Below are 144,179 nucleotides of genomic sequence, written 5' to 3' on the forward strand. Positions count from 1 at the left end.
AAGTCAAGAAACTCACAAATGATCACCTAAGTCATTACTTATGGCTAAATAAGTTATGTCAGAGACATTCTCCAGAATGGTCCAAAGGCAGCAGATTTACATCTTCCTTTGAGGCCAACATTGTTTGGCTGGACAAGGCCACCGAATAGTAATAATTAGAATAAGATCTCATTCATATCAAATATATGTACAGAAGTGGAAGGTCCGGAGTTTCTACATCTGGGTCTGGGAAGAAGTAGTGTAAGACCCTCAGAATGAGGAGTCTTCCAAGTTCGGTCGATACCCCAAGAACTCAATGTCCAGTCCAGTTGCTGCAAAACGCAAGAGGCTTTAATGAACAGGAAATGTTTGCGCAAACGGGCTCCTCCAGCACGCAGGCTAGGGAGAAGCCCCCTCCCCTGGGCCCAGGTGTTTTTAAAGGCAAACCCACAAGCTTAGGGAGGGGGTGGGATCCTCTGTCCATTGAGTCCGTGACCCTTGGAGGCCGGATGGTCTGCTATTAGGGTCAACAGACCTTAGGGCCTCAGGGTGTGCTAATTAATTTTATCTGGGCAAAACAGAGTTGCAGCTATCTCTTTGTTTCCTAAGGACCCTATTTACCACCTGTTGACTCACAGGAAAGGAGGGGCAGTGTGAATTCTTCTTATTTCAGGGCCTTGTGAGAGGAAGTTAGCAAATTCCAAGGAACAGATATTGGTTTCCAGGTCAGTCCATCATTAACATTACCTTTTTGGTCTTTCAGTGGGAGTAGTAATCTTTCCAATTTTTCTGAGTATCATCTATTGGTTGGCTCTTACATGGAGAATCTAAAAACTGTACATGAGTGTTTAAAGAATGTGTTTCTGGGGCTAGAGTGATGGTTCAAAACCAACTGTACCTCTAGTTCCAGGTGATCTAATGCCTTCTTTGACGCACATGTGTATATGCATAAATAATGATTAAAAAGAAAACTTTAAACACCAGACTCAATGGGCCCACGTGGAGTTTATTGGTGGAGAGAAAAGAAAGGGGGATAGCTGATGGCCAACAGAAAGAAGGAGAGAAAGAGATGGGAGAGAGAGAGGGGAGAGAAAGGGGGGGTCGCTTGTTTAAAAAGGGAAAAGCATGCTTAACTGAGTCCCCTACGCAGCACCTTCCCCACCCTTCCCCACCCCACTCCGAACCAGAGATGTGGCCCTGTGTGTCCCTCCCACCATTAGGGGGTGGGGTCAGCAGAGTGCCAGTTTCTAACAGATGTGGGTGGGGACTCTTTTATTGATTCTTTGTGGATTTCACATTATGCATTCAGATCCTGCTTATCTCCCTGTCCCCTTGAATTTGTCCTCTGCCCTTTCAACCTTCCCAAAACAAAATCAAATTTAAAAGAAAAACAAAATAAAACAAAGAAGCAAAACCAGCGATAGAGATAGAGAGATAGATAGAGAGAGAGAGAGAGAGAGAGAGAGAGAGAGAGAGAGAGAGAAGAATCTCATTGTGGAACTTGTCATGTGGCCTGTTGACTCACACAGTTTATCCTTTAGTCTTTCATCTTTTCTTACATTGGTCTGGCTTGAGGCTTCTGGCCTTTGCTACACCACTGATAATGAGCTCTCACTGGGGCTTCTCTTGGATATCCTGTTGTCCTGTGTCCTGGAGATCATGCAGTTTGGATCTATATGTTCATCCTCTTCACATGCTCTGACAGTTCATAAATGGAATGGATGTTGGAGTGGACCAACTCAGAGCCCTGGTTCTGGGCCTGGGTGGTAGCTGGGTTGGTCAGCCTGCCATCTTTCCCTCATTGTCACTACCTGGGTGAGCTCTCCAGCACTGCCTGGAGTTTTCCCATGAGAGTGGGAGAACTAGTCCTGTCCCTCACCTCACAATAGAGCAGGCTCTACACCCCATCTGGGCAGCATAATGGAGCTGACTCTGGTATTGGGGATGCAAGGAACCCAGCCCTGAGGGAGTGAGAGCAGGAGAGCTGACCTCCCCCAAGTCTGCCATGTGGTGGCATGGGTAAGGGAAAGATGGCCTCCCCTTGCTCCCTGAGGCAGAAAGCTGGCTCCAGGTTCACAAGAGAGAACTAGCCAGACCAGCTGCAGAACACAGGGGAGTGGGCCCTGCACTCCACCTGGACAAAACAGTAGAGCTGGTCCTGGTGCTATGAGTGTGGATGAGCAGGAACCAAAGACCTGGAAGCAGGAGATCTGGCCCAGCTCTTTTCTTCAGGCTACATTGGGTGAGCTAGCCAAGGCAGTGGCAGTGGGTGGGAACTCTTGATGCCCAAGACAAGCAATCAGTTTTCTTCAGGGAAGTGGCCGCTAGTGGGTTGCCCATGCTCATATGAATGGATAACCTCAGAATCATGCACAACCATGCAACACTAATAGGTCTCAGTGGGAGAAAGAGAGAATCTGGAAGAGCTGGAGAAATGGAGTTGGGGGTTGTAGATGAAATTCCCAAAGAACAAATAAAAAATAGTACATGCTTAAAAAACAAACAGAACAAAAACAAAAGTATCAACATGGCTTCCAGGGTTAGAAAATTATCCTTAAGCTATAAGATGCATTTAGGAAGAATATATGTAAAGTTGATATTGTGAAAAAAAAAAAAAACCACTAATTGAAAAATACACAATTAAAGTCTGAGTTTCACAAGATGAGGGTGCTCCTTGATCACAATCACAGTGAAATGTAAATATTTTAATTGGAGGCAGATAGGCAGCAAGTAAAGAAACACCATGTGTGATGGAAAGTGGCTGTGTCTCTCTGGTCTGGACAAGACAATGGATCTGGGATATGTTTAGTTCCAGGTATATGCTTTGACAGGGATATTGAAAACTCACATTGTTCAAGAAACACAGACACTGGACTCAGTGCTTGAACTCTGGTTATTTAAATGATGACTAAGGGACCAGGGCATTGTTTAAGTGACATGAGAATGGCTCAGAGGCAACCTGGCGGCTGTTCTCAGACATGCCACTTGAAAGGTATGTTTGTTCACATGGATGTCATAGGGTAGCTCAAGTTTTATTATACCATAACCAAGTTCATTGAAAAGAATCTCCTAGTATCCAGAACTTTCTAACCAAAGAAATCCAGCAAAAGAAAAGCCTGTAGCTTCTTTAATAGCATGAGGGGTAAAATTCTGTTGAGGTCAAGGCCAAACAATGCTAACATATAATTATCCAACTCTTATGATCCCTTTGGTATTATGTAGGATAATAACCTAACAGTCACTTAGGTTATTTAACTACCAATTATTTTTTTTTTTTCAAGCTTTGGGCATGAGTACAGCTTTTTTTTCTTCCACCCCTGAATTTTTATCTCATTGTGGGGAAAAAAAAACTTAGGAGAAAAAGACAGATATAATACCAAAAATGAAGAAGCTAAAGGACTAAAACTAAAAGCCTTGACTTGAAGCCTGGATCTGCTGTTAGTCTTCCCAGAGCTCAAGTGTACATTCTGTCTTTTTTTTTTTTTTTTTTTTTTTTTTTTAACATGGGAACTTTGTCAAAACATATATTCTTCTAATAACCTAGTAAACACTTAATTTTAGAAAAGGAAAATGAAAAACAATATCCTCCATTTGTCTAAAGAGTTTCATCGAGGTCAAAGGATCAGGGAGAGCATGGATTTATCCCCTACTCTGTTGTTAGAAAGGTGCATTTCAGAGCTGGATCAGGCTGTGGCAGAACCTGGGAGGACAGATGTGCAAAAGCAAAAGCAAAAAGGGGAGGGTGGTACCCTCCCCTTACCATGGCATCACTGCTGTGCCCAGTTGTCCCAGTGTAGTGGCTGAAACACTAGATAAAATGATCACAATGTTTAATGTTAGCCCTAGCAGTTGGTATTTTGTCCCCTTTCCTTTTTCTTAGTTGCTTTATTCCTCGTTCCTTTTATATCCTTTTCTCTTACTTCTCTGGCCCCTCTGTGCCAGATCTTTACTCTTCTATAAGAAAGAAAGTAGGAAGTATGTGGGTATGGGTGTGTATGGGGTTATACAGAGAAGCCAGGATGTGTGAAACAGTGATAGAGTTTAAGGTCCTGGCTCACATACCTCAAATGAAGGGGAGGAAAGGAAGAAAGAAATGAGGAAAGAAAGGAAAGAAGGGAAGGAAGAAGGGAGGGAGTGGAGAAAGAAGGGAGGGAAGGAAAGAGTGAGGGAGTGAGGGAAGGAAGGAGGCGAGGAAAGAGAAAGGGAGAGAGGGGAAAAAGGGAAGTAGAGATAAGATACATAAGGCTTTGTGGGAGGGGAAACTGGGAAAGGGGCATCTTGGAGGAAAGGAGATGTGGAAGCTGACAATGCACCCAGGGAAAGGAAAACCAAGAATGAAAAGGGGAAGAAAAAAGGCCCTGCAGGAAGGAAGCCTAGAAAACAGCTGGGGAATTTGTTGGTAAAGGCAGTTGCAGTATCGCTGTACCATCTGCTGCATCTGTGAAGGTACCGTGTCGGGGTGAGGGGTGATGTAAGATGGAGCTGAGAACAAAGTCAGAATGCTGTGCACTGACTGCTGTGCACACTTTGCATGGAGTGGATTGTGCTGGTTTCTTGACTTCCTGGTGTTTTGCCATCATTCCTTTCCTAATTACAAAGCAAGCACTTAATTATAGTGTGAAACCCAATGCCAGCCTGGCCTATCAGAATCCTAGGACCTTGAAAGAGACATTTTCCTTCTCTGGGGTTTCAGTGGAATACTGCCTATGGCCAGCTTCCCCAGCAAGTGAACAAGTATCAGCAGAAGTAGAAGTCAGGAAGAGCCACCCTGCCTGGGTCATTCCATGCTGTGAGAACTCACAACTGTTCCCTGGGCTGGTGCATTTTTGCCCTGTGTAAACTTCAGCTGTGTCTTGAAGTCAATACACTGTAAAGACATTTTAAACCCCCACTTCAAACCGCTTTCTAGTTTACCTGCTCTTTTTGAAAGTTACTTGCCAGGAAGAAAAAAAAAAGAAAGAATGAAAAACTCAAGTTTGAGATTTCAGAGGGTGAAAGCCCTCCTCCCCCTTCTGTGCTGACGGAGAGGAGATTCCACATTTTGATGGTTATGCCAAAGTCTCAACGTGGATGATTGGTTAACAAAACACTTTTTGGGATGGATCAGGAATACATATCAGTGCTTCAGATCTGTCTATCTATCTATCTATCTATCTATCTATCTATCTATCATCTATCTATCTACCTCCTACCTACCTATCTGTTAGGATGAAGCTTGAGGGGGACCATGGGTGGGGGACCATGGTGGATTCCATGGCAGGTGAGGGTGACTGAGGCAGAGGGACAAACACACCAGGCAGACAGAGTTTAAATGAGAAATTTCATTAGAAAGGGGGTAGGAAAGAGAAAAGAGGTAAAGAGACAGAGAGAGGACAGAAGAGAAGAGGGGGACAGGAAAAGTCCTGTCTGGCCTAGGGGAAAGAGAGATTGGGAAGAGAGCTGGAAAAAAGAGCAGAAAGAGAGGAGAGCAGAGAGAGAGAGGGAACAGCCGAAAAGAGCAGAAAGAGAGCATAAGTGGGCTGGAGTCTGACTTTTAAAGGGGTGCTTTGAACCTGTGTGCAGACTAGTACTCATGGAACCCTGGGCTGACCAGAGTACTGCCTGAGTACATTCTGCCAGGTGACGGGGCAGGCCAGCATAATGCCTGAATCCTTACACTATCCATTTTTATTTACACTGGAGTTTTAATTGAGGACTAAGTCTATCCCTTCAGTGACATTTGTACCAAAAAGCCTGGAAAAGCCTGAGGTCTGGAGACAGCACACTGTGGCCAGCCACATTGGTTTGTCTTCTTTGATAGGAGCCTATCTCCCTGACATCTGTCCAACTGGTTCCTCTACTTTTTGAGGAACAAGAGCTGGCCCAAGGACATTTGCTGTGGCTATACAACATTTGTTAAAAAGGAGGCCTCAGCCTTGCTTTAGACTTTAAGATAAAAGCTGACTTGGTTTGAAGGCAGCTCCCACCTTCTCTAATTCTGGTAGAGATGGGTTCAGAATGTACGCCGGATGGTTGGTGATTCCATGTCCTAAATTAGTGTGGAGGGAGACTAGTGCTGTTGGCAGAGTCCCAGGGCCCCACTAAAGCTGAATCCTAAAAGGTTGCCACAAACCTCCTTCAGAAGAGCTTATTAAGGTCTGTGTGTCTCCCAAGAGTGTATGCGTTACCACTTTAATTTCTCAATGTTGTGGTGGTGCCTGGAAGAAGCTTCTGGATACTGGGAGCAAAGAACATGCTGTATTATGTGTGTATGGCCTTTCCTGGATACATGGTGCTCTAATGGACCTTGGTCTGGCTATCCCCTCCCTTCTCTCTCTTCTCAGGAGTTGGTATAACACTCTTGGAGGGCTTTCCTGCCTCTTGAACTGTGATCCCAAGTAAGTCTATTTTCCTCTGCAAATGGACCAGTCTCAAGCATTTTGTTACAACATGACAAAAATAAACTAAGACAGACGTGTTGGACCAGTGCAGCTCTGAGAAACTTAATAGTCGTTATTAAACTAATGCGCTGGCCCACCAGGCCAACTTTATCCCTGGTCTTAGTACTCTACCATGGTACACATAAAATCTCATCTAGAAAGCATAACAAACATTACTGAAAACACTCATTAAAAGGCATTTTCTTAGCAGGCCAGGCATTTTATTAAAAGACATTAGACTTCTTTCCAGACACCTTTAAGTTTCTTTATAACACCATCAGTTATTCCAACATCCGCTGTGAGGCATCCTCCCCCAGCCTTTCTCATATATGACCAATTCAAGGGTGGTGAGCATACTTTGTGAGTATTACAACCCTTGGTCATGAACCAAAAGCATCAAATCCTTTCAGCGGATTAAAAACATATTACATGTACTATGTGTGTGCCTGTGTGTTCTGGCACAGATGGGAGGTGGGAGGTTACTTGTGTAAGTTGCTTCTGCTTCTCTCCTTGTGCCTTGAGGGTGTCAGGCATCTAGCTCAGGTAGTCAGGTTTTTGGCTGTTGAGCCTCTGGCTAGCTCTTTGCGGTATATATATATTATATAATATTGTGTATGTACATACAAATATATTTATGTATATATCGTATATAAATTTTACATAATATATTATTTATTTTTAGCAAGAAAGACAACTTTGAGCCTCTAAGTATGCTTTTATTGCATACTTTAGAGTGGACTTTGTGAGTTCAAATCCTGTCTCCACCTCTAGAGAACCTTGTGACTTAAGTCCCATAATCCCTCTGAATCTGTTTTTTGTAAACGAGACAATTTAACACAGTGTTGGGAGTGGGTTGTTCAGAGAGCACACCAATGGCCTGGAGTTACAATTCCTGCTTGACTAACGAGAAGCACTCTGCCTCTTCCACTGGCTCGCCCTTTCAGAGCCTGGCAGAAACCTTGTTCTCACAGGTGTTTTGAAAGTGCTACTCTGAGCCTTAACTGGTCCTAACAGGAGCAGCTGCTTCCAGGACTTTGCGACAACCCGTGGCATTCCTTTTGAAGGAAGCTCCCCATGGCCAGTACCCCTTGTTTGGGAACCAGGCTGCTGAGTGAATGAGGGTGGACAAGCGGACTGCGATCGAGCATCCTCCGGGCAGGCCCAGAGGGCGCAGCTGTGCGTGCGTCGCCGAGGGTGGTGGCGGCAGGCACCCCGCCCTTGGCAGCCGCCTCGGCGTGTCAGGTGGCGTGAGAAACGCGGGAGGGGCGGCCCGCGAGCAGCGCCCAGGGAGATGACTGGAGCCGACTTCCCAGAAGCGGCGCACGCAAGGCAAAGCTCCGCACGCAAGGGGGAGGCGGCAGCAGAAACTTTTCAACCCAATTGTTCGCAGGCTTACAGAGCTGCCTCCTCCTCCCACTCACCGCCCCCTCTTAGGTCTCCTCCGGCTCCAGGACTGCCCCAAGCTTGGATCACAGCTTGGGTGTGACCAGAGCGTCCAGCAGGTGGCGTGTCACTATCTCTTCAACGCGGGAAGCCATCAGGCCTGCTGAGCGTTGTGTGCCTAAGAATGGTCCATAGGGCTACAGCTTCAGGGTTTCCTGATCTCGTCAGTAGAGGTGGAAAGAGATCTAAGCACACAAAGGCCCACGGCTGTAGGGCTAAATGGTTTGCAAAACCTTAAGACAAAAATAAATGCTACACAAACCGTCGCAACCCAATCTACCCCGTTCCTAAAACGACAAATTTCCTTTTCTTGCTGGTGCCTAAGGATCATGAACAAGACCCCAAGCTCGAGTCATCTGCAGAAGGAGGGAGTGCTCTTGGGTGATCTCTGCTCAAGAGCACAGAAGCGTGGGAAATTCTGTCCCAAACTCTGTTCTGGGGAAAGCGTGAGGATTTGAATGGAGGATGATGACTGATGACAAGCCGTTATCGCCAAAGGAAAACTTTACGAGGCGGCTCTCGACAAAACTGCCAGCTACAGTTCCAGGAAGTCCAGCCAGCGGCGCGGACTTTCCATTGGGCCACCCTGGGTCACTCTGAGCACTGATGCGAAACCTGAGTCCAGGTCCCAGACTTTCGCAGCATGTCCCGCCCCTCACGCCCCACCCCCTCAAGGTCCCTTTTCCCCCAGTCTCTACCCAGTCCTTAAAACCCCGGGTAGAGGGATGGCGCGTGTCGCCTCTGGGTTGCATTGCAGACACCTCTGCAATGCCAGCTTGAAAGCTGCCTGGGATTTGACTCCACTTTATCAACTCCCAACCCCTACCCATCTCAACCGCAACTTCAACTCGGTGAGAAAGCCCCGACTTTGCCGAGCCCCAAGTGCAGTGGAGCTCAGCAAACTTGAGACACCCCCCAACCCCTCACTCCCCACCCCTGTACCAAGAGTGGATGCTAAAGCAGCGGGCATCAGGTGTCTAGGGCAGGCCTGCAGGTCCCTGGGGATTCTGAGGTTGAAGTCTTGCTCTGGGCAGTCTTCTCCCAGAGCCGGTAGCTCTGCATCGCTGGAAAAAGCACGCTTCATCGCAGGTCAGTCTCTCTGTGAAGGGCCACCTTCCTGTGGTATCTTCAGACCAGTTCTTAAATCAGGGCTGGGGTGTTAGGTACTTAAAAAAACAAACAAACAAAAACTGTCTCTGTGTCTGCCACCGGTGTTGTGTCAGAATTCTGGGAACATTTAGGCAGCTGGGGATGGGGATTCTGAAACTGTCATGTTTCTGCTGGAGGTTGGGTTGGGTATGGCAGGGGCGTCTTAAGCATCTTGTCCAGAAAGCAATCCTTGACCTGAGCTATGCACTGCCTTCTCTCTGTACAACAGGGCTCTATAGTCCTGTGCTGGGGCTGGGGACGAGGCACCCCCTTTTTTTCTCCTTTGCACACCTGAGTGTTACGTTTTGCCTTTGTGTCACCAGCATGGCCACCAGCCTTAGCACAGATAGCCCGCAGCAGCTGAGCCCGCTGTCTTCCCAGCAGACAACACTTTTGCTACTCCTCTCTGTCCTGGCCGCTGTGCACTTGGGACAGTGGCTGCTGAGACTGTGCTGTGGGAAGCCTTGGTCTTCGCCCCCGGGTCCTTTCCCATGGCCAGTGATCGGAAATGCGGCATCTGTGGGCCGGGCATCACACCTCTACTTCGCTCGTCTTGCGAGGCGCTATGGCGACATTTTCCAGATCCGTCTGGGCAGCTGTGCCGTGGTAGTGCTGAATGGCGAGAGTGCCATCCACGAAGCCCTGGTGCAGCAGGGAAACATCTTCGCGGACCGGCCGCCCTTCGCCTCTTTCAGGGTGGTGTCTGGTGGCCATAGCCTGGCGTTTGGTCACTACTCAGAGCGCTGGAAGGCGCAGCGACGTGCGGCCTACGGCACTATGCGTGCCTTTTCCACGCGCCACCCGCGCAGCCGCCGCCTCCTTGAGAGCCACGCACTGTGCGAGGCGCGAGAGTTGGTGGCGGTGCTGGTGCGACGCTGCTCGAGCGGTGCAGTTCTGGATCCGATGCAGCCGATCATCGTGGCGATAGCCAATGTTATGAGCGCCGTGTGCTTCGGCTGCAGGTACAACCACGACGATGCCGAGTTCCTGGAGCTGCTCAGCCATAACGAAGACTTCGGGCGCACGGTAGGTGCCGGCAGCCTGGTGGACGTGCTGCCCTGGCTGCAGCTCTTCCCTAACTCGGTGCGCACCACTTTCCGCGAGTTCGAGCAGGTCAACCGTAGCTTCACCAACTTTGTCCTGGACAAGTTCTTCAGGCACCGCGAAACCCTGGTGCCCGGGGCTGCTCCCCGCGACATGATGGACGCCTTCATACTTTCCGCCAAAAAGAAGGAGGCCGGGGGCTATGGCGAGGGTTCCTTCGGGCTGGACTTGGAGAATGTGCCGGCTACTATTACAGACATCTTCGGAGCTAGCCAGGATACCCTCTCCACCGCGCTGCTCTGGCTGCTCATCCTATTTACCAGGTAAAGCCTCCAGAGGGATGGATGGAGAGGTCCTTGCGTTTTCTCCTTTGATAAAGGGCATGTAGCTAAAAGGTCACTAGCAGGCACCGGGTTTGAGGTTTCTCCCTGCCCCACCCCCCATTCCTTAAAACTGAGATCTCTTGGTTGATAATCCCAGACCAACAGGGACAGCGAGGCGTTGTCAGCATTTCTGGAATTGTCTCTGTTCCTCTCCACTCCTCTTGTAACTGGGAACAAATTTATGAAGAGTTCTCGCCCTAAAAAACAAGATCCCCCCCCCCCCAATGAGGACAGATCAGTTTTGATCCTTCCGTGTCTCAACAGAAGCAGAATTGGGCCAGTTCCAAGCTTAAAGAAGGTGCTGTAAAATGTTAACTAAACACGGAGCACAGCTGGCACCTCGAAAGCTGCCTGGCTCGTGTCTTAACATCCAGTGGCAGGGCAGGGCTTTGTAAGCAGGCAAAGGAAGCCATCGGAGGCAGGGGTTCAGAGGACAACCTGAGAATAAGGTGGTCGCAAAGAAAGCCAGAGTAGGCATCTAGAGGAGTCTAAGGTATCCAGGAGGTGCCATGGGCCATCCTAATCTCTGGGTTAGGGCACAGACCTGCACTGCACTGCAAGGCTGCATGCAAGGATTAAGCAGCTGCCCTCCTGCCACTGTCAGGTGGTCTAAGCAAATGAATCCTTTATTGAAATTTGACGCTGGATCATCTATTGTTTACGTGAAATTCTGATTTAGCCTGTATTTATCTGGAAACTCTTCTCCCTTTCTTAGAACCTAAGAGATACTGCATGTGCATGCCCCTCCGAATTTGGCAGAGTCCACTTCCTTTTGGGATTCGCACAACTCATATTTCTTTAGATGTTGTACATCTACTTTCACATTTTTTAGTATATTGAAAATAACTTTTCAATATTAAAGTCAAATCGTGTAAACATATACTGGAAATACTGGGATGTGGGGAGTAGGGGAAGCAGAAAGAGAATGAAAGAATTCAACCCAAGATCAGGAAGAAGGCCTTCTTGGAGTGGGCTCACCAGGTCTTTCACATACCAAGATCCTTTGAGAAAAAACAAAACAAAACAAAAACCATTGAGCTGTGTAAGTAGCTTTCCATGTGTTCCAAAGAAATATAATAATTTTGGGGTCATTGCCACTTAAATAAAGATGACATTACTTTTTCTTTTTTGTGATTATAATTAGAGTGGGCAAATTACAATGTCTGTTTAAGAGTGTAAATTTTATAGAAGCAGCTAGCCCACTCCTACAGAGTGTCTGCTTTCACACTACAAGGTAAACTAGTACATGTTGGAGGGAGGGTATACTTCATGCTGTCCAAAATGCTTACTATTTGGCCCTTCGTGGAAAATGTTGGGAAGTTCTGTTAAGTGATTTTAACACCACCATTTAAATGCCTCTTTTCAGTGGCTGCAATTATTCTCCTCTACTCCATCCTTTTTGAGCCTACTGCTTAAACTTCCTCAAGTTTAACATTGATTTTAGTATGTTCTTTTTCTTTTAAAAAAGATTTTTAAATTTTTTACTTTGTTTAATGTATATGGAGGTTTTGCCCTAGTGTATGTCTGTGTATCCAGTGCATGCCTAGTGTCTGCAGAGGCCAGAAGAGGGTAGATCCCTTGGGACTGGAGTTACAAACTGCAGTCAGCTGTCACATTGCTGCTGGAACTGTTTTCAGAAACTCTGCAAGAGCAGCTGCTGCCCTTAACCATGGAGGCCTCTCTGGCCTGGATTTTAGTAATTTTGATGGCTACATACTATCCCTTCCTGATATTGTACATACATCAAATCAGTTTTAAGCTTTAACATTCTTTGGTTGGTTTTGACTGCATTTTAAGTATTGTTATGATCATATATCATTATACCTGTTATACTATTTTCTGAAAATAGGCTTCTTGGGATAAATACTTGGGGTTAAAAATGAAGGAGAAAGGGATTGCTGCCTTTTATAGAGTTTACTGTACACTAAGATTTTGTCTTCCAAAAGAGCTGTCCCAGTTTCTATCAGCAACAGTGCAGAAGTAAAGTGTGTATCCCTATTTGACAAACTGGGGCTCTGCTCTTTAAATTTACTTCTTTTATAATACTTTATAAAATAAGAACAATTAATTGCCTAAGGATGTGAGGGAAGGAAAATAATCTGCTTTCTGGGCAGACTTTTAACTTTTGTGGGGCTGGGGTCTTCTTGCCTTTGTAGTCTTCTTTATAAACACATTGAAAAAATATTTTATGACAATGTTGGTAATAAGGTGAATGTTGAAATGTGTTATGAGAACCTCTACTTATAAGTCCATTTATTTAGCTCTGAAGGTCTTAAGAGATAGACAAATATTTTCCTAGGTGTCTAAAATGTATTGTGGGCCTAGGCACTGTGCCTAGTAGATTTTGCCACTATCATGCGTTTTTAGACTTAAAAAACTTAAGAGCTTTATTTTCTCACAGTGGGAAATAAATCCTGGGCCATAAGAGGCTTATTACAGAAAAAAAAAATAAAATTGTTATTGTTTAACTTGTAATATTGAATGAGAGATATTAGTAATCTGTTTTGGATTTTCTTTCAGAAATTGTCATTCAGTTACAGACCTATATAGTTTGTAGAATTAGAACTGTAGTGTGCTGTTAGGTGAAAGATGGACTAACTCTCCTCTCTCTCTCTCTCTCTCTCTCTCTCTCTCTCTCTTCTCTCCTCTCTTTCTCCTATCCCTCCCTTTCATACTGTGATCCAAACAGATACCCCAATGTGCAGGCTCGGGTGCAGGCTGAGCTGGACCAGGTTGTGGGGAGGGACCGTCTACCCTGCATGGCTGACCAGCCCAACTTGCCATATATCATGGCTTTTCTTTATGAATCAATGAGGTTCTCCAGCTTTTTACCTGTTACCATTCCTCATGCCACCACTGCCAACACCTTTGTGCTAGGCTACTACATTCCCAAGAACACGGTGGTTTTTGTTAACCAGTGGTCTGTGAATCATGACCCAGCGAAGTGGCCTAACCCAGAGGATTTTGATCCAGCCCGATTCCTGGACAAAGACGGCTTCATCAACAAGGAACTAGCCAGCAGTGTGATGATTTTTTCGGTGGGCAAACGGCGGTGCATTGGCGAAGAGCTGTCTAAGATGCTGCTGTTTCTTTTCTTCTCCATCCTCGCTCATCAGTGCGATTTCAAGGCTAACCAAAATGAGCCCTCAAACATGAGTTTCAGTTACGGCCTGACCATTAAGCCCAAGTCCTTTAAAATCCACGTGTCTCTCAGAGAGTCCATGGAGCTCCTTGACAGTGCTGTTCAGAAGCTGCAAACTGAAGAGGCTGGCCAGTGAGAAGCCAGAGGCAGCTGATATGTTAGAAGAATGTCCGCCGGGGGAGAAAACACAGGGTTTTTGTTTGTTTTTTGAGCTCCAGTTTTGTTATTACTTCTCTAAAGTGAGTAGAAATCAAGTGGCCTGAAGGTGAGGAGCATTTACCAATTCAGGGCTCCTCACCTGCATGTGCTTCCATTACTGGAAGTATTTTTGAATCAGTGTAAAAGGGCCCAAGGAATTTGAATCCTGTCAGCAAAAACTTCCTAAGGGAACCCCCCCCCCCAATTAAACATATGCACACATATTAATAGATGTGAACAAAGTATTTCAGTACTTCTGCCTTTGTAGGCAGATTTGAGATGGAACTTATATGTGCAGAAATTTACCCCTTCAGAAACTACACTAAGCAAAGGTTTAGGATAAACTCAAGATTCAAAGACAAGTGATTTCAGTGAGAGAAAAAATTGTAAAGACTCCTCCAAGAAACAACCTACTTTGGAAAAAACTTTAACTCCTTTGTAGTAGCCCTCTGGATGAGGTTTTCTTTATGCCTGTAAATGTGCCTCCCACTTTAGGATGGGCCATAAAGTCAGTTTCTCAAAAAGAAATTAATAGTTAATTTATTAACTACAATATGTTTCAGAGATTAAAGGTAAATTGTTTAGATGACATTTTTTTTTTAACAAGTTAAAGCTACATGCCATTTGACTGCTAAAGTAAACTATTCCAGTTATGAGGAGAAAAAGATTTGCCAGTCCAGCTTAAGCTTTTAAATATGAGATTATAATAAATTGGTCTCAGTAATAAGTCTCATAAACTAAAAAAAAATTTCACATCCCCAAATACTATTCAATGCATATAAATTTGTTACACAATTATTCATAAACATCATATGAGTATTAAACATTTGATCAGAAAAACATTTGAAGCATATATTTTTTATGTCATACTGTAAACCAAAAAGTGTAATCAGTTGAAATTTACCCAAATCCAGGAAATGAGCTTGACTACATCAATTTGTTTTGACATCAGAGAACCAAGTAACAGAAAGATTTTTTTCCTCATTCAAGGTTCAGACAAGGGACAAATCTCAAAATTAAATCAGCAGAATATGTTCTTGTCGGTAGTTATTAGAATACTGATGCTCCTTCTAGAATTGACCCCACTAATAGTGTTAAGACTCCATACTCTTGGCATGCTTTGATTTTAAATGAACTTAAAATTCATCTTGATTATTTCCTCTCAGTTGACGCTAGAGGAAATATGATCATCCTCCCTTCAAGGGTGAGATTTGAGGACAGATACCTTTGAGGACAGATACTGAAAAAAGGCCATGAATTTCCTAGGTGTTCTCTGTATTAGACCATACGATAGGAAACTAACCACAGCTGGGTAGTTTCTCTTTAAATGTTTTTATCATTATTGTTACTGTTATTGTTTTTTAAATTCAGTATTAAGGTCTGTGATTTTTCCCCTTTTCATCATCATCATCATCATCATCATCATCATTATTATTATTACTTTGGTCCTGGGAGGATGTTTAGCCCCTGCATTGTGAGACTCTGAAGACAGCTCAGATCAGCTCTCTTGTTAGGACAGCATACTATGAGCAGTTGCTTTTTAGTAGCTAGGAAAGAAGACGTATGTGCATTTGGATTATGTAAACAAGCCGAAAACCCTTCAAGAAGGGCTGGAAGAGTGCAAAAGTAGGCACAGGGCTGGTGGGGGTGGAGGGGAGTGTTCTCATTTCTGTTTTCATTGCAATTAGATGTAACAAAAGAAGCCTGCAGCACTGAGCTTATTGTTTGCTCTGTTTCATTGGGCTTTTTGGAATTTTCATATCAAAATTACAAAGGATGGAGTGTATATGATGGGTTGCATGTGGAGGTGGCCAGAAGTCGCAAGCCAAAGAATGAGTACGAAGAAGAAAGATGTCTAAATGGTTCCCATTCTCCAAATTAATTTATTGAACTATAAAATTGGAAGCATGAATGTTTAGAAAAAAAAATGTTTGGAGTAGCAGCCCTGAAATTTCAAGGATATCTTAAGAATCGCCCTAGCCTCCCTCTACCTCCCCAGACACACAACTATTTTGTAGTTGGAAATTGAATTGTAAAAAGTTAACCTTTATATAAGTTTTCACACCAGAACCCCTTGAATGTGAAACATGGGTTGTGTCAGTATTTTAAAGGTCTTAATTTCAACTACAAAAGTCAACTCTATCAAGTTTTTAAAGTTTTTTTTTTTTTTTTTTTTTTTTTTTTTTTAGACATCTTTGAAAGCTTGTGCCTCAGTAGGACTGGGACAGTGACATAGTGACATGGGCTCTGGTGGCCTCTTTACTCTGAGAAATTCATAACAGTGAAAGTTGTTATCTGGACCCCTCGTTAAGTTAACAAAGCCCAGATATTTATTTTGTGAATGGTGTAGTTATTTTCATCTGATGCTTTTAGTGGCTGGGAAAGAAGCGATGTGTGTTTGTGTGGTGTGTGTGTGTGTGTGTGTGTGTGTGTGTGTGTGGTGTATGTGTGTGTGGGGTGGTGTGTGTGTATGTGTGTGTGTGTCTCTCTGTGTGTGTGTGGTGTGTATATGTGTGTGTGCACATGCATGCACTTTGCTTGGTATACTTAGAACCTAGTGAAAAGAAGAAGGTTGTCAACCAGAAATGAGTAATAATTAGCAAATATGGAGGCTATTGTGATAGATTACTGGCTTAATCACAGAGCCTAATTTCATTTCTGTCACAGAGGGACTTCACTTGCTGATCACCATGTAAGTCAGAATGTCCACTTCAGCTTAGCACAGAAAAAGTACACTTTTATTAAATGCCTCATTTGTGTAATAAAGCTTGGGCTGCATGAGAACATTCCTTTTTTTCTTTCAAAACAAACAAACAAACAAACAAACAAAAAGATGCCTCAGGTATGTCTTGTGGATTAATCAAAAGAATTCATGCCCCAGAACTTAGCCTTTCCCTGTGAAATGTTACCACACTCTTAATGTTTTCACACCAAGGCTGTATTGGACCAAATTAAACACATTGTCATGTGTGTTAATTAGTATGTTTTCAGCTGTGACATGATTGTGTGATAATGAGTATATGTTACCTGATGACTATAACCCAAGGATAATTTCCTATTTAGCCTCTTCTTGTGTTTTTGTACTTTATCATATATGTTGTTAGTATGTGTATAGCGGATACAGTGCATAGTCATAACCAAGACAGATTCTATGCACACAGCATTAACTAATGTTTTCCTTTTGATATACTAAAAATTTAAAAAGTTTCATTGTTCATTATCTATTACAAAACACTGTTACCTAAATAATAAAATTCACTTTCATAATCCTATAAAGTTTCTTTTTATGTTACAGAAAGTCTAATTGGTCATTTATTTCTACTGTCCCTTTGTGTCCTTGCACTGGGTCACTGAGGAGTGTTGTCCTTGCAGTGCCTACATGTGTTAATTCAGCTTTCACCATACTCTGTGGTGGGATTAGTGTGCTAAAATAAGCTATTAAACACATTCTAGTATGGAAGTCTTACAGGGGGTGGAAATATAAAAATATAATTTAGCAGCATCCTCATCTGGACTATTCTTGAAAGCTGACTTCCTTGCCTTGATAGTACTATTGCTTATCTCTTCCCAACTGGCCTATGATTGGAAATACAAGGGAGTTTGCCAGCTTGTGAGAGCCGTGATCCTCAATAGTTTCACAAGCAGTTTCCATCCTTTTAGGGGACTGATGGGAGATGTCATTCTGTATATGTTTCTCATACTGGTTAATAATAAAGCACTGTTGGCCAATAGGAAAGGAAGATAGGAGGGACTAGGAGACAAGGAGGAAATAGGAAGTAGTAAGGAGGAGTCAAGATGGAGAGTCTGGAGAGAGCTGGACGCCAGCCGCCTCTCCGGTAAGAGAAGGCCATGTGAAGATACATAGAAATGGGTTAATAATTAAAGGCAGAGCTAGCCGATAAGTAACAAGTAACCGGGCCAACAGTATTGTATCAAATACAGAGTCTCTGTGTGTTATTTGGGGCTGGTGGCGTGGTAGCAGGACAAGACCGGGCAGCAGGCGGAAAAACCGTACTCGTTACAGGGGACAACTATTGCAAATCTACTCCAGTAGCTAAATGTATCTGTCTGTCTATCTATCTATTTACTTATTTTGCTTTTTTGAGACAGGTTTTCTCTGTGTAACCTTTGTCCTGGAACTTAATCTGTAGATTATGCTGGCCTTGAACTCAAAGATCCACTTATCTCTGCCTCCTGAGTGCTGAGATTAGAAGCATGCACCATGACCTCACAGCTGCTAAATTTGGTTTTCAAAAAAGCAAACAAAGCTGGTAGTAGTAAGAACTAGGGGGTATGTGAACTCATGGAATTCTCATACAGCCCTGCTATGAATGCAAAATGGTGTGGTATGACCCAATCCCAAGGTATTTATCCTATATAAGGGAAATAACTGTGCACAGAAACTATAGCTAAACGTTCCCAGTGGCTCTATTCATATTCACCCAAATTGGAAATGACTGTTTTTTCCAAAGGTAGTTTGGAAGGCTAGCTAAAATGAATGTGGTACCATCATATAATAGACTATGACTTAGCAATAAAAAGAGATAACTGCACATAAACCCAACAACTTTGACACTTGTCAAGAGAGTTATGTTGGCTAAAAAATAAAATAAGCTTTAAATGATTATATACTGCACGATTTCAACAGTTTAGTGGTGGAGAATGTTGGATTTAGTTCTGTACTAGGCTTTTTCTTTTAGACCACCAACCAGTTCCCAAGTCAAGACATGGAGACTTATTTTTAGTTCTGAATGCTCAGCCTTAGCTTAGCTCTCATTTTAATCTGTTTCTCTTTATCTACGTTTTACCTCAGGGCTTTTTACTTTTTTTCTGTGTATCTTACTTTCACTGCTTCTCCTGTCTGTCTCATGGCTGCCTGGCTTCTGGCCTCAGGTATGTCCCTCTCCTCCTCCTTCATTTTCTCCTCTCTCTTGAGCCTAGATTTCTCCTCCTACTTATTTTGTCTGCTTGCCAGCCTTGCCTATCACTCTCTTGCCTAGATATTGGCTATTTAGCTCTTTACTAGACCAATCAGGTGTCATAGGCAGTCAAAGTGAAACAAATGCAACACATCTTTACATAATTAAACAAATCAGCATAAACACATGTAACATATCTTTGCCTAGATAAAATAATATTCCATGGACTGGAGAGATGGCTCAGTGGTTAAGAGCACTGACTATTCTTCTAGAAGATTTGGGTTCAATTCCCAGCACCCACATGGCAGCTGTACAACTCTAACTCTTAATTTGGCACCCTCACATTGATAGACATACATGCAGGCAAAATACCAATGCAAATAAAATAAAAGTAAATAAATTATTAAAAATAATATTCCCCAATACAGTTCTTGATTATAGAAATAGTTACATTGACATGAGAAATAAAATTATTACAAAGCAATTCAAAATTTAACAAGTTTGAAAGGGTAGTTGGTATAAATGAGCTTCCATGGACTGAGATAGGTTGTCAGAGCTCACGGCAACTATTTCTCTAAAGCAACAAGATGGAAGCTGTGATAGGGAGGGCAAGCCCAGGTGTGTGGAGAATGGACAAGGCCTGAGCTGACGAAGTGGAGAGGGGATGCCAGTTTCTTCAAGTTTAATAGGAAATGGACCAGCAGCCTTTGGAGTAGAACCATCCACAAATCAGAAAAAAATTATTTTGTTGCCTTTGGGTGTTAATTGTGTATCAGGAATTGTTGTAGACTTTGCAATATAACAATGAATCCCAGTCCCTGAGCTCATGAAGCCAATATTCTTAGTGGGATGAATGGGTAGAGGGAGGGAAACATTTCAGTTAATTGTTATGAAAACAGTGGTGTGTGTGTGTGTGTGCGTGAGAGAGAGAGAGAGTCTGTGTAGTTTGTGCTTGTATGTATATGTATGTACATGTGTGCTGTGTATATATATATTGTGTATATATGTGTATGAGTATGTGTCTGTGTGTGGTTTATGCTTATATGTGCATGTGTGTGGTATGTGTATAGTGTGTGTATATATGTGTGTATGTGAGTGTGTGTGCGCATGGTGTATATTATGTGTATAGTGTGTGTGTTTGTGTGTGAGAGACAGTGTGTGTGCATGGTGAGTATATATGTATGTGTTGTGTGTGTATGTTGGGAGACTGTTTACAATGAATAGTCAGGGAGGCTCTCTTACACCAAGGGGTAAGCATTGAGGATGTCTGCTTCTGCCTAAGTCCTCCCCATGAAGGAAATTCAGACAGGGAGTTATCAGACAACACATCAATTACCAATAGCACTAACAAAAAGTCTGACTATATCCAATAAGTTGATTTCATAGTCAGTTAAAATCTGGGCAATTTGAAATAAAATAGTCTGAGCACACCCTATGACAGATGTTGTGGGCAAGTTCTTAATCTGCTTTGGCTACAACTTTTGCCAAATGGCATTCATGTGGTCCAGACCATTCCCTGACTTCAGTTCATTGGCTCTTTCAAGAAATGAAGAACCAGACAACAGACTTTTGGAGCTAATGTACTTTTCCATAATGCCTTTAAAAATACAAATTACAGTGAATCCTGCTGGGGCACGCCTGTAACCCTAGCACTCAGAAGTAGAGGCAGGAGAGTTCAAGGCCATTCTCCCAGTCATAGTGAATTTGAGGATAACTCAGGCTGCAGGAAACCCTCTCTCAGGAATAAAAATAAAATAAAATAATAAAAGCAAAAATATGTTCTAATGATCTGTGGAATTCTTTAACATGGTGTGCACCAAATTGATTCTGTGAATCTCAGTGATTCCTCTGGACTTCTTGAGATTACATCATATGAACACACTTTTATTATATATGATAGAAAAAGATAGTCACCAAATCACAGTAGAGTTGCAGAGAATGGGTGGCCTGGAGTGGGACTGTATCAGGGGATCACACATCCCCTGCTGGTGAGCATCCTGTGTGAGGAGGTGCTTCTTTTCCTGGAATTTGCTTTGTTTTTCACCCACACAGTTCCTAGGGATAGCAAAAATCAGGTTACATCCAACTCAGAGAGGCCTCAGGGAAATCTGTGGTGATGAAATGTGGGACACTGCACTCTGCCACCATCCATTCTGTTCTCTTGGCTCATGTCTCATTGCTGTCCTCATGCAGTCAGGTTAAAGGGTCACCTTTGTTCTCTTACCATCTTCTCAGACATCATCATTTTAATTTAAGGCTCTATTTCCTCAGTGCCCACAGCAAATCCAACTGCTCTTAGCTTGGCCTTGACACTAGACGAAGTGGTGGAAGGAAGGGGTTGATATTTCAGCGTGTTTTGTGATGTGGCTTCCAGGAACCAGTTGCTGCAGAAACAGGGTGAACCCATTTGTTCCCTCTTCCAAGCTCTTTCAAATCCCCAACCTTGCTCTATTGTTTCTCTGTTGGTAATACCAGCATGTATCTCAAGACAACAAAAAGTTAGCACAATTTAGTTTTTTGTTTGCTGTCTCTAGTTCTATCCCACTCCTCAGAATGTAGATCTGTGTATCTGCTGCCCTGCTAGAACAGAGTTGGGGGAAACAGATGGAACCACTAGGGTCTGCAGGATCCTTCCTCCAGTCTTTCCCCCGACAGGCTGAGAACTGCCACCCTAGGTGTAATGTCTCCAAGGTGGCTTTTTTCAGGGCTAAGCATGAAGCCTTGACCTAAAGACATGTGGGAGGATGGTGAGCAGTTGAGTGCGGTTTCCTATCTACTTGGGATTGCCACACCACCCCCAGTGGGGACAGTGTAGCAATGTCTGAGATGAATCTCATGGCTACCTGTCCAGAGGTTCACACCACACGTGGTTACACCTCCTGGGAAGAAGTGGCCAGGTCCCTGCAGGTGCTTGCTTGGCTGGCTGTTTGGAACGGGTGCTGGGTATATTTGTGCTATGTTAACAATAATGCTTTTAATCATGAGTGTTCTGGCCTGTAGCTCCACTGTTAGTTCAGTGAAGCCTAGAGAACATTTAGATACAGTTTTAGAAACTAAAAGAGATGAAGACCAGCAATCAGCAGATGAATGTCCTCTGTGCCTTCAATCACAAAACCCACAGCGCTGGCTGAGACTCCAGGTTGTCAGCCCAAGGCCTGAGAAATTAATAGAGTTGAAGCTATGTGAACTTGCCCGCAATGTGACCCTGCCTGAAAATAGCCCACCCACAGCAAAGCTGCTGTTGGAGTTACTACAATCTTAGGTGGAAGGTATATGTTTGGCTCATATTTCATAAAGATCCTAGGTTCTGGGCCAGGTCTGTAGTATATTGGAAACACTATGATTGGGATCTTAGGGCCCCTGAAACAGTATAAGAGTTAGTTCATAGAGGTTTAGGAGAGAGCTCAGCAATGCTGTTGAAAGTTTAATGTTCAAAAACAATGATTATTCTCTAAACTCAGTGAACCAAGTGTCTGGCAAGTTGACCACAGGCAGGTCAAAATAGAAAAAGGTTTCCGGCTATGCACTTGATCTCATGCTTCAAGGAAATTGCTGATGTGCATTAATTTCTGTAAAATATCTGTAATTTTTTTGAATTGTGCCCAAAGATCTGTTCTTTGAACTTTCTGCATAAAAACCCGATGCTCTGAAGTAAAAATCGCAGCAGTTGCAAACCTCCTTGAGTGTGTTTGTGTCTGTCTGTCACGCAGAAGCCACTCCTGACCTGGTCATCCGAGTCTTGGGCTTCCCGCAGACCCATTGCCCACTGTGCAGTCTGCGACATGGGATCCTCCACCTGATTTCTCCACCCCTTCCCCTATAGGCTTGATCCATCCTGAACCGGCCTTCACCTATAGATAAGACAACACCCTCATTTAGAAAATAAAGTCAAGTCCAAAGAACAAAGCATGGGAGATGCATAGCTATGTTTAAATAGAATTTTCAAGTTGAATGAAGGTTGTGGCTTGGAATCTTGAATCTTAAATACTGCCATTACAAATTGGACATTTTTCTGAGTTGTTCTGATATGATGGCTCCACTGGCTAACTGCCATTTTTAAATGACATCAGTGGTCAACAAACTATGGCACATGAACAAAATCCAATCGACCACCTGTGTTTATACAGCTTGTTAGCTATGAGTAGTTTTACATTTTTAAATGGTTGGAAGAAATCAAGACAAATAATATTTCATGACACAAGAACATGTTGTGAAATTCAAATTCTTACATCCATGAATAAAACTAGCTGGAACACAGATACATTAATTTGTTCTTTTATTGCTCATGGCTGCTTTCATAGTACAATGGCAAGGTTCAGTAGCTATGACAGATACCACATGGCTTGCAACACCTAGAATATTTACTATCTGGCCTTTTACAGAAAAAGCTTGTCAACCCTGGGTCTACATGATCAACTTCTCAAGGTACTGACTAACAGGGATAGCAACCTCTTCATGCTTGAAAGCACGTTTTGGCTGGCAAAACACTTCCATATGACTGTTTATGCCTGTGTCTTGGCTGGCCTTGGACTATGCCTCACAGAGAGAGACAAATCGGAAAAGCCAAGATCCCCAAGGGAGGCACCAGGCAACAGAAACATATCAATCATGTTTTTCCACAAAGGCAACATTCCAGACTCTTTGAAAATGTCAGCATTGTATCATAAGCTGAGGAATCCAGCAATGAGAAGGCAGAATTCAGACCCACATGTTATGAAAATAGCATTAAAGCAAGTTGAATGAAGGTTGTGGCTTGGAATCTTGAAAGTTTTTTTTTTTTTCTTTTTGATTCTCTCTGATTCTTAGGACTAAATTCTTACTTCATTTTATTTGTAACCAACAAATAATTTTACACATATTCTGACATAAGAGGTAATGTTTTGGCTTATTGTTTATTGGCTAGGGGTCACCTCTGCAACTACACATCCATCATCTTCAAACTCTTTTCATTTCTTTGTGGTGAGTACATCCAAAGTTCTCTTTTCTAATCTAAAAAATAGCTGATGTTGCTTGTAGAACTTGAGACTAGAGTAGCAGTAACCAGTGGCTAGGGAGAGTAGCAGGGAGAGGGCGATGGGAAGAGATCATCCAATAGGCACAATGCAGAAGCAAGAAGACACAGTTCCTGGTGTTCTATGAGCTCCACAATTTTATAACTTCTGTGGTTGGCTATAGCTTTAAAATTCTTGCATGTAATCTAAAATACTTGATGGTACATATTAAATATGTTTAATCCTTTACTCACAAGGGGTACTCTGAACTGTGCTTTGGAGAATTCTCCTATGTGCTTACAGTTATCAAATACAAAATAATTTTATATATAGTCAGATTGTCCAGCCCATTTATTCAACATCTAATTCATGTTTTTAAATGTTGTTAGGCACTGTTCTTAAGTGTCATGAAACTGAGCATTACAGAGGCAAACATATACACTGACTCAGAGGTGCCTTTTCTAATGTGAAGAAACACATTTAAACATCTGCAACCCAGTTTGATGAATGTTAATGAATGTGTTAAGAGCTTTGGGAACAATGACAAAGAAATATCAATAACTTGTGGGGATAGGATAGTTAGGAAAGGCTCCAGCAAGAAGATATCATGGTGTCATTGAGCTGACCTGAAGAAGACACACCCTCAGCAGTTGACCACAGAGATACAATGTTGGGGTGAAAGGAAGGCACGAAGGTCGTGGACAGTTTCTGAGGAACCCAGTGGCATAACTCTAGAATCCCAGTACACACTGCACCTTACAGTGCTCAGGAAATAGCTGCAAGGTGAGTGACTAGGATGTGCTTAGGGGTGGTAATGGTCTAGGTGTGGTGGTGGGGTTCATATATGTATGCATTTGTGTGCAATGTATGGGCCTGTTGGACTTAGGGAGTGTGGCAGGTATTCAACAAAAACCATTCCTCCTACTTGCTAACAGAGTCTTGGGTATAGGCCATATAGATTCTGTGTAGCCTCGGCCATCCTGGAACTTGCTTTGTAGACCAGGCTGGCCTCTAACTCAGACATCTGCCTGCCTCTGCCTCCTGAGTGCTAGGATTAAAGATCACCATGGCCTGGCTTCTGTATGGACTTTTTAAGGCTCTTCAAAAATGTTTGAACCCTAAGATTAACTGTAATATTCTACATGACTTGCTTTCTTAGGAACATGAAAAAAAAAATTAAAAGAGGCTGTATGTGGGGGTCTACAAGAAGGGATCCATGATTAAGATATATTTAGGCATATACACATGCTGACCCTAAGGGAGAGAGGAAAGGATGAAGGAAAAGTTTGTATGAGGAAAGTTTCTGGAATGGAGGAAATCGAGATGTCTGTTATTTTGGGACATGGTGCCAAATTGCATGGGGCTCATGTAATGTGGGTTTAAGAACTTGCTTTGGATCTCATGTTCAGACCCTGTCTTGTGTAAACTTGCTGTTACCTGTAACAGTTTTAAGTGAGTGTTTACTCCTAGGAATAATGAGCTTTATAAAGCCTCAGGTTCCTAGAGCAGGGTAAGCATTCAAAAAATCAATGCATGCAGAGAAGCACAGAACAAAACACTAGGTACCACAGCTAGAGTGATAATTGGGAACATTAGGTCTAGATTCTGGGGAAGCAAGATCACAAGATTTGTAACTACAGTCTGCCAATGGAGACTTGAAAATTCAACCTGGAAGATAAATATCCAAACCATAGTACAAAGAATTAATCCATCTCTTCTATAGCCTTCAAACTGCACACTCAGACTCTCAGAAGGTATTTAGAGGCTCATGGGAAACCCGGGGGCCATTCTCATTCATAACTACAACCCAAGGAATCCACTTACCCTTCTTCTTTCCCCCGTCACAGCAGGCTGTCCTTGAACCCATTGCAGTCCCCCTGCCTGAACCTCTCAAATGCTGGGATTACATTCATGAGCCACTGAAATAAATGTTTAGTTCAGCCCCAGTTATTTTTCTTTTTAAAAAGCACATATGGAGAAAATAACTAAAAGACTTGTAAGTGCAATTGCAACTTTGTAAATGTACAGAATCTTCCAGGACAACATGGTGTTTATAAAATACCTTCTGTTCTTTTTCTTTCTGAAGTAAATTTAGATGTGCCTTAAGTCATCCCTCTTCAAATCCGTTAACATGCAGAGTTATGTAAACTTAATGTTTGTCAAAATGAATGCCATTGACAATTGTATTTTGCTATTCGAAAGAATGAAACTGAACATTTACAACCTAAAAGTAGAACTAGTCAGAGCTTTATAATAGGACCATATTATCCTTCCATCTTTTTTTATACAAATGCCTTTATTTCACCTGCCAAAGCAAGTAACTCCATACATCTACTATAATAAGACTTGGGTTTTACTTGTTACTTCTATACTATGACAGCACTGTCAAGAAACTTTATTTACATCTACATAACAGTCTTTAATGGAAAACTAGGTAACATGTAAGAAAAGATTAGTAACATAAGCAGAGAGACAGATATATGTAGAAATCAATGAGTATATGTCACAAACATGGTTGATATATGCCCAACTGTGACAATTGTCATCTTAAACATGGAAATGTGGGTGCTGGGTAATATTAATTAGGAAATATAGCTGTCTTAGAACTCACTATGTAGACCAGCTTGCCTTGAATTTACAGAGATCTGCCTGCCTCTTGTCATCTAAGTGCTGGGATTAATGTTAACTATAGTTTTAAAACAAAGATAGTTTAAAAGTAAAGAGATAGAGGCAAGATGTAACATGCTAATGCAACTTAAAAGAATTCTGCAATAGATACATTAATTTGAGACACACCAAAAGAATTATAATCAGATAAAGATGGACATAATTGTGAAAGAGTCAAATATCCAAGAATGTGTGAGTGAATCTAACAGTGTCAAAGACATCAAGGAGAAGACTTTTATAGCCCTTTAAATAGTAATTTTAAGACTGGGAAGATGGCTCAGTGGATAAGACTACTTATTATGTAAGTGTAAGGACCTGAGTTCAAAACTCTAGCACCCATATAAAACTGGACATGGTAGCACTTGACTATGACCCCAGCATATCACCACATTAATCTCTGGCCTCTTTTAAGTACACATCTGCATGCACACTCCCCCATCTCTTTCTCTCTGTCTTTTTCTCTCTTTTTCTCTCTTTCTCTTTCTCTGTCTCACACACACACTACACACTCAACAAAAGTGCACACTCATCCCTCTCTTTTTCTCTCTTTCTCTCTCTTTTTCTCTCTTTCTCTGTCTCATACACACATTACACACTCAACAAAAGTATACTTAAAATATTGCTTTCATAGTACCCTTTACATACTACACCTAAGTACATTTTATAAACATACTTTAATAGTTGCATTGCTTAATAGTGAATAGATAAAGCTATTAGAAACTAATTGCTAAAACAACAACACTAGCAATGATTTGAATCTAACTGATATCTGTGGGCTACTCCATCTAACACAGCACAGTACACTTTTGTTTTTTAGGTCACTTAGAACTTTTACCAAGAGAGAAAAGACCACACTTCAAGTTATAAAAAATATTTTATAAATTAAAAGGAAACCATATAATATAGTCTCAGCCTATATCAAGAATAGAAAAAAAAAACAAAACAAACATACAAAAAACCAAAAACCTCCAGAGGATACAACACATCAAGTGACATTTTTAAAATATTTTGCACCAAATAAAATAAAACACCTTAAAAAATCTGTGGGATGTAGTAAAAATAATTATACAGAAGGGTGGAGAGATGGCTCAGTTGTTAAGAGCACCCTTGAAAGAGGACCTGGGTTTGTGTTCCAGCATCCATAATTGGGTTGCTTACAGCTATTTGTAATTTCTATTCTAGGGGAGCCTCTGTGGGCATCAGAAAAGCATATGGATACATGAAGGAAACACATATAGAATAGACAAATCTAAAATAAAAATAATTAGAAATTTACAAACTTTGATGCATTCATTAGAAAATGAAGACCTCCCAAATCAACAACTAGGTTCTACCTATGGCCTTACAGACAGGAACTATCTGTAAACCTAAATACACAAGGAGAAAGGAAGCAACAGAAACTACAGCAGAAATCAATGAAGTTTCTGCTTTGTAAATAAAGACAATTTCAAATGACTTAAGTCTGAAAGGGCAATCCTAAAACAGGTTATCATCACAGGGCAATAATAAGGATTAAAGTGACATCTACAAAGAGGTCCACAGCATGTAGCTTTTAAGTGTTGCTCAAAATTATCTGTCATTTGTCAAAGTTAAGTCAGAGCAGGAAGGAACTAACTGCACACTTTGTTTGGTTGTGTCCCAGTGGGACAAGCTGACCTGGAATACCTAGTGGCTGTTCAGCTTGTCCCCTCTCTCTAGATAGACCATGTGATTTTCTCTCCTGCCACCCCCCAATATCTAGGGCTTAGAGGACTCAGCTCAAATATATTTTATTTTTTAATTTGGCTTGATCTGGCTTACTGCAAAGGTGGAGAAACCTACTAGGGAGGTGCAGAATACCTATTAGTGACAAATGAAAGAAAACCTCTCAGGGCAGTGTTATCCTGGGAGATGCTAAGAAATGACACTGTGGCCCACAGGAATTCCACTCTGGAATCCAGCCTGACAAGACCAAGGCGTTTCTGCCCATACCTGTCCCAAGCCCATGTTTGTAAGAAGTGCTCATTATAATCAACTCACTTTCTACATTTCCAAAATATATTTATTTTTTAACCTTGTGCATGATCTGTGGTAGGTTTTTATTTTAGATGCTTTGGATATGCAAGATTGAAGATATGTGGTTTCCATTTAGCTCTAGACAACCTCTGAAGATAAAACTACACAACCTGGTCTCAAATGCTGAGTTACTTGCTAAAGGTGCAATCAACTCTACAGGTTGGAAAACAGAGGTAATCAATCTTGAAACATATAGTTTCAAAATTTCTCAGAAAAACCTCACTCTGCCAGGGGTATCAAGTTTCCTCTTGGCCCTCTCCACTGAGCACAAAGATAACTGAACTAGTAACAATCATTTTATTCAATTGTTGGGAAAATCCCCAAACACCCAAGGGAAGCAAAGTCAGACTGTTGTGCACAGAGAGCCATAGAGTAGTAGAATCTTCTCTGAACTAAATCCCCTTGCATCTTGGTGAGGCTGGGTTTGCCCCCACCAAGGACCCTATGTTCAAGGCAGAAGCCAGTGAGTGGAAAGTCCCTGTCCAGGCTTCAGATTTCTGTGGGCTAAAATGGAAGAAGCATCTAATGGGCAAAGAATGGGAACAAGAGAAGGGAGATAGGAGACCTAAGTGGTGTTGAAAAGGCGGAAGGCAGGTGCTGGTGAGGGTCTCAGGGCCGTGTCTATGAGTACAGAGAAACAATGCCAAGTTCCACAGGTTCTGCCAGGCAAACAGACTGTGCAGAGAATCACAGTTTTATCTCAATAGTTTTCTCTCACCATTTCATTTCAAGCTATCTGCTTGTGACTCCTGGCTCTGGCGGTCCCCAGCTCTGGCAGTTTGCGTGTGACTTATCTAACCTCAATTTGTTTTCAGGGGATTAAAAGAGCCTGTGTATAAAGCACTTTGGGGGAGTTCTTTCCTTGAGTTACTTCCAAGTTCCCCAAGCTGATGGGAAGCTGATAGTCCACTCTAAGAATTCTGAACCGCTCTGAGACTCAAGTTACAAACACTGGCATCAACTGATCAGCTAGGGACTGTGGGGGCACATTCCTGGGCAGTGGTGTGTGAATGAGGATGCCTCTCCTGAGGCTTTCATGGAGCCCCATGTGTTACCAACACTTCTGAGACACTGGGCAGAGAGCCCATTTGCTAAGTGTTACCAAAGACATTCATTAAACAAGCAGGAACTAGGGCGACAGTTTTGCTAAGTTCCTGTATGTGAGTCACTTTAGCAGGGAATCCAGGGTGTGAGGTAGAAAGCAAGAGGTGGGGGGCAAGAGGAGGGTGTAGGGAGACAAAATGTCTGTCCCTCAGAGAGGAAGGCTGGGAAGAGGTCATCCATTTGGAGGTGCCAATTGTTATTATTATTATTTTGTTGTTGTTTTAACACAAGGTTTCTCTGTAGCTTTGGAACCTGTCCTGGAACTCCCTCTGAGACCAGGCTGGCCTTCAACTCACAGGGCTCTGCCTGTTTCTGGTGCCAGTTATTTAATGAATTTATTTACCCTTTCAACAAAATACTGCATGGTAGAGATTTGTGTCCCTGCTTTTCAGAGAGCTTACTTACTCAAGTTCATCCAGGTATCACATGCAAGGTCTGGATTTGAGTCAGGTTCCAGTCTGGTGTGCCCCTTTCTCCTTTATACCACACTGCCATTCCCTAGAAGCCCATCATTCTCAGAGATGGATGGACTTCAGTGATAGCAGATATGTTCCTATGTTCTATGCTCTTGATCCCACCTATACTGCCCCCCCCCCATAGACAAACAGCATCCTCTAGGTAGCTTTAGTTATCCTTGCATCAGTCAGTACAGTAACATCATGGCCAGGTTGTTATCTCAATAAGACTTCAGCAGACAGCCCTGTGTTTGCCAGCCCAGTGCTGCCTACCCCTGGCCCTGTTTCTCTATAACAGGAACCTAAGAGTTTGTGTCATGTGGTGTTACCAGACCGCTGAGCTTTGATGTGAGTGCTACACCCAAGAACCTCAGCACTGCTGCTTGTTCTGTTTAGCTCTACACCTACCATCACTGACTGTCAATATGAATGAAAATGCAACATTCATTCACCTGCATTTGGACAGGGCATCAGAGATGCCAATCAGTCAGTCTGTGGCTCCTATGGAAGTAAAAGGTAGTGAGAGTGAAGTAAGTGCCTGTCACAAACAAGGCTCAATTCAAAGATAACAATTATTATTTGGGCACCTACCTTGGTTTGAAAAGTGTGCTTCTGTTTTTTATGTGAACCCTAAAAGCTGGAGGCAATAGGTACAAGTCTTGTTTGAGGCCATGCAAAACCATGCCTATGCGCCCCTGGGTGATGCTACTGCAGGGTGTTGTGATCCTCTCTGATGATATGACAGGTATCTCTGTGATGAGATCTCTGCCCCTCTCTAGTATAGACATTCTTGTATCTTCATGTTGAGCCATACCTGAAAGGTTCTGTGAGAGTGTCAAACTAGGTTGTTCTTTTCATCCCCACCCCAACATCCTCATTTCTCTTAAGTCTTAGTGTTTCTCAGCTGCCCTGTTTAGAGCTAGTATACACACTCATCACCTCTGTTGATCAGCTACTGTGTCATAAATTCTCTCAACACATCATTGTTGCTGTGTTGTGATACAAATGTTACTGCTTGGGATGTAATGAGTAAGACACAATTACTGATCCCCAGTGGACCTATGAATATCATGGTGGTAATGGAAGTGTGGACTACTACTGATTCTTACTGAAAAAATAAGATCTGAATCAGTTGCTCAAAAATCTTATAGCTTGCCTTAACTCTCTTCTACCACTCCAATCCCCCTAAATCTTATTCTTTGAGCAATTTTTTACATATACCTTTTACCATATGTTAAATTAGTATGTGCATTTGAATATATCCATGCAAACAGAGGCTTTTTTTTTTATCCTATCTCATCAATGTATCTATCTACTCACAGTGTGTCTTTGAGGACTATAGTTTTACATATTTTATTTTCACTATCTAATCTCTGTAGTTCGCCACATTCCTTGACTTGACACTTTCAATGTTTTCACAATTCTTCCTGTGTGTTTTCCACCTGAAACTTAAAACAGAAATAGTCTTAGTTAGCCCTTGTTTTGAAATTTCAGGGCATGAATAATCTATAGAATGCTGTCTTTCTTGCATGTCTGTTTCTTCAAACCTTTGGAGTCCTTCAATTTTTGCTATCCTGTTGTTTATTCTTAGATATTTGATTTTGTTTCGGTTATGCTGAGGCATTATATGCCATCTGTTTGTGATGGTTACTATTTTGTACATTTGTTAATGAACCCTGTTATAGTTGGACATAGTTTTCTAGTTGGCCCCTCAGGTTTTCCACACATATAAGAATCAAAATGGTATTTATTGTACTCTATAGAACATTATCCTCTACTTAATTAGTTGTTTTGCTCATCAGAGCAAATACCTCTAGGACATTATTACATAACAGTGGTGACAGTGTCATAATGTTCTGTACCTGACTTCCATGTAAGTGCTTCTCAAGATTTTGTTCTTAAGCATGGTGAATGATATTAAGAAAATATGTTTATTTTTTCATGAAGAATTTTTAAAATCAAGATCAGGGTATTTTATTGTATAAGTTTTTTTGCTTGTGTGTGCATGCATGTTCATATCTATATATATCTATATTTATATCTATATGCATATGCAGGTCACAGGTTAATGGTGGGGATCTCCCCACATTCTCCACATATTTTTAAGCAAGGTCTCTACTGCACCTGAAGCTTACTGATTTTCTAGTCTAGCTGGGCAGAGAGCTCCTGGGATCCAGTCTTTTCTGTCTCTCCTGTGCAAGGAATATAGGTGTTTACCACCACTCCTGAATTTTAATGTGGGGGTTGGTGATTCCCCCAAACTTGCATAGCAAGCATTAACCAACTGAGCTATCTTCTTACCCCTACTATGTTTTATACTTGTACATATTTTCTCATGAACATTTTAGTATGGTAATTTATAAATAATTATAAATAAACAAATCTAAGGGTATTAGGGAATGTTTATGTTTTAAATTCAACATCAATAAATTTGGAATCTGGAGGTCCAGCAAGGTGACTTAGCCAGTAAGCACTTGTTGTACTGTCACCACTCTAAAGGCAGTGGGACCTGGGAGAAGGGAGGTGATACATAAGGCCCATGATAGCCAACTTAACTCAGAATCTCAGACATTGTATACTCTGAAGGGCTAAGAAAGGTTATATGAGTAAAGTTCTTATGCTTTCAAGCTACATACAATTGAAAAACATCAGCAAGCAATAAAGAGTGATTGAAGTAAACTTGCCGTATCTCCTACATGTGGGGGGAGGGGGGAGAGGGGGTTGGCTTGGAAACACATTCTAAAAACAATTCCATGTTTTTGAAGGAACTGAGGTCACTCTTGTCTTGCTTGCTTGGAGTGTTTTCACACTCATGTCTTACATGACTCCATTCCAGGACACTGTGTAAACCCCAAGACTTAAGTTGAACCCCTGGATGGAATCCGTGTGAAGGTGGAAAGAGAGAACCAACTCCATAAAGTTGCCCTCTGACTTATATACGTGTGTGTGTGTGTGTGCGTGTGTGTGCATGTGCACACACATAGACACACACAGACATACACAGATACACACACACATACACACACTATGGCATACATACATCTGCATTTAAGCATGCATAATAATGATAATAATAAAAGTGCAAATTAAAACTATTTGGAAGCTGAATATAGCAGCAAACATCTATAAAACCAGTACTCAGGTGACCTATACAAGGGAAGTATGAGTTTAAGGCCATCTTGAACTACATTGTGTGACCTTGTCTCAAAAAACGAACAAACAAGACAAATCAAAACAAAACAACAAAAACAAAAACCAACCAACCAAAAACAAAGTTTAGAGAATGTGGGTTTAAAGCATTTTAATAGAATTATTTCATAGTACCATATTAAAATGTTTTAATTACCACCTTCAATTTAATCTTTGCAGATTATCTTTGCAGAATATCTTTGGGGATCGTGACTGCTTCTGGATAACAGAACAGATGGCTGTTGGTTATTTTATTGATCGATATAAGGTCTGTTGGAAAATCAATCACTGCAAGGCCCATATTCTCCTCTGATTTTTATGCCTGTGCTTCCTTCCTGTCTTTCCAACAGTTCCAAGGGAGCAGCTAGAACTGAGTTTCCCAGAATTCACTACACTTGCTATTTAGCAGCAAACTGTGATGCTGCTAGGGGTGTATGGTTGGGCAGTGTAGCTTGGAAGCAGCCTTTGCAAATCATGTCTAGCACAGGTAATATCTTGGCTGAATTTAAATCTTTTTGGCAATGACAGGGTAGGAGCTGACACATCTTCAGGAAGATCAGGCAAAGGATGAACAGCATCCATCTCAGAATGTCCTAGGGATGAAATTTTGGGTTCCCACAAAATAACTGTTTGGAAGTGTGGAGCAAATTTTACTTCAGACTGAATCTCTCAAAAGGAAAAGGGCAAGATCAACTTTAAATGTACTTTTTGGTCAGTATAAGAGCACAGATCAAGGTAAACTGAGTTATTTTTTATTATCTAGGGAATATTAAATATGTTCTTATGGATGAGATTTCCTCACAAACAAGACTTTTTAGAGATCTGGTTTTGTAATCTCAACCTAAGATGGGAGGGAAGGAAGAGTCACTAGTTAATGTATCAACAAGAGTGAAATGTTGAGAAAAACGAACTAGTTTTCTAGTAAGCGACAAGGATGTTCTATGGCTCTACTGGCTGTAGACTTCATTAGAGTTGGTGACAATGAACTAGCTAGCATAACTGGATCCAGGAGGAAGATGCTTAGAGCACAGGGAAAGGTGTTTAACATCAGCAACCAGGAACATGCACAGGAAAGGACATGAAGGCACAGCACAACCACTACAATGTGTAAAGTTAAACCTGAGGGATGATGAACCTGAGGGATGATGAACACATGGCGCAACCAAAGTGCATGCCTTTCTGGTGAGAGTGCAAGACAGTGCAAGGATTTGGAAAGCAGTTTAACAGTTTTTTATGAAGGTATAATGCATACTCATATGAGAAACAGTTGCGCCTCTCCTAGCTTTATGCTGTCTTCTGCTTATTCACTCAACAAAAACATGTCTGCAGAAAAACCCATACCAACCAACCAAACAAAACCCCCCAAATCTGCCAAAAGGTCGGTGCATGAATTCAAGGCAGCTTTTCATAGCTCCAAACCACAACAAAACAAATTTGGTGTTTTCAAGCTAGAAATACCCCCCAAATTGAATGAAGCCTACACATCTCCCAGTCATATATAAATCTCATAAATGTGCTTGGCAAAGAGCCATGCTTCAGAGTATACGCATGATCCCATTCTTATGGAGTTCCAGAAAACAATGAACCCAGAGAGACAGAAGCCCAGTCAGTGGTTATATGGGTCTGGGATGCAGATGGGAATGGGAGAGTATAAGGAGCTTTTGGGGATGATACATTTTACATTTTAATTATGGTAGGGATTACATTGTAGGTGAATTTGTCAGAATTATCAAACAATACAATGAAAACATCAGTGTTTTTCTGTATATAACCTATAACTCAATACATTTAATGTAAAAAGTGAGACAGCTTTTGAATTTTGAGAAAATCGGAGACAGCACTCACTTGAGAGAAGAACCCCTTGAGATACTGGCCTGCAGTTTTACTTGTAAAACATTGAGTCATAGGCAGAGCCATTGAGGTGCGCAAACTACTTTGTAGGATGATTCTTTTAGGAACTAAACTAATTCATCAGCTCTCTCTTGGACAAGACCTTGTATGGAGATCTAGGTATTTGTGGTTACTACATGCCTCATAGGCCCTGTGCATCCTAAAGAATTTTCACTCTGAAAGTATCTCCAGCCAAGTAACCCAGAAGAAGGTCAGGGGATGATGTCTTTCATATCCCAGCTATATAAAGAAATGAGGTGTAACAACCCTTAGCTGAATGGGTTTGGGAGAATCCAGATAAACTTCTCCCTTGACCCTAAGTTTCTCTGGCCAATTCATGGCATATTTGTGTAGGGATCTGCAAATGTTAGACAGAATATAATCTCAAACATGCTGGGAAGTATGAGTTACAGTTCTGTAGCAGTGAAGATTTACATGTTTATGTGAAATGAAAAAAGGACACAAAGTATAGCTGAGAAACATCTCATGGAGAAATTGTCACTGTTGGGGACAAGTGAGTTGTTCCCTAAGAGGCAAGACACCTTCTGGGACATTCCCATCCATGACTTTATCAAAAATGGCTACCAAGTTCTCTTTTCAAACTTCCCCTTAAACTTTTTTCCTTTCCAGTGAACCACCTCTCCATCTCCTCGCACTCCCATGAAAAACACTTGTTATATTCTTGGCTAAATTAACAATGATATAAATTTTGAGATTGTTTGTTCTGCCTATTGTTTTTTGCTGTTTTAATTTTGAGAAAAGTAGAAATAAAGTAAAGGGAGATTTAATTTCCAAGGATATTAATCCTAGGTGGGTTGAAATGGAATATACAGCTCTGATATGATTTATTTCAGTGCTGTCCAAACCAATGTTAGAAATCAGGTCCCTGGTTCTAGTTTCCTACTACATGAACTAGGTATATGGCTTCATCTAAGTGATGTTCCACCCAGTTTCTCTCCCCTATCCCAGGGGCTAGCAGTTTTGTTATATTATTCAATGTGACAGGTTAAAAACTCACCTTTGCAACCTCAGCTTTGCTGTCACTTGTTCAGTCTCTGACTTTCTAGTCCTTATGTTCCTGCCCTGCTCTTTGATTTTCACTCTGTGCCTGTTCTCTGCCCCCTCTCTTGTCACACCACAGCCAAGGAGTGAAGTGGTTCTCTACTTTCCATTTCAACACCCTGGCTTTGTTTTATTTGGTTTTACTAATGTTAAATGAGCACATATTGACGGAGCTATGAAGGTAAATGATAATGACCTTTGTTGTCAGGTTGGGTTTGAAGAAGACACAGAAAAGTGTTCTGGCATTTTGAGGTGGGTGAGATCACAACATGGTCCATAAGGTTTTATGGAGAACCATTCATCACTGAGCCAGGCTTTGATTTCCATAGGCAGTCTGTGTGTAGGTGTGTACAGGGCAATGATTTATTCCAATACAGAATAACACCAAGCAGTTGGGCTGGAGTACTAGAAAGTTTCTGAGTAATGATTAATCCAGCCTGTCCAGAATGAAGACAGTGTGTGCACAGTGAGGCAACTCTAGAGGTCTGTTGGAAGGACAGGTGGTTCAGAAGCATGGGGTACAGTTGGACTGGACTTTAAGCAGTGGATAACATGGAAAGGGCCACAAGATACTGTTATCAGTCTGTCATTTGTTTCATTATCCTCCCAAGGAGATAGCTTCAGGAGGAAGGCTTGGAGAATCAAGGAGGATGATGTGTGTATGGAGTTTCCTACATATCATATAGGATTTGATATTTAAGATGGTCAATATGAAATTTCTGTATCAGCGGTAACAGACTATTTATGGAGCTTTACATTGAGCTTCAGATCCTGATTTTGACTTCTGAAGACAAGATCTTGCTTCCTTGCTGAGGGTCCACCATGACTCAACTTCAAGGATTCCTGGGACCCACTATGACTGCAGGTGAGATGGGGGGTGGATTCTGGGCATAAGCCTGGTAGAGCTGGTCCCATCGTTGTGGCAGCCTAAGGTATTCAAATGGGGCTAGAGATCCCATAGGGATCATGTTGGTAAGAGGGGACATCACTGCAAACATGAAGTGAGGTTGAGCAGAACTCTTGTATATTATATGCAAAAAAACACAAATGTTACTCCATAATCTCAGGGGAAAGATCAACAACACTGAAAAATCTAATTATCATATAATAACATGAACAAAGAGTGTATATGGCAAAATGTTGAAATATGACAAAGCTATGCCATACAACTAATAATAATAGTTATTTTTCTAATTTCTATGATAGTTTTCATCTTTTGAAATTTTATAATTTGTTGGAATATCATTTGCATTGTAAATACATAGTAGTCTTCAAAGCTAATTTTGTATTTACATTTCTTGTATTTTTCTACTAAAAATTCTACAAATCGTATATGCTTCAGATCCCCCCTAAAATCCAGATCAGTGTTTGGATGCTCTTTTAATATTAGTTTAATAAATCTTTGATTAATATAATTGTAAGGAATCCTGAGCCCCCAGAACTAAAGGAAACAAGGGGATTAAAAAAATTTTTAAAAAAAGGAATGAAAACAATTAATGCTTTGGCTGTAAAACAGCTGTCTTTATGACTGAGACCTTTAAAAAAATATGGCAGATACTGTAAGCCAGATACATTCTGTATTCAACAGGGCAGGGCCATTCTCCCTAGCTGGAAGGGACTGTCCAATTAGGGCTTTGCTGGAGCCACAGTCACTTGGCATTAGTCACTTCTAATGAAGTAATTTCCAGCAGATTCTTTTCCTGGTATTACATTAGATTTTCAAACTTTCAATTGGTTAAGATGGACCAACATGAAAAGCTCAAGGGGCAGGACTTAACTCCTCATAGACAATTAATTTTATTGCCAAGAGCAAGGACACTGTTTAAAAACAATAGTTATGTCACCTCTAACCAAAGTCCAACTTCCTAGGTGGTTTTGATGTTTTATTTCATAAAGTAGACACATTAAAAAAGTTACAGAAGCTTGTATAACAATGCAATGTGACACTTTTGAGTGTGCTGTGTATAACAAGCAATTGTTTGTGGGACTAGAGAGGTAGCAAGTGAATGAGTGTGTATATGTAATGGTGCATCTTCCCAAAGTTCCCCTGTGTTTCTCTCCACATGGACAGAGAATCATGGGCAGCAATGGTTTTAAGTTACTGGACAGAAGAGAAGAATGAAATTATTCCTGAGAGGTGGGCAACAAGACAAACCCTACAGTTGCCCCAGCTCACTACCTTGAGACTTTCCAGGCCATGGGTGGAGACCAAAGGAATTAAGAGATTTGGCAACACCAATCCAACTTGACATGGTTTATCTATAAAAAATATGTTTTCTGCCAGCAATGGTGATATATTTATAGGCTCAGCCACTCAGGAGGCTGAGGTAGAAGGATTACTTAGCTAGAGTTTGAGACTAGTCTGGATAGTATAGATATTTTTTCTCCTAAAAAGTAGTACATATTCTTTTTAAGCATACATTGATCATTAACCAAAATAAAGACTATCTGTACCAACAAATTAAATAATTCAACACAGACAAAATAGGTTTTCTGATCACAATGGAATTGAAACCAACAACAGAGAGACCTTTGCAAAATCCCCAAATAGACAAACAAATAAACAAAAACAAAAAAACTGAACAGATTTCTAACTAACTCATGTATCAAAGGAGAAATCAAAACAGAAATTAAAAACTATCTTCCATTGAATAAAGGCAAAAAACACAGCATATTCATCTTGTGTGCTATGAGACACTTAGAGAGGATGTGAAAGGCCTAAAAGTGTGTTATAATTATTTAAGATGGAGAAAGGAGGACTCCCGCATGGGTAGATATTGTTGCCCCCAGAGATTTGAGTCATTAAAAAGAATCTCAGTGCCTGGCATGGGACATCTTTAGTGACTGCCCAGAGGTCTCCAAAACAACAGAGGCTATTGCCATTGATTTTTCATCATAGCTAGGTGTGTAGACATCAATCTTGAACTGACCGGGGAAACTTCCTCCCTGGGTAGCTTTCATTGTGTTAAAAGGTGTTGCCATAGATCAAGTTCTGCAGAATCTTATGTAAACATATATTATGGATCTCATTCTGTCTGACTTCTTTAGGCATAATTCATTTGAGATTCACCCATTTTGTAACATGTAGTAGTTCATTATTTTTCTACTTCTGAGCTGTACTTTATCACAGGACTACAGTGACAGCAAGTAGATTGGTTGGCTGTGTGTAGCTGCAGCAGGGAGCAGGGACAGAGGTGGGGGGAAAGACTACAACAGGCACGGATAAGAGTTTGAAGCTGTAGAAATGTTCTTAATTGTACTGGAGACTCCATGGGTATACATGTATGTCAAAATTTGTCAAATGGTACATGATAAATATATGCAATTAGTTGTAGGTCAATAATCTCTCAATAAGGCTGTTTTAAAAACTCAGCCTTAATGATTTGGTTGCAAGAACCTAAAGAAAAATACATGCTGGGAGATCCAAGATCACAGAACATCAAGATAATAACTTTACTTGTCTCTAAACGCTACTCTTATCTTTGTGAGAGAAACTAGTCTTGTTCATCACAATTAATAAGCTATTCAGTCTACTATGAGGCTCTTCCTACACACATAGATAAAATAGGACATGTCATTCAATTAGGCTTCACTATCATCTCCTATTATGTAGGGGAGGGGGCCTAAGGTAAGCATATGAGAGAGATTTAACATATTAGATTACATAATAGGTTGTCAGAAGTCTATGATATAAAACTAGAAAACAGTGCTGATATAAAACATATTTCTTTATACTTTCTCCTTACTCTTGCATCCCCTTCCCCCCTTCTTATTGTCTTCTTGCTACTTTCTGTCTTTTGTTATCTCCATTTCTGATCCTGTAACATTCTCCATTTACCAACAGTAGTATCCAGTGGCTCAGACCACAGTAGCTCATACCACATCATGGAACCTGGCAATTCCCTGTTTGCTGCCTTCACTGTCCCCCCTATCATTGTCCAGGACATGGCAGTTTGTATCTTGTGTTCCAGTTTCCGTGATACAGACAGGAATAAAAATCAAGTGCCCTTTCTTCATAGGGTTGGTGTATAACAACTATTCTCAACTTTTAGGGGTTTGCATATCCAATATTTACATTATGATTCATAACATTAACATTACAGTTCTGAAGTAGCAGTGAAATAATTTTGTGTTTGGGGGATCACCACATCATGAAGAACTGTATTAAAGGGTTGCAAGATTGGGAAGGTTGAGAGCCACTACAGGAAAAATAACTTGGGAGCATTTATTAATCACCATGCAAGTTACTGCTCTCAGAGCGCCCATTCTGTGCCAGGCACATTGGACTCTAATCACAACATGTAAACAGCCCTAGGCTCAAGGCAGATTTGAGAATACATGAGATTCCAAGATCTGGACCCCAGGCCCAGCTTGGCCAGTACAGTTCTCTGGCCCCAACTGTTTCCTCTTACATCTTTGTGTAAGCTATTTATTGTTAAAATGGGAAGTTTGGTGTAAAAAAATGTATTTATGATCCCTTTCAGCTTTAACTAATGCACTTTCTAGTTCAAAAGTATAAAAACAATACAATGTAAAAAGCTTTGCTCTGACATTTGGGCACAACTGAAGTGACTTCAGTTTTCCTATTACAGCAAAGGCCATTTGTCCTGCAGGACAACACAGCTAACAGAACATCAAAGCTTTATAATATCAGGGGAACATTGTGTTTACTTCTTTAGTATTTTATGAGAAATTGTTACAGTTTTGATTCATATCTTCAGAAGATATTCAAAGTTCTGGATCTTCCTAACTCTGGACATGAGAGGTCAGTGTGTGTATACTTCATCTTTAAGGTGGAGGGGGTCCCATTAGCCTGGCCTTGGTGATCTCACAGATGCTCACTAGGTTCTGGCTTTTCCAAAATCAGGCATTCTGAGTGGTAAGTATAGTAACCACAGAAAATTAGTGTCCACATAGATGTACTTGTGTGAAATTCCCTGGAGGTGGATGGAATAGTCTATATGTAATGAGATTGGTTGTGTATGAAAAATAACATTCACAAGGCAAAGAAATTTAATGCAGACACTTTAGTTTGTCCTATCACATGGTCTTGCATCACATGGTTTGGTGAGGACAGCAGTCAGACTAGATGTGAGTGGAAGTGTGACTATGGTGGGGAGGGGTGGGGACTGTCTTTGGCTAACACTCTGGAGACATTCCTACATGGGGTAGAAACTGTCAATACTCTGAAGACTAAAGTAGGAGTGTCACACTGCTGTTGGATCAAGGACTTATTCACAAACTACTATTCTAATTACTTAACCAGTGACTATCAACTTGGCCATTGAAGACATATTGACATCAAGGACCAAATAGGAATGTTGTTCAAATAAATGAATGTTATGCCTTATGACCAGAGTCTTGAGTCTCTTTTATCTGTCAGTACACTGTTTTTAACTCTCATACTCCTCAGAGAAAAGTCTCTTAAACTGTTTTCTTTTGGAAGGAGCTGTGGAACTCTTGCCATGAAGCTTATGGTGTGACTAACCTATGTTACTTATTGCTAGCTGGAACAGCCTTCCTCAACTATCCGAGAAGAAATAATCTCATTTAATTAGCTGGCATCTCTAAGTTAGGGGTTGGGAGTTGGTGTGTGTATGTACATGTGTGTATGTATGTGTGCATGTGTTTTTCTGTATATGTGTATGCATGCATGCACCAGTGTGCCCTGGGGACAGCAACCGGACATTTAAGTTTTACTCTTATTTCTAGGATGGTTAAAGGATACCAGAGGATGACTAAGTTTAATTTTTAAAAATTATAGTAGTTTATTACTAATAATTGGGAAATAAGCAAATAAAACACAGATTCACAGAAATAAAATTAGCATTATTTTAGTTTATTTCCTACTAATACTTTTCTGGCATATTTTTACAAAGTTGACATCACATCTATGTACTTATTCACAAGATATTCTATGCATTTCTCTATCACACACACACACACACACACACACACAAAACAGAGTCTTGCTTACATGTCCATGTAGGACTCGTGATTTTCCTGCTTTTCCCCATATCATGTCATATCATATCATATCTTATATTAGTGTGTGTATTATTTTTGAGACAGGGTCTTGCTTTTTAACTAGGACTCCTAGGGCCCATGATCAGGATTAATGAGTTTACCACCAGGTCTAGCCTACAATTATTTTTAGTATCAAAATATTTCTACAGTAGTGAAACTACAGTATGCTTAACTCTTCTCACATTATGTTGATGGAAAAGTGCTTTCTCTCTAGGGTTATTTTATGATGTGACATTGCAGGACCATACTTAATATACTTTTTAGGCTTTAGATATATTTTAACCCAAGACTTGTAGCAAAAATACCACCCCCCCACACAGTATATAAACAGATTTCATCTAACAATAATGCTGCTAATTTTGACCATTTCCTGAAAAAAAGAAAAGAACTTCAAAGTTTGATATCATTCAGTAATTATTGTAAGTCTATTTACATTTCTTTGATTAGCCATGCTTCTCCTTTTCTACCAACTGTGCCCAGAATTTACATTTTCATCCTTATGAATGACATTGTATTTTATAAAGTCTATTGAAACAATGATAACATTCACTGGGATGCATTTTTATTAGATTGACTTAAGTATTTGTTACACAAATATTCTAAAGGCTGTGGATAGTTGACATGAAAAAAAAAAAACGAAGCATACATGTTTAGGGATCATCACATACTAACATTAAATACTGTTTCCAAATAACATGGTTTGTTTTATGGTGCAGCTACTGCAGAAGGCACAATTATACTTTCAAATCAAATGAGAACACGTAATCGTTACATTAAGGGCAAAATGACTATAAAAATGCAATTCTGATAAACTCTAGAGGACCATATTGGGATTGATGAAGAATAAAGTCTCTTATTTACCTCTTCAAAGAACAGATTATTTTTTTCACCTCTTTATGTGCATCTCTGTCCTATAAGGAAAATACAAGGGTAAAATAAGATGTCACACATTTATCTTGATACTCTTAGTACTGTGATATTAACTATTTTTGATATATTTCTTGAAAAGCTATTATAAATAGACTGTAGATTTCTTAGGACTGCACAGGATGCAAATCTATGAGAATGTGGTTAATGTAAGGAGGTTTTTCTCCAGGAAATCTGGAGTGGGATGCATCATAGGCTGACACAATGGTTCTCCCAGTATGTTAACATAGTGCTGCCTCCCTTTTCTAAGCAGTGTAAAGAGGGCATAGCCCTAGCAGCAGGATTTCAAGTTACCTAGATTACCACCAGAAGAGCCATGTAGATTGCATATACAAATATGTCACTACATGACATTTCATAAATGTTATACATTGCATTATTGACTTTATGAAGTAGCTTATACTGGAGATTACTCTCATGTGAGTAATCTGATTATATTCTGAAAATATTATAGCAACTTAAAGTACAGTTTCTCCTTCGGATTAGTACTTCTGCCACTGTAAATCAAAGTATTATAATTTCTTTCTCATCTGAACTTTCTCAGTATACTCCAGGCCACTGAACTTGAACTAGGCATTTCATTCAGCAATTACTATATACTGCCTTAAACATAGGGATTCCTTTTATTTTCTGTTTTAAGGAATGTTTCTTAGGATCTATGATTAGCCCCTTAGAGTTAAGAGATGCTTACATGCGTAACAGAAATGCTGTAGTTTTGGATTCTTGAACTGCAAAGCTGTTTATACACATTAATTGGGCTCCAAATAGCTGACAGTCTGAGTAGCAACTAGATGTGTGATAGGTTTAGAATGTCCTAGTAAGAGGCAAAGTCACATTCATGGATAACTGTAATTCAAAGAAGTTACAGGTGCCACAAGAAAGATGAAGGATGCTATGAAAGTTCATAGGCAGGGAAGAAAACTAACAGTGAAGCATCTGCACTGTAACTTGTGGTGTTGTGAGTTTGGCGATGAATGAAGTAAATAGCAAAATCACTAACTGGGTCTATTTCAGACTGAAAAAACACTTTGAGGGACAGGTGGTTATACATGTAAATCACTTTATCCTATGCCCTCAACAGAAAGGAAACTGAATTCCTGACAGTGCAAATACAACCTAGAAAAAGTTTAATAATACAATGAAGGCTAGAAAAGATGAGATAATTGAACCTCAGTACTGGTGAGGACCTTGCACAAACTCTCACTGCCTAGACTTACCTCTTTGGTAACAATAGGTAGTAATAATGCTAAGTTACAGAATTTCCAAGCATCTTGAGATTGGTCAAGATCAAGGTAACACTAGAAATGAAAAAAAAAAAAACATATTAAAGGCAACTCACATTTGCTGTAATGCACTCAAGTGACCCCTAAGAAGTTCTCTTCCTTACCTTGGCCACATACATGTAGTTGGACAGAGAATAACCAGGTTGCAATTCTTCAGTCTGAATTAAGAGAAAGCAGACAACAGGATAACAGGGCAAAGTTATTACAAGAATGCTGGTCATAGTGGAAAAGGACTTATTCCCATAAATCAGACACCAGTGGGCAAACTGCCACAAGAATTTTGGTTGTTTCATGTTTGAATATGTTTATTGGTTTAATATCTTTGCATAGAAACACAGCTTTAAAGATAACTATTAGGGTGGACTGAGACTTCCATTATGGTCAGTAAGCTTCTAGGGAAACTCGATTAGTTCATATATAAACATTGCCTTTATTTTTATTGTGCTATCATCTCTCATCTTTTCTTTTGAGAACAGAAACATTTGGCAACATTCTCTCTCCAGGTCATGAGAGTAGAGCATAGCTGTTAGCCCACAGTAAGCATCTTCTAATAGAGTAAGGCTTGATTGCTTAGGAACACATGTCTCATGGCATGAATAACACATGAAGTACTTTTAAAGGAAATATGGGATCCTTGAAACAGCCAGTCCTAGCACTAGACAGAGTGGGTACTATTAACGTGTCTAACTCTCCTCTTTCATCCAAAGTTTCAATCTCTGGAACACATGGAATCCTTTAGAGATAGGGTATTAGAGAATGCATCTAAGGACCCAAGTCATGGTGGGAAACAGTTGCTGGGAAAAGGAGATTATTCAGTGGAGCAGCCTGAAATCTGGGTGAGAGCTCTTCAGAGACTGCTTCTCTAGTCATCAGCCACATTAGTGTGTTCTTTTCAATGGTGCAGCTGCTTTGAGTCACCTATGCTCTGTAAGTAACCCCATGAAGTCTGGCTCACCCAGCTATGCTTGGGTAGAATCAATTAGTTGCCAGTGTCCTGTCTGGTTGCAGTGAAATATGTTCCCATCTCCCCAGAAAAGTCACACAGCAGAATCTTTTAAGATTATACTGGTTCCATGTCAGGCTCATGAGGAATGCTGGCAGCAAGTTCAATAATTTGCTCTAAGATTTGGTAGTAAAAGTTGCTCTACCTACACCTTTATTTAGATTACTGAATTTCTTTTAAAAATTAGTGTGCCAGCAGGGTATGGTGGAATATGCCTTTAATCCCAGCACTCTGGAGACAGAGGTAGGTGGATCTTTGAGTTCTTGGCCTGCCTGGTCTATAGGGTGAGTTTCAAGACAGACAGGGTTACACAGAGAAAGAAACCCTGTCTCAAAAAACTAACCAACCAACCAACCAGCCAACAACAAAAATATATATTGTGTCATTCCTGGGATGAAGAGCATAATGTTAGATCCCAAATAGCTTATATTTGAAGTATAACTTGAATCTTGGCAACACTGTCAAGGCTATAATTCAAACTGGGGCTTCAATTAGAGTTCTGCACAAGGAGAGAAGAAATATTTCCTTGACAACAGGACAGCTGACACTGGTTCAGAGGAGGCAGCATGACACTAAAATGACAAACACACCTTAAGGAAGTTATACAAAGCTTCATGAACTGTTGAAGATGGTATTTCCCCAAACAGAGTAGCAGCCATCTTTTTCTCAATCCAGCTGAGTTTTGAGACCTACACACACAAAGGAACACCACTCTTAGGAATCTGTTCACCTTTTGAATAGATGATCTCTCTCCAGTTACATGTGTAAGCATATACATAAATTATATATATATACATATATATATATAAACATACTCATAACTAATATATCACAGTAATGACAGTATGTAGTAGAGACAGGACCTGCCTCTGCTCTACTCCTGCCTACTTCATGTTATCAACCATCCTTCTAAATCAGCCACGTTTTTAGAGATAGATATGAAATCACTATTCTTAATTTAGGGAGTTTAGCGGGAAAAGAATACTTATTTACTACTCAGGATACTGAGAGGCTATCAGTAGATGCTCCAGTAGATGGCCCTACACCCATGCTCATACTTAGTGGGTTTAAAAAATAAAAAGCATTTGAAGTTGGGAGGGCAGAGTGGCAGGGAGGGTAGGAGAGGAACTGGAGGAAAGAGATGGGATGGATTTGAACAAAATATATGCATGTATGGAACCCTCAGAAAATTAAAAATATTAAATTTAACTTCATAGTGTCATTTATTTGTTCAACATTCTCAAATATGAATATTGGGCATGCATTTCAGAAATGCTACTTGAAGGCATTGTTGAAGCTCTTGTTTTCTAAGTGGCATCAAACATCTTTTCAATCCATTTAAAAATTTCTACATAGTTATCTTCTGGCAAAAACAAATAAATACTTGTGGAGATAGGAATGTAGTTCTGTGGTACAGCACTTATAGAGCATGTGTAAAGCTGCGGGTTCAATCCCTGGTGCATTTCTACACAATTCTACTCATTGATTTTCTTCATTTCAGTATTCTAAGTTTTGTAAAAACCATATCACACTATTTATTTCCTTCTGTGATTTTTTTTCACCTAACATTGCTGTTATCAGACTGATGAGTATAACTGAAGTTCAGACATTTCAATATATTATTAAACATGGAATTTAATATGTGAATTATGAGCTCTATATAATATGTAAATGCTTTTTGTATTCTTGATTTGTTAATCATCTAAAAAGGCAGGATGGGGGCCAGGAAGATGGCTTGCTGTACACACATAAGAACCTGTGATCAGTAAGTAGCTAGCACATTAAAAGGCATGGGGCAAGACACTTACTTGATTGTAAGCCCAGCACTGGGGTAAGGGGTAACATGGACACAGACAGGCCACTGACCATTGGCCAGCCAGTCTAGTAGAACTGGTGAACTCAATTCAGAAAGAGATCTTGTCTCAAAAAATAAGGTGGCTAGCTACTAAGAAAAACATCCGATGTTAACCACTGGCACTGGCTGCATATGCACCCAGACACACAGACACAGACACAGACACAGACACACAGACACACACACACACACACACACACACACACACACACACACACACACCTCTAGATGTAACATATAAAATATAAGCTTATAAATGATAAAATATATACATAACAATTTAAAATTAATATTCAATTTAAAAACATACATGCCATCCATTGAAAACTAATTTTACAATGCTCTCTAGTATGCAATAGATAGAAACAGACAAGAATGAGTAAGCCATTGAAAATGTATTTAATACCTACACTGTAGTCAAGATTTCTAAGCAAAGGCATTAACTTACAGTATAACAATATCTTCCCTTGAGGTAATACAGAAAGGGTTCTTCAGGTAAGAGCTGGATGGCTATATCTAGATGCTCCTGGGGGGGGAAATCACAGAAAAGTCACCTCCTACTTTCAGATACTGCTGGACAGAGCAGTGCCAAAGCCCAGGGAGCTCACAGTTGTCTCAGCAACTTCCCCTTTCATCAACTAAATCGAGGCAATAATTGAAAGATGAAGTTCCCACACCTGCAACTAAAGCTGCCCCTGGGGCCTTAGGCAGACCATACTTAATCTAAAGTCCAGCACCACCGCGAAACAGAATAAGACCAAGTCAAATGTCTTTCAGTCCTAGACTTCCCCAGTGAAAGCACATTGCTCCAGAAGAGTGTGTATCGGTAGAAGGTGGCATGAAGCAGGACAGTGCTGGAGAGGCATTGGGTTGATTTCCCCAGCACTGTGAGAATGAGTACTGAGAGCTGAGACACAGGGAAGAGCCATTTTAATTACTGAGTCAGAGAGATTAGTTATTGAGTCATGAAAATTAACAGGAAATAGTGCATGGTTATGTAGGCAAGTTGTTTATTTTGTTCATGCATCATGGTAACTTTAAGCTTTAGATTAGACCCTATAACCCCCACCTCTGCCTCTGAAGTCAGTAGACTGTTGGCTGTCTACTTCCAAGTGTATGTTATGATTTCAGAGAGTTTATGACCAAAAAAAGCCAATGCTCATCTACTATGTGGATTCTTGTACCATCTTAGACAATATTTAGCCACCCAAGTGGTTTGATTCTTTTTGTTACAGTATTAACTGTTTCATTTTTCTGTGTAAACATTAAAATAAATCCCCAGAGTTTAACCGAATAATCTCATGCAAGTTAGTAAAAATAAAACATTTTCAACACCAAGAAGTACCTTGAATAGATGTCCACAGTTAATTTTGTTTTGCAAGCCTTCAAACTCAGATACATAACCACACAAAACTGCATACCTGGGGGGGGGAAACAGTGTCTGCCATGTAAAATTTTAAACAAATGTCACTATCATATAACACATATCTCTAAAGCACTTATCAGTGTTTTATAGAGGTGATAATATAGATGCCAGGGCCCTATAAATAGGCATTAGATATTAATATGAAGAAGCTACTTCAGGCATAACTGGACACAGGAATGTTGTCTATGTCACACACATATGGTGAGAGCAAATGAGCCACTGCATGTAATGTGATTTGAACAATGCTTGGCAAGTAGGAGGCTTCAGTCAGTGACAGAGGCCATCATCAATGTCATCATCAGATGGTGGACTCTCAGAAAAAGTCTAACCATGTACTAAATTGGATAACAATGTGTTAACAGATTTATACATTTTAAAAACAGATTAAAACCAATATTTAAAGACTAGTGCCTCTTTAAAACTTTCCCAACCTCCTTAAATGTCATTGAAAACAAAACAACTATCATGATTAAAACAAAATAAAATTAAATATAATCTTACAGCATGCTTTGAAAAAAATTACCATTTCTCTCAATTCCTGTGTATTAGTACAAGAGTGTATCCTAGGGATTTTTCCTCCACTGGGAATACAAAATTTATAGAAATGGTTATTTAACTACAGATTGAATGTGTTCAGCAACTTGCTTATTTACTTTAAAAGCTGAGAATACATTGTTTTTCATACCTGTTTTTGTCTGTGCAAGTTTTTAGAGGATTTCAGAATGCTGCTGATTATGTGATTGTTATTGCATTGCATTGTTATAATGATTGAGATCAGAAATGTGGTTTTGGATGCTATCTCAATCATTTCTCTGAATAAACAAAAGTTCTAAGTATAAAAATTAATTTGGAACAGGAAGACCATTCTGGGAAACAAAGGATGACAGAAGTTAACCAACATGCACAACCAAGAAATGGCCCCTTTCAGCAATGGGATCCACTATAGTAGAGGCAGGAGGGACAATCAATCCAGCCTATTAGAAATGAGCTGGGAATGTGCAGTAAAAATGACTATTCATAAATTTTTAATGAGACTTAATTTTGTTCCTCTGCATTCAGCACTTGGATATTCAAAGAATGATGTCCCATAGCATTCTTAACCTCCTTTGTAAATCTGTACCCTTTGCTGTCAGGTCCCTGGCCACTGCTGCTCCTGGGTTAGTGCTCCAAGCCTTCAAGGAATGTTGCTCCTCAGCTTTATCCCCTTCTCCAACACTGACTTGAGTCTTTTGTTTTCCCATATAAAATACATTCGTGATATCCCAAAATAAGTCAATGGGATTTTTGGCTGGTGATGTGTTGAATCTCAGGGCCACAGTGTACTATAGTACATTTGTTTTCACTGTATTGTTATTGATAAACGACTGTCACAATAAAATTAAGCTTTATACTTCATTCAAACATCTGTTTTTCCCTTGTGTTTTTCAGCATTTTGGATACTTTAATTCATATATTATTAGTGATAATTTTTACTAACATGGTAAAATTTTTTGAATTTTATTGTCCTTTTTCATAAATACAGCACCTCCTATTTTTTCTATAATTTTATAAAAATATCACTTATATATTCTGAAAAATCAGCACTACTTATGTAATCTTTGGGTTTTTAATCCACTCTTGTTACACATTCTTTCCAAGTTACTGTGAGAGAAAAGACAAAGAAATTTCATGAGTTATGAATGCTATAGAAGTGTTGTTTCACTTTCAAATAGGCCCCTAGAGACTTGGGTATTTATAATCTGTCCTAAAATCTGTCTTTTGAGTCTAAAAATATTATTTGTCTTCTGTGTCATAAACTGTAAGGTCACTTGTTCAGTTTCTCACAGTCAACAGTCCTTTCTTTTGATCAACTTTAGCTATGTGTATGTTATTTTTATAGTGTTCATTTTAAAATGCAACTTAATATTTTATCTTTCAATCTCTTAGTCTGATGGAAATTCTGAAGAAAGTTACTTACACTGTAAGTAACTAGAGGTTATCTGAAGTACTTTGCTTTCATAAGACTTCTGATTTTATGTATATATACACACACACACACACAGGATTTTGCTTCTGGATTTAGAAAATGGAAACAGATTTTCCCATGACACATATACTAAGATGTGTAACTATAACTCACAAACAGGAAAGCATAACTTGTATGGAAGATATAGTTGTATCTACAACCAAACCTATTTGGCCAACATACTGCAAATATACTTTACTATCTTGATTCAGAGTATTTTAGGTTGATATTATAAAGACAACAGAATCTTACTGTCATAGAAGAGAAGCTCTTTTCAAGCTGACTTATAACCCTGGCTATCCAATAAATATTTATTTTGCAGGATTTAATCTTCAGACCACAGTTTGCCATTAATGTTGACTGAATGAGAAAAGTCTTATTATGTCTTAATGTTCTGTGAAAGACTCCAGAAGAATAAAGCCTTTTCATCAACATTGTGAGAGAACTAGCTATGGAATCAGTTTATCTAAATTTCACCCATTATTTCACAATCCAAGTTAAAGACTTTCATCACTGCCTTGAATTTTACTATTTAACTGAATGAAGGCTTTTCTATTGAGTAGATAGAATACATTTTAAGAGTTAAGGCTAAACTGACAAACTTATTAAATTTTCATCAACTGAATTGATTTTAACATTTTTAAAGTTAAAAATTGATACTAAAATTTAAAAATCATGTGAAACATAACTGGATCATTATTTTGTGGTGATAAAACTTAATCTGGGAATTAAGTCCCATTTCACAAACAAGGTATTTAATTTACAGAAAAAGTGAAAGAGAGGGTGAAGAGGATTAAGGGAAGGCAGAGTGGGCAACCTACTGAGGGTGAGTTAGCACACTCCAGCTTAGCAAGCCAGAGCACAGGTATTTACAGGGCCCTGGAAGAAGAGTCAATTTTGTTTCTGTATGAAAACTGAAAACTTACATTGATAAAGGTCCTCATAGAAGATAATGTACATCTCTAATGTGAGTCTTCATGGGATCAGAGGAATCTTGTGTTTGGAATAATCTTTTTGTACACTGTGAAGATGTGTCACTAATTGGTTTAATGAAGAGCTGAATGGCCAATAGCTAGGCAGGATTTTCAGGGCAACGAGGATGCTGGGAAAAAGGCAGAGATATGCCAGGAGACACAGAGCAAACAGGATAGGCAATACAGAGATGAGGTAATGAAGCCAACAACGCAGAAAGAAATGGGTTAATTTAAGTTGTAAGAGCTAGTTAGAAACAAGCCTAAGCTATCAACCGAGCTTCATAATTATTAATAAGTCTCCATGTCATTATTGGGAAGGTGACGATTCCAATGAAAAATTCAACTACAACATTGGTCGTAGGGAAGAGCAGAGGAAGACGAAGAAGAGGAAGAGGAAGTAAGACAGGAAGTGAAAGAAAGGGAATGGGAGGAGGAGTTGGGAGCAGAGAAACTCAGGATGAAGGGTGAAGCAGGAGTGCTTTTTTTCTGCGCCCAGATCTGGCTAACCAGGCCCCAGATACCATTTTTCAAAAGAGATGAAGAGAAAAAAAGAGCTTGGTCAGTACAAACCCATTACACTGCCCTCAAAATGACAGAACAGACTTCCTTTAACACTCGCGCCAATTTAGAATCATACATTTATGCTATGGAGATTAGATGACATAGACAATCTAACTAGAGATATAAAAGCTAGGACTCATACACTACAGTGATCTTTTACATCTGTGGCGAAAGTTAACTTCACGGTACCCTTTTCCTCCAGGCGTGACAGAAGAGTGAGAGCGCCTTTTCCCACTCACTTTCTATTCAAAGGGCCACTGCCAACGTATCGAGTCACATGTTCCAGTTCCTAAAGTTCATTTCCCATTTTGGGGTGTGTTTGTTAGAATTCAGGGTATACAAAAACAGCTGGATTTTGCTTGTGAATGGAGCGCCCCCTGCTGACAGCCGAGTAAACAGCCGGCCTGCTTCTGGTCAACAAATCCTTAGGGGTAACAGGAATACTGAAAGAGGAAGCTGTTTTGAAACAGATTTTTACCTAAATGATATCCCTAAAACAGAAAATTACCCCAGAGGGAGCATATTTCTGGAAACCTATATTGAAGAAAGGGCCATAAATTAGTTTTTCACTGCATATTCTTACTATCTGGGGTAACACAGAAAAACAAAGCCAATGGCAGCAGCAACAACTAAGGATCTAAAAATATAAAAACTGCTACAAGTAAAAGGAAAGATAATTTAAAACAATATCATCCTTTTAGTTTTATTTTCTATTTTTTTCAGGATACAAAGGGGCCACTCCCATCAAAATCAAGACCCCCAAATTAAAAAAAAAAAAAAAACGAACAGAACCATGAAGTTTTTCAAAGGTGCCCATCCTCTGTCTACCCAACCAACACTGCTTTTGTGCTATTTTAGGCACAGAATGGATTTCCTTGACCTGGGACATTTGTTTCCCATGACTACGTTAGAGAAAATGACCTCTGTGCTCTGATTCTTTGGGGCTCCACATTGTGTTTAGACGCATGATATAACTTTAGTGTATGTTTTAATTTAGTAGACTTAAATTATAGTTTACCCTCAAAGGCATGAGACTTGTTAGAGTCTTGTGACATACTCACATTTAAAACATATCTAATGAGAAATATGTGAGAATAAATATAGTAACAGTTGCTGTGCTATCACTATCGTTTTCTGAGTGGTGAATGTGGCTGGCCAGCAGCTCAATGCAGCAATCATATTCTTCAGAGCTGTGATGTCAAGGCTGCAGGAATTCCATGCACTTACCACAGATGGCAGTGTCCATTCATGGGTGCCCTTGTGATAGCTCTTTCTCCTAATGTTTTCCCTGAAAGACAAAGAGACTGAAGTTACTGTCACTAAGGAGTTGGTAGGAGGTAGCTCCTTCAACTAAGTCAGCGGCTCCTAACTAGGGTCTTAGGGTGGGAAGCCTCTGTCCCACATGTAACGTGTTAGAAGAGGACATTCTCCACCTGGCTCAGTTGTTTTCTCTGGGGGTCATCTATGCTTTACTGGCTTCCAAGGATTTTTGTTGAGAACTCATATTTGAGATCCACTAGATTCACTGGCTTAAGCAAGGGCAAGGGCAAGGGCAAGGAAAGTTTCTTACTCAATACTTAAAAATGAAACACTGTTTTCCTGTGATCAATTCAAATGACAATTGCTGAGTGCTCATTAGCTGTTATATTGTGTGAACATCTGGAACTAAAACATCAAATTAGAGATGGTCCTTGTCTTTCAGGGCCCACAGCCTTCAGTATACAGCAAGCAAGCAACTTGATTGAAAAGTAAGGACAATGTCAAAGGACAGTAGAGAGAGTGTGAAGGGGTGGGGAAGACCCAGGGGGCTCGGCCTGCTCCTTCACAACAAGAATGGGTTCAGGGAATAAGTGGTGCCCTTAAATTATTATACTCATTATAGGACAGCTTTTAGTCATGTGAGAACTGTTTTTCATAAAGGTCCTCTATGCTTGACTGTGTTGAGACTCTCAAAAAGAGAACTTTTCTGTGCCTCTTTCTTCCCTGCTTCCATCCCTCTTCATGTCTTGAAGCCAATACCTGCAAAAGATCATTCTACAAAAGTGGCTGAGTGGCTTAAACATGGATCACCTAAAATCAGCCTCTAATTATTACTTGCTCAAGGTGTTATAGTTTATACATTTTGTGTAGAAATCAATCTGAGATGGAAAAAGTTTAAAGCCTTTTAGTAATAACTGGTATTACCACTGAACAAACATCAAAGGGGACAGTTATTTTTACATTAAACACTAAACATGCTCCTTTTTATTTCCCCTACCTTTTTTTTTCTTTTGAGACAGGGTATCACACTGTTGTCTAGACTGATACGGAACTCCCAAGCTATTATGAACTCACAGCAATCCTCCTGCATCAGCCTCTCAAGTACTGGGATTACAGGTATGAACTACCACATCCAGCTAAAAATGTGTTCTTTAATGTGAAAAACAAACTAAGCTGAGTCTGGTCGCTGCTGCATACCTGCAATTCTAGCACTTGAAAGTCTGAGGCACGAGGGTTGTGACTTTGAGGCCAGCTTGCACTGTACAGCAAGGCTGTCTCAAAACAGAAACTTAGATATGAATCAATACTTCAGCTATCTTGTCAAATGAAAACTTTTAGCACCACCACAGGTTTAAATAGTGTTGAACCCACCACTCTGAGGATAATAGAGGAAGCTGGGCCACATCCAGGCTGGCTATATAGTCTCCTCTTCACCCTCAAAGAACAGACACTTTCTTACAGAATAGGCATTCATACTGATTGTTTAGGTATTATAGAAATGCCCCCTTAAGCATGAGAATAATAATTTTCTTGGAATACAAGTAAACAGAAGATCACGCTTTGAAAATGTATTGCATAACGGAATACTGGGTTTTATAAAAGAATTTTGAATGACATCACACACAAACTGATGATGAAAACCACTTCAGTAACTCTCAGTGTTCCTCAAGAGCTGGACTGAATCCTTGCCCTTAGCCCAGTGTACTTGATCATGGCTTTACTGAGCATATATTCCTTATACATTGAGTTATGGTGGCCACTTATCTGTCCTTTCTATACAGTGAGTTCTCAAGTGTGGCAGTGTCATTCATACTCACATGTGTCCCTTCTTACGTCCTTCTTCACACCTCCTCTCTACACTTTTTTAACACTGTTCCCAGACAGTAACATTTGAATTAATTTCTTAAATGTACAAATGAAAGTGAGCCCTATTGCTTTATTTCAATATTTGATTAAATGAAAGCAGTGCTCTCTTTTTGCTGTGATAATGTAAATTTTCTTCTTAAGGATAAACCTCATTTCAACCCTAAGCACTACTGGATTTACTCTTGATTTCCTTCATCTTGTTTTCCCATTTTATTGTGTCATACTCCTGTTCTAGCTTCATTCTGTTGCTGTGACGAATACCATGACCAATAGCAACTTAGGGAGGAAGTGGTCTATTTCAGCTTACAGATCATAGACCACAATTGAGGGAAGTCAGGGAAAGAACGTAAACCCAGGCCTGCCTGCTATTCCACACAGCATTACTTTTAACCAAGGAACTCACTCACAATCAAGAAAGCACAGAAGAATGATGGTTGCAGGTCCATGCTTTCTTATTTGGTTCAGGACGATGTGTCTAAGGAATGGTATAGCACAGTGGGCTGGGCCTTCCTACAGAAATTATCAATCAAGACATGCCCACAATCCAATCTAAGAAGTCCCTCAACTGAGACTCCCTTCTCAGCTCTGTCAAATTGACAGTTAAAGCGGGCTAAAAATTTGTACCTGTGGGAACTGGTAACCTGTACAAGAAAACTTCCCTGGCTCTAGCTATCAACTCTAGCTCCTGCTATACACTCTGGACACCCAGAACTCTTACAATAATAGCCCATCTCTGTTGATCTCTTTATAAATGATTATGTGAACAGTACTGCCTTCCTAACAGTGTTAGAGGACCCGCTCAGTCTATTTTAAGACCTCATATAGTTTGTACTCCTAGTCCCATCTGCTAACAGAACATCCAAGAAAAGGAAGTGCTAGAAAAAGAAATACTTTACTGCTGATGGATGTCAGTTTTTACATCAATATGCTTTGTCCCCCCTGCAGATATGAATATAAATCCTTTTAGACTCTGGTTGAAATGTTCTTTTCTTTGAAACTAATCTCTTTTCTAGAACTCTACTAGGTATATTTCCTGCCAACTAGATTGCTACAGAAAACTGACTCTGGGAAGGTGAAGGATAAATATGAACAGGACAAGAGGGAAGTTTCTCATTTTCCTCCAGTGATAGAGAGATTAAAGAGCAAGACAATCTTCCTGAGGACCACCGAAGATTCTGGTGATACATCCTTTATGGAAAGAAATATGCCAGGACTAGACTTGGAGGTGTTCTCACTTACTATTTCTTTCTCATACTATCACAGAAAAGCCAGCAAAAGAGAAAGCTTTGGAACAAAAGGAGAGTAAAATCCAACCACCACATCAATTATTCTGAAGATCAGAGAGACAGGAGCTCAGGGGCTTTTACAAGACAGCATTCTGACACCCAGTGGGCCCTAAACACAATGTCCTACAGCAATGCTCTGACATCCTCCTTGGTTTTTATTGTGATTGTTCTTATTGTGGAAAATTTCAAATATATGCAAAATGTATCTGTGGCAGTATAATGGATTACCATGCACCCATCAAATCAGGGCTGACTTTGTTCATGCAGGCAAATTTTGGAAATTCCTGACATCTGAGGGGTTATTTCTATGTTCCTAGACCTGTGTGCCACAGGAAATGAGTTGTGAGTTTATGAGTTGAACTGTGAATGGCCACAGCTGGCGACCTTAATCCTCCTGGGCTTTTTTTTTTTTTTTTTTTTTTTTTTTAAACATTGTCAGAAAGTTTATTGGGAAGGGAAGGGAATAAGAAGGGAATAAGGAGATAGATAGATAGATAGAGATACAGAGACAGAGACAGAGAGAGACACACACAGACACACATACATACACACACACAAATACACACCACACACACACACACACACAAACAGACGTGCCTCCTCAGAGAAATGGCAGAAAGAGCCCTCCTTGGGTTAACAGCTGCTTAGCACAGGTGTTTTAGCTTCCTGTGATATCATAAACTTTAAAAAATGAAATCAGAGTTTTTTTAGTTCCCTGCTCTAATATTATTAGCTCAATTATTTTAAAGGAGCATACACTTTAGTCCTGGAAGGCCATTTTGTTCTGAGATTGTGTAAAGAATATATTGAAATAGAATGAGTCTTTAACTAAGATGATTGTGTGAATTAAAACTACTAATAGTTTATTATGGAAAATAATGCCACCTGAGAACAACCAGTCTTGACAAATTACTTACCGATATTAGCATAATGTTTCTTTTCTTGAGTATTTGTAGACAGGTCATACATGTCTCCATAGGCACGGGCAAGCCGCCACAGAAACTCTATTTCCTCACTAAACTGGAAAGATAGAATCACATACTAAATTAATGCGTCATTTGTCCACACTGACATATTTGATTTCATTGTACCTTAAAAAAATTAGTCAGATAAAATAGTATTTTTAGATGACTGAATTTATACATATGGATGTTTACCATTTTAAGCCCAAATATGTATGGCTAAGAAATAAAATTAAGTGTTACATTTGGATCATAACTCAATTAATATTAAATAGAAACTAGATTCAACCGTGTTGTGGATGGAACTGACAGGTGCTAGAACCTACACAGTCTCCCTGGACTAGGGCACCCTCTCTCTCATCCTTTGTAAGTTTGTCTACTGCCAGTATAATAAGTAGCTTACTGAACATTATAGATAGTATTTGTAATCTGGAGTGCATATACTCAAAAGAGACAATACAAGTTTTATCTAAATGACCTAAATATAATTGTAGATATTTAAAACAAGTTTAAAATTGTATTGACAGATAATTCTTGTCCATCTTTACAGAGCACAGACTGGTATTTTGGTATATTTGTACACTATGTGTTAATCAGTTAGGAGTCACATTGTGTGTTGGAGTTGCTAAACCTGCAGATCAAGGTTAGACTTAAAATGTTCTTGGACAAAAAAGAGATTTTATTTCTCCTTGAGCTATCATGAACCCTTAGATCCCTTTTGTCATTAGTGATGGTGACACAGATTAACTCTTAAATTCAAGTCCAACATTAAACACTACAGAATGACTATTGATAGAAGCAACTTTTAAAAATATTGATAGATAGTATATTGATAGCAATATAGAAAACTTCAAGTTTTATTCTCTCCAGAGAAAACATTCTACATGCTGGGGAATAATGTCATATTCTTTATGTTATAAAATTATAAAACATGCATTACATATCAAAGTTAATAAAATAAAAATAACTCTATATAAGTCTGGTTCCTGTTTTTGTGAGCTTAGGTAAACCCAATTAACACAAATTTAATTAAACAATTCCTCATTTTATAAAAAATGCATCAATCATTATGTTCCTATGCACAGTATTAGAGTTCCAATATGAACAGGATAGCACTTAAATAAAAAAAAGAAAGCTGCAGGAACATTTTCCTATCATGCAGCTCTTACCTTTTCCTTGTGGTCACAAAGTAGCTCAAAACTCTCCATCTTGTCAGACTCATTTATCCGTAGATGGTCTACCTTCTGAAGGAGGACATCCAACTTTAGTTCTTCTATGTGTGTGTTAAAAGCCTTAGTGACTGGGAAACTCTGCTCTTCGGTGTCTGTGTTAGCTGTAATATACCTAGGATGGCAGAAACAACCACCAACTCCCTTTAGACTTAATGCACAATGACCTGAGAATCCTTTGAAAACACAAGTCAGATTATTCCACTCTGTGCTAGAAAATGTAGTGGCATCCACTGTTACAGAAAAAAGGTCCAAGAGCTGACTATTTACAAGGACTTGAGCAATTTGTATGCCAACCCATCTTATCATGGAATAATAAGGATCAGGGGAAAACAGGCTGAATAGATGTTTATTCAGGGAGAAATATCTTACAACAGAGACAGATGAACGCCAGCAGGTTCCTGTCCCAAGGATGCCTCCGGATACTCTCTGTCTCTGTCCAGCCAGCAAGAGAGCTCTCTGGGGTCCCTGCCTCAGATCTATTCCCCCAATGGGAGTTGTCAGTGCAACAGGTGCGGACAGAGTAAATATCTCACCAAGTGGGGTGCACATGATGTGTGGAGGCCAGAAGTTGACATCAGCTGTCTCCTTTAGCTACTCCACTCCTTGTTTTTTGAGATAGCAGTGCTCATTTCACATGGAGTTAACCTGGTAGCCACACTGACCAGGAAGTGCCAGAGACCTGCCTGTCTCCATTTCCTCAGTGTTGGGGTTCACATGGGTGTGGCGGTGCCCAGCATTTACATGGGTGCTGGGGATCAGAAGTCAGGTTCTCATGAGCAAACACTTTTCTGACTGAGCCATTTTTTTAAGCTCCCATTGCTCTAACTTTAGTTTTCAAAAATGAATACTACTTTCTATGCTGTTTAGATTTAAGTTAACTTGGCAAGCCAGAGTCATCTGAGAAGAGGGAACATCAGTTGAGAAACAGTCCCACCAGAATGGCCTGTGGGGTATTTTCTTGATTCATGATTGACATGGGAAGGCCCAGCTCACTGTGGGTGGTGGTGCCACCCTTAAGCTGGTGGCTCTAGATGGTATAAGAAAGCAAGCTGAGCAAAGGTTTAAAGATGATGAAAATAACATATGAACAAAATGTGAGTGTCAACAAAGAAACACAAATTATGAAAAAGAACCAAACAAATTATGGGGCTAAGATTATGTTAAATGAACTGAAATTCACTGAAAGAGAGTAATGGAAAATTTTAACATGGAAAGCATGTTAAAGCAAACTTAAAAATGTGCCATTTGAAAATATTGTGAAAGAAAAATGAATGAAAATAGATGCAATCTAGAGGGCTTTGAAGATACCATTGTGTTGACTAAATACACATTATGAAGGCTAATAAAGACAAGAAGGGAAAGTAAGTTTACATGAAAAAAATAATTTTCAAAATTTCAAATCTGAGGAAGGACAAGTACACATAAAGCTCAGTTGATGCCAAGTAGAATAAACCCAAGGAGGCCCACCCAAGGGCCTTGCACTTGAGCTGCTGAAGACAAAACCAGAGCACTCTGAAAGAGGCAAAAGAAACTGCATATGTCAAGGATCAGCACCTTTAGCAAACTTCCCAGTAGAAGCCTTGTTGACCAAGGATGATACCTTGTAATGGCATAAGAAAGAAAGAAATAACAAAATATTTCTAGAACCAGCTAAAACTGTCCTTCAAAAGTACAGGAGAATTTAAATACTTTTAGAAATTTTTAAAACGCCAAGTTTATTATCTGCCCTACTAGAAATGCTAAAAGGAGTCCTCCAGACTGTCCATATACAATAACCTGAAGCCAAATAAAAATGTGAATTTCTCAGGCTGGTGAAGCATTTATCTAATTATTCTTTATCATAGAAACTTGGGAGTCAGCTGTCAGGTAAGAACCTGAATGATCAGAGAAGTGGCAGAGAAGCAACCAGTACCTACTTTCTTTCTCGTTCCTCAATCCAAAAAAGCCAAGACCCTCTATTTGACCTCAGTCCTCCAAAACCTCTATGGTTAATTTCAGTCAGCTAGTAGCTAGCTCCACCCTCTGATTCAAAGAAAATTTTCTTGGTAGTCTTGGAAGCATCAGAATGAAATCATAATATCACACAAAATTTCCCCCTTTTTATCTAAATAAAAAGGCAAGGTTTTAACTATGACACAAAAAAGTTATATACAATAAGAACAATTACAAAGTAAAAATTAAATTTACAATGTCCAATCCATTTGTATTTGACATATTTGGAGAAAATTCTCCATTATCTATCCTATCTTGGTGAGTCCAAAGTTTTGTACCTAATTCACCTTCTATCCTAACTTGTATCATCAACCCATAACTATTTTTTAAGACTGCAAACATTTTCCTAGATAAGCAATTCAGCTTTTATGTTTTTCTACTTTATATATTTTACACCTCTTTTGTGAGTTTCTTTTCTGAATTTGGTAACAAGGAAAACTGTAACTATAATTATCTAATCTTCAACTCCATCAGAGACCTGAGGATATAATATTACCTGAGTAAACAGGAAGTACAAACAGAAACAGCTGACTGCCTAGACAGTAACCCAAGGTTCTTCTGTAATGGTGGGTCATCCACCTGTAGCCTACAGGCCTAGAATATCTGATAGATCTTTCTGTGAAGCAGTAATTTTGAAGGACTGACCTACCTTGTCTTGATAAAGTTCAGCAGTCACTTTCTTTTGTGTCCAGCTTGTCCAATTTGGACAGCATAATGTCAGGAATCAAGGCAAAGGCAGTTTCTTGCCACAAAGAAAGCAAATTACATATGAAAGTTCTCTGATGCCCATCATCTTCTCTGAAGTAGATTGGGGCTGCCAGGATCAGACATGTCTCATTGTCATTAAAAAGACTTATGTTATTAAAACATCTTAAATGCCATGTTCCGTAGATCTCTGAAGTGTTTGAAGACCACCTGTCTATCTAAAATATATCTATGTGTGACCTTGAAAACATACCTGACTTCAAGTTTGATTGTAACTAACTACTAACCTGCATTTCTTTATTATGTAATAATACTTTTCAAGTACTAGAAATTTATATTATATTGTTAAGTGAGATGAATAGGTATAATACATTAAACAAGAGTAGAAACATAGTACAATATGTTTTAACACATAACCTTAAATTTGTATCAATATAATACCTTAAAAAAGAGCATAACAAAAATAATCTTAAGTTTGTATCAACATACAAAAATTCATACCAATGTAAAATATTTAAGACTAGTAGTGGCTTTCTAAGTTTAAAAGTAGATTCAATAATCTACCCTTTTATCCTACCATTTCAATATTATATCCTTTTTCTTTTCATAATGAGATCCCTGAATCTAGTCTTTGCTCAGCTCTTTTTCCTGGTCATTACTAATAACAACTTGTATCCAACCTCCTAAATGATGACAAATATCCATAACCCACTGAATTACTAAAACTACCCTCCCCACCTCTTGGGAATGTGGGTATCATGTTCTCTAGGCTGCTTCCTGTTGTTTGGGGGTGGGTGGTGATGGCATGTCTAGTCCTGGGAGAGTAAGCTATCATTTGCTGCCCATCTCTGTATAATGGGAAAGTGTAGGGCTTATCTGAAGTCCTGGCTGGAGTAGTGTATGAAGCTGAACCATCTCAGCTAGCCACTTTGAAACTGTCCTGAGCAGTTTGTAATCCAAAGCTGATCTTTGGGTGGTGTTTGTCAGCTTAGTGGCATTGCCACAATCAGGTGGAATTGTTGTGGAGCCCCATTATCCTTTTGAAGACCTCAAAAGTCTCTGTTAGGAATGGTCATGGTTCACTGTAGAAAACTTCAATATTTTAAATGTCATATACAGCAGATCTCAGAGAGATTAAAAGACAACAATTTGTTAAGTATATCTGGTGGGTACACAAACTTAATTTCTACTTACCTGATTCAGACCCAAGCCTGAAATCATGTACAGGAAGGTATATGAAACATTTTTCTAGAATCAGTACTCTATATGTCCATTAATATCACAACAGAAAGTGTATATATGTATATATAATATATATATACATATATATGTATATATATATATATTATACATTTGAGATAATATTTATACCTAAAGAAAAGTTGTAAGGAGTACAATTAAAGAATCATGTGATAGTGGTAATAGAATAGTCACGCAATTTTGGTTTTTCTTTTTTTCCTTACCTAGTGGCTTTTCTGTCAGAGATGGAGATTATGGATTTCCTTTTAACAAACATGCTTGGGTTTAGAGAAGGAGAGAGTCATGCTCCAATTCCAAAGCCAGCTTTGTTTTTTTTTTTTATTTTTATTTAAATTAAAAGCAATCTTATTTTACGTACCAATCCCAGTTCCCTTTCTCTCCCATCCTCTCATGCCCCCTACCAGCCCCCCATCCCACCCTTAATCTACTCCTCAGGGAGTGTCAGGCCTCCCATTGGGGATCATCAAAGTCTGTCACATCATTTGGGGCAGGGCCTAGGCCCTCCTCATGTATCTAGGCTGAGAGAGGGCTCATGCAGTAGGGATAAATACTGGTTGCATTACCAGAGGCCCCACAGATTTCCTAGGTCCCCCAACTGACACCCACATTCAGGAGGCCTGGTTCAGTCCTATGCTGGTTCCCCAACTGGGGTCCGTGAGTTCCTACTTGCTCAGGTCAGCTGTTTTGGTGGGTTTCCCCAGCATGGTCTTGACCTCTTTGCTCATCACTCCTCCATTTCTATAACTGGGTTCCAGGAGTTTGGCTCAGTGCTTAGCTGTGAATCTTTGCTTCTGCTTCCATCAGCTACTGGGTGAAGGCTCTATGATGACATTTAAGGTAGTCATCAATCTCATTTAAGGTAGTCTCTTCATTATTGCTTAGATTCTTAGTTGGGACCAGCTTTATTTTTCATTGAACTGGGACTACATAAAGACTATTTGCATTATATGTCTGTAGAGAACAGCAGAAACAAAGCATTTGGGAAGATTTATGAAATTTTATCCTGTTAGAAATGTTCTATATCATTAGGCAATTTACTCTTTTTTTGGGACATTTTCTCTGGATTATTTGTCCTTTTCTTCAGATGTCTAATGTGTGTAGTGGTCTTCAGATTCCTTAGTTGGAGGCCTCCATTCTCCTGGAAAGACAAAACCATAACCTTGCCCCAACCTTAACTTTGGGGAGTTTCCTTTTTTGGTAAGTTATATCTGATCAAATAAAAGGCATTTGTTAGTTTTATACATTAGTTTAGATTGAATGACCATAATGTTTGATGAACTATCACCTCTGTTAATCAAGAGTTCTCTCCTGTTCTAATCTACTCTTTATCAATTTTGATGGTATCCATAGCTTTTCTTCTCCCTTGGAAACAAAATCAAAACCTCTTCCCCAAGTAACACATATCTTGGTTTCCATTCTGAGGTCAATACATTTTTAAAGTATACAGGCTGATTTAATTAGCAGTTCTTCCTATTATCCAATGTCCTTCCACAACTGTCATTCCTTTCTCATTAGAATTTTAAAAATTTAAACTTAGCCAAGTGGTAGTAGCTCACGCCTTAAATCCCAGAACTTGGGAGGCAGAGACAGGCAGAGCTCTGTGAGTCTGAGGCCAGCCTGGTCTATAGAGTGAGTTCCAGGACAGGCTACACAGAGAAACCCTGTCTCAAAAAACAAAAAACAAAACATTAATAATGCATTTATAATATATTTCTGGGGGGCCTTTATTAACCCTTTCTGTTTATTAAGTGTATTTTAAAAGTGCTTGCTCTGTAGGGTTGTGTGGGATATATATCTATAATATGCTTTATGTTGCATTAAAAAAAAACTGTTTCATTTACTATATGCTGGAGCATTGCCAGTCTTAATTTGTACATGTATCCCCAAGATGCCCATAACTTCTAATAAATGTGTAATTAAGAATCAGCCTCTTCAGACCTCAAAGGGTTACTTTCTACAAGTAGTGGAGTTCGGTTATACAAAGAACAACTAGGACATTTCCTTGGCTTTTTGCCAAGAGATAGAAAAACCTTTCTTCAAAGGCTGGCTATTAACATGGAGTTTCTTATGAAATTCTGAAGCTTCTAGCACATTTCCTACCAATAGCTTACCAATTCTAACATTACCTTGTGTTAGAAGGTCTGGTAGATCTGTATGGGATCTGATATGTGTTACATACATAAGGGATGATTTTATTTCTGATTAGTTCTTTTAATAAATGAATAACAAAGGTATTTCTGAATCATTTAGAATAAGTTTAGTGGTTTTGTTATGCAAAACAACTCTGCATATTGAGAGTCAGTAACTATATTAAGAGGTTCTGGAAAAATCTAATAATATCATGAGAATATATGTAAATATTAAAAATTATAGAGTTAATAATTACATTAGTATATTATATATAATATTAATATGTAATAGCACAAATCTCCCCCCAAATGACTGCAAGTTCTTTGTGAATGTTCATTTTCTGCCCGTAATGAGGAAATTTCAGCATTAATAAAAGGTACCACAATTTCTGCTGGATCTATTCCTGCTAAGTGATGAAGTCTTAATATTCCTTTCAGAATCAATTCAGAATTTTTTCTACTTTTTATTCTGTTTGTGTGGTAGAAATGTTCATTCTAAGAAATTATCTCCTCTCTGCATAAGAACTCCATAGGAGAATGTGTAGAAGGTAAAATAACCAGGATACAACCAAGCTCTGGACCCACATGTGCATCCTGTACTATTTCACAACAGGTTGGAGATATAGCTTAGTTAGTGAAGTGCTTGCTTACTTCTCATGGGGCTCTGGGTTCAATACCCTATCCCATGTAAACTGGGGGGTGACAACACACCCCTGTAATGCTAAGGAGATGAAGACAGGAGGATATAGCTGACATAGTTCAAGGTCATACCTGACAAGACCCTGTCTCAAAACAACAACAAATACATTAAAAAATGTTAAGTTCTCCAGTATAGGCAAATACATGAATAAATACTAAACTGATTATTAACATAATTCTGTTTTGAAACTCTACCTTTTCTTTCAGATTTCAAAAGAAAAGTATAAAATTATGAATATATATCAATGCTTACATAATACAGATATAAATTTTGGCAACATCATAAAACAGAGAAACTAAAAAGGAATAGAATTTTTGTATGTTGTTGAAATTTTAGACCAGTTTAAAATCAATTGTTACACCTTTTTTAAAAAAAATTGAAAACCACAAAAAGAACCTATTTAAAAGGAAATAAGAACATATCATAAAACATACAATTTTAACACAAAGAAAAGAATTAATTGAAGAAATGAGGGGCAAAACACCCTATAACAGAGAATAATAGTAACACCAATAAGTTTTTCCTATTAGTAGTTATTGTATCAACTGTAAATGGATTAATTTCTCAATTAAAAATATATATTGGCAAAACAGATTAAAGAATCAGGATCCAATTATGGGATGCTTACAAAACAATTTTACTCTAAAGACAAACACAAGTTGGGGAGTCAAAGATGGAAAAAGACATTCCATGTGTGTGGTGACTAAAATAGGTTAAAGGTAACATGCCATTAATATACAATATAGACTTGAAGTCAAAATCAGTGACATAAGACAAAGAACATAGGGATTGGGTTCCTCGACCCTGCATTTTTATTGTTTGTGGTTTTATGTGGTGGTCTCTACTATTACAAGAAATTTTCCTTGATGAGGGATAAGGCTTACCCTTCTTTTGGGTATAAGTGATGATTGTAGGGTCTTCTCCAAGATCCATGACTTCACTAGCCCTTGGTGGTTGTAACGTTTTCTAATACAAGACATGGTTTCCCTTTTGTTGAATAGCACTAAGTCTAATTAGAGATCTGTTGGTTATAATTAAGTTATGAGTGCAACTACTGCCCAACTGATACATCTATAAAACAGCTCTTGCACTGAAGGCTCAGGGAACATTGAAGAAGAGGGGGTGAAAAGATTATAAGAGTCAGGGTATTTGCTATACCCATAAAGTGTCACCAACATGACTGTCTAAACAGGAGCTAACCAAGGATAACAACGGACATGCCAAACTAGATGGGAGAAAATGCACAAGGCCTCAAGTCTACACAAAGACTTAGAGGTAACTGAGGAATGCCGAGAGTGGACAAATATAGCTTTACCCAGGGGTTATCTAATACCAAATGGTCATTCCTAAAAACATACATGCAAGTAACATTATATAGACTGAGACTTATATTAAGGGCTATTTATACATATGTATCTGTCTATCCATCTACACATATATACATACACATATGTATATAACAATAATTAATGAAAAAAGAGGCCGTAGATTTGAAGGAGAAAAGAAAGGGAAAGGGGAACTGATGCAATCACATTATAATCTCAAAAATAAATAATTTAAAAAGATAAAGAACAATATATAGCAAAATGGCCAATTTATTAAGAATAAATAACAGGGCTGGAGAAATGGCTCAGAGGTTAAGAGCAATGGCTGCTCTTCCAGAGGTCCTGAGTGCAATTCCCAACAGCAATATGGTGACTCACAACCATGTATAATGAGATCTGGTGCCTTCTTTTGGTGTGCAGGCATATGTGCTGGCAGAACACTGTATACATAAATAAATCTTTAAAAAATAACAATAAATAGTTGTGTGCCAGAAACTAGAGCTTCTGAATAAATGAAATGATATTTGACAGACCTGAAGAGAAAAGTAACAGAATAGTAATAAAAAGACTCCATTGTCCTATGTTTTTTTCTTGTAGGTACTGAAAGAATATCAACCAGAAAATTGATTGGAAAATGATGCAAATATTACTGCAGACTATGGGTCCCAATAATGGCCCTAGACAACAGCAGGATACACATTTTTCTTTAGCTAAAGAACATTATTCAAGATAGATAATATGTTAAACCCCAAAATAAATCTTAATGAATGAAAAAAATATTTGAAATACACAAACTGTCTTTTCTGCCTCTAGGGATTCATACAAGTGCACCATTACACTTAGAACAGACTCTCTTTTCTGATCACAATAGAATGAAACTAGAATCCAGCAGAAAGAATGATGAAAGATCCAAGTATATTTAGAAATTATATACCAAAGATTACATATGAAAGCACAAAGGTAACATGTCAATGATGAAAGATGAAATATACTCTTTGTGTATGTATATGTGTGGCTGGGGCAGTGTGTGTTCATGTGTATGCACATGCATGTGAGCTCAAAAGATAGACTTTGGTGTCATTCATCAGAACCATCCACCTTGGGATATTTTAGTTTATTAATTAATTATAATTATATACATACATACATACATATACGTGATGTGTATGGTACCTATACTGCAGCATTATGTGGAAGGTAGAGGAAAACTTCATGTAGTTTTTTCCTTTTGTATTTATAATCTCAGGGTTGTTAAGTTTCTATGGCAAACACTTTTGCTCACTGAGTCATCTCACTGGCACCACTTGTTTTTTTGAGAGAGAGTTCCTCACTGGGAACTAGGGGTTCACTGGGCTAGCAAGTTCCATGGATCTGCCTGTCTCTGCTTTGCCAGTGTCCAGAGTCCAAGTGTGGGCTACTGCAAGTAATTTTTCACACGGGTGCTGGGTCTTCATGTTTGCGTGGCAAACATTTTACTTATTGAGCTATCTTCTCAGTCTCTAATTAATATTCTATGAGGTCAGCATTGTCTGGATAAGAACACCAGAAAAAGAGATTACAGAAACAAACAAACAAACAAACAAACAAAAATGATAGACCAATATCTTTGATGAATGTTTAGGTAAAAAATTCTTAAGTAGATGCAGACAGGATTTACAGGATTGAACAACACAACATGAAAGACTATGCCCCACAACAGAGTAGGATTTGTTTTTGGATGCATGGGTAACTTAATATATGAAAATAAACCAGTATAATATACTATAGCAACAAAAGGCAAAGAGAAAATTTAAGATTATCTCCACAAGTGTAAAAAAAAAGCCCTTGGCAAAATATAGCATTCTTTTATGATTTTATGATAAAAATGGAAGAAAATAGCTTCAATATACCAAAGATTACATATGAAAGCACAAAGGTAACATGTCAATGATGAAAGATGGAGAAGCCCCTTTAGACCTGGAATGGGACACAGCTGCCTGCTTTCAATATTTTGGTTCAACATATCACTCAAAGATCAACTCAGAGAAATTAGACAAAATGAAGAAATAAAAGGTATCCATATGGAAAAGGAAGAAGAAAAGTTATCCTCTCACAGCTAATCTGATTTATATATAGGGAAAGAAACCCCAAATGTTACACACACACACTCACATGCACACACATATGCACAAACATGTGTACATACATATGTATACATATAAGCAAAAACGCATACACACATACATGTGCACACAGAGGTACATAAAAAAGGCAGGTGCACACACACACATGCTATAATAGATACATGCATCAAAACTGAAGATACAACAAGCAAAACTCAGCTGTCCTACGCATTGTTAATGAGCTGTATAAAAGGTAAACAGTAAAAACAGGTTCCATTTCTAACAGCTTATCAAAGAATAAAACAAAGATCAATTTAAAGAGTTTAATGGCTTGTATCCTGAGAGTTTTGACATGTTGTGCTTCTGACCTGGGTTGGTTCACTCCTCCTTAGATAATCTGGTGTCTCCAATCCCAGGAAGCCACCACATTGATGTTGACCTTAGTGCCATAAAGCACCATGATCCCAAACTTCTAGACTCAAGTGATACTCCTGCCTTAGCCTCCCAAGTAGCTGGAACTGTAGGCATGAACCATCCTTATAATATATTGCTCAAAGAGTATAAAGAAGATAAATTCATAGATTTAATATTAAGATGCTAATACTATTTAAAATAGTCTACAGATTCAATGTGATCCTTCTCAAAATATCAATAACAATCTTGGAGAATATAGAAAAATATCCTGAAATTCATTTTTAAATCACAAGGAACAACTGGTAGCCAAAACATCTTGAAAGAATGAACAATGTTGGGGATCTCACATTTCTCAATTTCAAATTTACTATAAGACAATAGAGGTAAAACAGTGTGACATGAGAATAAAAGCAAGCATATGCACCAACAAAACAGAATACAGAAGAAAAGCAAGGGATCTGAATAGATTATCTCCAAAGAGAATCACACCAAAAGATGATCAAGGCTCAAACGAAATATCACTTCACACCCATTAAAACAACACAGGTAGACGTTGACAAATTAAGGAAATAAAGAGAAATCCTGTGGCTTCCTTGTATGAATGTAAAATTAGTGTAGATATTGCAGAAAACATTAAGATGGTTCCTTAAAGAATTAAAGATCAGACTATAATATGATCTAGAAAATTCGGTATAGACTTAAAAACTATTTAAAACAAGATCTTACCATATGCCCTGGTCTTATGACAGAGAAATCATTCTGAAACTGAGCTGGAAGCTTCCTCTGTCCTGGCTAGCCCTCAAATTGCTGGAAAGTGCTACGGGAGAGACTTGCCATTAATAGTTTACTCAGCTATGAACCCTTCAGTGCAAAAATAACTACTGAAGATATATCCACTAGTGCAATAATGACAAGTCTGTTAGGAGAGAAACCAACCCGCTTTTTGATTAGATTTGCAGCCTGCTCCACAGGAGGTAATTTACATCTGGTACTATAAACCCAGCCAAAAGCCTAAGGCTGGAGAGGTCATAGTCCTTAGTGAGGGGGCTACTGCTGTTGCTTTGCTAACTGGGCATGCCATGCTGTCAAACTGCCCTCTATGTTTATGACAGTTGTCAGCTTTGGTCAGAAAAGCTGGTTCTTGCAGTGGCCAGCAGTAATTTCAGAGACCCACAACTGTTTAAGTGTTGGAAATAAGTAACTGCTGAATGCTCATCTATAAATGGAACATCTGCATTATCCCCCCACAAAGCTCTGGACACATCACAAAAGGGGTGGGAAGAATGCAAGCTGATAGAAGTGGTGTACAGTGAGGAGTGCTGAACACATAGCATGGCTGTGGTACTCTTAAGTTTACAGATGCTGCACAAAGCCTGCACTAGAGTAGGCCTGTTAACATCCTGTCATGGAATAGGGTATGGAATAGGAAGAAATTCCTGAGGCCCTTTCCATCTCTGAGAATTTATACACTGTTAATGTTTGTTGTAGAAATACTTTGTTCAACTGTATAGCCACTAGTAAGGTGTCCATGTTCCTTTAAACAAACCTTCCTGATTTTCCTATAATAAACATAATGAAATTGATTGAGTCATAAAAAAAGAGATGGAATACAAGTGGGGAGTTGAGAAAAGGAGACCAGAGGGAGTAAGAGGGAAACAAGGAGGTAAGAATAAATAGGATCAAAATACATTGTGTACATGTATGAAAATGTCACAGTGAAATCCACTATTGTGTGTAATTGATATATACTAATAAGACATTAAAAAGCAGCATCTCAAAGAGCATTTGCACCATGTTCACAGTGGAATTATCACAGTTCAAACACACAGAAGAAACACAAATTATCTGTTGACAGATGAATGCATAGGTGAAATGTGATTCATACATAAAATGGGGTCTTATTCAGCCTTGATGACATAACACTAAGTGAATAAGCCACTTGGAAAGGGCAAATACTAACAATTCTACTTATATGAGCCACTTAATTGGTAAAAACTCATATAGAAGGCTAATGGACAGGGTTTTGGAGGAAAAGGAACCAGAATGCTATTCTTTAATTTAATGGGTATAGAACTTCAGTTTTACAAGATGGAAAGAGCTATGGGAATGAGTGGCGGTGTTAGTCCTATAACACTGTGGATGTATTTAATGCCTTTAAAATGACACACCTCAAAATGGCTTCAATGATACATGAACTTCATGCTCATTTCAAGTAATATATTTAAAATTAAAAATAAGTTTTTAATATGTTAAGATAAATAGAGACCCTTGCACGTAAAAGTAACATTTCAACCCAATGATGGGGTTAGTGTTTTATTTTACTATGATAAACAACTAAAACAACACAAGCCCTTTTATTAACAAAGTCTAATCATATTCAAACAAATGTTTTTTTAGTTGCTTACGTTACTGCTCTACTCATTACTTTTTTGAGAGTACTTGTATAACTTTTGCCTACTGAAAAAGAATTAAAAAATACTTAAAAATACAGTTTTGAGGGATACACACACACACACACACACACACACACATATATATATAAATATATATTAAGTGCATATATATGCGTATACACACACACATACATACATACATACATATACTAAATCTCTGATTCCATGGTTTCTTGAGTTCCCAGATTTGTACATATACAAATATTGAATTAAGTTATTAGTCAAAATTTCTAGGTCATGAGCTCAACTGATAACGGCACTTGCCACCAAGCCTGATGACATCCATTTGATATCTGGAACCTAGATGGTAAAGAGAATAACCTCTTAAAGACTATCATCTGGCCTCCATACATACACACCATGGCATGCATAGGCACCCCCCAAATAAATCAATGTAATTAAAAATCTGGGTTCTAAATAAGCTATATCTTCCCATTATATCACTGTTTACTTGATTTAATTCTTATGTTATTGAAAACTTTGTCAATGTGATGTCTGTGTTAGAAATATGATAGGTAAAAGCTGATATGAATGAAAATATATGAATCAATCACCGTAACTACAGATTATATAAGGATACCATCTCTGGTGAGTAGGATGAAAGGAAGCACTATACTCTAAAGATGTATTACATTCAGGTAACTTACACATAAAAACTTAGTGTCATATTCAGACTATGGTGTATAATAGTCACTTAGAAAGTTAGGACTAGCCAATCTCTGAAATGTAATCTGACAGAAGCCTGAAACATGAAATCATCTTTGGCTTTTACATTCTAACAATGTCTATAAACTTTCACAACCACACACTATTACACTTAGACTACAATACAGAAATCTCTTTCCCCCACTTCAGTACAGCTGTGAGAATGGATCCCCAAGAGCAATGAGGACTGGTTTCTAGTAACTTTGGAGACTGATTGCTGGGAAAATTTCTGATTTGAGCTGCCCTTCTCAGAGAAAGGAAAATCTAGGTGACCTTATTCCAGTCATTTCAATAGGTGATGGTGTATCTTCATCTGAAGGTGAAGCAGCAAAGGGCCCTGAGGTAACTTCAACAATTATGCTATTGACATCTGTGGCAGAAGTTATATTCTGAGACTGAAGTTGTTCAGTGCCACCTGGAGAGTAATTTGTACTGTGTCTCTGAGACCTGTGATGAAGGGCATCTTCCGAATCCTTGTGGAGTTGGCTATGCTCTCGACTGGAAGAAGAAAGAACAGTTGGAAGAGAAAAGCGGGATGCCGTTAGGCTTGGTGGATAAGATGTTCTCTCAATAGTCCAATGGCCTGGAGAAATAGTGTTTGTTTCCAAATTTGGAAAGCATTTATTGCCACGTTCGGAATCAGAGAAGCTTATACGTTTTTGAGCATCAGTATTAGTTGACTTTTTAGGAAAGCCTTGAATTTCCTTTGCACGAGACAGGTTCAGACTACCTTGTGGATCACCATAGACAATGCTACTCTTGTGACAGGAAACTACACTTAGCTTGCGGGAGGGAAAACATCGTCGGAATCTAATGGCACTAAAGAAACCTGAAGATCTTGTGGCATTGGAAGTTATGTCTTCCTGAGAATCAAAGTTAACTCTACTTTGCTGTCTCCATCTCCTTCGAAGTCCTGTCAATAAGGCATGTCTTCCTCTAGAGCGAAATAAGTGTCTAGAGGCACTCGATGAACAAGAGGATTTTCTACTTATCTTACATGTTGAAGAAGGACGACATGTTATGAAACCCAGAGCTACTTTTGGTTGTAAAATACAAGAGGATCCATGACGTTTGTGTTGTGGAGTAACTAGATCTTCAGGATAATTTTGTTGGGAGCTCTGGTCCTCTTTCCAGCAGCTAGAGTGAAAAAAAAGGCCAAATGAGGAAGAAAAAGCAAAAACAGGTAGCTGAATGGAGACCTATCAAGCTTCCTGAAGAATAATTTCTACCATACCAATGGAAAACAACAGCTAATTAGAAAATGTGGTATTTAAGGTTAATGGCCACACAGATATACCCAAAAGAATGTGTAGCTAGGTAGATTATCTCCATACAAGAGCCTGCCCCTCTGTTAATTAGGGGTGGGGAGAGTGAAGGACTTGGGGAAGTAGGCAGAAGGAAAGAAAAATGAAGGGGAATATAAAATATCATGCATAAGTCCTCAGCGAGTTAGAGTTAGAACTTCCTCTCTTTCTCTTTTATTAAGCTACTATATTTAAGGGAATTAACTAAAATAAACCCACATATCATTGACTAATTACATTTTAACATATCTGCCATGGAAGAAGCAAAAATCTCTTTGGGGTTTGAGGAAGCTTCAACTTAACACATAGATCTCAAGTTACTGTGGGAACCCAACAGCAGCACTACACTACGTTTCTGAATACTTTCAATGTTCGTTAGTGTACAAAACATGAAACACATGAAGTGTTTTTTTTTTTTTTTTTTGTTTTATTTTGCTTTGTCTTTAAGGCATACCTTAAGCATTTTCCCATACTGAATTTAATCCAAAGTAAGTCTTTCCCTTCTAGGCCATCATTCATAAGACGTAAAATGCCCTGTGTAGGTGGAACAGGTCAGAAAACTGAGTACTTAAACTGCACGTAGGACTACCATGGCAACAACACAGTCTGTGATGGTGGCAGACTCTAGAACCTAATGACAGAGGTGTCAGAAGACTGAATACTTAAGCTGCATATGGAACTGCCATGGCAACAACACAGTCTGTGATGGTGGCAGACTCTAGAACCTAATGACACTGGTTTAGAATACAAGTGTTATGTGGCTCTTCTTTCTGAAGAGTTGAAGTTTCTATGGCTATGGAATGAGTATTCTGATTTCATTATGTTCAAGGAGTCAGCTGACAAATCAAGAGGTAAAAATGCAGTTGAATGTAGGTCATACATAACACTTTCAGCATAGTTCTCTCCTTGAAACAGCATCTCATCAGCAATCATCCTTGGTCTCTTACTTGAATATTCTTTGTCCAATGTCTATACATCCAGTGAAGTGGTAAAGTGACTCCTAAATATTTGTACTGATGATATATGAAACAGGGAAGAGACATTTAAAAAGTAGCAAATGTCTATCCACAATGACAGAGAAGCATACCATGCCGATGTCTGGCTCAAAGGCACAGACTAAGGAGATCTGCTATGTTACCCTTTGAACAACTTATACCCATTGGCAGTACATTTAGCAGAGTTATAAGAGCTCTTTCCTCATCTCAGTTTAGAGTATTGTCTCTAAAGTATGTGTATATCCCCCACAAACACTTTTATTTGCTGCACAATGTCCTGCTATATCTGATACTTCCTTTAGTCACTGTTCCCTTCTCAAGACTTTGCTCCAGGGAAACCCTTCAACAGAGCCCACAGTTTCAACACACCACTGTCAGTTCGTTGATGTGATTTTATTCTACACACAATCAAATTGGTTAACCTCTTACAGAAGACATGGAATCTCCAGGTCAGAAGCAAGAAACAGTATACTCATGACACAGCAAGCAGTCTAATAGCCAGAATCTTTGTGGCTGGCCTTTCTTGGCCCACTGCCCTAGGGCAATGCAGAGGGCCCCAAGACACATGTATTTACCACAGATTATGTTTACAGGAAGGAAACATAGCTCAAGTAACCCACCATTTTTAATCTACTTGCCACCTGTTTTTGTAAAAAAATGTTTTTTTTGACTCACACCCATACCCATGTTGTCTGCAGTTACTTTCATGCTTCAGTGGCAGAACTTGGGAGATGAGTAGACCCTTTATGTCTTCAATTCCTAAAATCTTTTCAGAAAAAAAATTCCTGCCCCCATTTTAGTGCATCTGATAATTTTAATCCTTCCCTTAATGGTGCTAAGAAACAAACCCAGGGTTGCAAATGGTAGGCAGGTGCTTCACAAACACTAAACTGCATCCCCAGACCCACTTCTCTTCTAACAGATAAAAACCACAATTTTACCAAATTCACTATGAATTAGACAGGGAGCAAAGTACCTGCCTGCATCATCTCAACTAAGGCACATACAGTATTAACCACATTTTAATTAAAATGATTTCACTTGTTATTTTATGTTTGTCTGGGGGTGGGGGTGTGCATGCCCATGATGTCATGGCTTGCATGTAGAGGTCACCGGTCAACTTTTGGGAGTCAGTTCTCTCCTTCTACCTCAGGTTCTGGGGATTGAACATGCTTGTATGGCAAAGGCTTTTACCCTCTTACATCTCACTGGCCTCTGCTACACTTTAAGAAAAGAACTCAGGTTTGGGGAACTGATGTCATCTCTGTAGTCAAAGCTGAGCCAAGATGGAATGACAAAAGCACAGGGTGGCATTGCTGCTCTGGAAACCTCATCCACTCCCCCCCCCCCCGCCACCCCCCTCCCCCTCCCTCTGTCCTCTGCTTTATTCTGGGGTAGGATTGTTTGGTTTTCTTCTTCAAACAACATACACTTGTTTGACCAGTTTTCAATGTCCTTTGCAGGCTCATTTGCCTCCACCCACTCCAGTAGTACTATGCGTACCAAAAGGCTATGCATACTACCCTCTTCTCTCTTCCCACACTACACATTCACCTGAGCAAGAACATCCATTCCTACAGAATCTGGCCTTTGTAAGCTACTAGTGTAGTGATCAACAATGGGATCCTTTCACAGCTTCAGGTGAATGAGAGCTCCCATGGGCAATGGCTTCAGTCCCTCAGCATGTTCTTGTCCTTGCCAGGAGGGCCACTACCTGATTTACACAGGATGCTAAGCAGTTGAAAGGTTCTTCACCTTTGGAGCTCTGGTTAAAATTACTGAGAACATTCTTCTTCAAAATCCTGCTTCTGAAAGACCCACAGAGTGTGGACCTTCACGCTCTGACTCAGGAAAGGCGACACCCCAAATCACTCACGAGAAGCAGTCTTGATGCAAACTGCATGAGGGCTTTTTATTCCAAGTGCACTGGGGTCCAAAATCATACTCCATGCAGGGGCAGAGAACTGAGGACCCTGGAGTACAGAATTGAGACAGCTTTTATGGGGTTTACAACAAAGCCCGCACATTGCAAACCAATCATCCCAAGGCATCAAGAGCCATTGTGGTGCGGGCCAATCAATTTAAACCATTTTATAGTTTTTAGACCAATTATTTTAAGTCATCCAAGCCTGCGCTTTATAGACCAATCATTTTAAGTCATCTAAGCCCGAGCTTTATAGATCAACCAGTTTTCTATAGCCCTGAGGTCTGCATTTGTGTGGGCTCCTAGGTGGGGTGACAAATGGCAGTTAGGATAGGTCCCTGGGGCAGGGGTTTCACAAGCAGTTTACCAAGTCAGATAGGCGGTTAGTCAGCTCATTTTCTGTTATCTTATGAGGTCAGGATCACTTACTCAAGAGCCTGTGATAAACAGCAAGGAGTGTGACATTTTGCCTATTTACTGCCAGAGGACAGGGTCTGGAATTTAAAGTCTTTAGGGCTTTTCTAAACTTCTAGCTTCCTGTGGTCATTGGAGAGTTAGGTTGTATTTTTCCATCCTTTCACTTCATCTTACAGAAAAGTGGTAACATTGATGAGACTGTTTTGTTCTCATCTGTGCCTCCAGAGTTCAGACACTGCTTGGTACAGAGTAGACACACAGTCAGTGAATAAGAGGGACTTCAGCTGTATTCTCATTTTTTCTCTCAAGACCCCTCCCCTCTTCTTAGCTCTCCAGTTCCCCTCATGAAAGTGAAGATCTATTTGCAAACATATTATGAGAATATGTTCATCATTAATAATGTTCAGGGAAACAGAAATTTGAAAATTCTTAGTTAACATTCATCTTTATAAATTTGTCTAAAAATTTGAAGTCTGATACTACAAATATTAATATGAAACAATAAGCATTCTTATACAGTCAGGTTTGTGAACCGGGAGTACTTTAAAGACTTGTTAATATGCATGTGAGACTTAATATGTGCCAAATACTTATTAATATACATATAAGCAATAAATGCAGGCTCTAAGTCAGCACATCAAACACATACTTTGCCCATGTAATTATGAGGGCATTCCCAGAAGTATTATTTATAGGAGCAAACAAATGATGACTTAAATATTCACTATAATAAGGCATACTTATATCCTGTTGTGGGTTATTTTGGTAGTACTCTGACACTCCCCAGTGTCAGAGGGTGGAGCTAGATGCTAACGGACCAGAATTAGCCATAGAGATTTTGGAGGACCCAGGACATATAGAGAGACACAGGAAGTAGGAGGGAGGGGCTTAGAAAGATCTGTGGGCCTTTTTGGAACAAGGGAGGAGAAAGAAAGGTCACTATTATTTCTCCAGTTTCTTTAATCAATCATATTTTTACTCTGATATCTGACTCTTGAGTTTTATTTAATAATAGAATAAGTAATCGCTTCAATATACCATCAATGGAATGCAGTACCACAATTAAAAAAGAAACACGTTTACATGCATCAACATGGAAAAACCTCAAAACAGAACAAAAAAAGTATTAAAGCAAAAACATCTACAAAAAATGCATCACATAATGTCATTTCTGTAAATTTTAGGAGCAAACCACATTTATTCCTCATATACAGAACACATACATGTAGAAGAAACACTGAAACTGCCAAGGATTTCATGACATTAAGGTAGAGGTTGTCTCCTAAAGAAAAGATTTCAATTACAATGTTGTATTCTTAACAGATCTGAAAAAATAATTTTCTAACTATAACAACTTTGGTGGCTACAAGATCACGACTGTAATGAACATCTGAGTGTTTGTCTGGAAACCTAGACCTGAATTTCAACAGAAGGGAACTGTAAGAATATAAATGACAAAAACAACAAACCAACCCCCCAAGGCAAGGTCTGTATTTCAGCTCACAGAGCTAATGATCTCCCAGTATATTCCACAAGCTGGGACCAGTCAGCCACCCCACTCTCACCATCATTTTGTTATCCTGAGTTATCCCACTCTGTCACATGCCTTGGAATTGACTGGTTTTCTCCTGGGGTCTCTGAAATGCTTGTGGTGGCTAAAGAATGACTGATGGGAAGCTGGCTGAGATCAGGCAAGATCCAGAGGGAGAGAGAGGGCCTAGGGATATGGCTAGCTTACAGATATTTATCTACAAAAATGTGATTCATCTTTTTGTATCTCATCCAAAAAACAAATTAAATGATTGCTTTGCTTAAAAATACTTTTTAAAAGTAGTGTTAAATAAGAAAGTGTTTTTTCAATTTGGTGGCATTCCTATAGTCTAATCTGTCAGTAAGACACCCATGACCAAGAGGAGGTACCATGTCACCATCTCTGTCTTAAAGTTTGGATATGTCCATATGGTTATATAATTTGTAGTTTTCACCCATCTTCCTTGAACTCATATTCACTATATACTTATCCCAATATTTGGAGTTTAACTAAATTTTGTAGTTATCTTCTTCTTATCTATCCTAAACAAGAGCTGCTTCTCTTTCTAAAATTTTAGACTTTCCTGAGCAAGCAGGCTTAAATTCATACAGACAGGGTTTTAAGAATACAGGCTACTCACCACTTTAGCCTGTACTCCTACAGGCTTCTGGGTCCCCTCCCCATCTCCAGCTCTAATGTGTCCTGTCTGTGAATGGACTATTCAAATCTCACCCAACATTCCTGATGAGAGATGTCCATGCAGACAGGATAACCACTGGTTGGTTATCTGTACCTCTCAGATATGCCCCATAATGTGGTAGACTTCTGATCACTATTAGAGTATTTAGCTGCTCTTATCCATTCTCATGGGAATTCCCAGGTCTCTCTTTCAATTCACACTTCCTAGTGTACCTTAGATGCTTTATAAACATTCCACTTTCTCATTTTAAAAGCAGTCTAGGACATTTTGTTACTGTCCAGGAATACCAAGATCTTAGACCTAATCATTTACTCTGGCATCTGTGACTTTTCACTATCACAAGAACTTCATAGTCATTCTCCCAACATACAAAAAGATGCTTGGCAATTCTGGACCTATCACTGGTGTCTAAGACTTGATTATTACAATTGTCTTCAGATGCACCTTCCAATTCCACAGAAAGTGTGCAGCTCACTCACTCAGCTAAGACATTCTTATTGGTACCTACTCTGTGAAAGCACAGAGATAAGGTGTAATGAACACAACAAGGTCCCACCCTCAAGGATGCCAGGAGCTATTACATTCAGTACAGATCCTTAAAAAATAAAAAGACAAAAACCTGGCTGTTTTGTTCTTCAAAAAACACTACCCAGGGACAATGTTTTAAATTCATAGATGATTGGTTTCCCAATTAAGGGAACACTTGCTGTTAGTGGTAGGATTCAAGATATTAATGCATATAGGGATGAAACAGAAGCACTTACATACCCTCTAAGTTTTCTAGACCTGCAATAAAATTCAGTAGTTATTACTTCCAAGTGGTATTTTTAATTAATGAAATAAAATTATAATCACAATGAGTTAAAATTATAAGTTCCTTTCCTCAGTTGTACCAGTCCATATTTTAAGTGCTTAAGAGTCACATATGGCAGCAGGGCCTCTGTCAGAGACCCACCTATGCACAAGGGTCCACCCTGAGTCCCCGCCTGCCTGATCTTTGACTCCATCGCTGGGCCCCTCCTAGACAGTTTGAACCACTCAGAGCCACAGACATCAAACTCCTGACCAACCTAAGCCCACCTGTGGAGTGCCAGAGAGAGAGAGAGAGAGAGACAGAGAGAGAGAGAGACCCCATCTACACATACTGGAAGAAGCTATAGGAAGACAGCAATACAAGAAACACCTAACAATAGAAAGACAAGCATAACACCCCTAGAATCTAGGGATTCTACATCAACTAGACCTGAACACGCTAAAGAAGATGAAGCAGAAGAGAAGCACTTAAAAAAAATCTTCATAAAAATGATAGAGGCCCTCAAAGACAATATGAGAAATCCCTTAAAGAAATGGAAGAAACTATAAACAAAAAATTGGAAGAAATGAACAAATCTTTTAAAGAAAGTCAGAAAAGCCAAGAAAAAAAAATTAAACAGGTGAAGGAAACAGTTCAAGACTTGAAAACTAAAGTAGAGACAATAAAGAAAACACAAACTGAAGGAATGCTAGAAATAGAAAAACTGGGTAAATGATCAGGAACTACAGATGAAAGCAAGCATAACCAACAGAATACAAGAGATGGAAGAGAATCTCAGGCACTGAAGATAAACTAAAGGAAATAGATTCATCCACCAAAGACATTCTTAAGTCCAACAAATCTTTAATACAAAACATCCAGGAAATGTGGGACACTGTGAAAAGGCCAAACCTAATAATAATAGACATAGAAGAAGGTTAAAAAGCCCAGCTCAAAGGTGCAGAAAACATATTCAACAAAAATATTTAAGAAAACTTCACCAATCTGAAGAAGAATATGCCCATGAATGTACAAGAAGCATACTGAACACCAAATACACTGGACCAAAAAACAAAACAAAACAAAACAAAAAACCAGACCTCTTGACACATAATAATCAAAACACCCAACATACAGAATAAAGAAAGAATATTAAGAGCAGCAAAGGAGAAAGGACAGGTAACATATAAAGGCAGACCTATCAAAATTACAACTTGCTTCTCCATGGAAACTCTCAAGGCCAGAAGGTCCTGGATAGATGTTCTACAAGTACTAAGAGTCCACAGATGCCAGCCCAGGCTATTATACTCAGAAAACTCTCAATCACTACAGATGGAGAAAACAAGATATTTAATGACAAAGCCAGATTTTTACAATACATATCTACAAATCTAGCCATAAAGAAAGTTCTGGAAGGAAAACTCCAACCCAAGGAAATTAACTATGCTCACAAAGACATAGGCAATAGATAATCCCACTTCACCAGAACCCAAAGGTAAAGCAGGGCAAATATATTCACAATACCACCACCAACAACAAATCTAAAACAAACAAGAATTAACAATCAATGGTCCTTACTTTGCCTCAACATTAATGGTCTTAACTCGCCTATAAAAAGGCACAGACTAACAGAATGGATACAAAGATAGAATCCATCCTTCTGCTGCATACAAGAAACACATCTAAGCTTCAAAGACAGACCTCAGGGTAAAGGGTTGGTAAAAAAATCTTCAAACCAAATGGACCCAAGAAGCAAGCAGTTGTAGCTTTCCTAATATTTAACAAGTTAGACTTCAAACCAAAATCAATCAAAAGAGATAAAGTCATTTTGTATTCATCACAGGAAAATTCCATCAGCACAAAGTCTCAATTCTGAACATCTATGCCCCAAATACAAAGGTACCCACATTCATAAAAGAAATGCTATTAAAACTCAAAGCTCTCATAAAACCTCACACAATCATAGTGAGGGACTTCAATACCCCACTCTCGCTCCTGGACAGGTCCACGAGACAGAAAATTAACAAAGATACAAAAGAACTAACAGAAGTTATGTCTCAATTGGGTTTAACAGACATCTATAGAACATTACAACCAAACACAAAAGAATATACCTTCTTCTCTGCTCCACATGGAACCTTCTCTAAAATCAACCACATACTAGGCACCATAACAAACAGAGACCAAAAAAAAAAAAAAAAAAAAAAAAAAAAAAAAGAAAAGAAAAAAATTGTAATAGTCTCCTGTATCTTATCAGACCACCATGGTTTAAAGTAGGAATTCAACACCAAAACAAATAACAGAAACCCTACAAACTCATGGAAACTGAACAATGCACAATTGCACCATACCTGGGTCAAAGAAGAAATAAAGAAATTAAGGACTTCTTAGAATTCAACAACAATGAGTACACACATATCCGTACTTATGGACACCTTGAAATCAGTGCTATGAAGGAAGTTCATTGCATTAAGTGCCCATATGAAGAAAACAGAGGATAGTCACATTAGAGAATTAACAGCACAACTGAAAGCCTTAGAACAAAAAGAAGCAAACTCACCCTGGAAGAGTAGATGCCAGCAAACAATCAATTTGAGGGCTGAAATCACTAAAGTACAAACCAGGAAAAAAAAATACAAAACAAATAAATAAATAAATAAATAAATGCAACAAAGAGTTGTTTCTTTGAAAAAAATCTAAAATATAGACAAACCTTTATCCAAACTCACTAAAAAAGCAGAGAGAGCGAGTGAGAAAGAGAGAAAGAGAGAGAGAGAGAGAGAGAGAGAGAGAGAGAGAGAGAGAGAGAGATCTTGAATATTAAAATCAGAAATGAAAGGGGGGACATAACAATAGACACTGAGGAAATCCAGACAATTTTCAGGTCATACATTGAAAATATGTACACTACAAAATTTGAAAATTCAAAGGAAATGGACAAACTGCTGGATACTTATCACATACCAAAATTAAATCAAAAAGAGATAAGCAACTTAAATAGATCTATAACCCCTAATGAAATAGAGACAGTCATCAAAAGCCTCCAAACCAAATAAAGCTCAGGGCCAGATGGCTTTAGTGCAGAATTCTACCAGAATTTCAAATTGTTCCACACAATAGAAGCAGAAGGTTCATTACCAAACTCTTTTTATGAGGCCACAATTACCTTGGTACCAAAGCCTAACAAAGACACAACTAAGAAAGAAAACTACAGACCAATATCCCTCATGAACATTGATGCAAAAAACTCATAAACTACTGGCAAATCGAATCCAAGAACACATCAGAGAAATCATCCTCCATGATCAAGTAGACTTCAATCATGGGTTGCAGGGATGGTTCAACATATGAAAATCTATCAATGTGATCCACCATATAAACAAACTGAAAAAGAAAACCACATGATCATCTCACTAGATGCTGAAAAAGCCTTCGACAAAATTCAACACCCTTTCATGATAAAGGTCTTGGAGAGATCAGGGATAACAGGAGCATACCTAAACATTATACAGCATACCAACATCCAACATCAAACTAGATGAAGAGAAGCTTAAGGCGATTCCTCTAAAATCAGGTACAAGACATCTCCACATCTCTTCGATATTGCACTTGAAGTTCTAGTTAAAGCAATAAGGCAACAAAAGGAGATCAAGGGGATACAAATCAGAAAGGAAGAAGTCAAACTGTCTCTATTTGCAGATGATATGATAGTTTACATAAGCAACCCAAAAAACACTACCAGGGAACTCCTACAGCTGATAAACACCATCAGCAAACTAGCAGGATACAAGGTAAACTCAAAAAAATCAGTAGCCCTACTATATACAGACCACAAAAAGGCTGAGTAAAAAAAAAAAAAAAAAAAAAAAAAAAAAAAAAAAAAGAGAAATATCACCCTTTACAATAGCCAGAAACAACGTAAATTATCTTGGAGCAATGCTTACCAAACAAGTGAAAGACATATATAGCAAGAACTTTGTGTCTTTAAAGAAAGAAATTAAAGAAGATATCAGAAAATGGAAAGATCCCCGATGCTCTTGGATAGGTAGGATAAACATAGTAAAAATGGCAATCTTACCCAAAGCAATCTACAGATTCAATGCAATCCCCATTAAAATCCCACCACAATTCCTCACTGACCTTGAAAGGATAATACTCAACTTTATATGGAAAAACAAAAGACCCAGAATAGCCAAAATAACCCTGTACAATAAAGGAAGTTCCGGAGGCATCACAATCTCTGACTTCAAGCTCTACTATAGAGCTACAGTCCTGAAAACATCTTGGTATTGGCACAAAAATAGACAGGTAGACCAATGGAATGGAATCGAAAATGCTGATATTAACCCACACATCTATGAACACCTGATTTTTGATAAAACAGCCAAAAGTATACAATGGGAGGAGGAAAGCATCTTCAACAAATGGTGCTGGCAATCTGGATGATAGTGTGTAGAACACTGCAGATAGACCCATGTCTATTGCCAAATGGATAAAGGATCTCAACATAAATCCAGCCACACTGAACCTCTTAGAAGAGAAAGTGATTGGTGCTCTTGAACAAATTGGTACAGGAGACCACTTCCTGAACATAACTCCAGTAGCACAGACACTGAGATCAATAATTAATAAATGGGACCTCCTCAAACCGAGAAGCTTCTGTAAGGTAAAGGACACAGTTAACAAGACCAAATGGCACCCCACAGTCTGGGAAAAGATCTTCACCAACCCTACATTGACAGAGGGCTAGTCAAGAAACTAGTCACCAAAACGACAAAAACTATATTAAAATATGGGGAACTGAAGAGAGAATTCTCAATAGAGGAAACCAAAAAGGCTGAAAGACACTTAAGACAGTGCTCAACATCCTTAGCTATCAGGGAAATGCAAATCAAAACAACCCTGAGATACCATCTCACTCCAGCCAGAATGGCTAAAATTAGGAACACCAATGACAACTTATGCTGGAGAGAATGTTGAGAAAGGGAAACATCCCTCCACTGCTGGTGGGAGTGCAAACTTGTACAGCCATTTTGGAGATGAGTATAGCAGTTCCTCAGGAAAATGGGAATCAGTCTACCACAGGACCTGGCAATCCCACTCTAGGCATATACCCTAATGATCCACATCCATGCAACAGAGGCATCTGTTCACCTGTGTTCTTAGCAGCATTATTTGTAATAGCAAGAACCTGGAAGCAACCTAGATGCCCCTCAATGAAGAATGGATACAGAAGATTTGGCCCATTTACACAACAGAATACTATTCTGTGGAAAAAAATCAATGGGATCTTGAAATTCGCAGGCAAATGGATGGAACTTGAAGAAACCATCCTGAATGAAGTAACCCAGTCACAAAGACAGAAACATGGTATGTACTTACTAATATATAGATTTTAGACACGGAGCAAAGGATCACCAGCCTATAATTCACACCACCAGAGAAACTAGGATACAAGGAGGATTCTAAGAGATTCATACAAGGTCCCTCACAAAAGGGGGAAAGGAACAAGATCTCCTGAGCATATTGGGAGTGGGGTTGGCAGTGAGTGGAGAGGGGCCTAGGAGAAAGAGAAGGGGAGGAGAGGAAAGCATGTGAGTCTAGGAAGATTGAGTCAGGGGAGGATTAGATGAGAGGAGAGGAGAGAGAGAGAGAGAAAGAGAGAGAGAGAGATACCATAAAAGAGGGAGCCATTATAGGTTTGAAGAGAAAACTGACTCTAGAGAAATGTCCAGAGACCTACAAGACTGACCGCAACTAACAATTTGAGTACCAGTGGAAAGGCCCTTCCCTGTTAATGAGATTGATGACTAACTTATCCACCATCATAGAGCCCTCATCTAGTAGCCAATGGAAACAGAAGCAGACACCCTCAGGTAAACACTGAGCAGAAGTAGAATCCAAATGCAGAGATGGAGGACAAGACCAGGCTAGAGAAACCCACAGAGACAGCTGACCTGAACAAAGAGTAGCTAATGGGCCCCTGGAGTGAATGCTGGGAATCCAGCATTTGACCAACTCAGACCCCCTGAACATGAGTCTCAGTTAGAAGGCCTGGACAGTCTAAGGGACCTCTGACAGTGGAACGAGGAGGTATCCGTGGTGCACAAAAGGACTTTGGGAGCACGTTCCCCATGGAGGGATACTCCCTTAACCTAGAGGCAGGAGGGAGGGCCTAGTCCTTACTCCAAATGACTTGACATATTTAGATGACCCCTCCAGGAAGGCATCCCTCTACATGTGGAGTTGGGGGTGGGGATGGTATTTGAGGGTGGTAGTGGGGGCATGGAAAGGTGGAAGAGAGGGAGGAAAGGAGCTATGGAGAAGGAACTATGATCAATATGTAAAATAAGAAAAATAAATAAATAAATAAGGAGTCACATGTGGCTAGTGGATGGCCAGCATTGATATAGTCAACCTCTTACATCACAGGGAGTGATGTCTTCCCCAACTCTTACATGATGACACATACTACTGGGTTATTTTTTAATAATAACCAGTTACCTATTCTGGAAAATAATAATAGTCTTCCTTAACTCTAACAGGATGTCATTCCATCCATCCCTTTAGTCAATGTGATCTAAGCTATCTAAAATATCAATAATATTTAACATTTTTAATTATAATCTAAGGAAAAACAATAATTGATTTTCATTTCTGTTCAGATCATATGAGTGAGTGGCTACCTATATAATAGCAATAACATGAGAGATAATCAGATGGATAGGAAACATCAAGGACACTTACCCTCCTTCACTTTCTGCTTCCTCTGAACTATTACTTGTTGCTGTACTTTGAACTGTTGTCAGCCTTTTTTTTCTAGCTCTGTGCTGAGGACTGATTTTATGAACCTTCTCTCCAAGTTCATCTTTTAGATATTCCTCTAGCTTTGGAATCCTTTGTTTCAGAAGTTTGATTTCCTCCTTAAGTTCTTCCATGTTGGTCAATAATTCATTCAACTTTTCTAGTATCTGAAGTTGCCTTCTTTGAAAGACCACTGGTGCTCCTTGTTCACTGTGTGTTTCATCTTGCAAAGTTAGTGAATCAAATTTCTTACCCAGGGAAAGAAATTTAGGGAAATTCATTGTTGTCCTTGGTTTACGGACCTTGTGGTACCATAAGGCTAGCAAGCTGATTCCAGCAGTACCTACCATGATGCCAAGAATCAGTTCTTTGTTTGTAGAAGGAGGCATTTCTTGGCTTTTAATTTCTAAAATTAAAAAAAGAAAAAATGTAAATGAACAATGTTTCTCTGTCCAGGATAAAAAATATTGATGCTTTTTCAATCAATAAAAGATAAGCCTTTGTCATCAAAGAGCCTGACAAATCATAAGCTCAACTATACTATGAGAAAGTACCTCTTGAACTCATACCTCAAGAGAATTATTTGCTTAAGGCTATTACTGATGTTTAATGTGAAATACTGACTTTAATTCTGAATTTACACTTTCTACAATCAACCTGAAGTTTATCCCTTAATTATACTTTAAAGGGATTGATAAGTAGAAGCAAAAGTATCATCAGCTTAAGGGGAGTATTTAAGAGTTCAATTTGTCCAGCTGGGTGGTGGTGACACACACCTTTAATCCCACCACTTGGGAGGCAAGGGAGGATGGATCTCTGAGATTGAGACCAGCCTTGTCTACAAAATGAGTTCCAGGACAGCCAGGGCTACACAGAGAAACCCTGACTCAGAAAACCAAAACCAAACCAAACCAAAACAACAACAAATCAAACAAACAAAAAACAAAACAAGAGAGAGAGAGAGACAGAGACAGAGAGAGGGAAAGAGAGAGTTCAACAAATTGTTCTTATTTTCTCTGTTATTTTGTGTGCAACTAATGTGCTGGATTTCTTGGTCTTTGCTCATCATTAAAGGCCAAGAGGAGGATCTTTCTGAGCATCTTGCTCAAAATGGCACTTAATGTTGCAGTGATTAATGATGTTTTATAAAGCTTGGGGCTTATAGACATAAAATATAAACAGCAGCTTTAATAAGTTCATAACTCACCTCATCTCTGTTTCATTCAACATAGAAAGCCAACAAGACATATGTAGGTTTCATCTTTCTTCTGAGTCAGAATTACTTTGTTTCTTACATTTCCACTTATACTTGAGATCTTAATGCTTTTTAGTTAAAATTTTCACTTTTTAAAAATAACGTTTAACCTATTAAAAAATGTACTGAAGAAAGAATTCTCAATAGAGGAAATTAATAAGGCTGAAAGACACTTAAGACAATGCTCAACATCCTTGCTATCAGGGAAATGCAAATCAAAACAACTTTGAGATACCATCTTACTCCAGCCAGAATGGCTAAAATTAGAAACACCAATGATGACTCATGCTGGAGAGGATGTGGAGAAAGGGGAACACTCCTCCACTGCTGGTGGGAGTGCAAACTCTTACAGCCATTTTGGATATCAGTATGGTGGTTCCTCAGGAAAATGGGAATTAGTTTACCACAGGACCCATCAATCCCCCTCTTAGGCATATACCCAAATGATCCACATCCATGCAACAAAGGCATCTGTTCAACTATGTTCATAGCAGCACTATTTGTAATAGCAAGAACCTGGAAGCAACCTAGATGCCCCTCAATTGAAGAATGGATAATGAAGATGTGGCACATCTACACAATGGAATACTATTCTGCAGAAAAAAAAATAATGGTATCTCGAAATTCACAGGCAATTGGATGGCACTTGAAGAAACCATCCTGAATGAGGTAACCCAGTCACAAAAAGAGGAACATAGTATGTACTCACTCATATAAGGATTTTAGACCTAGAGCAAAGGATCACCAGCTTATAATTCACACCACCAGAGGAACTAGGATACAAGGTGTATTCTAAGAGATTCATATGAAGTCCCTCACAGAACCGGGAAGGGACAAGTCCCCCAGAGCACAGGAGAAGTTGGGGGTGGGGGCAGCGAATGGAGAGAGAAGTAAGAAAATGAGGGGGAGGAAAGGAAAACACGTGAGACAAGGAAGATTGAGTCCGGTTAGCAATAGAGGACAGGAGAGAGAGAGAGAGAGAGAGAGAGAGAGAGAGAGAGAGAGAGAGAGAGAGAGAGAGAGAGAGAGAGAGAGAACATAAAAGAGGGAGCCAATATTGGTTTGAAGATAAAACTGAACACAAAGAAAGGTCTAGAGAACTACAAGACTGCCGCCAACTAACAATTTGAGCATCTGTGGAAAGGCTACCATAAATGCCCTTCCTGGATAGTGATATCAACAACTAACTTATCCATGGAGCCCTCATCTAATACCTGTTGGAAATAGGAGCAAACACCCATACATAAACACTGAGTCGAACTAGAACCCAGATGCAGATGGAGAGGACAAGACCAGGTGGCAGAAACACATAGAGACAGCTTACCTGAACAAGGAGGAGCTAATGGGCCACCAAACTGATAGCTGGGAAGCCAGCATGGGACTGACTCAGGCCCCCCTGAATATGGGTCTCAGCCAGAAGGACTGAGCAGTCTAAGGGACCTCAGACAGTGGAGCCAGGATGTATCCCTGGTGCACAAAAGGACCTATCGAACACATCCCCCATGGAGGGATAACTGCCTTAATCTAGAGACAGGAGAGAAGCCCTAGTCCCTACTTCACATGACCTGTCAGATCTACATGACCCCAACTGGATGGCATTCCCCTACATATGGAATTGGGGTGGGGGGATGGGAGGGGAGGGTGGGGGGATGGGAGGGGAGGGTGGGGGGATGGGAGGGGAGGCATGTGAGAGGGCAGAGAGGGTAAAAGGGAGGGAAGGAGAGAGAGAGAGGGAACTGGGATCGACATGTAAAATAATAAATTAAATTAAAAAAAATGCTTTGACCCCAAAATTTAAGTTCAAGGACAAGTTACTGGGGAAAAGGATTTCTATTTTTGTGTCCACAGAAAATGAAAAGCTGTGGATTCATTCCAGACTAATGTGGTTTGATCAAGCCTGACTGCCTGAAACAGAGTACCAGGTGATCCTACATTCAAAACAGCTGGACAAAGCAGCCTTGCAGACTACGCCAGGATTTCTGCATCTTCTTAGACTCCCTATGACAGTGCCCGTTACCAGCAGGAAGTAGTTTGGAAAGAATGATGCCCAAATTCCCAAATATTGTCTATAAATGTTTGTTTTCATTTAAATGGACTTGGTTATAATACATAAATAAATAAATAAAATAACGTTTAAAAGTCACTTCTTTGACTCTGTTTTTTCCTCATTTTTCCCTCACTTTTTTTTTGAATGTACAAAATATAGCTTATCTTCATATCAAGTCATCAACTCTGATGACATACACCAAAATTTCTCTTTATCAAATCTCATCTTTCCTAATACCATTGCTTATCTAAAGTCAGAAAATGGTTGAATGAAAACAGTAGTATAGTCCTCCCACTTCTGAGATGGTGAAACAGAAATAAGTAGATTAATACTGCTTTTGTAACTACATAAACTGAAGCTTTAAAAATATACTTAGAAGTTCCCAAACTTGATTTTATTTCCATTTTCTGTAACAGACATATATTTGTATTAAAGTTTGCTAACAACTTGGGAGAAATGGTTGTAAATTATCCATGTCAGGATAGATTATTAAAGCACTGCTAACTATAACACTGACAAAACAGAAAGAAATAAACCCTGTAGGGGACTCCTGGATTCCAGCCAGAAGTAACTGGACTACAGGAAAAGAAAAAAAGAAGAAAGAAAGAAAAGAAAATCAAATTACTAGGCAGTCTCACTGAACTGAATGAATAATTCTTGAGTCAATAGAAGCTAAAATATCTACAATTTATATGCCAGAGTATAGAGGATAAGGGAAACATGTCTAGAAAATAGCTAAACTCCATGGGGCCAGCAAGGAATAACTTCAAGGGAATCATAATTGCCAGGAAGCTCTAGGTTAAATTGGTCCTAAAGATTACATGGAACTGATTAGCACTCCAGTTGCAAGAAGGCTTGCAGACTATGAACTGATTAGCACTCCACTGGCAAGGCTTACAGACTATGTGAAGCTTTCAGCACAGGCCCCAGGGGCCATGTGTCAGTCAGAAAGCAAGAGGAACCTTAGAGTTAAGGCTGTTTAGATTCCCTCCAAAAATAGATTAAAAATAAGATTTTTAAAAAAGTTTTATGAATAAATTGACAGTGGAAAAAACACCCTAGAACAACAAAAAGCAGTGCATTTGAAGACAGGGCAGTAAAGGTCATCCCTAAATGAAAGGCAAAGAGGAGAAACAAAGAAATAAGCCTAAGGCTAACAAGACAGACAGGAGGAGGACAAAGTCAACACACAATCCCCAAATTAAACAAAAGTCAACTTAATCAAGAAGAATAAGAAAGACAACCAAACTGCAATATTATTATGCCAAGAAAAATCAGCAGAGAAGCCAGGAGGTGGTAGCACACACCTTTAATCCCAGCATTCTAGAGGCAGAGGCAGGCAGATATCTGTGAGTCTAGGCCAGCCTGGTCTATAGATGGAGTTCTAGGACAGCCAGGACTACACAGAGAAACCCTGTCTCGAAAAACCAAAAGAGAAAAGAGAAAAAAAAAAAAAAAAAAAAATCAGAGGGGAAGAGAGCCAGAAGAAGAAGGAGGAGGAGGAAGGAGTGGAGAGAAGAAGGGTTACCAGTACTTACGTCTTCACGAGCCATTTAAACAAGAAAATGATGAAATGTCATCTCTAAAATGGTTGGGTTGGGACAACCCTACCAAGTGAAATTTCCACAGCCAATGAAATAACCTTTAACACAAAGGTAGAAATGTGGGGCTTTTATTGTTGTGGTAGTTTAACAAAACCTCAGACTATTATCACCAAGTGACAAGTGCTAAAAGAAATGCTAAGGAAGTTCTTTAATGTGCACAAAAGATGCCATATATCCTCAGTGGCTAATATGGGTTAACATAAAAGTTAGTTTCCTCACCTTAATATTTACTTATAAAGTACTGTCTGTTAAAGCCAAAGTGACAAGAACACACTGTAGATTTATAACAGATCTAGAAAATAAGAAGCAGGACAAGAGTCCAAAGTCTGGGATAGAAAACCAAAAATGTATAGATAAACCTGTGTGTGTGTGTGTGTGTGTGTGTGTGTGTGTGTGTGTGTGTTGTGAGGGGATAAAAACAGAATACTAAAGACATTCACTTAGTCCAAAGGGAGGCTTACTGGTCTAAGGAGAAAGAATGCTAGTTATATAGATAAATGATGACAAAAGGAAAATTTTATTTTCCAATATGAAAGATCCTAAGAAAAGTGAAGTTGGTGAAGTAGAAGAAACAGTAGAGAACTCTACAACTACAAACAAGAAGGCCAAGTACGTGGCCTCTAGTGCATAAGCACAAGGTTGACCTTTAACAGGAACACAAACCACTCATTCATAGTAATGAAAAAAAAAAAAAAAAAAAAAAAAAGGCAGATTGCATTAGCAGAAATTCAGGTTAAATGGGTAGATGTAGGAGTTTATGAAAGTTCTCTTTGTTTCTTGCCTGCATGAAAGCCAGGGCACAAATACTAGAGAGACAGCAATACTGAGTTGGGTTGTATACCCAAAATCTTGTATCCTATGATTAAAACCCTATTAGTTTACATACTGTAGCAAGGAACTATTGTTTCCTGTATACTACATGGCTAACTAGACATATGCTTTAACTGACCTATGGAAAATGACCTATGGAAGGAGGGGCAGCAGGAGTCTATTTCCAAGAAGCTGCTTAAAAGAATGTTTCTTTTCAGACTCCTATTGTGGTTGAGATGGATCAGTGGGTAAGGGCACTTCCAATGACCTGAGTTCAATTGCCAGGACCCCCATAGAGAAGGGAAAGGAACAACTCCTGCAAGGTGTGTGTTTACACACACGCGCGCGCACACACACACACACACACACACACACACAGATAGAACATTCATATGCCCATCATAAAGTCTAGCACAAGGAATTTTCCTATGCTGACTTAGTCCTTTGGCCCAGTCCTGCCAGGCCAGCCTTGAACTTTACATTACGAAACACATCTGAAAGCTTTATTATTTAACAAGTAAATAAACCGGAAGTCTGATGAAGTCTGATGAAGAGAAAGACTTTATCCCCTTGACAGAGCCAGTTTTAAACACATGAGAAACAGTCAAACTTTTACCTACTTGGGTTCCAAATTATCTCTTTGAAGCAGTTCAAAACAATAAGTGCCATTATTATTTTTTCAGACAAACTACAGTCTTATCTGCTTATAGAAGTGAGAAAGGTTACTGCTGGGTTCCTGTTTCCTAAACCCTATGGACATCTAGCTGCATGCAGGATCAGAAAGCATCAAGCAAGGACACGCAGGAGAATGCTGACAGAAGTAGGGATGTTCACAGGTAAAATAAGACATCAAAACTATGAAAATCAGCAGAGAAGAACTAGAATGTAAAGACCCAGCATTTGTTCAAAAATCTCACCATTAGAAACATATAGGACAGTGTTTGTGTTTATGCTAAAATGTACTTCTATGTCAATAATTTGAAAAACAACACTGAACTAGTGAGGTACAGCAAGAAATAAACCAGTGTCTGTTTTTGTGACAGTTTGAAAAATGACACTTATGAAAGAGAGAAGCACCAAAGTTGTAAGAATCTGTGCTTGCCTACAGTATAATTTAAAAGTATACAATTACATTGTTTCTATACTTTTGCTTATAGTAGTACATTCTTGTACCAAGTATGGATAAGGCAATTAAAATTTATTGAGCAGAACTTACAACTCATTTTAAGATGTGAACTTCGTATTTCAGGTGCAAAATTATCATTTACTTTACAAACTTCCAGTTGTAAGTCACTTATAATGGAAAATGATAGACATTATTTGTATAAATTGCCTAAAATTTAATGACACGATTAATGATTATTAGCTGACTATTAGTCAAACAATGCTAGTGAAACAATGGAATGTTAACTTCCAAGAAAACCAGGATATGAAATGCTTTTAAAAGGAAAACTTCATGTTTACATTCTAATTTTCATATCTGGATATTAAAGTCGTGTTTAGAGTAAAGTTCTAAGTCACATTCATAAGCAATTCATTGGCTGATGCTTGGGTCTGGGGGAGGACATACAATGCTACAAACTAGAATGTTACAAACTAGAGAAAGGAAAAACTTTACCAAGAGGGTCAAGAAACAATACAGGTTACAAATCAGCTTCATGTTTCCAAAGGAAACATTCTGAGCCCTTGGGGCGTGGGGGAGGGGAAATAACCCGATTGTGTATAGCGATGCAGAAAACCCAGTACTTTCCAACTGAATTCTAACACTCATTTTATCAGATTTCCGAGCCTTTCCTTATCTATAATTTAAAGTAGGGACCCCTTAGAATTATTTGCAAATGTTAGTAGTGCGGTTAGTCTGGTTTCCGTGTTTGCATAAAATAGACGGCGAATCCAAATTATTTTAATGGGGGAGCACGAAAACAGAACAAGGCTGGCGCGAGGCTGAGGCAGGTACAGAGGCGCGGTGTCCGCTCCGGTGGTCGCCTGGCCCAGGGGTCACGCTGCCACCCCTCCGCGACACCGGATTTGCCAACACTTCGCCAAGGCAGCCGCGGCCGCCGGGTCATCAGGCGCCAGGCCACGACCCGGAAGTGAAGCCGCCGGCGGAAGTGCTTCCGCCTTTTTCCACACTTCCCCCCCCCCCCACCCCCCGGTGCCGACCGACCTATCCTACCTTGTCAACCCCTTCCAGGCTGCGTTCGTACCTGGGTTCGCATTGATCGCGTCTCTGTGGCCGGAGCCAGGAGCACCGGGGTCCGCGGGCGGACGAGCGAGGACGGGAGAGCAGACTGGAGCCCCGGAGCCCGCCGGCCCAAGGTCCGCCGCCGCGGCCTTCGCGTCTGACCCAGTTAGCAGAGGCGCCGGGGGAGGAGCCGCTAGCGGCCCGGGGCTCCAGCCTCCTCCCGCCAGCGCTTCTTAGCCTCAGGCTCCCCGCCTGCTTTTCACCGCTGGCAAAGCTGCGTAGTGTCCCGCAGGCTGGCTCGGAGGCCGCCGCTCCCTCCACCCTTCGTGTTATTGCGGCTTCCATGTCCCCTCGTCTCCCTTAGCTGAGTCCCCTTTTTTGGCACAGCTTCGAACCTTACATGTCAGTCAAAAGCAGACGTCACATCTTGCTTTTTTAATGATCAAAATCCCCAGCCTCTTCGTCCCTCTGCTGTTTTGCGTTGCCTTTAGTTCGAAACCAGTCTTAGATGACTGGTTTTGCCCAGCTTTACGTTCTTCGGTTGACTCATGATAATTCTGTCAAACTTTTAAAAACAGCTCACAAGTCCCTCACTTGGAACATGATTGGCTTAAGCATCGGTTTGTTGAGGACATTCTTAATTAACTAAAGTCCCCATCATGTACTGAAGAGAATGGATGCACTCCTGCTGTACAAAGAATCAAGGCTGATTGCACACACACACACACACACACACACACACCACACACACACCCACACACACACACACACAGAGAGAACCGATTAATACTTTATGCTTCGTATACAAAGTAGTTAAATTAAGAACTACTTTTAGCCCATTGTGATTTGTGAAGATTACAATCTAATGCTAATTGCTTTATTAATTGCTTTATTTAACCATACTATGATATGATATACACCTGTTTTACGGGATGTTGTTTCTTCTTTTAGAAGATGTGGGTACAAGAGAAACTTTACTCTCAACGCAAAAAAAAAAAAAAAAAAAAAAAAAAAAACTTTTCCAGGAGCCCATTGTGGGTTGAGATAGGCCTGACAAGTAGGCTAGAAGAGGATAGTGTGGTGGGGTTGGAGTGGGGTACTTACTTGATTTTTGCATTCTGAAGTGGGATGTCGTAGCTAGACTAGTTTTGTGTTCCTAAAGGCTGTTTCCACTATCCTCAATGCCTGATTTATTATTTAAAGCAGTTAAAATGATCTAAGATATAGAAATTCACAGATAATAGCTATTAATCTGACAGTTAAATATCAAAATGAGAGAGAATGTCTTTGCCGGACAGTGTTAGGGATAACATTAAAAAGAGGTAACTTTCTCCAGAACACCTGGGACTGTTTGATTTTTCTTTTCAAACACTCCGAATGTCATAGTTGCTGCCATTCATAACAGCCAGTCTATCATTTCCCATCATTTGGTGCTAGTATTTACTTTCTGTTCCTAACATGTCTGCTCCCTGGAGTGCTCTGCTCCTTGCCACTTGAGTAAAGCAAATCTATGAACTTCAATCTCTTTCCCTTGAGAAGCTATCAGACACATTCTCCTTGTCCCTAAGGATTCACTCATGCATTAAAACTTTTGTGAAAGGATAAAGAGTTTAAGGGAATATAAAACGCCTTCTGCTGTTCTTAGCATACCTCTCTCTGGTGCTAGTGCATAATTACTGCTTGCCAGTGGAAAGCATTTACAAAGTTTCCACTTCTTCATATAGTAGTAATGTGTCAGTGGTTTGTATTTTTTTTTTAAGATTTATTTATGTACATTGATGTTAAATGCCCTGTCTCTGTTTCTTTGACCTGATCCACTTTTCATTTTGTTAAAAATGCGACAGGAATTTTCTGTAAAACTCAAGGATTGGTACCAGACATCTATTACAACTCACCCCCATGATTTTTCCCTTTCACATTTAAAAATTTTGCAGTCTGAACTTCACTCTAAACAGCACTGAACTGTAAAAAGCACAATTATGAAGTCCCCAATTCCTATTATAAAACGGCAGTACTGCGTTCATTTCTAGGCTGGTTTGAAGGGAACATTTCACTGCAAGGGAAAACAATTGTTGAATCTTATGTCCAGTTTTCTGGCTTTGTTCTTTTAAAGACTTATTTTGTTTATGAATGTTTTGCCTGCATGTATGTGTGTATATATTGTGTGTGCATTGCCCATAAAAGCTAGAAGAGGGGGTTGGATCCTCTGGAACTGGAGTTACAGATGGTTGTGAGCTGGGAATCGAACCTGGGTGTTATGGAAGAGCAGCCAGTGCTCTCACCCTGTTAGACATCTCCCAGGACCCTTGGGCTTATTTCTTCGAGGGAGGTAAATTACACTCTGCTGATGGAATTGAAATTTCCCAAAGGGGAAGAATTATGCCCAAGCTGCACAATCAGCATTAAGGGTAAAATCAAGCCAATCTTTGAGACACCTTCCTCTCCAGTTTCAGCAAGCCCTGCTTCTATCAAACACCATACTCGCCCCCCTCCCCCTTAGCTGCTGGTCTCTCATGATATACTCTATATCAGTCACCCACTTCAGTTAGTTCAGCTTTCACTGCCTTTGTTGGAAGTGGAACTGAACTCAGCTCTGAACACTGACTGCCCTCACAAAGGGTAACTGTCCAGGCTTGGCACTGTAAGCCACAGGATGTAAAACTGCCCAGCTTGTATTGTTTAGATTTGATTAGGAATGAAACTTGGAGGGAAAAAGAGGAAAAATAATAATGTGTCCAATTAATAGTTATTTAAAATTCTTTAGGGCATCTCTAAGATGCCAGAAAATTACAAAAGAAAAATTCCCGAAACTGTATCTGTGGTTAAATTGGAACTCCAAGGCTCTGTGCACAGTTACAGTTCTTATATATTTTCAGAAGGTTAATTGATTATGCAAGAAATTATTATTTACTTAAATACATCAAAATGGCTTTCCATTTCCTGAACTGAAAGAATACAAAAGAGCATTTTAAATAAGTATGAATGACAATATACATACATACATGCATACATTACTTAGCAATTGAAAACTGAGTCAATTTTTTGAAAAATGTAACTGCCTTATTAAGACACTAAATTCTTATAAACTTTCTATTTTCACACAGAAAAATACTTTCATTCAAATAAAAAAAAAATAAAAAGGTGTCCTTAGAAAGCCATTAACAGTACCTGGCTGGATTGATGCTAGCCTTACCCAGTGGCTGACCTGAGTTTCTCTAGGTTACTCCATGAAGTTTCTTCACAAATTGAAGAAGAGTTTTTCAGTCATATCTTTACATGGATTCAGAGCATTCTAAAGGGGAATTGAACATATCAGGAGAGAAGCTAGGTCCCACTCCATTCTTTCAGCCTGAGAGATAATGTTGAAGGACATCTTTGATAATCCAAGGTCAGTTTAATCATTTGGCTAGAATCAAATAAAGTTGAATGTTCATCAGAAAAAATAATGTTAAGGCTACACGTGACTGAAAATGTTTACTTGTAATAAGTAGAACAAAAGATTCCTTTTTTATTAAGCCTTGACCAGTGAAGAGGGTTGTTCAATATTCTGCTGCAAAACAGTTGGGCCTCACAGGTTTTGTGGCTCATCTTTTCTCAGTTTATGCAAAGAAAAGTGATTTCTCCTTTAGGAGCAGATGTCCCTTGATAAATTGTTTAGGAGATAGGGGATAAAACAAAACACCTTGCTATATAAATTCTATTGGTTGAAAAGATTAGTAAGGTTAAATTGGACACTTGTTAATTAGTCAACCATTGTCCAAACATTCTGTTTTAACAATGTACAATATAACATACAGAAAAGAGACCAAGAAAGGCTAAATATTGGGGGATGGGACTGAATGCAGGTCATGGGCATGAGTTATAAGAAAGGATATAACGTTTTTCGAGATCTAATTCTGTCATAAAAACGTGTGATAGTGAAACCACAAAAGCCAGTGTGAAGCTTGACAGTGTGAAGCTGTACTGTCCTGACTGTATAGAAGTCCACCGAGATATATAGACTTTGGGTCTGATCAATTTCATCAGTGTAATTTTTTTTAAATTTGCAAGTGCCTTTTTAAAATAATAAAGTGTAAAAAATTTACACTTTATAAAATGTCATTTCAGTCATTATAATTAATATGCATATTTGGACTCACATCCAGAAATGTGAATGTAAAAAACAATGAAAAATGAAATCTACAGGTGTAACAATTTCAGAAGGAAATCTGTTTCATAAAGTAAATTGACAATCCATATGTATTCCAACTCAATACAGTTTTAGTTTGTTTAGAACAGGAGACATAAATTATTAAAATTATGCCATAAATTATGATTAGTTTCCTAACAAACCCATAAAATCGTTTATAATCTGAGTTAACATCCAGAATGGTTTTTGCTACATTCTAACTGAGCAGTGATGTCAGAATATCACTTATCTGTGTGTAATGGCTTTGACTTATCCCATTTACAAAAATAAGTTAGTGGTGGCAGCAGCTGGTAACTGTCCTGTGACCAAGGAAAATAGAATCACACTATATCTGTGGCATCTACTTACTAGCCGGTGCAAACAGATGTCTTCCTTGTGCCAGCCACAGGCTCTGCCATGTTTCCAGCAGAAAACTGATTGAGCCAGAGAGGGGTTTGACTTTCTCTCTTATAACAAAACAGCCCCCAATCCTCCTTAAAAATAAAGACAGTTTGAAAGTAATGGCTTTACATTTACACTTCCCTTGTAAGCCTCACATTATGTTTCCCCAGCCAAAGTAGCCAGGGAAGTATAATTCAACAAGTGTCTTATTCAATAATACATATGGTCAATAAACTAGCTTGGATAATCGGGATAATTACATTTAGAAATACAGCAAGGCTTTACTAAGAAACTAACAAAGATTTCTATTATATTTAATTTTCAGAACCTGATTTAGACATGATACTTTATAATTTTCCTCTTGCTAAATATTTATAATTATAAAATATAACCATTTTCTTCCCTTTTAAGATGCTGAAATGATAAAAATCATACCATGCTTGAATGGCTTAGGTTGTTGTGTCAAAGGCATCGTACTTCTAAATGAAAAATGGAATTTTCATTTGATTCAAATACGTTGAAATACTTTGCTACCACAAGTTATTAGCATTTCCACTTGTCTTGCTTCCCCTCTTGAGCAATAACTTTGTTTAGCATTCCTAACTATTATATTTTGGTTGTGAGCCTAGCCTTTAACGGCTGAGCCATTTCTCCAGCCCTATTCCTAACTATTAAAACTTGAAAAATTTTCTTTCTCAGTCTATACTCCTTGAGACAACCAAACACACACACACACACACACACACACACACACACACACACACACACACACACACCCCACACACGGCAGAAACCACTAAAGCTGCTCTCGACTATTCAGGACAAAGGCCTCCTCCTCATTTCCCAAGCAAGTGCCTTTGATCTTTTGGAACTGAGTTTCTGGATATCAGTGCTACTGCCATCTGCTGTTTTGGGTCAGAGAATTGCCATAGGAGTGTTGTATGCTTTAGAATGATTCCCAGCACTCCTGACCTCGGCGCACCAATAGCACATAGATCTATTGGATAGTGTATAATTTCACAGAATCAGATTCTTTAATTAACAGCAAATAGCACCTAAGTGGACACATTCTCCTTGAGAATTAATTGGTGCTCAGATAGGGTTATACAATGTCCTGACTTGGGAAGTCTATGGGAGAAGTTGTTTGTTTGCTTGTTTTTGGTTCTTTGAAATGGGGTTTCTCTGTGTAACTGCCCTGAATATCCTGGAACTTGCTTTGAAAACTAGGTTGGCCTTGAACTTACAGAGATTTACCTGCCTCTGTCACCTGAGTGCTGTGATTAAAGGTGTGTGCTACCATCTCCCAGCTAGAAGTTCTTAATTTTTAAAGTTTTGGATAATTTTTCTTATTGTACAATATCTCAAACTAATTTTTCTATCTCAGTTCTTAACACTTTGTAGTGTTAAGTGGGTAACTATCTATGTATCTAAATGCTTCACTTTTCAACTAAAAGACTCGGGCAGGATCCTTATATCTGACCAACACACATACACACAGACACAGACACAGACACAGACACACAGACACACACAGACACCCCCCCACCCCCCACACACACACAATTGTCTAATGGCAGGTAAGGTGACTTTCAGAAGAGAAAGTCCTCCTGATTGTGAAACATGGATTTGTAGAAAAGCTTTTTTTTTTTTTTAAATAAGTAGAAATCGACTTCTAAAACTAAACAGAAGCGTTGGACTTTTTAGTGGAAGCCAAAATTGTGTCTAAAGCTAGTCATGTTTATCAAACTAACTTTCATCATCAGAATTTGCTATCTAGTGTTTGAAAATCTCTCTAAATTTAGGTATACTGTATTTTAAAAGTGTTTTGGTGTATTACTTCTGCTCTGCAGACCTACTAATCTTTTAGATAGTATTTGTAATTAAGATGGCAAACTGAAAAATGAGGTACTTAGGAGCATATAAAGTTGATTACCCAGACCCATTGACCACTATGTCTTTGGGTTCTTAGTTCTGATGTAAGGCTCAAGAATTTTCAGTTCAAAGTTGATGCTGCATGGACCACCCTTTAGGAAGTCTTGTATGTTTCTAAGTGATGGTCACGGATGCATTTCTAAGGTGAAACAGACCAGATAACCATATATAGAAATCACTGTGAGCCTGTTCATGCACTTTTTGTCTCTTATGGAAAGTCTAATTAAGAGGCAATATTGAAATGGATATATTGAGAAAGAAATAAAATCCTATTTTGGAATTTTGCCTATGGTTTGCCCTGGTTTGAAGGTCCTCCCCATTATCCACAATTAAATCCTCATGGTAAAGTGTTGAACACTGGGACCAGGTGAGAAATTTAAGAGGTGTTATGGATTAAATCATCCATGGTGTTCATCAATTTCTGATATTCAAGGTAGCAAGCTCAGTCAGTAAGAGAACAGAGAAGGAATATAATGCTAATTAATTTTTGATGAAAAAATGAGTGCTTCATTTTCAGTTTCTCCTTTGTTCATCATTTATTTAACCTAGAAGACAAGAGCTTGAAAGTATTAAAGAATAGGAATGTTACCCTTCATTAATAAATGATTGCCTACAGAGGTACCACATTGGTCTGGAAATGTCCTTTACGTTTGACCTTAGCCATTGCTAAAATACTTTGATTATCTTCCAGTATTGATTTAAGTTACCTCCAAATTAGGTTCAGTTCAGTTCTCTTCTGGGAGACATAGTTTTCTTTGCTTTAAGATTTCTGTAGTGTGTTTATAAGTCCATGCACTTTGAAAGGATCTGGGAAAGTCACTTGTTTCAAACATTTTAAAGTGATATTTGGAGTTTATATAACACAGCGGAAGGCTTTGTAGAGGGCACATGGGCTTGTAAACTCTTAATTAAACTTGGGGGAAACATGTCCTGCCTGTTCCCAGCAAGAATGAGCATTTGCAGGGTCAAGTGACACTGGCAGGGAATTTGTAAGTTTGCAGGTTCAAAACACTTGCCCAAGTAGGAATTTACTTAAGGTAGTGTTTCAGTTTCTCACAGACTCCCTGAGAGTAAGAGCTTCTTGGAGCAAACCTTGAGACTAGAAGAATGATAAAATTTGACAGTGTTTTAATCTATTTCATAATGATCTAAAATAAAAAAATGTCCACATTCATTGTATGACTTGATAGAAATGCATTCTGTTCCAAGAAAATGCACCTGTTTGCTTTTTGTTGATCCAGAATACTAGAAAATGAATGCTCTCCTGAGGGCATCAGGTAGAGCATTGAATAAACCACATGGAAGTAATTATGGTAGAAAGAGAGGGATTGCAGAAGTAGTACAGATGCTACTTACTTGGCCCACCTGTATATTTATAATTTCTAAGAACATAGAAGGCCAAATAAGTCTTTTATTTGCTATGTACTAGGCAAAAACATGATGAATGCACAGGATCCGAACTAGTGGTAGTACACAGAGAGGAAGACACTGAGCAGACAAAAGGAAAGCATGGGGCCATGAACCCCCAGAAAAGACAGAGACACCAAATGAGATTGTTCTTGCTTCTCTTGGCATCGTTGATAAACCCCTTAGCTGAAGACAAGAAATACTGAGTAACCTGTACTGTAAATTCAAGAAATATGTCTTTATTGTGCATGTGAAGAGGTAGTGTTCCACTTTCCACCTTGGTTCTGGGTTTTATTCAAGAATAAAGAAGCTAGGGACTTCATGCTCTTTCATACCCAAAGGCTCTGAGAAGAGTGGGACTTCACCATGAGAACCACTGTAATGCTCAACAGCCTGGGATATGGAGGAGGTCAACTTGAGTTAAGGATCATTATTAGGCTCCAAATGCCATTAAGTTTAGGAAGTGTCCTGGCTCCCCAGCAATAGCAAAATCAAGTTGAGAGAGCAATATTCCCAAGAAATATTAAAGACATTGCCTAGTTCAATGGTAGATGTTATGGAAGACTGAAGGCATTCTGAGCATCATTACAGGGAAGCAGAAAAGTCATGTGCATCATAAAAATTGTGATATTTTGTCTCATAACTATTTTTGATGTGAGGTATCTTACTAGTCTCTGAACTAATAGACAACTAGATTTTCTTCAATATTTTCTATTAAATATTATTCAGTGTAAGTATATTATAAGGTAGTGTGATGATTAATATTGTCAGCTCCACGGGTCTGAAATCATCTAGGAGACAAGTCCCTGGGCACAAACTTGAGGGATTATTGATATCAAGTGAACCTCTGGGCAGGCTTCTGAGGGATAATCTTGGTTAGGTTCATTTAGGTGAGGAGACTTGAGTCTTTCCTGGACTGTGTAAAAGGAGGGTGCTAGATGATCATGGGATTTCACTGCTTTCTGCTTCTTGGTTGCATGGGAGATGTGGTAAGTTGTCTCATCAAGTTCTTCTCATCGTGACTTCCCTGCTGTAATGAACTACACACTTGAACTGAGAGCTACAATAAACCTCTATCCTTTAAAAAAATCACAGCAACAAGGAAAACAGAAAAAATGAAATCAGCCCCCATCTGAAGCAGTAGGCATTATATTTTTATGAACTGGTCCCATGTTCATAAGTAACCCATTGTTTCTCATGAACACCTTAAAGAACAGCCAGTTCAAACAAGGATACTGTGCAGCCCCAAAGGGCAAAGATCTACTTCCCTTGCTAAATGACTGAACACCAATTATTTATCAGGCACACCATTGTCCTAGCTGTAGTCTACCCTACCTTCAGATAAGATTTATTGATATAAACAATTGTAGAATTTCTGTATCTTTCTGAGAGTGTGCACTGCAGAGCATAGTTCCCAAAGTGTCCCACCACAAACCATATCCTGTGTTGTGTTCATTCCAGTGTCTCTTTCAGGTAATTCATGTATTTAAAACTGGAATTCCTGGGTCAAAGGGGTAAATGTAGAAAAAGGATAGGCATTGCCTAATTGTTCTCTAAATACTTTACAATTGAAAACTGCTCACTAAAGGTTGTTAGCCTTTGGCTATGGTTGTGAAGTTCTTCCTTTGTTATAATGATCAAATTTATTATGATGACCCAGCCTCGCCCTCTTTCTTTCCTTCAGCTCAGAATGACCTTGAATCCTCCTCAGTCTCCCAAGTACAAGGCAAAATGTTGCACCATGCCTAACTAGAATCAATTACTCTAAAAAAAGTGATTTCCATAGATAATCTCTTTAAAGTCTCTCAAAAATTCTAGTAAGTTTTCCCAACCATCCTGTAATGTAAATCCTGTCACTTATGTTTGAATTCATCAAAAGAACTGGGGACCTAACACAGGGTCTTGCACATGTCAAGTGGGCACTCTACCAACTGAGATATATTTCTTAGCCCATCATTTCCATTTTAGACAGTAAGGTGATTAGAGAGATGTAATTTGGGTAGTCAAGTGGTGAGAAAGTACTCAAGGTATTATCCCAACAGTCTGGCTCCAGAGCCCCTCCCTGCTTATAAACATTGCACCATGGTGTCTCATTACAATTAGTTGGAAATGTAAAATTTAAAAAAAAAACTGATTAAAAACCCTATGCACAGGCATAAATGAAGGCTAAACTAAATGAAAAGTCATACTGTGTTCTTGCATACAAAGATTCACTGTTTTAAAGATGCTGTGTTTGCATAAACTAATTCACAAAATTTCTACTCAGACCAGATCACTTTCAGACTTGATTTTAATATTCAAATGAAATCAGGAAGAGTCTGAATAATAATAATGAAATGAATTAGCTCTCTGGATTATTAAATTTTACTATAAAATAGTACAACAAAATACAAACAGTATGGGGAAATCACAAAATTAATGGAAGAGACAGCAGCCCAGTAGAGACCTAGGTACACACAGCATTTGGTAACCAAGGAAAAATAGAATTAGTAAGGAGGTAGTGATGGCACAGTTCATTAGCTTTTTAGAAAAACTATTACCAAATGCCTTCTTACAGTCTCTAAGAATTCCAAATGAATAAAAAAAATTAACCATAAAAAGCTATATCATCCATTTAGGGGGAAAAACCCCACTACTTTATTGTGTCTGGCTTCTCTCACCTGACATTAAAATTTCAAGGTTCAGTTTTCTCACAGCATGTATCAGTGTATCAGCACTTGATTTTTATTACCAAGTAATATTTTATGTTGTAGATATACTAGCTTTTATTTATTCACCTATTAGTCAATGGACATTTGGGTTGTTTCTAGTTCTTTTTGAATCATGAATAAAGCTACTAAAATTTTCATTTTTATGTGGCTGGGAAAATATTTTGTGACATTCTTTGTATTTGTAAACATTATTTAGAGGAAAAATGTATTTAGGTACAAATTATATACCTTGAAGTCCAGCCACTAAAGTTTAAAAGACAATAAGTTTTATTAAATTTATAGAGTGGGGCTGGCAAAATGGATCAGTGAGTTTTAAAGGCACTTGTTGCCCCATCATGTGACCTGATTCCTGGGTTCCACATGTTGGAAGGAGAACACCAATCCCCACAAGTTGTCCTCTAACCTCCACATGCACGCAGTGGCACATGTGTGCCCCCCATAAAAATAAATTTAATACCAAACAAAAAAATTTATAGAGTTGTATAACTATCAAGACAACTCTTTAAAGGGGACTCTCATTCATTATTCCTCAGAAGATAAACTACTCATTATGGGAAAACTATGAAGTTAGAACTATAACTACCATTCAATCTAGCAATCTCTCTACTATGTGCATAGTCAAAGGAAAGGACATCGGTCTACAGAAGTGCACTATTCCATGTTTACTACATCACTCCCCAATAACCAAGCTATGGATCAACACTGGTGTCCATGGATGGATGAGGAGATAATGAGAAATGTGATGTATGTATCCAATACAATATTATTCAGCCAGAAAAAGAATAAAATTCTGACATCAGTGCAAACAGTTGAGCCTAGACTATTTATTATGTTAGGTGAAATACATCAGGTAGAGCAAGGCAAGCACTGAATGTTCTTACTTAAAACAGTTGATCTAGTAGAAGAGCCAAGTAGAACATTGGTTACCAGAGGCTAGTGAAGGGGAAGGCTGTATGGACAGAAGCTGCTTAAATGGATACAGTGGTACAGTTGGCCAGAAGTGGCAACTTCTAATGTTCTGTGGCATAGTAGTTAAATTGATTAGTAGACTTTCAGATATACCTAACACAAAGAAATTGCAGATCTTTAAAATGATTGTTATGATTCCCCCAAGCCTGTGTATGAACACTTGTTTCTGGGCTGGTAGTTATTAGGAAGCTGTGGAGCCTTTGAGAGGTAGAACACAGCTGGCAGGAGGAGGGGCAGGATTTGAGGAATTAGCCAGCTCTTGGTCCTTCCTTGCTTTCTTAGCTTCCTGGCCCATGCCATGTGAGCACCAGCATGGCCTCCTCTGTCTGCCTTCCCTGCCATGAAGGACTGAAATCTCCCAGAAACAATGAGCCAGAGAAATCATTTCTTCCAGAACTTCTTACTATTTGGTCACTATATTGGTTAGTTTTATGTCAGCTTGACACAAGCTAAAGTCATCAGAAAGATGACACAATTGAGAAAAACCTCTGTAAGATCTGGCTGTAAGGCTTTTTCTTAGTGACAAATGGGGGAGGGTCCAGCCCCTTGTGGTGCCATTCCTAGACTGGCAGTTGTGTTTTATTTAAAAAAGCAAGCCGAGCAAGCCATGAGAAGCAATCCAGTAATCAGCACTCCTCCATGGCCTCTGCATCAACTCCTGCCTCCAGGTCTCTGCTCTGTGATTTCCTTTCCTCACTGCTTTTGATGATGAACTATTATATGGAACTATGAACAAAATAAACCCTTTCCTCTCCAAGTTGCTTTTGATTATGGTGTTTCACCACAGCAATAGTAGTCCTAACTAAGACAATCACAGTGACTCAGAAGTAACTCACACAATGATGGGTATGTAAATTACCCTCATGAGATCATCCCACACTGTGTTGAATGTCATACAGTACCCAATTAAACATACAATGTGTTAGTTGAAAAATGATATAATTCACAACAAGCATTCTTTTCTATGCATTTTTAAAAGGTTAAACATGGCTTTCTCCTGTTATGAGTAGTATTTCCCCCATGCCGGTCTGGTCCTACCGCCATGCCAGCCCCAAATAATACAGAGATGCTGTATTAGATATTATGCTGTTGGCCAGTTACTAGTTTCTTATTGGATAGCTCTGTCTTAATTGCTAACCCATTTCTATTAATCTAAGAACTTCCACGCGGTATCATCTTACCAGAGAGAGGGAGTGGCATTCTTCTCTCTCCATCCTCCATTTTGGAACTCCTCCCTACTACTTCCTCTCTCCTCCTTGTCTCCTAGACCCGCCTATCTTCCTTTCCTATTGGCCAACAGTGCTTTATTCATTGACCAATAAGAGAGACATATTTACAGAATGACATTTCCCATCATCCATAAAAAATCCAAGTCTTACTATTTTTCTTTCCTGAGTCAGGGTATGATTCAGACTAGAAAAGAAAGAAAGAAAGGAAAAAATAAAAGAAGTCTACATAATTCACTGGATACTTTTCTGGACTTTAAAGTGTAAAATATCTTGCCCTGATCCTTTGGGACATTCTCTTTTATTTACTTTACACATTGTAGTTATCTCAGTTGCCTGAGGATGAATTTATCTTATGCTAGGTATCAGAAGATTAATTATATATTATTTTATTTTAGTAAACCGAGAAGAGAAAAGAAAATATAGTGGATGGGGGAATTTAGTGGAGCTCAAATAAATCTCTCAATGTTTTATGTTTAATATGTGTGACAGTATAGTCATGTTCTCTAGGGATAACAAGGAAATTCCTGCTTGTATAATATTTCAGAAAAATCACACATTGCACTGTTAGGAATTCTGATCCCAGTGCCTGTGTCTTCTCTTGCCTGAAAGCAAGCTATAACTCACGAAATATTCTTATTCTAAAAACTAGACTAAATTTTTTCTTTAACTGAATGTAGGTCTTCTGAAGAAGGGATCATCCTTTGAATTCACAAAATAGAATATTGATTTTCTTTTTTAAACAACATTAAGTTTTGAACTTCATGAAGATTATTAAATAAATGTATTAGTTGTATAGGAAAGAAAGATGAACACACTTGATTCATTGGGATTATTGAAAATCCATTTTATAAAATACTACTAAACTTTCTCCCAACTAAACAGGTGAAGTTAAGGAAGGTCAAGTTGGCCGGGGGTGGGGGGGTCCCCTGGAATCTCTTTTCTGTATCTTTTGCCCATGCTCAGAGTCACCAAAGGCTGGCTTCTATGACAAATGTGGTCATGTTTCTCCTCCTGTCCCTGGGCTTCCTCCACTGTGCACTTGTCTCTTTCCTTTGGCTCCTTGTATGAGAGACGCTCTTAAGAACATGCCTTTGTCTCCTTAGTGTTGTGTTCTCCACACTCGCTGCTGAACATTGTGCATGGTCCTTATGGAATAGTTAATTGTTAAATAAAGCAGTGATGGAAAACAAAGTCCGTTGTAGTAGAATTTGCACTTTATCTCTGACTATGGTTGAAACTTCCACAAATCTTAGGTGTGGTTTTTTTTAACCCAGTGACAATTTTGCCCCTTGCCCCCAGGGTCATTTCACAATTTCTGGAAATATATTTAGTTGTCATAACAAAAGAGGACTGCTAATATCAGTAAGTAGTAGTCAGGCATGCTGCTTAACAAGTTCCAATGTCTAGGGAAGCCACTATACAGTCACGGATTAGCTAGCCTAAAATTTTGATAGTGCCAATATTGAGACAATGTGTCATAGTGGTTTAAAAGGAGAAGAGATACCATAAATGCTAAAATGTATTTGGATGTCTATACTGTCCTCCCATTTAGAGTCACACAGTTATAGGTTGACTGTCCTGCAAAGGCTCATAGGTCGCATGCTGGCTGCTCAGTTGGTGGCATCTTTTTTGGAGGTAGTGGAAAATTTAGCAGTGGGGTCAAGGATTGAACAAACCTTTGCCTCCTTAACCTCATTTCATCAGGTATCTTCTCACATCAATGAGAAAAGATTTTTTAAAAAGAAACCCATATATATTCTACTGAATACCATTCATGACAACACTTGCTTGATTTCTTTATGAAGATTTTTATGGATTCCATAATATCATTTCTGTGAACTTCAGTGGGTACAGGGATAAAAAGAGGGATTCATAGAATTTAAACAAGTTCATGGCAAGTCTAATGACCCATGGCCATTTACCTAGGTTGCATTTAGGTATCCACCCAGCACCTATCATATACTTATCGTAGTACCTCAGAACTCTGAAGGAGGTTATGGATGTATGCTGGAAGACACTAGTCTGTGGAGATAGTCAGACTTCATACTGAGGAGACCCAGCAAGGGAGTGTTTGTTAAAAGGTAGAAGTGATATGTTTATAAAAACATATAAATCTCTTGAGGATTGTCAAACATGCTTGAAACATCCTAATTTTAAGGGAATCTTAATGATGTATTAACAACCAGTGTTGAGGGACATCAAATGAGAATGGATGTTACTGGTTTAGTTGATCTTGATGAATTTTGGGTTACATGTAGAATATTATGTTGAGTCTATAGACCTAGTTCACTGACACCTGGACTCACATGTTTGATCACATCTTTAAATCCAGGTAATTTTCTGTCTCCCCAGCCTGTGGGGTTTACAGTTTTCTAAGTTCAGTGACAATTATTCTTCTACCAAAAAATTCTATGTAACAGGAATTTTCATTGGTGAAAGTGGCATGTTCGTCATGAATAGTTGACTTTAGATAAAGGAAGGTGACATCATCATCATGGTCTTGGGCTACCTACTCTTTATCTCTCTGAGCCTTGTCATCTCTTGAAAAAATCTAGATGAAATGTAAAGAATGCTATATAGAAGATAACTTGTTGCAAAGCAAAGGAGATCTTATTGTTCAGATGTAAGATGTCTCATCCTGCCTCCAACAGGTTCTTGTGTTTGAACACCTGGTCCCCTGCTTGTCATGCTGTTTTGGGAAGTTGTGGAAACTTAGAAGGTCAGGCCTAGCTGGAGGAAGTAGAGTCAGGACTTGTTGGTTATACTGCTTCTCTTTACTTTTCTTTCTGTGCTGTGCTTCTGGGTCCATTGAGTCGTATGTAAGCGGCTGTCATAGTCTCTCATTGCTGTGCTGTGGAGTGACCTGCTGCCATTCCTTTCTTGATATTATGAACTATATTTTATAATATGAAGAGCAAGGTGGCTTGATGATACCTACCATAAGATGGTATGTGTTTGTTTTTGCCAGAAATGGATTTCCCTGCTATACAATAATCTTATAAGGTCTAGGGTTTCATGGGGCCCAGTTTAAATAGTTACCCAGTAAATAGCCTTCTGGGAAGCATTAATCAGCATGTCTTCCTGAGCCAGCACAACAGGACTCAGTCCCTGTAACCCTGATGTTCCCATCCTTTGCTCTACAAGCTTCTGACTGCTCAACTTCAAGGCTTCCACCTCCAGTAATATCTAACTAGTAGCTGTTCCCCCTCCCTCACTTAAGAGTTGAGTTCCCAGACAGGCGCCAAAGCTACACATTGAAATACTGTGTCAAAAAACCAAAAACACAAAACAAAAACAAACAAAAAAACCAACAAAACAAAACAAAACAAAAAGATCTGTAGACCAGGCTGGCCTCAAACTCACAGATGTTTCTAATTTAAGTTGAAAGTTTCCTAAGCAAAAGATTTAAAAATAGAAATACATATGCATAAATACACACATATGTATGCTCATGCATCTTTAGATTTTTAAAGTATAAAATATAAATGTTCCCTCACTCATTTTAATGTCATGTCCTGGCAGTTGGGTCTTGTATTAAAATTTAATCTTCAAAAAAAAAAAAAAAAAAGAGTTGAGTCCCCAACTTAAGTTTTGAAAGGAGGGCCTTTTAGAAAAGGCCTCTTACACCCTATGTGAATATCAGTAAAGACCTATATTTAAATCATAGACCATGAGACACTTATATCAACTCTGTTTGCCTTTCTTCACTAGGGTATGGCCCATGACACTGGACTGGAGTCAGCAAAGGAGGAGATTTTAGGTTTCCAGCATACATAGAGAGTACAGATTTTAAAATATAATCATTGGTTTTTATAAAGAACTTTGCTTCAGAACATCTGTTTACAAATTTGGTACAATTGGCCTTGGCTTAGGTGGCAGAAATCATGTAAATTCATACTGGTTTTTCTATAGGTTGGGGAAGGTGAAAGGAGTTTTCTGATTGAAGTCTCCCATACCAGTTTGTTCTGGTTTATACCCCTAGGATAAGTAAGGCCCTAGTAGTTTCTTTTGGTCTATAAGTTGGAGAAGAAAGATGAGATGGGAATGAAATGTAACATAACTGAGCCAGGAGATCTGGTTGCCCATTTAACTGTTGTGTCTGTGCTCTGATTTCCTTATGTGTCCTTATTTGGTGGTCCCACAATGGACAACTGCTGTTTCAGCTGGCAAGTGTTCTGGAGCTGGAGACCTACCTTTGATGGAACTGTTAATATGTTAACATTAAGGCAATGTCTCTCTCACCAGATTGTAGCGATGTGTCCAATACCAGGATGACATATATACCATATATACCAGGTGATGTATATTATGTCCCATTTTTCCTGGCTAAGTTTCAAGGCTTAAGTTAAGACTATTAACTCAACCAGATGTCCTGAGGTTCTTGCAGACAGGGATTAGTCTTTAGTGTGTTTTTAAGGGAAGCAGCAGCATAGCTAATGCATTGTCTGCCATTTTCCTCATTTGGCTCAACAGTGAGCCAAATACATTTGAATTATCAAAGAAAGTTTATCTTGCAAGTCTTCTTTGTTATAATGAAATCAATTAATAACATGGAGGTGATTATGAATCAAATTCCCAGAGTGTCCTCTGAGCTAGGTTTACTATTCTTTGGGGGATAGGAAATCAAATACCTGTGTTGAGGGTGGACTGTCAACATAAAGTTCAGTGTTATCAAGTAACACAACTTGGCAAAGTACAAGATAGACATTTCTAAGTCAGTGGGATCCTTTGGGTTCTAACAGGCTATTTGGTGTGAAGAACAAACAAGTAAAGGAGAACCCAGAATCAACTCATAAGGTTCTTCCATAAGAGACCTGTAACTGTTATTGCCCTAATGCATTCCAGCCCTTCTTGTTCAACCAGGTCAGACTGTTTTGATAGTCATCAAAGCAGGTTAATAATGCGCTTGACCTAAAGCCAGGGTGAGGATTCCAGGGCTACACCCTGACATTTGGTAACATATAATTTAGAAGGCCTGTCAGGTGTGGCATCTCTGAAGTTGGAGCCCAGAGGCTTAGCCACCTGGGAATGTAAAGTCAACATTAACCTGTTGGTTCAAAAAGAACTGTTTTACAGTGCTAGGTGTGGGAAGAGTCTGCAGAACTTGATCAACCAAAGAGATGTATGCCCTGGAAAATGAATTCCAAATAAAATGTCTTTGGGTTAACAACTCCTAAGCTTACAGATTGTTTATTCACTATTGGTTGGGGGAATTTAAAGTCTGTTATGGGTGATTTGGAGCTTCCTTCAACAAAGGAGATTATCTACACAGTGTAAAATCATTGCTTTTTCTAAAGTTAAGTTATTTAGATTCCCAACGAAGGCCTGTCTGAAAAGATGAATCTGTCCCTAGCCTACTCAAAGGCAAAGAAATTGAGATTCAGGGGCTACTGGGGCACAAAAATGTCATCAACTCATCTTAAGATCTAGGACCTTGAGTCACTGAGTGTTAGATGGAATCAATCTGATATTGCATAAAGGTCAGAGATCACTGGATGATGAGACTAGCAGCTTTAGCTACAACGTGGAAGTATGTACCAACTGATGGTGTCTATTAGCCTTTTTGACAGCCAGCTCTAGGGCATTACAGGGTGAAAAGCTAAAGCCTACAACAGAAGTGTTTACTGATTAGGGGTTGAAGTCCTGACAAAGGCTCAGGATGAAGAAGCTATTATTTAAAATTAGGAGAAGTGTGGGGATATTTTAATTGGATGGTAGCTGGGGAGCCTGTGATTGTTCTGTTAGCATGTCAGTAGCCTGTACCTGGGGGTTAATAGGGAGTTCTATAAGGACTGAGTCAATGTCTGCTCTTTCTGGAGAGGTGCCCATTACAATTATGGTGGGATTGTTTAGCAGACTGTAAGTAACCTAGGCCCTGGTTTTGTTAATAGGTCTCTGCCTAATAAAGGGAGTAGACATTCAGGCCTGACTAGGAAAGCATGGATGAAAAATTAGAAATCTGATAACCAACATAAAGACAGAATGAAACATTTGGTCCTAGGAATCTCACTGATACTGTAAACATAGTTGGAGGCTCCACTATCAAGGAAAAAAAAAAAAAACTCTTACAATCCTACATGCAATTTCAGATTTATCTGAGTCTCTGTCCCATTGATGGTGGTAGTTTAGTTGGAGGCTAATGGAGCCATGAACTTATTCATCCCAGAGACAATATGTTGGACTGCAGTCTAGGGATCCTTTGATGATTGGAGCCAAGAGCCCTCCTCTGTTCTGTTTTTACCATACCCAGAGGGGACTCTCAGGAAAATGTCTGCTGTTTGGGGAATCTCTTTTCTGTGACATATCCACCATTTATCTGCCCAGTTTATTTTCTCCAGAACTGGCAATCTCTAGCGGGAATCTTGGACCATCTCATAAGGCTATTAAAGATGCTTGCTCTCATTTTATTGTCTCTCTACATGGTAAGTCTGGCCTCCATTTGTTCTTTCTTCCTTCTTTAGAGCCTGATTGTGGAAGACAATCTTCTACCTCTAGTCAGCCATCAGTAGGAGTTGTCTTGGGTCCCAATGACAGTGTCTGTAACTTGGTATTAAGGCAGATTGAGTGAGAAGTGTGTTACAGAGAAGAATTTTTCCTCTCAAGGGAGGTAGGGATAGTTAGATATGCTTTGGAATAGGCTCATTGAGAAACTTTAGAATGGCAGTCTTGTTTCTCTTAGGCTTCTAATAAATAATTGTCACCAGTATGGCACACTTTACTGCTTTTACTTTACTGCTTTTAAAGCTCCTCAGGCACAAGTCACATCTGGTGTTGTACAATAGTTCCCTGTTTCAGGTCCTATTGAGAAATTTTGAATTTGCAGCATATAGTTCATCTATATGTCACCCTCTTCCTTGTCTGCTCCATGATAGCAATGGCATCCTTCCAAATAGCTAATAATTCTGTGAGAGACATCAGCAAACTCTCTGTGTTTCTTAGGACCATCAGACAAACTGCTTGATTTGCTGATATTCTTGCTCAATGGCTGTTGGAGAAGGCACATCCAAATGTTATGAAAGGATTCTGAATGTGGAGATGCTGGACCTAATCAATCTATCCATAGGTGGTGATGCCAAAGATATTATTTCTTCTGACTTATCAAGGAGGGGGCTCAGAGAAGGCACTATCTCTTAAATGAGGAGTTCTGGCTTCATTATGAAGACTATTGTTCCTTGATCTAATTTCTGGGCATTCTCTTAAAGCAAAGAAAGTTTGGACATAGAATGTTACTCTTTGCTCAATCACTCACAAATAAATCTAGTTGTAAAATAGTATTGTAACCAGCACTTCCTTTTCCAGGCCAACTCTCCTATTCTGCTACTTGCACTGGGGTCACATGATTTTACAGAAAAATCAAATCAACCTCTTTATTTCTAAAGTTAGGAAGTAAAATTTGTCCCCCAAATAAAGAACACACCATGAGGGAAATTGGTAAGAATTGATGGGGGCATTATTCATATAGAAGAGAAGGAATACAAGGAGCCTGTGGAAAGACTGTTAATCCACCATTGGCCCCGTGTTCACTCTCCAGGCTGGATATCAAAGTTAGCATGCTTTGCCTTTGCTAGTGGGAGTCAAAGTCTCATGTACTCTTTCAGTTTTCCATGGTACAAGAATTATTGTCTCTTTTTGGTATTGTTCATGATTCTTTGCTACAAGGATATAGAGAGGTTGAACTGACTCTTGGGACTCTCAGGAGGGTACCCAGAAGAAAGAGCTGTATTCAGATCTTACTCAAATGTATTGAAGGTTAATTGTCATGAGGGGATCTCCAAGTTCTCCTTTGGGGCCCTTCGGGTACATAGTCAAAACAAATGCCTCAAAAACAAAGGAATTCATCTATTAGGGTCTGATATCACCTCCTCAGTCCTATGTAGAAAATGACCTTATCTCATTATATGATGGAAATGAGTCAAATTATGAGCCAGAGATAAATACGAAATATAAATTATGTAGCTGAAGGAAGAAAGCCTGGGGAAAAATGATTAAGGTAAATAAGAGCGTGTAGCCTACCAATTAGGTCTTATACTGGCAATCAAAATGGTGAAGAAATCACCAAAATAATGTACATGTGAAAAAGACTACATAAGCATAGTTACCTCTTCCTGAAACTGTTAGCACAGAGACAGCAGGTGACAGAGTATAGGTTGAGTAAGAAAAGGTGACCCAAGACATATAGGCTCAAAACTAGGAAAGTGGGGGTGACCCCAAAGGTTGGTAGAGTGCATATTTCAGGGAACTTATAATCATAGAGGGTAAGAGAATACTATGTTCTCAACACAAAAAGCAGAGTCCATATCCTGTCATGGTAAAGATGAAGAAAATCCCTTACAACCAGCTAGAAACACCAGAGATGTCACCAGGATCCCTATGCATACTCCTCTCATTCTCCTCCTCCTGTAACCTGTGGTGAAAAAAATTCATGTGACACAAAATTGTACAGAGCAGAAGATAGAAGATGCATGTTCTATTACAGAGCAAAGGAGAATACATTCTTAAAGACGAGAGACCATTGCCTTAGTCTATATCCTCCATAGCTGCATACTGTATTCTATTATCTCTAGAGATGACAACTTTGCCTTAAGTTCTTTGTCCACTTCGGTTGATTTAAACAGGTCTGATGGAGATGACTCTTATAGGACTATCTCAGAAATGCATATCATAAAAAGATTTCTCATTTTTTCTCATCATAAAGTCTTCTGATCTACAATAATCTTATGAGGTTTGAGGTCTCAATGGAGTCCAGTTTAGATAGTTATCCATTAATAGCCTTTCAGGCAGTCTAGGATTTCACATCTCTTAGAGGTAGAAATAATGACTCAGGGTATATTTTTCTGAGTAATTAACATATTGTCATTCCAGCCCTTTGTTCTACAGGCTGCTGACTATGATGGAGGGAATCTAGTTTCCAGGTCCTCTGAGCCCAGTCTATGATATTGTTAAAGGCCAATTTCCCTCTTACCCTCTCTCCATCCTCACATGCACCCTGACCACCCTCCCCTCCCATCCCCCCCATCCCAATTCCACATGTAGGGCAATACCTTCCAGGTGGAGTCATATAAATCTGTCAGGTCATTTGAAGTAGGGACTAGGATTTCTCTCCTGTCTCTAGGTTAAGGGAATATTTCTCCATGGGGGATGTGTCCGCAAGTTTCTTTTGTGCACCAGGAATACATCCTGGTTCCACTGTCTGAGGTCCCTTAGACTGCTCAGTCCTTCTAGCTGAGACCCATATTCAGGGGGGTCTGAGTCAGTCCCATGCTGGATTCCCAGCTATCAGTCTGGGGGCCCGTTAGTTCCTCCTTGTTCAGGTCAGCTGTTTGTATGTGTTTCTGCAACCTGGTCCTGTCCTCTCCCTCTGCATCTGGATTCTAGTTCGACTCAGTGTTTAGTTATGGGTGTTTGCTTCTGTTTCCAACAGGTACTAGATGAGGGCTCCATGATGGTGGATAAGTTAGTTGTTGATCTCACTATCCGGGAAGGGCATTTATGGTAGCCTTTCCACAGTTGTTAGTTGGTGGCAGTCTTGTAGGTCTCTAGACCTTTCTTTAGGTTCAGTTTTCCCTTCAAACCAATAATGGCTCCCTCTTTTATGTTCGTTCGTTCTCTCTCTCTCTCTCTCTCTCTCTCTCTCTCTCTCTCTCTCATTTTCTATTCCTACCCTGACTCAATCTTCCTAGTCACACATGCTTTCCTCTCCTCCCCTTCTCTTTCTCCTACTTCTCTCTCCATTCACTGCCCCCCCCCCACTTCCCCTGTGCTCTGGGGGACTTGTCCCGTCCCCCTTCTGTGAGGGACTTTATATGAATCTCTTAGAATACACCTTCTATCCTAGTTCCTCTGATGGTGTGAATTATAGGCTGGTGATCATTTGCTCTAGGTCCATATAGTGTTCTTTCATGCAGGCTAAAGGTGAGTGTTGAATGATGAAAGTCCATGTGTTTAAGTATACTCCCTGTTGAAATGTCACATTCCAGTTAACAGGAAAGTTTTTGATGGAGAAAAACCTACTGTTCAGAGAAATGAACAAAGTAGACTTCACAGAGTGTATTTGAACATCAAAGGAGTTGTGAGTTGGGAAATGATTCAGAGTCCTTGAATTGGGAGACAAAGTAAAGATTACTTGACCATCTACAGTTAGCCTTGTGAGTTTTTTGGGGTACGAGCAGGCAGAAAGTCCCAGCAGGGGTTAGTTGTCGGTTCATGATTGGTTAAGCTTGGGGTCTGTTATACTGTTTGCATGAAATGGGGTTTTCTTTGCTTACATAAGAACACAGGGGTACAGCAACCATTGAAGGCTAAGGGCTGCTCTGCTCATTGTTTTATCACTGAAACAATGTTAACAGAAGAAGGGGAAAATCAGCAGGAATTGCTTCTGTACTCTTGTTTTGATTGAAGAAATCTGGTATGGAGACCTCAGTTGCTGTTTAGCTCTCTGAAAATGATTCATTTTGTGTCCTCAAGCAAGCCATTTATGGAGTCTGTGTATTGAATGAGTAAAGGATCGACCTCAAAGTTTAATGATGGATAAGTAGATGATATCTGAATAGCTGGAGAACTTCTTGAAGGGACAGTGGTACCAAAAGACTAAGTCTGACTCTCTTGCATGCTGGCAAACAGGTGTGAACCCATCAGAGCTTGCAGATGCCTCTTTTGTCATCTGCCCAACTCTCTGAGTTGGCATATGGCAAACCTCAGAAACAACTTTTGCCAAGTTCACAGGGCAAGGTAAAGCAGAACTGGGACCATAACCCAGGCTGTATGATGATCACTGTCTAAAAATTAATGAAGAGTTTTTTTTTTCTCATTAAATATAAGGCAAGAAGCACTTGGAACAACACTATAGCTCTGTGTCCTAGAGTGCAAGGAGATTTAAGGAAACATTATCAGTGAGTCTAGCAAAAGTTGTTCAGGGTATGAATTCGAGTAAGTGCTGTTGTTATACTGAGGAATGGGCTGTCTCAGCAACTCTGTAACTCTTGGCTCAGGACAGACAAAAGAGAGACAAGAACCTTCACCATAGAGACTTGGGAGTGAGAGAGGGAAATCACTGAGTCAGCAAAGCAGAGCTGAGATCATAGCAGAGGAGCCCTGTGGTGCTGACTGACCTTGAGGACTTCATGGCAGAGTGTTACAGCACATGTGTGTTTCTTTGTTTCCCCGAGACCTGGGCTGCTCTTGTCCAAACAGGGAACTCTTCCTCCATCTATCTGGGGCTCTACAGAATAATAAAAGCTGGGATAACAAGAGAAACAGGAGGAGTTTGTTGGCATATGTATTGTACATATACGGGGTACCCAGAGATGTGTGACTCAAAGGGTTGTCTAGAACTTCAGTTCATGTGGCATTTTAACAAGAGAAAACCAAGTTTTTATTGATGTGACTAGATGAAAGATGAAGTCTTTGGGCTTTCAGGGTAGCCGGTCTGGGGAAGTTAAATAAATACACGGGAAGTGATGGCACCTAAGGGTGAGATAGTAAGGTTTGCTCTCTAGAGTCCTGTATTAGGGAGGCTGGAGGTGAGGGTCTGAGGGACTTGGAGTGCCTCTTCCTTGTGGAAAGTTAGAAGACAGTGTGTTGCTGGAGGTTCTCTTTTCCCACCAGGTCTTGGAGCTCTTTTCAGCCCCAAATAAGCACACAGACACTGTATTAATTCTAAAAATGTTGGCCAATGATTAGGGCTTCTTATTGGCTAGATCTGTCTTAATTATCAACCAATGTCTATTAATCTGAATATTTCCACATGGTCTTACCTTACTGGAGAAGGGTCCAGACCTGTTACTCCTTTGTAGTCTACATGGTGAATGTTTTGATGGGCTCTCTGCCTACCTTTCCCAGAATTCTCCTCATCTTCTATCTTCCTGCTTCGTTGGTCAAACAGTGTTTTATTCATCAACCAATAAGAGAAACATATATACAGAAGGACATCTCTCATCAACAGTGAAGCTATTTTTGTTTTGTTTTTAAATCCATTCTTAACTGACCTCAGCCCTATGCCAAAGTGATAGGTTTTAGGGCAGTGTATTCTACAGTCCTTCACTGTGCAGTTTCTTTGAAGGATTTAATCACTGTATTTGAAGCAGATGACACATGACTCCTGACTAGAAAAGTCGGGCTGGGAAAAGAGTAGTAGAGCACTTGCCTAGTGTGTGTGAGGCTCCAGACTCAAGTTGCAGCACAGACAACATAGCATCCTTTGGTCTTGCCTGAACAGCCATGATTGGATGTAAATGGCAGTCATGGTCCTGGTGGGAGAGAGTGACAGAGTGAAGTGGGGTTGAGGAAAGGTGGAAACCCAGCAAAGGAAGTGAAGCATCTCTGACTGGCTCATAGATAGCTGGAGGACTTAGGAGGAGCTCTGAGCTTCTTGGGCTCCAGGCCAGTTTCTAGCCTCAAGGCCAGAATCATGCCAAGACTGAAGGAGAGTGCATTCAGTGGTGCCAAACTGGAGAATAGTATCACATTTGAGTACTTTCTAGAGAGATTTCAGGGAACTGACAATTCAGACAGGAAACAAGTGTAATCTATCTCTACAAAGGACTTCTTTATTCATGAGATATAGACATTTGAGGCCTACAAGGTCTAGACTTCATGAGTGATAGCAATATTTGCTCAGTTGCTCTTATGCATATGAAATATAAAAAGTATGTTTTTCATATCAACCTCAACACAATCTCTGAGTAGAATAGTATTCCCATTTCATAGGTGAGGAGGCTGCAATTTATAGATAGTTCGATCAGGGACCTAAAACCACCTAGGCTACCATCAGCAAGCAAAGACTCCAATTCAACTCTCACTCCAAAACTGAAATGTAATAGTTATATTACATTGTCTCCCAAGATCCTCTTGGGAAGGGACTAGTTCACTCAAGGGAGATCAGTACACATGTGTAACAGTAGAATTTAAGTTCAGAATTCAGGTGGCCTCTGGGCTTTGGGCAGAGGCAGGTGAATGAGGGGAGACCTTCCATATGAGGACTCTGCCCATGAGATCTGGCATATGGCTTGAGTTTTTCCTCGAAGTGACAGAGTTGTCTCTGTGATCCTGGGATGATTCTCAGGACTGAGAACTGATAGGGGGAGCAGGAGAAAGCAAAGTGAGATTATAAAATAGGATGTATATGGGAGGAAGGGGTAAAGAGTAGAGTAAGCACGCCCAATGTGGTCCAGTCTCAGAGCAGTCTCTATTTTAGGGATTTGTTTCTCTGCAGCATTTGAATCATCCTCCAGAGATGCCAAAGGATGGGATCAAATAGGAGAGCCTGAGCCCCGGGTGGCCCAACAGGCCTTAGATATTTGTTCATATAGAAAATAACTATAGCTCTGTAGAGCTTAAAGTCAGGAATGGTGATACCTCCTGAAGTTCTTTTATTGTATAGGGTTGTTTTGGCTATCCTGGGTCTTTTGTTTTTCCATATAAAGTTGATTATTATCCTTTCAAGGTCAGTGAAGAATTGTAGTGGGATTTTAATGGGGATTGCATTGAATCTGTAGATTGCAAGATTGTCATTTTTACTATGTTTATCCTACCTATCCAAGAGCATGGGAGATCTTTCCATTTTCTGGTACCTTCTTTAATTTCTTTCTTTAGAGCCACAAAGTTCTTGTTATATAGGTCTTTTACTTATAGAGACAGCTTACCTGAACAAGGAGGAGCTAATGGGCCACTAGACTGATAGCTGGGAAGCCAGCAGGGGACTGACTCAGGCCCCCCTGAATGTGGGTCTCAGCCAGAAGGACTGAGAAGTCTAAGGGACCTCAGACAGTGGAGCCAGGATGTATCTCTGGTGCACAAAAGGACCCTGCGAACACATCCCCCATGGAGGGATAACTGCCTTAATCTAGAGACAGGAGAGAAGCCCTAGTCCCTACTTCACATGACCTGTCTACATGACCCTACTACATGACCCCAACTGGATGACATTCCCTACATATGGAATTGGGGTGGGGGATGGGAGGGGAGGGTGGTTAGAGTGCATGTGAGAGGGCAGAGAGGGTAAAAGGGAGGGAAGGAGGGAGGGAGGGGAAAAGGGAGGGAGAGAGGGAGGGAGGAAGAGAAGGAAAGAGGGACAGGGAACTGGGATCGACATGTAAAATAATGAATTAAATTAAAAAAAAAATGCTTTGACTCCAGAATTTAAGTTGAAGGACAAGTTACTGGGGAAAAGGATTTCTATTTTTGTTTCCACAGAAAATGAAAAGATATGGATTCCTTCCAGACTAATGTGGTTTGATCAAGCCAGACCACCTGAAACAGAGTACCAGGTGATCCTACATTCAAAACAGCTGGACAAAGCAACCTTACAGACTTCAGCCAGGATTTCTGCATCTTCTTCGAACCCCTTGACAGCGCCCCTTACCAGCAGGAAGTAATTTGGAAAGAAGGATGCCCAAATTCCCAAATATTGTATATAAATGTTTGTTTTCATTTAAATGGACTTGGTTATATAAAATAAATAAATAAACAAACAAATAAATAAATAAATAAAAGAAAAGAAAATAAGAGCAGTTAGAGGAGAGACAGCATGTGCTGATGGTGGGTTGGGAAGAGGAATCCTAATCTAAGCTATGGGATCTGTCTGGGCAGAGAGAGCCAAACAGTGGGAGATGGAGGTTTGGGGCAGATGGGAATCTACCGCTCTGTAATATTATCATCGTCGGAAGAAAGCAAACATGCTTCCAGAAAAGAGCAGGATAAAGATCTTGGAACTTGGGCAACAATAACGGTTTAGTGGGGTCTAGATGGACATCTTGGCATCTAGTAAGCTAAGCAGATGGCTCCCAACCAGCCAGCTGTGTGTGCTCTTTCCCGTCTCCGTATGGGTGGCAAGACCGGCCACAAGAGGGCAGTGCGGGCCATTAATTTTACCAGGCTGATCCCTGCAGAGGGCTGAGCTCTCCAGATGGATGGGTATAGTAGAGCAAGGCAGAAAATGACCTTGGCAAAATGAAGTTGATTCTCCAGCCCTGCCCAGAACGGTCTATTTCTTCAGGCGTGTGGGGTCTGGAGGCTGGGTCTTTAACACATACGACATTTTTCCCTAGAGAAAGGGGACTAATGCCTCTTAACATGTTTTATTGGGAAAATAGATCAGGTATTAATGGTTATTAGAAGCATATGGTAGTTTCAAAGAATAAGAAAAAAAATAGCTGACCAAATATCTCTTAGGTCAAATGAGAGAATGTCAGCAGCTCCGAGAGAGCCCCACCCCATTTCCTGTCTCCTCCTAAGGTAACTTCAATCCTAATGTTTTATGAGAATTGCCCTTTCTTTCCCTATACGGTTACCTCCAGTATTATATTTTAAGATCTATTACTTAACTCAGAGCAATTGAATTTTAATGAAGGAATTTTTTTGATGTTGTTTACAGTATTTTTGTGAGACTCATCCATGCATGGAGACGTGTGTTTCTGGTCCATTGTCTTCTAGAAAACCTATATGCTTTATCTCTTCTGTTGATGAACATTTGGAGATTTTCACCTTTTGTCTCCACCACTGCCCTACTTTCCTTATAGGAACAACGCTGCCATAAACATTCTTGTTTCTAAGAGTTGGTTTGGATGAAGAAAAAAAAAAAACAAATAGGTTTGATAACCACCAATCTTATAAAAAGAGAATGACAAATTGGACAACACCAAATTTTGGTACACCCAGCCACCAATACTTGGAGACTGAACTCAGGGCCTTGGGCATGACAGGCAACCTCTCAACCACTGACCACATGTGATCACATCCCTAGACTTTAGGACTTCCTTTTTAAAGATTCTGAGAAGGCAACCCATACACTGGAATATTTGTAATATGTTTAATTGATGAGAAACCAACATGTAGAACATGTATACATCCCAGTAGGAAGAACGAGTAATCATGTTCACCTCATGAACAAGGAAAGCTAGACAATAATTAAAATTATTAAAAGATACCAACCACATCAGTTACCAGGTTAAATGCAAGTTAAAACCACACAGAGATGCCAGCACCTACATTACAGACTGGCTACAAGTAAGAATGAGCCAAAACAAAGTGTTGTTGAGGTTATGGAATAACAAAAAGTTACTCATTGCAAAATTGCTTCCAAGAACAACCCATCTGACTATTGGTGTTTCATAAGCCCAGTGTGGAGAGCTGAAGTGGGACTAGGGCGAGTAGTGTGTGTGCAACCCACAAAAAGCTTTGCCTCTCTGGTCCACAAGCAAGCAAGTCCCACCAGGACTAGTGGGAGAAAAGCTAGATGCAGTGCAGAGAGTGAGGACAGCCCTGAAGGAACGCCAGCTTCAGAAAATTGGCAGCCCAGGCTCCACCCTCCTGAGTCCTGTTCATGTTCCCCCTTTGGCCCTCTCTAGCCATAAACACACAGAAAAGGGGATGCAGGAGAATGTGGTTTCTACTCTATTGGTTTCCTGTGCCTGCTATAATAAATCATAAAAACTTAATGACTTAAAATGCAACTTTCTTACCTTTACAGTTCATCAGGTCAGAAGATTGAAGTGGGACTTACTGGGCTAAAATCCAGGTGTTGGCAGAAATATCCTCCCTCTAGAGGCAATGCCGTGGAGCCTACTTCCTTGCTTGATTGGTTTCCAGGTGCTGTCTGGATTCTTGGTTCAGGCTCCTTCACTGTCTTAAAAGTGCATCACTACAGCCCTTGGCTTCTGTTGTCCTCTTTCATGTCTGAGTCTGATTTTCCTGACCCCCTGCTCCAAGGTCTTTTATGATTGCAGGAGGACCACCTGCATAATTCATGATAATGCCCTCATCTCAGAATTCTTAACTTAATTTGCTGAATCCCCTTTACCATGTTTATCCTTTAATGTTAATTCTGCTAAAGAACATGATGTTTGCCACCCTTTCATGAAAATATTATGATTATTAAAAGTACCAATGGCATCAAGCAGGAGCAAATACTATCTATAAGATCCGGGACTAAACTGGTTTCTTACAGAAACCCTTTGGGTGCTTCAATAAAAGACATGCCTCCCTCACCAATTTGTAAGGTATGTATGAGAAATGTGTTGTTTCTTTGTAATCATTCCTGTCCTCCTCGTCAGATTAAGATCACTCATATTCAGTGAATTTTATCTGTTTTGACCAAAAGAAGAAAGAAAGGACAAGGAATATATAGTTCAACTTATAGCAACTGGATAGTACATTGGATTCTGAGTAATACACACCATACTTTCAAGAGCTCTGTATTTTTTGAACTAAAAATATAAGATCAGTTTCTTAAAATAAACAGGCAAATAACAAAATAAAACAAGAGAAGCTTATTTCACTGCTTATCAATTAAGGTGAAAATAGGCAAGACAAATTTAACGTTTAAAATGTAATAAGAATGGTGGTTGTAAAGTTCTGTTTTTTTTTCAAGTTGTGTGAGATTGAGTCCAGCTATGTGGCCCAAGATGGCTTTGAATTTCTGAGTCTCCTGCCTCAGGAGTCTCCTCCCCAGTGTAGGTAATACAGGCATATGCTACTACACTAAGCTTAAGAAAAAAAAAAGAATCTAATTAAAATGTACTGGGCCACGGTTTGAGATTGAAGTCACTATTCTAGACATGTAAGTATTTATTTGAATAAATTGTCAGTTGCTTATTTTAAAAACAATGTGATCATGAATTTAATGATTACTACTACCTCCTCACTGACCACCTGCTCTTCAGATGGAGTCCTGTGACCCAGCAAGGGGATGGGACAGCACAGAGTTCCATGGGGCAGTCACAGCAAGATCAGCTTCCCACAAATGCATTTCCGTTGTTACTCTTAATGTCTAAACTCATCAAAGGGTGAGCAACCAAGAGCTCTGTAGCTTGTCATGGACACTCTCCTGTTCTGAGGAAAACATACTATTTCTTGGTTTTTGAGCTCAGTGCTTTGCTACAAGACTGTATTTTGAGTCACTAATGCTGCTATTCAAAATATAAATTTCCATACGTTTCATACTTTATACATGTAATACTCCTGCTATAAACAACATTGATCTGAAAGGCAGACTAACCTCGGGCCACCTGGGAAGATAAGCATACACACACACACACACACCCTAAAGCATAAAGGAAAAAAAGTATCCTGGGATGGGGGGGGCTCTTTCTTTATAGAGCTCTATTAGCTGATTTTCACAGAAGGCTCTCAATGTACTCTAGGAATTGAGCTTTGCCTGCTATATATTTTGACAGCAGCCACTGCTCAGGCTGCATTACTCACCCAAAACTCTGTCTGGGTTGTCTATCTTGATCAGTGTTTCCTCCAGTAATGCTCTGGCTTCAGAAGTTCTGGGATTTGCTCTTTAATCCTTCTCTGCCCCTTTCCACCAGAGACACTCTTATTCACTACAGGAAGTCTCCAGGTCCTAAATAGTCTGTATTCTGACTGTAAGTGTATTTCAAACCCGCAATTTACTTTTCTACATAGAGAATATTATAAGTATGTGCTGGGTCTCTAGGTCAACCTACAGAGGCTCATTCAACTCCTAATGCAGGTAATGCATTTTCTCTTTGCTCTTTAATACATCCTAGAATGATGGAATGTCAGAGCAGAAATTGAATTTAGAATATCATTCTATATACTGGTTTGTCAGTGTATTCTGTTACAAATATCCACAGTCTAGATATTAGGTAGGGTCTTGTGGCCCAGCCTGGAAATCCAGTTATGTTTTAAACCAATATAAATCAAATTGTCATAAAAAAGAAATGGCTTGCCACAGCCAACTTCATCTTGACTGTTTTTCTTTACATGCTCTGAGGCAAGGGTCAGACTCCATCTACGATGTCTACGATGTCTTTATGTCTATGCTCTCCTTATGTTTAAGGCATGGCTAATACTTACATGTACCTTAAATTATAGGGTCATGGGAGTCACCCTCAAGGAAATAAAATCTCTCAGACATGACAATACAAGATGGAAGAAACGTCTCTTGGGATTTGCTGTCCTGGAACTCACCATGTAGATCAGGCTGGCCTAGAACTCACAGAGGCCTCCTGAGTGCTGGGATTAAAGGCAAGTGACACAACTGCCTGTCTGATAGCCTGTTGTTTTCTTCTTTCTGAGAAGCTTTCCCCCAGGACATCAGCTTTTTATTCAGTGGAGCCCCTAAGGACTGTTCTGAGCCTGTCCTTCCTGGCACACTTGCTCCCCTACCTCTGCTTTGCTTTGCTCTGTGGCAATTTTTTTTTTATCAGGTATCTGGTAGATTCCTCTAGCCAGTGGATACCCTTACCTACCACAACTTTCATGTGATGTGACAAGGGTAGGATTTTATTCTTTTTCTTTTATACCTAGAACATTGTCTACTTGGCACATAGTAGTGTTAAAGCTTAGGAAGCAACATCCTGAATTACTGTGTTTTGGCACACTGAGAATGATGGACTACTGAAGGACACTGGGAGGCCTTGGACTCAAAGGTGAAGCTGTCTTTGCTATTTCCCTCCAAGGTAAATCATGAAACCTAGAACTATACCAAGAAAGATAAGTGCAGACTTTTCTTCCTGGTTCCCCCCTCAGTCTCTTAACATCTGATTAAGTTATTTTGTTCAATCAAAGTTAAACTCAACTGATCCCAAAAACCTGAATGGGTGGGGGAATCCCACGTTTTCCCCTGAGTCCTTGGGTTTCATTCTCAAGGTTTCTATCTCCCATATTCTGTTAGTTAGGAATGTGGTGCTTCCCATGTTAGCATGTTTGTTGTTGTTATAGAAGTGTCAGCCATGTTCCTTTCTGATGAAGGAAAGAATCACATCTGTCCCCACTGTGGTCATAAGTCATGATTGTCAACTGGATTGCACTTATAATCCCATGCAAATAAATATCTGGGTGTATCTGTGAAGGTGTTTCTACACTAGGTTAACTGAAGTGGGAAAAACCAGCCCTAAATGGGAGTTCCATCCCATGGGTTTGGTGCAGACCAAATCAAATGGAGAAAGGGACATGAGCACCAGTATTCAGTTGTCTGTGCTTCTTGACTGACAGCTTCCTCCTACTTCTGCCACCGTTTCTTTCCCACCTTGATGAACTATTTCAGAGTCTTCCCAAAGTTATTCTTTTCATAACAGAATTAGGCAAAACTGGACCATGTCTGCAATATAGTACATTCACCTGATCACAAAGGCTGCGTGCATGCCAATATGTAAAAAGCAAGTCTTCCCTGGTGGACCTGAAGTGGTTACACACAGGGGTTTATGAGAAGGGGATTCAGAACTGTGTTTTGTGATGTAACATATGAGAATAACTCTGGGATCAGGGGACAATTGGGTCTACCCCTGGCTTTAGCTTAGCTGTGTCATTCTGAAATGCCATCAGTACCTGCCACCTTAGACACTCTCCACAGAAGAAGGCTCCTAGCATAGTTTGGTATCTACCATGTATCTAAGCAAACATCATGTAACAGTAGTTTTAGTTCTGCTTGCTTTGGAAGTAAATTTTACACATTGTTTAGTCAGCAAAACCACTTCATAAATGTGAAGATGGCCTAAGAGAAGTGGAGCTGTTCAACTGAGTTTATTGTTATTTTAATTAACTCTCTTTCCAAAGGCTGAGCTCTGAAGCATTGCATAATTATGAATCATGCATGACTATACAGGTTGCTTAGGGATATAATACAAAATAAAAGCATGCCCAAGAATCTATCTTTATCAATAAGTCATAGATTGTGAAATTGTTTTTCCTTTTCTAAACCCAGGTTGCTACTTCATGATTTTAGTAGTTGACAGTAGATGACACTGCTGATTGTCAAAAGATACAAACATTTCACTAAATACACACCAACCTTCTTCTTTAGCCATAAAAGCATCAAAACAAAACACAAAAAATGTTATAAAATTGAATATTTTCAGCCCAATGAAAGGTTGAGGTTAAGCACACAACTGAGATGGACATCTATGTCATCTATGTGGCATTTATTTGAGCTGCTAGGAGAAATCAAAGTATGATTGTGATAGGAGAATTCATAATATGACAAGTAGTTCTCAACCTGGAGATAAAGACCCCTTTGGAAAATCCCTATCTTCAAAAATTTACATTATTATTCATAACAGCAAAATTATAGCTGTGAAATAGTAACAAAATTAGTTTTATGGTTGGAGGTATGTAGCAAAGGGTTATAGCATTAGGAAGGTTGAGAACCACTTTTGTGCAAATACTCATTATCAAGATTAAAGCTAAAATTTAGTTATCTATACCATAAGTTTATTTCTGCACCACCACCTTAACACAACCATGGATTTAGTTGACAGGAGAAACCAGAAAATAAAATAACCATTCATCTATGGGCTCTGGAGTCCTGCAGACTGTATCAAAGGATGCAGAGTGTAAAATGCAGACAAGACAAAATAGTTACCTGAATTTTGGGTAAGTCACTCAATGTTTTATAGCTGGGGTCTTTCATCTGTAGACAGAACTATTTATTTCTTGACCAAGTCACATGACAATCACAAGGATCAATTAGTTGTATTGATACAGTAAAAAAGTTTCATCTTCATTTACTCTCAAACCAACTCTTTAGGAAAAGTCATGGACAAGGAAAACAGAGGTTCAGAAGACTCCAGTGTTCACTTTTTTCATTTGTTTCACAACACTTTGTTCTTTAAATTCTATTTATTTTACATCTTGCTGCAGCCTTCCCCTCTGTTCTCCCCTTCCATCCCTCTCCCTGATTCCCCCCTCCAAAACCCCAATCCCTCCTTCTGTCTCCATCCAGAAAAGGACAGGTCTCTTGTGATTGCTAATAAAACATGGCATATTAAGTTATAGTAAGACTAAATACCTCTCATGTATTAAGTCTGGGTAAGGCTACCCAGTATGAGAAGTAGGGTCCCAAAAGCCAGTAAAAGAGTTGGGGACAGCCCCTTTCCTATTTTTAGGAGTTTCACAAGAGGACTAAGCTACACAATGGTCATATATATGCAGACTGCCTAGGTCAGTCCTATGTAGGCTTCCTGGCTGTCCGTTCAGTCTCTTCAAGCTCCTATGAGTCCAGGTTAGTTGATTCTGTGAGGCTTCCTGTGGTATCCTTGACCTCTCTGGCTCCTCCACATGCTTCCCAAATTAATAAACTTCATGGTATCAGATGCATGTAGGAAAAAGGATGTGGATACTTTCAACTGTAAAAGGAGAGTGGTCAGTTATTCCAAAGTCAACTAAAAGATCACCATAAAGCAAAGCCCTTAGGCTAACTGAGATAGTTTATCATCTCTTGTCATACCTTTGTCACCATTTCTTGTTAGGATTGTGTATGTCTGGGCAGGAGGCGGTGGCAGAGCACATGTGTCATTGGGGAACAGATAACTGCTTCTGTTACTTTTCTAATTGCTGTGACAAAACATCTGAAAGAAGCAACTTAAAGAAGAAAAGATTGATTTTATTTCACAGTTTCAGTCCATCATGGCAGGGAATGGACTCGCTCCCCCCAGCACACATAATCTTCAAGGCCTCCAGAAGCACATGTAATCTTCAATGTCTGCCTCTAGTAAAGGTCCTCTGCCAACTAGGCCCAGTATCTCCAAGATTCCAGAACTTCCTACACCTTCCAGCTGGGGATGGCATCTTCTCTAGGGGATATTTCAGACTCAAACCATTACAGATATCACAAAGTTCTGGCAAACCTCGAAGATACTCATGACCCCAAGAAGCCTATCCTGAAGCTCTCTGGGGGCTTAAGGAAAAGATGTAGATAAGGACTCTTCCTCTTCCTTTTCTACTTTTTCTTCTTCTTCCTCTTCTTTCCTATTGAGGATGAATTCTTGCAGCCTTCACCCTGCACATCAGCACCCCAGGGACAGCATTAGTTTCTCAGCTGTCACCAGAAGGAACCTGTTTCCATGCTTCATTCCTTGGTCAGGATGTGGGGGACCTAAGGTGTCCTTATCATCTAATGGAGCCTTGCTAACTTCTAGAGATGTGGTGGGCAGGTTTACCATGATATTTTGTTTGTTTCTGACAAATTGCGTGGAGATCAAAGAGTGGAGCTAGCCTCTAGTTAACCATAGACGTCAGGAAGTAATAAGGTTGGGTGTAGACAGGATGTCCTCCATTTCGGTCTCTGACCTTTCAGATTTTCCCCCATATCTGACTCCAGGTTTTTATTATTGAGACTAATTAGGCTCACAATTCACAGGTTCTTTCTCTAACCACTGCCTTTGTTTCACAAGATTTTATCAGTACTCCCTTAGCCCTCTCTGGCTTTCTGGAAGGTCACCAGGGGCACAGCCCTGTACCCCAAGAGATGTTTCTTTAGGACCTTAACACATTTGTGATTCACAGTGACTGGGTGGCTTGTTTAATTTCTCTAACTGTACATCTAGGGAAAGCAGAATAAATCTGTTTTCTGTTGTTTGGTTTTGTTTTTGTTTTTTTACAGCTATCTTGCTCATGGTAAGTGGCAAAATGAATGGAAGAATACTTTCTGGTAGCAAAAGGTTGAGCCAAACCACTGATTAGCCTTTTTGCCATCTCAAGCTTTTCATATAGGGCCAGTCAGGAAAGGAGGAGAGAGAGGGTTTTTAGGAGAGAGAAACTAGTTTGGGGGCCTGTCAGTCACTAGTTTTGAGCTTTGTGGCCACGGTATCTGGGGGTACCCTTCCCTCCCTTACCCCTCACTGCTCCCATGTAGATAGCTGAGCTCCAAGGAACAGTACATTTAATAGGAAGCTTGTGTTTCTCTTTGGTGGAAGTGTTTCCTCCTCAGAGAAGATACAAAGAGCTCTTTCAGAGAAAAAGAAGGCAAGCAGAGTGTGTGGTCGGCCACTTTGCTCTCTGCCCTGTGTAGAGCAAGGTCTTTCTCTCTTAGATTGGACACTGGCGGAGGTGGGCAGTGGCACAGTGGCACACATAGCATTGTCCCTTTCTACATACAAGAGTGTCTTTAAAGTTCTGGGGTCATCTGACATCACGTTTCTTTTTCTTTCTTTCTTTTTTCTTTTTCTTCTTCTTCTTGTTCTTCTTATCTATCTATCATCTATCTATCTATCTATCTATCTATCTATCTATCTATCTATCTATTTATTTATTTTTTGGTTTCCAGTGCCCAACAACTTGTGATGTCAATCATAGCCCCTTGCTGGATCTTCATTTTCTGCTCCCTTCAGCTTCTCCCCTAAGTATCTTTTCCCTAAACATACTCACTGGCTTGTGAATACAGATTTTCCCAATGCAGTCTCTAAGGCTGAGAACACTCCCATCAGTCCCACCTCTGGCCTCACTTCTGACTCATTTGGATTCTTTCCTGAGGCTACTGATTCCATGACTCCTCTTAGATGTCTGATCAGAGTTGGCTCTTACCAAATCCAAAGCCCAACCTTGATCTTGTCTCCTCTACCCGCCAACCTGTCTTTCTCTCAGTAAGAGATTCATCCCAAGCCTTACAACCATTCCTAACGCCTTTTTTCCTCAAATCCCATACTGCATTCACAGTAAGGCCTGTCAACCCCCGCCCCTTCAAAATGCAGCTCCCTATCCTACCACATATCACCACCACATCTCCAACATCCTAGGCCTAGGTAGAGGTCCTGCCACTCCACCTTGCTCATACACCATTGTTAACACACACACTGGTTCTACTGTAGCAATTTTCACTACAGCAGCCAGAGTGACTTTTTTATTCTTCTCTCATACAATATATCTTTCCATTCTTCCCAGCACTCCCACCTCCTCTCTTCCACAAATCCACTCCTCCATTTCTCTCCAGAAAAGGGCAGGTGTCCTAGGGATATTGACCAAACATGGGATATCAAGTTGCAATAAGACTAGGAACATCCCCTTATGAAGCAACCCAGTAGGAGGAAAAGGGTCTTAAAAGCAGGCAAAAGAGTCAGAGACCTTCCCACTCCCACTGTTAGAGTCCTACAAAAAAAAAAAATCAAGCTAACTACCGTAATATATTTGCATAGGACTAGTGCAGACCCATGCATGTGTTGTGATTGCTGCTTCAGTCTCTGAGAGCCCATGTGAGCCCTGCTTAGTTGATTCTGTGGGCTGTATTCTCCTGGTGTCTTTGACCCCTCTGGCCCCTACAATTCTCCTCTTCCACTGGCTTTCTCAAGCTCCCGAGGATGGGACCTGATGGAGATCTCCAATATGGGCCCTCTCTGTACCTAATGTTTGGTTGTGATCTCTGCATCACTCCCATCAGCTACTGGATGAAGCCTCTTTGATGACCATCAGGCTAGGCACCAATCTATGGACATAGCAAAATATCATTAGGGATCATTTTATGGATATTTTTTCTATCCTAGGTCTTCTTAACTACCAAATCATGCCGCTCCTGCTTAAACCAGCTGGGGGTATTCCATACAGAGAATGGTTTCACATTCCACACAATGGTCTGGCAGAACTGGCTTCTGTTTATGCTTGTCCTGATTTCCTACACTAGCCTTTTCATGGAAGGCAGTTTTAAGTTTACTGTTGTTCCTCTGAAGTTTTAATGATTATAGCCTATGAAACCAATATTTATTGGTCAGAAATTATTACAAATTTAGGATGTGCCTTAATGAAAGACCCATACATATACAATATGAGATGCTGAGGAGGGATAATAGTTAAATGAAAGCAAAGGGCTTTGGGCTCTGAGAGCAGTAAACTGTAGAAGGTTGAGCAAAGGAAGAAGTATATCGTTAGCAGAGGTTGCTCATTGTGCTTACTGTCTGTCACTAAGCTGTCACCTGTGGTCCCTAGGCACAAAGACAGAAGAGACCTCTGCCTGCTCCTGCTGTTGACTTCACTGGGTGGAGTGCTATCAACTTTTGCAGAAGAGTGGCCTTTCAGTGCTGACCCAGTGTCTGTGGGGTCCCTGAACAGCTGTCTGTGAATAGGAAAATAGATTCTCGAGAGCATAGGTGGGTCACTTGATGACATCCTCAGACACTCATCCTGTTCTACCTCACTGTGCTCTGTGTCCTTTGTCTTTCCTAAAGTCTTCCTGTTTTGAAGGCCAGTATATGGGTCCGGGCATCTCTAAGAAGCTAGGCCAGGCCTCTAGTCCCCAAAAGGCGAGGCCCAGACAAGTAACAGTGAGAAAGAGAGAAAGGGGTCTTAGTCAATATGGCCACCCTCAAATGGGAGAAAGATGGGCACCCTAGCCCATCTCCAGTGTCCCAATGTGAGGCTTGGCTGAAATAGAGAGCAAGAAAGAGGTTTGTGGCCCTGTCCTTCAGTGACCCTTCTTTGTCCCTGCTGCAGTCTGCCATGAAAGGTGCTCTGGGAAGTCATCACAACTGTACAGTACTTCTTTCCAGGAGAAAAGGTCCTTCTCCAACTGATTATGGGGCCCTTTCCTTTCTCCAGTGTGAGACTCTTGAGGCAATTCTTATTCTTACTGGTCCACTGCTTAGCTCTTCCCTACGATAAGGGCTACATGAGGTCAGGGGCTTTGGCCTTTTCTCCCTGTCTCCTGGAGTCAAGAACAGCAGCTGCACAGAGGAACCATAAACATCTGTTGAATGACTGTCACACACTGCTGAAAGTACCAGCAGTTGCTCTTTTTCTTTGATGGAAATAGATATGCTTGGCTCCTCTTCTGGCTGTTGTCTCTTGACCTTTTAAGGTCTGGTTGATGTGACTTGCCAGTACAGCACACCATAGGAAGAGCAGGGCCAGGAGCCATGGTACCAGGAAAGGTAACACACGAGAAAGGAGATTTCAGGAAGGGGAGACATGGTTCTCACAGGTTATGGTCCACATCATGCATGAGCAAAAGAGATCGCTGAGACTGAGAGATCACTATGCCATCACCCATTACCAGTTTCTCTGAGGAGAAAGGGGAGAGTCCTGGGAATGGAGGCTTTTTTTTATTTAAAGAAGAGCCGGGTCAGGGGTAAAGGGTTAGGGTGGGGTACTTTGTACCTAGAAAACTGGGTATAGAAATCAGAAGTCTCTGTTCTCCTTAGGGTTCATGAGCCTTCTTTTGTTTCCAATTCCAATGACTACCTTTGAAATGGAACCTCCAGGAATTAAAGGTCTTGATAGAGGATGGGGTTGAGATAGAATAGAGAAGGTATGAAAACATAACAGGGTGGTGGGGAGGGAGAAAATGGCATTATTGTACTTTCAAGGGAGTCGCCAAGCTGTCTTGCTACTCCTCCCCAGGCTCTACTCCAAACATTCATCCTCTTGGCTGTTTCTGACAGTGAGTTCTTTGAGGGGGTGGGGGTGCTGGTGGAAATGGTTGGCTTCATTGTAATCCTACAGCCCTGGATGAGCTCTGTGTAGAAAAGCATGGGCTAAGAGTTTAGTACCATTTGTCCTGGCATTAATTGTCCTGGAACATGCATTGGGTTCACAAGGTTAATTCTATGATAGGACAAAGGCCTGCTGGCCAGTTTGGGCTGCCACTTACTTTCCATGCTCTTATCAAGCAATCCCCCCACCTACACTGCCACTGTCACAACATAGCATCATGGAAAACAAACTCCAGAGTCCCTTTTCCACTCACCTTCATCCCAGCTTTTAATACTTAGTCCTTAGCCACTGGGGTACCTGAGCCCAGCCAGCTGACCTCTATAGGCTTGGAGAGCTTGGCAGCTGGGACTCCATTATGGAATCTTAGGAAAGAACACGTAGCACTGTGTAGTATCTTGTGTGGGTATGGGGAAGGGGTATGCAAGCTTTTGTCTTCTAATGAGAAAAATAATTGAAAGTGAAAGGCAGCCTCTGGGCTAGTGGGCTACAGAAGAGGAAGGGATGGAAAGGAATTGGAGATTAAGGATCAAAAATAAGACACTTTGGAGAAGGAATTAGGCTGAATTCCATGTCTATGAAATATGGACTATTCATAGATTCTAGAGTACTTCTATGAAGAGGTAGAATGAAATTGTTTGCCTGTGTTAAAAGATGAATAATTACAGTCATTTGTGGGATCCACTGCTTAGCATATGGCTAATGATCCTGAGGGCTGGGTTGCCTGTGTTGTGATTATCTGCCACCATGTGTTTTCCTGTCAGTTTGATGTGATTGCAACACCTACTTATAAAGATCCTCTTCATCCTTATGTAGCGTAATTAGCAGTTCAGAACCAAAGGAAAACAACAGAGGGATGTACTCTAAGAAGGGAAGAAAGCAAATGTCTGTGTGATTTAGAGTTGTTTTTTAGGTGTGAATGTTGATTGGAAAAGGTCAACAAAACACTGAGAATTTTGTTCCTGTTTTTGAAGCTTTTTGTATTGTCCTTTACTAGCCTTACTACTATCTCATATATGTATGTATTCAGGGATATATACAAGCATACACAGATACAGACACAGACACACACAGAGACACATGCACACACACACACAGACACAGACACACACAGACACACACACACACACATACACACACACAGTTTTTGGTTCATGATATTTTCAAAAGTGCAGCTTTTAAGGTACAGTCTTACACATGATTCACTGTACATGAACAAAAGTTGTTTTTCCCACTGAAAATACATATGAAAGTTTAAGTGCCTATCACTAATGCAAGAAACCTGCATCATATCAAGTACTGATTAGACCAAAAGGTTATAGTAAGTCAAAGTTAAGTCATCTGGATTTTGAAGCTCAGAAATATACGTGTTTCCTGCAGTGAACCTATACTTTGAAAAATAGACCTTCTGATGCATTTCATGGGTAAATATTGACATATTATTCTTTGAGCCATTTGGAAAAAAACTAGGTCAGCATGACCTTGATTTTCCCCCAGGACACACACTGCTACTATCTTTGTGCAAGGGTGACAACCTGGGTAATGGATCAAGGCTTCTCCAGCTACAGTACAAATTTAGACAGAATTGCATATAGACAAAAAAGGAGAAAGGAAATTAAAAATAGCATAGTTCCTATACAGTTTTATTAATGTCCAGCAAACCAACACTTGACATTGTCATGGAGTCATTCGCCACAGAACTATTGTTTAGATGAATACATTACAGAATGCAAAATTCTCAGCAAGTCCTTTGCCATGACAGCAGGCTGGAGATCAAAAACAGACACTGATCAGAATGAGAACAAGCTATGTTCAAAATTGTTACTTACTTATCAAAAAAGTAAGAAATTGGGAACCAGAAAATAAAATATAATTCAAGGCATGGGGGCCTGTTTTTCCCTGGGGAAGAAGTCCAATGCTGCTTTTCCAGCCTCCCGTGCAGTTGGGATTTGTGTATGTGATCGAGATTCCCTGATATGATGCTGGGATTTGGAAACTATGGAAATGAAGACACATGCTTGTGCTGCAGCCACTCTGGGTACCATGACATCCAGCATTTCAAGGACAGGAAGTATCCTGACCTTGAAGTTGGAGAGATTAGTTGACATACTGCGTGAAGTAGAACAATGCCCATGTCCAAGGACAAAAAACTGGGCAGATGAGACCAAGCTAAGGATTTGGAGGTTGAGAGGGTCTATTGGATTATCTGGGTGGGACTGATGTAATGGGAAGAGGGGCTGGAGGCTGACAGTCAGTGAAGATGCTATTATATTTATGTTTTATATTATATTATAATAGAGGAAGAAGGGAAGAAGGAGATATGAGATGAGGACAAAGAGAAAAAGAGGAGAAATGTGGTAGGGTTGAACGTGCTACATTACTGGCTTTGAAGATGAATGAACAAAAACGACAGCAACTGCTAGGAGTTTAAAAAGGCAGAGCTGTATGAACAGGAGTGTAACCCTGACAAAACCTTTTAAATCTTATTTATTTCTATTTGACAGTATTGAAGATTGACCCTAGGGCCTCATGCCTATGAGACAAGAGGTCTACCCACTACCGACAGCCCAGCCTTGGATTGGAATACTCATATAGACTTCTGTAATAATGACTCTGTGTTGGCTTAAACTAAAAACTTTGTAGTAACTCTCTATAGTAGCACTAGGAAGTGGATATTCAGACACCTAGGTGCCTAAGGCTAGTGGTAAACAGCTTCAGTTGATGCAATGCCAGCCTAGTTTTGTCTGGAACATTTCTAAACCAGATTCCCTGGCTCTTCTAAAGACTTTGTAAACTATTATATCATTTAACAAATTTGTTTGATTCCTAAACTTAGATACATAGGTTTCATGATTTACTATAAGGAACCCAAGTAACTTCACTTCACAATCCCCACTCATACACATACATACTTATGAATGCATCTCCATCCTTTGCTGTCTATTTTGGAGTGATCTCCGAATCCAAAATTGTGCCCAGCTGCTCTGTTTTACTCCATCTTGCTATTCTATGAACAGGCTTTCTCCACTTCCTTATAACTGACTTTACTGTCTCTGCTTTCTCCAACTCTCTTCTACTTCCCATTGTACTGTTAGCTTCTTGAAAACCAGTCAGTGCTCTTTGCTGATCTATTAGAAGGATGTCGGTGGTGTCCATTACCAGCAAGACAAAGTCAGAAGGCTTTCCATGGCATGGAAAGACCCTAATGAGCATTCCTGACAAACTTAGACAGCCATTAAGACAAAATCTTTAATGTTAGTGATGCTTGATAAAGCCCCAGACATGGGATAAGTTCTTGAGTCAAAAAGTGACATTACTTCCCTCATTTGTAAGATGGTGACTTTTTAAAGTCCTCCTTTATAGTGCTGTCATGAAAGTGAACGAGGTAGTGAAGAACACATTTAGTCTTGTGTTTGATGCATAGTAGGTCTTTAATTATTTGTGTAGATGCATGTGTTTATGTATGTGTTTCACTAAATACCCTCTCTACTTAATCCTCCCCACAATATTCACCCCTGCATTTCATGCCAATACATCTTTAACATTAAAGCCTGTCTATTGTTTTTTTTGAACTGGAAGATATATTTATTTGTTGTTCATTTATTAAATTCTTTAAGAATTAATTAGATTATGAGCAAAACATTTTTCTTTTTAATTTAAATTTTTCATTCAATATATTTTGATCATGTTTTCCTCTCCCATAGCTGTAGATAATCTCTACTCAACCAATTTTATGTCCTCTATCTATATCTAATCAATATCTATATCTATATCTTTATCTATATGTATCTATATCTCTACCTACCTACCTCTATCTTTCCTTCATAAAACCCCACAAAACAAAAACCAAACCAATCAAATGAAAAGCAATAGAAAAAAATTTAAGAAAAATCCCCAAATAAACAAAAATTTCATAAAAATCTATGGAGTTCAGTTTGTGTAGACAAGATACTACTGTGCATGGTACCTGCTCTGGAGTGTGGTTGATATATCCTGGGAGATTACATTGGAGAAAAATGTTATGTTTTCCAGTGTGCGTCATTTACAGATAACTTCTTGGTTATAAGTCAGAGTCTGTGTCTACTTTCTCCTCTTCATGTTAGGGACTCTTCTGGCTGGAACTTTTGCATGCTACCATAGTCTCTGTGGGTTGATATATATAAGATTTGTTGTATCTGGAAGACTCTGTTTCCTTAGAGTCATTCATCTGCTCAGGCTCTTATAATCTTCCCACATCTTCTACATAGTTCCTTCATCCCTATGGGGAAAAGTTTGATGGAGACATTCCACTTAGGACAAGGTGCTCCAAAGTGTTTTACTCTCTGATGAGTACTGATGAATACCACTACTAAATTATTTGTATTACCTTTTAGATTTAATAACGTGAACATGCATGTAGCAAACACATTAAATTAGCATTCAAAACCCAGGCTTTAGTAAAGAATCTTTCCAAACAATTTGTTAATACAATGAATGTCTATATCCCATGTTCATACTTCTTAATTTCCAGTTCATTATTATCATATTTCCTTTCTTTCTCATTGCCAAAGAACATCAAGTGGCTGTGAGATGACAATGATGAAGAACAGGACAAAAGTGACACAGTTCATCCTCATGAGACTGACCAATGACCCAGAACTGCAGCTTCCCCTCTTCATCACCTTCCTCCTCATATATTTCATCATCCTCATGGGGAACCTGGGGATGATCTTACTGATTCTCTTGGATTCTCGGCTCCATACCCCCATGTATTTCTTCCTTGGTAACTTGTCCCTGGTTGACTTTGGTTACTCTTCAGCTGTCACCCCCAAAGTCATGGCTGGACTCCTAATTGGAGAAAAGATCATGTCTTACAATGACTGTGCTACTCAGATGTTCTTTTTCACAGCCTTTGCTACTGTGGAAAATTTCTTGTTGGCCTCAATGGCCTATGATCGCTATGTAGCAGTGTGCAAGTCCCTACACTATGCCAGCTGCATGAATACAAATGTGTGTGTGTGTGTGTGTGTGTGTGTGTGTGTGTGTGTATCTGATTATGGGCTGCTATGTCCTTGGTTTGTTGAATGTCTCAGACTACACTGGGGATACATTCAGTCTCTCTTTCTGTAAGTCTAATGTGGTTCATCATTTTTTCTGTGATATGCCAGCAGTCATGGCTCTCTCTTGCTCTGATAGACATGGTAAGTAGCTGGTTGTTCTTTGTCTAGCTAGCTTCAATATATATTCTGCTCTCATAATAATAATAATAATAGTGTCCTATATTATGATTTTCATAATGATCTTAAAGACGAACTGAGGATCAGGGCATCAAAAGGCTATATCTATTTGTGCCTCCCACTTCACTGCAGTTAATATTTTCTTTTTCTTAATTTAATTTATTATTTTACATGTCAATCCCAGTTCCCTCTCCCTCCCTCCCTCACTCACTCACTCATTCCCTCCCTCCCTCCCTCCCTTTTACCCTCTCTGCCCTCTCACATGCACCCTAACCACCCTCCCCTCCCATCCCCCTACACAAATTCCATATGTAGGAGAATGTAATCCAGTTGGGGTCATGTAGATCTGACAGGTCATTGAAGTAGGGACTAGGGCTTCTCTCCTGACTCTAGGTTAAGGCAGTTATCCCTCCACGGGGGATGTGTTCGCAAGGTCCTTTTGTGCACCAGGGATACATCCTGGCTCGACTGTCAAAGGTCCCTTAGACTTCTCAGTCCTTCTGGCTGAGACCCACATTCAGGGGGGCCTAAGTCAGTCCCCTGCTGGCTTCCCAGCTATCAGTCTGGGGGGGGGCGTTAGCTCGTTCTTGATCAGGTAAGCTGTCTCTATGAGTTTTTGCAGCCTGGTCTTGTCCTCTCCATCTGCATCTGGGTTCTAGTTCAACTCAGTGTTTATGTATGGGTGTTTGCTCCTGTTTCCAACAGGCATTAGATGAGGGCTCCATGGATAAGTTAGTTGTTGATCTCACTGTCCGGGAAGGGCATTTATGGTAGCCTTTCCACGGATGCTCAAATTGATAGTTGGCGGCAGTCTTGTAGTTCTCTAGACCTTTCTTTGTGTTCAGTTTTATCTTCAAATCCATATTAGCTCCATGTTTTATATTCTCTCTCTCTCTCTCTCTCTCTCTCTCTCTCTCTCTCTCTCTGTCTCTCCTGTCTTCTATTTCTAACCGGACTCAATCTTCCTAGCTGCACGTATTTTCCTTTCCTCACCCTTGTTTTCTCCTACTTCTCTCTCCAATCACTGCTCCCCCCCACTTCCCCTGTGCTCTGGGGGACATGTCCCTTCCCGGTTCTGTGAGGGACTTTATATGAATCTCTTAGAATACACCTTGTATCCTAGTTCTTCTGGTGGTGTGAATTATAGGCTGGTGATCCTTTGCTCTAGGACTAAAATCCCTATTTGAGTTAGTGCATACTATATTCCTCTTTTTGTGACTGGGTTACCTCATTCAGGATGGTTTCGTTAATTGCCATCCAATTGCCTGCGAATTTCAAGATACCATTATTTTTTTCTGCAGAGGAGTATTCCATTGTGTAGATGTGCCATATCTTCATTATCCATTCTTCAATTGAGGGGCATCTAAGTTGTTTCCAGGTTCTTGCTATTACAAATAGTGCTGCTATGAACATGGTTGAACAGATGTCTTTATTGCATGGATGTGGATCATTTGGGTATATACCTAAGAGGGGGATTGATGGGTCCTGTGGTAAACTAATTCCCATTCTCCTGAGGAACTGCCATACTGATCTCAAAAATGGCTGTACGAGTTTGCACTCCCACAAGCAGTGGAGGAATGTTCCCCTTTCTCCACATGCTCTCCAGCATGAGTCGTCATTGGTGTCTCTAATTTTAGCCTCTCTGGCAGGAGTAAGATGGTATCTCAAAGTTCTTTCGATTTGCGTTTCCCTGATAGCTAAAGATGTGGAGCACTTTCTTAAGTGTCTTTCAGCCTTATTGATTTACTCTGTTGAGAATTCTTTCTTCAGTTCTGTACCCCATTTTTTAATAGGGTTATTTCGTGTTTTGTTGACTAGTTTCTTGAGTTCTTTGTATATTTTGGGGATCAGCCCTTTGTCGGATAGTTGGTGAAAGTTGGTGAAAAACTTTTCCCAGTCTGTGGGCTGCCGTTTGGTCTTGTCGACTGTGTCCTTTGCCTTACAGAAGCTTCTGAGTTTGAAGAGGTCCCATTTAGTAATTGATACTCTCAGTGTCTGTGCCCCTGGAGTTATGTTCAGGAAGCAGTCTCCTATACCAATTTGTTCAAGGTTACCTTCTACTTTCTCTTCTAAGAGGTTCACTGTTGCTGGATTGATGTTGGGGTCTTTGATCCATTTGGACTTGAGTTTTGTGAATGACCATAGACATGGGTCTCTCTGCAGTCTTCAACATACCTTTATCCAATTTTGCCAGCACCATTTGTTGAAGATGCTGTCTTTGCCCCATTGTATAGCTTTAGCTGTTTTGTCGAAAATCAGATGTTCATAGGTGTGTGGGTTAATATCAGGATTTTCAATTCTATTCCATTGGTCTACCTGTCTATTTTTGTGCCAATACCAGGTTGTTTTCAGAACTACAGCTCTGTAGTAGAGCTTAAAGTTAGGAATGGTGATGCCTCCTGAAGTTCTTTTATTGTATAGGGTTGTTTTGGCTATCCTGGGTCTTTTGTTTTTCCATATAAAGTTGACTCTTATCCTTTCAAGGTCAGTGAAGAAATGTGGTTGGATTTTAATGGGGATTGCATTGAATCTGTAGATTGCTTTTGGCAAGATTGCCATTTTTACTATGTTTATCCTACCTATCCAAGAGCACGGGAGATCTTTCCATTTTCTGGTATCTTATTTAATTTCTTTCTTTAGAGCCACAAAGTTCTTATTACATAGATCGTTTACTTGTTTGGTAAGCGTTACACCAAGGTACTTTATGTTGCTTGTGGCTATTGCAAAGGGTGAAGTTTCTCTGATTTCTTTCTATGTCTCTTTGTCGTCTGAAAAAAAGTAGGGCTACTGATGTTTTTGAGTTTATCATGTGTCCTGTTAGATTGCTGAAGGTGTTTATCAGCTGTAGGAGTTCCTGGTAGAGTTTATTGGGTCGTTTATGTAAACTATCATATCATCTGCAAATAGAGATAGTTTGACTTCGTCCTTTTCAATTGGATCCCCTTGATCTCCTTTTGTTGTCTTATAGCCTTAGGTAGAACTATAAGTACAATGTTGAAGAGATATGGAGAGAGAGGACAGCCTTGTCTTGTTCCTGATTTTAGAGGAATTGGCTTAAGTTCCTCTCCATTCAGTTTGGTGTTGGCAGTTGTTTTGCTGTATATTACTCTTATTATGTTTAGGTAAGTTCCTGTTATCCCTGAACTCTCCAAGACCTTTATCATGAAAGGGTGTTGAATTTTGTCGAAGGCTGTTTCAGCATCTAGGGAGATAATCATATGGTTTTTCTTTTTCTGTTTGTTTATATGGTGGATCACGTTGATAGATTTTCCTATGTTAAACCATCCCTGCATTCCAGGGATGAAGCCTACTTGGTCATGGTGGATGATTTCTCTGATGTATTCTTGAATTTGGTTTGCCAGTAATTTATTGAATATTTTTCCATCGATGTTCATCAGGGATATTGGTCTGTAGTTTTCTTTCTTAGTTGTGTCTTTGTGAGGCTTGGGTACCAAGGTTATTGTGGCCACCTAAAAAGAGTTTTACAATGAACCTTCTCTTTCTATCTTGTGGAACAATTTGAGGAGTAGTGGCATTAGTTCTTCCTTGAATGTCTGGTAGAATTCTGCACTGAATCCATCTGGCACTAGACTTTTTTTTTAGTTGGAAGGCTTTTGATGACTGCTTCTATTTCATTGTGGGTTATAGGTCTATTTAAGTTGTTTGTCTGTTCTTGATTAATTTTGGTAAGTGATAGTTATCCAGAAACTTGTCTATTTCCTTTGAATTTTCAATTTTTGTGGAATACAGATTTTCAAAGTATGACCTGAAAATTGTCTGGATTTCCTCTGTGTCCATTGTTAAGTTGCCCTTTTCGTATCTGGTTTTGTTAATTTGCATGTTCTCTCTCTGCTTTTATTAATTTGGAGAAAGGTTTGTCTATCTTCTTGATTTTCTTAAAAAACCAACTCTTCATTGCATTGATTTTTTGTATTGTTTTCCTGGTTTCTATTTTGTTGATTTCAGCCCTCAAGTTGATTATTTCCTGGTGTCTACTCCTACTGGGTGAGTTTGCTTCTCTCTGTTCTAAGGCTTTCAGTTGCACTGTTAATTCTCTGATTTGACTATCCTTTTTTTTT

The 144,179-nt window shown here is 39.6% G+C and overlaps 2 protein-coding genes and 1 pseudogene across 6 annotated transcripts; 2 read left to right on the plus strand and 1 right to left on the minus strand.

Annotated features, from left to right (window-relative positions):
* The first annotated feature begins 9,314 nt into the window (after positions 1-9,314).
* Positions 9,315-13,707, plus strand: LOC127217018 (cytochrome P450 1B1). The gene is made up of 2 exons (XM_051177873.1): positions 9,315-10,357; positions 13,107-13,707. The coding sequence occupies exons 1-2, from the start codon at positions 9,315-9,317 to the stop codon at positions 13,693-13,695; spliced, it is 1,632 nt and encodes a 543-aa protein (XP_051033830.1). The 3' UTR covers positions 13,696-13,707.
* A 17,569-nt stretch (positions 13,708-31,276) lies between these two features.
* Positions 31,277-98,161, minus strand: Rmdn2 (regulator of microtubule dynamics 2). Of its 5 annotated transcripts, none has more exons than XM_051177862.1 (13): positions 98,079-98,161; positions 86,953-87,415; positions 72,815-73,678; positions 58,694-58,868; positions 57,480-57,582; positions 53,378-53,438; positions 48,530-48,605; positions 47,633-47,710; positions 45,920-46,018; positions 44,431-44,484; positions 44,261-44,341; positions 42,978-43,027; positions 31,277-31,396 (listed from the first exon to the last, which is right to left on the minus strand). In XM_051177862.1, the coding sequence occupies exons 2-13, from the start codon at positions 87,396-87,398 to the stop codon at positions 31,315-31,317; spliced, it is 2,169 nt and encodes a 722-aa protein (XP_051033819.1). In that variant the 5' UTR covers positions 87,399-87,415; positions 98,079-98,161; the 3' UTR covers positions 31,277-31,314. The 5 variants fall into 5 exon arrangements, with proteins under 5 accessions (XP_051033819.1, XP_051033820.1, XP_051033818.1 ...); XM_051177863.1 differs by having other exon boundaries at positions 98,116-98,145; XM_051177861.1 differs by lacking the exon at positions 98,079-98,161 and adding an exon at positions 88,217-88,237.
* A 41,292-nt stretch (positions 98,162-139,453) lies between these two features.
* LOC127217047 (olfactory receptor 5B2-like) lies at positions 139,454-140,240 on the plus strand (annotated as a pseudogene).
* The last annotated feature ends 3,939 nt before the right edge of the window (positions 140,241-144,179 follow it).

The sequence above is a fragment of the Phodopus roborovskii genome, unplaced genomic scaffold, assembly GCF_943737965.1.
Source record: "Phodopus roborovskii unplaced genomic scaffold, PHOROB, whole genome shotgun sequence".
Classification (NCBI taxonomy): domain Eukaryota; kingdom Metazoa; phylum Chordata; class Mammalia; order Rodentia; family Cricetidae; genus Phodopus; species Phodopus roborovskii.

Bases quoted from the DNA above. Each gene is read 5' to 3' on its own strand.
- LOC127217018 (XM_051177873.1), top strand. From the start codon at position 9,315: ATGGCCACCAGCCTTAGCACAGATAGCCCGCAGCAGCTGAGCCCGCTG. The intron at 10,358-13,106 runs GTAAAGCCTCCA...TGATCCAAACAG, and splicing joins CTGCTCATCCTATTTACCAG to ATACCCCAATGTGCAGGCTC.
- Rmdn2 (XM_051177862.1), bottom strand. From the start codon at position 87,398: ATGCCTCCTTCTACAAACAAAGAACTGATTCTTGGCATCATGGTAGGT. The intron at 48,606-53,377 runs GTAAGTGCATGG...TCCCCCCCCCAG, and splicing joins AATGGACACTGCCATCTGTG to GTATGCAGTTTTGTGTGGTT. The intron at 43,028-44,260 runs GTAAGTCTAGGC...TTTTCCTTATAG, and splicing joins TACCTATTGTTACCAAAGAG to GACAGAGATGCACATAAAGA.